The sequence below is a fragment of the Chiloscyllium punctatum genome, chromosome 44 (genome assembly GCF_047496795.1).
Source record: "Chiloscyllium punctatum isolate Juve2018m chromosome 44, sChiPun1.3, whole genome shotgun sequence".
In the NCBI taxonomy this organism is placed as follows: Eukaryota; Metazoa; Chordata; class Chondrichthyes; order Orectolobiformes; family Hemiscylliidae; genus Chiloscyllium; species Chiloscyllium punctatum.
Window position 1 is genome coordinate 600,162 of NC_092782.1, and position 135,813 is coordinate 735,974.

Sequence of the window (135,813 nt, forward strand, 5' to 3'; positions counted from 1 at the left end):
GAGAAAAGAGAAGTGAAGAGAAATGAGAAATGAAGAGAAAAGAGAAAAGAAGAGAAAAGAGAAAAGAAGAGAAAACAGAAAAGATAAATGAAGAGAAATGAGAAAAGAGAAATGACAAATTGAAAAGAGGAAAGAAGAGGAAAGAGAAAAGAGAAAACAAGAGAAAAGAAAAAAGGTAAAAGAAGAGAATAGAGAATAGAAGAGAAGAGGAAAGAGAAAAGGATAGAAAAGAAAAAAGAAGAGAAAAGTGAAAAGAAAAAAGAAATGAAGCGAAAAGAGGAAAGAGAAAAGAAGAGAAAAGAGAAAAGAAGAAAAAAGAGAAAACAGAAGAGGGAAAGAGAAAGGAGGAGAAGAGATAAAAGAGAAATGAAGAGAAAAGAGAAAAGAAGAGAAAAGAGAAAGAAGAGAAAAGAGGAATGAGAAAAGATGAGAAAAGGGTGAAAGAGAAAGAAAGAGAGAAGAGAAAAGAAGAGAAAAGAGAACGTAGAATATAAGAGAAAGAGAAAAGAAGAGAAAAGAGAAAAGAAGAGAAAAGAGAAAGTAGAATGTAAGAGAAAGAGAAAAGAAGAGAAAACAGAATAGAAGAGAAAAGAGGAAAGAGAAAAGGAGAGAAAAGAAGAAAAATAGAAAAGAGAAAAGAAGAGAAAAGAGAAAAGATAAAAGAAGAGAAATGAGAACTGAGAAAACAAGACAAAAGAGAAAAGAGAAATGACAAAAGTGAAAAGAGAAAAGAAGAGGAAAGAGAATTGAGAATGAAGAGAAAAGAAGAGATAAGAGAAAAGCAGTGAAAAGAGAAAAGACGAGCAAAGAGAATAGAAGAGAAAAGAGAAGTGAAGAGAAATGAGAAATGAAGAGAAAAGAGAAAAGAAGAGGAAAGAGAAAAGAAGAGAAAAGAGAAAGTAGAATATAAGAGAAAGAGAAAAGAAGAGAAAAGAGAAAAGAAGAGAAAAGAGAAAGTAGAATATAAGAGAAAAGAAGAGAAAAGAGAAAGTAGAATATAAGAGAAAGAGAATAGAAGAGAAATGAGAAAACAAGACAAAAGAGAAAGAGAAATGACAAAAGTGAAAAGAGAAAAGAAGAGGAAAGAGAATTGAGAAAAGAAGAAATAAGAGAAAAGCAGTGAAAAGAGAAAAGAAGAGAAAAGTGAAAAGAAGAGATAAGAGAAAAGCAGTGAAAAGAGAAAAGATGAGAAAAGAGAAATGAAGAGAAATGAGAAATGAAGAGAAAAGAGAAAAGAAGAGAAAAGAGAAAAGAAGAGATAAGAGAAAAGCAGTGAAAAGAGAAAAGAAGAGAAAAGAGAAATGAAGAGCAAAGAGAATAGAAAAGAAAAGAGAAGTGAAGAGAAATGAGAAATGAAGAGAAAAGAGAAAAGAAGAGAAAAGAGAAAAGATAAAAGAAGAGAAATGAGAAATGATAAAACAAGACAAAAGAGAAAAGAGAAATGACAAAAGTGAAAAGAGAAAAGAAGAGGAAAGAGAATTGAGAAAAGAAGAAATTAGAGAAAAGCAGTGAAAAGAGAAAAGAAGAGAAAAGTGAAAAGAAGAGATAAGAGAAAAGCAGTGAAAAGAGAAAAGAAGAGAAAAGAGAAATGAAGAGAAATGAGAAATGAAGAGAAAAGAGAAAAGAAGAGAAAAGAGAAAAGAAGAGATAAGAGAAAAGCAGTGAAAAGAGAAAAGAAGAGAAAAGAGAAATGAAGAGCAAAGAGAATAGAAGAGAAAAGAGAAGTGAAGAGAAATGAGAAATGAAGAGAAAAGAGAAAAGAGGAGAAAAGAGAAAATAAGAGAAAACAGAAAAGATAAATGAAGAGAAATGAGAAAAGAGAAATGACAAATTGAAAAGAGAAAAGAAGAGGAAAGAGAATAGAGAAAACAAGAGAAAACAGAAAACAAGAGAAAAGAAAAAAGGTAAAAGAAGAGAATAGAGAATAGAAGAGAAGAGGAAAGAGAAAAGGAAAGATAAGGAAGAAGTAGAGAAAAGTGAAAAGAAAAAAGAAATGAAGCGAAAAGAGGAAAGAGAAAAGAAGAGAAAAGAGAAATGAAGAAAAAAGAGAAAAGAGAAGAGGGAAACAGAAAGGAGGAGAAAAGACAAAAGAGAAATGAAGAGAAAAGAGAAAAGAAGAGAAAAGAGAAAGTAGAGAAAAGAGGAATGAGAAAAGATGAGAAAAGGGAAAAGAGAAATGAAGAGAGAAGAGAAAAGAAGAGAAAAGAGAACGTAGAATATAAGAGAAAGAGAAAAGAAGAGAAAAGAGAAAAGAAGAGAAAAGAGAAAGTAGAATGTAAGAGAAAGAGAAAAGAAGAGAAAACAGAATAGAAGAGAAAAGAGGAAAGAGAAAAGGAGAGAAAAGAAGAAAAATAGAAAAGAGAAAAGAAGAGAATAGAGAAAAGATAAAAGAAGAGAAATGAGAACTGAGAAAACAAGACAAAAGAGAAAAGAGAAATGACAAAAGTGAAAAGAGAAAAGAAGAGGAAAGAGAATTGAGAATGAAGAGAAAAGAAGAGATTAGAGAAAAGCAGTGAAAAGAGAAAAGAAGAGAAAAGAAGAGCAAAGAGAATAGAAGAGAAAAGAGAAGTGAAGAGAAATGAGAAATGAAGAGAAAAGAGAAAAGAAGAGAAAAGAGAAAAGAAGAGAAAACAGAAAAGATAAATGAAGAGAAATGAGAAAAGAGAAATGACAAATTGAAAAGAGGAAAGAAGAGGAAAGAGAAAAGAGAAAACAAGAGAAAAGAAAAAAGGTAAAAGAAGAGAATAGAGAATAGAAGAGAAGAGGAAAGAGAAAAGGATAGAAAAGAAAAAAGAAGAGAAAAGTGAAAAGAAAAAAGAAATGAAGCGAAAAGAGGAAAGAGAAAAGAAGAGAAAAGAGAAAAGAAGAAAAAAGAGAAAACAGAAGAGGGATAGAGAAAGGAGGAGAAGAGATAAAAGAGAAATGAAGAGAAAAGAGAAAAGAAGAGAAAAGAGAAAGAAGAGAAAAGAGGAATGAGAAAAGATGAGAAAAGGGTGAAAGAGAAATAAAGAGAGAAGAGAAAAGAAGAGAAAGAGAACGTAGAATATAAGAGAAAGAGAAAAGAAGAGAAAAGAGAAAAGAAGAGAAAAGAGAAAGTAGAATGTAAGAGAAAGAGAAAAGAAGAGAAAACAGAATAGAAGAGAAAAGAGGAAAGAGAAAAGGAGAGAAAAGAAGAAAAATAGAAAAGAGAAAAGAAGAGAAAAGAGAAAAGATAAAAGAAGAGAAATGAGAAATGAGAAAACAAGACAAAAGAGAAAAGAGAAATGACAAAAGTGAAAAGGGAAAAGAAGAGGAAAGAGAATTGAGAATGAAGAGAAAAGAAGAGATAAGAGAAAAGCAGTGAAAAGAGAAAAGACGAGCAAAGAGAATAGAGGAGAAAAGAGAAGTGAAGGGAAATGAGAAATGAAGAGAAAAGAGAAAAGAAGAGGAAAGAGAAAAGAAGAGAAAACAGAAAAGATAAATGAAGAGAAATGAGAAAAGAGAAATGACAAATTGAAAAGAGAAAAGAAGAGGAAAGAGAATAGAGAAAACAAGAGAAAACAGAAAACAAGAGAAAAGAAAAAAGGGAAAAGAAGAGAATAGAGAATAGAAGAGAAGAGGAAAGAGAAAAGGAAAGATAAGAAAAAAGTAGAGAAAAGTGAAAAGAAAAAAGAAATGAAGCGAAAAGAGGAAAGAGAAAAGAAGAGAAAAGAGAAATGAAGAGAAAAGTGAAAAGAAGAGATAAGAGAAAAGCAGTGAAAAGAGAAAAGAAGAGAAAAGAGAAATGAAGAGAAATGAGAAATGAAGAGAAAAGAGAAAAGAAGAGAAAAGAGAAAAGAAGAGATAAGAGAAAAGCAGTGAAAAGAGAAAAGAAGAGAAAAGAGAAATGAAGAGCAAAGAGAATAGAAGAGAAAAGAGAAGTGAAGAGAAATGAGAAATGAAGAGAAAAGAGAAAAGAAGAGAAAAGAGAAAATAAGAGAAAACAGAAAAGATAAATGAAGAGAAATGAGAAAAGAGAAATGACAAATTGAAAAGAGAAAAGAAGAGGAAAGAGAATAGAGAAAACAAGAGAAAACAGAAAACAAGAGAAAAGAAAAAAGGTAAAAGAAGAGAATAGAGAATAGAAGAGAAGAGGAAAGAGAAAAGGAAAGATAAGGAAGAAGTAGAGAAAAGTGAAAAGAAAAAAGAAATGAAGCGAAAAGAGGAAAGAGAAAAGAAGAGAAAAGAGAAATGAAGAAAAAAGAGAAAAGAGAAGAGGGAAACAGAAAGGAGGAGAAAAGATAAAAGAGAAATGAAGAGAAAAGAGAAAAGAAGAGAAAAGAGAAAGTAGAGAAAAGAGGAATGAGAAAAGATGAGAAAAGGGAAAAGAGAAATGAAGAGAGAAGAGAAAAGAAGAGAAAAGAGAACGTAGAATATAAGAGAAAGAGAAAAGAAGAGAAAAGAGAAAAGAAGAGAAAAGAGAAAGTAGAATGTAAGAGAAAGAGAAAAGAAGAGAAAACAGAATAGAAGAGAAAAGAGGAAAGAGAAAAGGAGAGAAAAGAAGAAAAATAGAAAAGAGAAAAGAAGAGAATAGAGAAAAGATAAAAGAAGAGAAATGAGAACTGAGAAAACAAGACAAAAGAGAAAAGAGAAATGACAAAAGTTAAAAGAGAAAAGAAGAGGAAAGAGAATTGAGAATGAAGAGAAAAGAAGAGATTAGAGAAAAGCAGTGAAAAGAGAAAAGAAGAGAAAAGAAGAGCAAAGAGAATAGAAGAGAAAAGAGAAGTGAAGAGAAATGAGAAATGAAGAGAAAAGAGAAAAGAAGAGAAAAGAGAAAAGAAGAGAAAACAGAAAAGATAAATGAAGAGAAATGAGAAAAGAGAAATGACAAATTGAAAAGAGGAAAGAAGAGGAAAGAGAAAAGAGAAAACAAGAGAAAAGAAAAAAGATAAAAGAAGAGAATAGAGAATAGAAGAGAAGAGGAAAGAGAAAAGGATAGAAAAGAAAAAAGAAGAGAAAAGTGAAAAGAAAAAAGAAATGAAGCGAAAAGAGGAAAGAGAAAAGAAGAGAAAAGAGAAAAGAAGAAAAAAGAGAAAACAGAAGAGGGAAAGAGAAAGGAGGAGAAGAGATAAAAGAGAAATGAAGAGAAAAGAGAAAAGAAGAGAAAAGAGAAAGAAGAGAAAAGAGGAATGAGAAAAGATGAGAAAAGGGTGAAAGAGAAATAAAGAGAGAAGAGAAAAGAAGAGAAAGAGAACGTAGAATATAAGAGAAAGAGAAAAGAAGAGAAAAGAGAAAAGAAGAGAAAAGAGAAAGTAGAATGTAAGAGAAAGAGAAAAGAAGAGAAAACAGAATAGAAGAGAAAAGAGGAAAGAGAAAAGGAGAGAAAAGAAGAAAAATAGAAAAGAGAAAAGAAGAGAAAAGAGAAAAGATAAAAGAAGAGAAATGAGAAATGAGAAAACAAGACAAAAGAGAAAAGAGAAATGACAAAAGTGAAAAGGGAAAAGAAGAGGAAAGAGAATTGAGAATGAAGAGAAAAGAAGAGATAAGAGAAAAGCAGTGAAAAGAGAAAAGACGAGCAAAGAGAATAGAGGAGAAAAGAGAAGTGAAGGGAAATGAGAAATGAAGAGAAAAGAGAAAAGAAGAGGAAAGAGAAAAGAAGAGAAAACAGAAAAGATAAATGAAGAGAAATGAGAAAAGAGAAATGACAAATTGAAAAGAGAAAAGAAGAGGAAAGAGAATAGAGAAAACAAGAGAAAACAGAAAACATGAGAAAAGAAAAAAGGGAAAAGAAGAGAATAGAGAATAGAAGAGAAGAGGAAAGAGAAAAGGAAAGATAAGAAAAAAGTAGAGAAAAGTGAAAAGAAAAAAGAAATGAAGCGAAAAGAGGAAAGAGAAAAGAAGAGAAAAGAGAAAGTAGAATATAAGAGAAAGAGAAAAGAAGAGAACAGAGAAAAGAAGAGAAAAGAGAAAGTAGAATATAAGAGAAAGAGAAAAGAAGAGAAAAGAGAAAGTAGAATGTAAGAGAAAGAGAAAAGAAGAGAAATGAGAAAACAAGACAAAAGAGAAAAGAGAAATGACAAAAGTGAAAAGAGAAAAGAAGAGGAAAGAGAATTGAGAAAAGAAGAGATAAGAGAAAAGCAGTGAAAAGAGAAAAGAAGAGAAAAGAGAAAAGAAGAGATAAGAGAAAAGAAGTGCAAAGAGAAAAGAAGAGAAAAGAGAAATGAAGAGCAAAGAGAATAGAAGAGAAAAGAGAAGTGAAGAGAAATGAGAAATGAAGAGAAAAGAGAAAAGAAGAGAAAAGAGAAAAGAAGAGAAAACAGAAAAGATAAATGAAGAGAAATGAGAAAAGAGAAATGACAAATTGAAAAGAGAAAAGAAGAGGAAAGAGAATAGAGAAAACAAGAGAAAACAGAAAACAAGAGAAAAGAAAAAAGGTAAAAGAAGAGAATAGAGAATAGAAGAGAAGAGGAAAGAGAAAAGGAAAGATAAGAAAAAAGTAGAGAAAAGTGAAAAGAAAAAAGAAATGAAGCGAAAAGAGGAAAGAGAAAAGAAGAGCAAAGAGAAAAGAAGAAAAAAGAGAAAAGAGAAGAGGGAAACAGAAAGGAGGAGAAAAGATAAAAGAGAAATGAAGAGAAAAGAGAAAAGAAGAGAAAAGAGAAAGTAGAGAAAAGAGGAATGAGAAAAGATGAGAAAAGGGAAAAGAGAAATGAAGAGAGAAGAGAAAAGAGAAAGTAGAATGTAAGAGAAAGAGAAAAGAAGAGAAAACAGAATAGAAGAGAAAAGAGGAAAGAGAAAAGGAAAGATAAGAAAAAAGTAGAGAAAAGTGAAAAGAAAAAAGAAATGAAGCGAAAAGAGGAAAGAGAAAAGAAGAGAAAAGAGAAAGTAGAATATAAGAGAAAGAGAAAAGAAGAGAAAAGAGAAAAGAAGAGAAAAGAGAAAGTAGAATATAAGAGAAAGAGAAAAGAAGAGAAAAGAGAAAGTAAAATGTAAGAGAAAGAGAAAAGAAGAGAAATGAGAAAACAAGACAAAAGAGAAAAGAGAAATGACAAAAGTGAAAAGAGAAAAGAAGAGGAAAGAGAATTGAGAAAAGAAGAAATAAGAGAAAAGCAGTGAAAAGAGAAAAGAAGAGAAAAGTGAAAAGAAGAGATAAGAGAAAAGCAGTGAAAAGAGAAAAGAAGAGAAAAGAGAAATGAAGAGAAATGAGAAATGAAGAGAAAAGAGAAATGAAGAGCAAAGAGAATAGAAGAGAAAAGAGAAGTGAAGACAAATGAGAAATGAAGAGAGAAGAGAAAAGAAGAGAAAAGAGAACGTAGAATATAAGAGAAAGAGAAAAGAAGAGAAAAGAGAAAAGAAGAGAAAAGAGAAAGTAGAATGTAAGAGAAAGAGAAAAGAAGAGAAAACAGAATAGAAGAGAAAAGAGGAAAGATCAAAGGAGAGAAAAGAAGAAAAATAGAAAAGAGAAAAGAAGAGAAAAGAGAAAAGATAAAAGAAGAGAAATGAGAAATGAGAAAACAAGACAAAAGAGAAAAGAGAAATGACAAAAGTGAAAAGAGAAAAGAAGAGGAAAGAGAAAAGAGAAGTGAAGAGAAAAGAAGAGATAAGAGAAAAGCAGTGAAAAGAGAAAAGAAGAGAAAAGAAGAGCAAAGAGAATAGAAGAGAAAAGAGAAGTGAAGAGAAATGAGAAATGAAGAGAAAAGAGAAAAGAAGAGAAAAGAGAAAAGAAGAGAAAACAGAAAAGATAAATGAAGAGAAATGAGAAAAGAGAAATGACAAATTGAAAAGCGGAAAGAAGAGGAAAGAGAAAAGAGAAAACAAGAGAAAAGAAAAAAGGTAAAAGAAGAGAATAGAGAATAGAAGAGAAGAGGAAAGAGAAAAGGATAGAAAAGAAAAAAGAAGAGAAAAGTGAAAAGAAAAAAGAAATGAAGCGAAAAGAGGAAAGAGAAAAGAAGAGAAAAGAGAAAAGAAGAAAAAAGAGAAAAGAGAAGAGGGAAAGAGAAAGGAGGAGAAAAGATAAAAGAGAAATGAAGAGAAAAGAGAAAAGAAGAGAAAAGAGAAAGAAGAGAAAAGAGGAATGAGAAAAGATGAGAAAAGGGTGAAAGAGAAATAAAGAGAGAAGAGAAAAGAAGAGAAAAGAGAACGTAGACTATAAGAGAAAGAGAAAAAAAGAGAAAAGAGAAAAGAAGAGAAAAGAGAAAGTAGAATGTAAGAGAAAGAGAAAAGAAGAGAAAACAGAATAGAAGAGAAAAGAGGAAAGAGAAAAGGAGAGAAAAGAAGAAAAATAGAAAAGAGAAAAGAAGAGAAAAGAGAAAAGATAAAAGAAGAGAAATGAGAACTGAGAAAACAAGACAAAAGAGAAAAGAGAAATGAAAAAAGTGAAAAGAGAAAAGAAGAGGAAAGAGAAAAGAGAAGTGAAGAGAAATGAGAAATGAAGAGAAAAGAGAAAAGAAGAGGAAAGAGAAAAGAAGAGAAAACAGAAAAGATAAATGAAGAGAAATGAGAAAAGAGAAATGACAAATTGAAAAGAGAAAAGAAGAGGAAAGAGAATAGAGAAAACAAGAGAAAACAGAAAACAAGAGAAAAGAAAAAAGGTAAAAGAAGAGAATAGAGAATAGAAGAGAAGAGGAAAGAGAAAAGGAAAGATAAGAAAAAAGTAGAGAAAAGTGAAAAGAAAAAAGAAATGAAGCGAAAAGAGGAAAGAGAAAAGAAGAGAAAGAGAACGTAGAATATAAGAGAAAGAGAAAAGAAGAGAAAAGAGAAAAGAAGAGAAAAGAGAAAGTAGAATATAAGAGAAAGAGAAAAGAAGAGAAAAGAGAAAGTAAAATGTAAGAGAAAGAGAAAAGAAGAGAAATGAGAAAACAAGACAAAAGAGAAAAGAGAAATGACAAAAGTGAAAAGAGAAAAGAAGAGGAAAGAGAATTGAGAAAAGAAGAAATAAGAGAAAAGCAGTGAAAAGAGAAAAGAAGAGAAAAGTGAAAAGAAGAGATAAGAGAAAAGCAGTGAAAAGAGAAAAGAAGAGAAAAGAGAAATGAAGAGAAATGAGAAATGAAGAGAAAAGAGAAAAGAAGAGAAAAGAGAAAAGAAGAGATAAGAGAAAAGCAGTGAAAAGAGAAAAGAAGAGAAAAGAGAAATGAAGAGCAAAGAGAATAGAAGAGAAAAGAGAAGTGAAGAGAAATGAGAAATGAAGAGAAAAGAGAAAAGAAGAGAAAAGAGAAAAGAAGAGAAAACAGAAAAGATAAATGAAGAGAAATGAGAAAAGAGAAATGACAAATTGAAAAGAGAAAAGAAGAGGAAAGAGAATAGAGAAAACAAGAGAAAAGAAAAAAGGTAAAAGAAGAGAATAGAGAATAGAAGAGAAGAGGAAAGAAAAAAGGAAAGATAAGAAAAAAGTAGAGAAAAGTGAAAAGAAAAAAGAAATGAAGCGAAAAGAGGAAAGAGAAAAGAAGAGAAAAGAAGAGAAAAGATAAAAGAAGAAAAAAGAGAAATGAGAAGAGGGAAACAGAAAGGAGGATAAAAGATAAAAGAGAAATGAAGAGAAAAGAGAAAAGAAGAGAAAAGAGCAAGTAGAGAAAAGAGGAATGAGAAAAGATGAGAAAAGGGAAAAGAGAAATGAAGAGAGAAGAGAAAAGAAGAGAAAAGAGAACGTAGAATATAAGAGAAAGAGAAAAGAAGAGAAAAAAGAAAAGAAGAGAAAAGCGAAAGTAGAATATAAGAGAAAGAGAAAAGAAGAGAAAACAGAATAGAAAAGAAAAGAGGAAAGAGAAAAGGAGAGAAAAGAAGAAAAATAGAAAAGAGAAAAGAAGAGAAAAGAGAAAAGATAAAAGAAGAGAAATGAGAACAGAGAAAACAAGACAAAAGAGAAAAGAGAAATGACAAAAGTGAAAAGAGAAAAGAAGAGGAAAGAGAATTGAGAATGAAGAGAAAAGAAGAGATAAGAGAAAAGCAGTGAAAAGAGAAAAGAAGAGCAAAGAAGAGCAAAGAGAATAGAAGAGAAAAGAGAAGTGATGAGAAATGAGAAATGAAGAGAAAAGAGAAAAGAAGAGGAAAGAGAAAAGAAGAGAAAACAGAAAAGATAAATGAAGAGAAATGAGAAAAGAGAAATGACAAATTGAAAAGAGAAAAGAAGAGGAAAGAGAATAGAGAAAACAAGAGAAAACAGAAAACAAGAGAAAAGAAAAAAGGTAAAAGAAGAGAATAGAGAATAGAAGAGAAGAGGAAAGAGAAAAGGAAAGATAAGAAAAAAGTAGAGAAAAGTGAAAAGAAAAAAGAAATGAAGCGAACAGAGGAAAGAGAAACGAAGAGAAAAGAAAATAGAATATAAGAGAAATAGAAAAGAAGTGAAAAGAGAAAAGAAGAGAAAAGAGAAAGTAGAATATAAGAGAAAGAGAAAAGAAGAGAAAACAGAAAGTAGAATGTAAGAGAAAGAGAAAAGAAGAGAAATGAGAAAACAAGACAAAAGAGAAAAGAGAAATGACAAAAGTGAAAAGAGAAAAGAAGAGGAAAGAGAATTGAGAAAAGAAGAAATAAGAGAAAAGCAGTGAAAAGAGAAAAGAAGAGAAAAGTGAAAAGAAGAGATAAGAGAAAAGCAGTGAAAAGAGAAAAGAAGAGAAAAGAGAAATGAAGAGAAATGAGAAATGAAGAGAAAAGAGAAAAGAAGAGAAAAGAAGAGATAAGAGAAAAGCAGTGAAAAGAGAAAAGAAGAGAAAAGAGAAATGAAGAGCAAAGAGAATAGAAGAGAAAAGAGAAGTGAAGACAAATGAGAAATGAAGAGAAAAGAGAAAAGAAGAGAAAAGAGAAAAGAAGAGAAAACAGAAAAGATAAATGAAGAGAAATGAGAAAAGAGAAATGACAAATTGAAAAGAGAAAAGAAGAGGAAAGAGAATAGAGAAAACAAGAGAAAACAGAAAACAAGAGAAAAGAAAAAAAGGTAAAAGAAGAGAATAGAGAATAGAAGAGAAGAGGAAAGAGAAAAGGAAAGATAAGAAAAAAGTAGAGAAAAGTGAAAAGAAAAAAGAAATGAAGCGAAAAGAGGAAAGAGAAAAGAAGAGCAAAGAGAAAAGAAGAAAAAAGAGAAAAGAGAAGAGGGAAACAGAAAGGAGGAGAAAAGATAAAAGAGAAATGAAGAGAAAAGAGAAAAGAAGAGAAAAGAGAAAGTAGAGAAAAGAGGAATGAGAAAAGATGAGAAAAGGGAAAAGAGAAATGAAGAGAGAAGAGAAAAGAAGAGAAAAGAGAACGTAGAATATAAGAGAAAGAGAAAAGAAGAGAAAAGAGAAAAGAAGAGAAAAGAGAAAGTAGAATGTAAGAGAAAGAGAAAAGAAGAGAAAACAGAATAGAAGAGAAAAGAGGAAAGATCAAAGGAGAGAAAAGAAGAAAAATAGAAAAGAGAAAAGAAGAGAAAAGAGAAAAGATAAAAGAAGACAAATGAGAAATGAGAAAACAAGACAAAAGAGAAAAGAGAAATGACAAAAGTGAAAAGAGAAAAGAAGAGGAAAGAGAAAAGAGAAGTGAAGAGAAAAGAAGAGATAAGAGAAAAGCAGTGAAAAGAGAAAAGAAGAGAAAAGAAGAGCAAAGAGAATAGAAGAGAAAAGAGAAGTGAAGAGAAATGAGAAATGAAGAGAAAAGAGAAAAGAAGAGAAAAGAGAAAAGAAGAGAAAACAGAAAAGATAAATGAAGAGAAATGAGAAAAGAGAAATGACAAATTGAAAAGCGGAAAGAAGAGGAAACAGAAAAGAGAAAACAAGAGAAAAGAAAAACGGTAAAAGACTAGAATAGAGAATAGAAGAGAAGAGGAAAGAGAAAAGGATAGAAAAGAAAAAAGAAGAGAAAAGTGAAAAGAAGAAAAAAGAGAAAAGAGAAGAGGGAAAGAGAAAGGAGGAGAAAAGATAAAAGAGAAATGAAGAGAAAAGAGAAAAGAAGAGAAAAGAGAAAGAAGAGAAAAGAGGAATGAGAAAAGATGAGAAAAGGGTGAAAGAGAAATAAAGAGAGAAGAGAAAAGAAGAGAAAAGAGAACGTAGACTATAAGAGAAAGAGAAAAAAAGAGAAAAGAGAAAAGAAGAGAAAAGAGAAAGTAGAATGTAAGAGAAAGAGAAAAGAAGAGAAAACAGAATAGAAGAGAAAAGAGGAAAGAGAAAAGGAGAGAAAAGAAGAAAAATAGAAAAGAGAAAAGAAGAGAAAAGAGAAAAGATAAAAGAAGAGAAATGAGAACTGAGAAAACAAGACAAAAGAGAAAAGAGAAATGACAAAAGTGAAAAGAGAAAAGAAGAGGAAAGAGAAAAGAGAAGTGAAGAGAAATGAGAAATGAAGAGAAAAGAGAAAAGAAGAGGAAAGAGAAAAGAAGAGAAAACAGAAAAGATAAATGAAGAGAAATGAGAAAAGAGAAATGACAAATTGAAAAGAGAAAAGAAGAGGAAAGAGAATAGAGAAAACAAGAGAAAACAGAAAACAAGAGAAAAGAAAAAAGGTAAAAGAAGAGAATAGAGAATAGAAGAGAAGAGGAAAGAGAAAAGGAAAGATAAGAAAAAAGTAGAGAAAAGTGAAAAGAAAATAGAAATGAAGCGAAAAGAGGAAAGAGAAAAGAAGAGAAAGAGAAAGTAGAATATAAGAGAATTAGAAAAGAAGAGAAAAGAGAAAAGAAGAGAAAAGAGAAAGTAGAATATAAGAGAAAGAGAAAAGAGAAAGTAAAATGTAAGAGAAAGAGAAAAGAAGAGAAATGAGAAAACAAGACAAAAGAGAAAAGAGAAATGACAAAAGTGAAAAGAGAAAAGAAGAGAAAACAGAAAAGATAAATGAAGAGAAATGAGAAAAGAGAAATGACAAATTGAAAAGAGAAAAGAAGAGGAAAGAGAATAGAGAAAACAAGAGAAAAGAGAAAACAAGAGAAAAGAAAAAAGGTAAAAGAAGAGAATAGAGAATCGAAGAGAAGAGGAAAGAAAAAAGGAAAGATAAGAAAAAAGTAGAGAAAAGTGAAAAGAAAAAAGAAATGAAGCGAAAAGAGGAAAGAGAAAAGAAGAGAAAAGAAGAGAAAAGATAAAAGAAGAAAAAAGAGAAATGAGAAGAGGGAACAGAAAGGAGGATAAAAGATAAAAGAGAAATGAAGAGAAAAGAGAAAAGAAGAGAAAAGAGAAAGTAGAGAAAAGAGGAATGAGAAAAGATGAGAAAAGGGAAAAGAGAAATGAAGAGAGAAGAGAAAAGAGAAAGTAGAATGTAAGAGAAAGAGAAAAGAAGAGAAAACAGAATAGAAGAGAAAAGAGGAAAGAGAAAAGGAAAGATAAGAAAAAAGTAGAGAAAAGTGAAAAGAAAAAAGAAATGAAGCGAAAAGAGGAAAGAGAAAAGAAGAGAAAAGAGAAAGTAGAATATAAGAGAAAGAGAAAAGAAGAGAAAAGAGAAAAGAAGAGAAAAGAGAAAGTAGAATATAAGAGAAAGAGAAAAGAAGAGAAAAGAGAAAGTAAAATGTAAGAGAAAGAGAAAAGAAGAGAAATGAGAAAACAAGACAAAAGAGAAAAGAGAAATGACAAAAGTGAAAAGAGAAAAGAAGAGGAAAGAGAATTGAGAAAAGAAGAAATAAGAGAAAAGCAGTGAAAAGAGAAAAGAAGAGAAAAGTGAAAAGAAGAGATAAGAGAAAAGCAGTGAAAAGAGAAAAGAAGAGAAAAGAGAAATGAAGAGAAATGAGAAATGAAGAGAAAAGAGAAATGAAGAGCAAAGAGAATAGAAGAGAAAAGAGAAGTGAAGACAAATGAGAAATGAAGAGAGACGAGAAAAGAAGAGAAAAGAGAACGTAGAATATAAGAGAAAGAGAAAAGAAGAGAAAAGAGAAACGAAGAGAAAAGAGAAAGTAGAATGTAAGAGAAAGAGAAAAGAAGAGAAAACAGAATAGAAGAGAAAAGAGGAAAGATCAAAGGAGGGAAAAGAAGAAAAATAGAAAAGAGAAAAGAAGAGAAAAGAGAAAAGATAAAAGAAGAGAAATGAGAAATGAGAAAACAAGACAAAAGAGAAAAGAGAAATGACAAAAGTGAAAAGAGAAAAGAAGAGGAAAGAGAAAAGAGAAGTGAAGAGAAAAGAAGAGATAAGAGAAAAGCAGTGAAAAGAGAAAAGAAGAGAAAAGAAGAGCAAAGAGAATAGAAGAGAAAAGAGAAGTGAAGAGAAATGAGAAATGAAGAGAAAAGAGAAAAGAAGAGAAAAGAGAAAAGAAGAGAAAACAGAAAAGATAAATGAAGAGAAATGAGAAAAGAGAAATGACAAATTGAAAAGCGGAAAGAAGAGGAAAGAGAAAAGAGAAAACAAGAGAAAAGAAAAAGGTAAAAGAAGAGAATAGAGAATAGAAGAGAAGAGGAAAGAGAAAAGGATAGAAAAGAAAAAAGAAGAGAAAAGTGAAAAGAAAAAAGAAATGAAGCGAAAAGAGGAAAGAGAAAAGAAGAGAAAAGAGAAAAGAAGAAAAAAGAGAAAAGAGAAGAGGGAAAGAGAAAGGAGGAGAAAAGATAAAAGAGAAATGAAGAGAAAAGAGAAAAGAAGAGAAAAGAGAAAGAAGAGAAAAGAGGAATGAGAAAAGATGAGAAAAGGGTGAAAGAGAAATAAAGAGAGAAGAGAAAAGAAGAGAAAAGAGAACGTAGACTATAAGAGAAAGAGAAAAAAAGAGAAAAGATAAAAGAAGAGAAAAGAGAAAGTAGAATGTAAGAGAAAGAGAAAAGAAGAGAAAACAGAATAGAAGAGAAAAGAGGAAAGAGAAAAGGAGAGAAAAGAAGAAAAATAGAAAAGAGAAAAGAAGAGAAAAGAGAAAAGATAAAAGAAGAGAAATGAGAACTGAGAAAACAAGACAAAAGAGAAAAGAGAAATGACAAAAGTGAAAAGAGAAAAGAAGAGGAAAGAGAAAAGAGAAGTGAAGAGAAATGAGAAATGAAGAGAAAAGAGAAAAGAAGAGGAAAGAGAAAAGAAGAGAAAACAGAAAAGATAAATGAAGAGAAATGAGAAAAGAGAAATGACAAATTGAAAAGAGAAAAGAAGAGGAAAGAGAATAGAGAAAACAAGAGAAAACAGAAAACAAGAGAAAAGAAAAAAGGTAAAAGAAGAGAATAGAGAATAGAAGAGAAGAGGAAAGAAAAAAGGAAAGATAAGAAAAAAGTAGAGAAAAGTGAAAAGAAAAAAGAAATGAAGCGAAAAGAGGAAAGAGAAAAGAAGAGAAAGAGAAAGTAGAATATAAGAGAAAGAGAAAAGAAGAGAAAAGAGAAAAGAAGAGAAAAGAGAAAGTAGAATATAAGAGAAAGAGAAAAGAAGAGAAAAGAGAAAGTAAAATGTAAGAGAAAGAGAAAAGAAGAGAAATGAGAAAACAAGACAAAAGAGAAAAGAGAAATGACAAAAGTGAAAAGAGAAAAGAAGAGGAAAGAGAATTGAGAAAAGAAGAAATAAGAGAAAAGCAGTGAAAAGAGAAAAGAAGAGAAAAGTGAAAAGAAGAGATAAGAGAAAAGCAGTGAAAAGAGAAAAGAAGAGAAAAGAGAAATGAAGAGAAATGAGAAATGAAGAGAAAAGAGAAAAGAAGAGAAAAGAGAAAAGAAGAGATAAGAGAAAAGCAGTGAAAAGAGAAAAGAAGAGAAAAGAGAAATGAAGAGCAAAGAGAATAGAAGAGAAAAGAGAAGTGAAGAGAAATGAGAAATGAAGAGAAAAGAGAAAAGAAGAGAAAAGAGAAAAGAAGAGAAAACAGAAAAGATAAATGAAGAGAAATGAGAAAAGAGAAATGACAAATTGAAAAGAGAAAAGAAGAGGAAAGAGAATAGAGAAAACAAGAGAAAAGAAAAAAGGTAAAAGAAGAGAATAGAGAATAGAAGAGAAGAGGAAAGAAAAAAGGAAAGATAAGAAAAAAGTAGAGAAAAGTGAAAAGAAAAAAGAAATGAAGCGAAAAGAGGAAAGAGAAAAGAAGAGAAAAGAAGAGAAAAGATAAAAGAAGAAAAAAGAGAAATGAGAAGAGGGAAACAGAAAGGAGGATAAAAGATAAAAGAGAAATGAAGAGAAAAGAGAAAAGAAGAGAAAAGAGCAAGTAGAGAAAAGAGGAATGAGAAAAGATGAGAAAAGGGAAAAGAGAAATGAAGAGAGAAGAGAAAAGAAGAGAAAAGAGAACGTAGAATATAAGAGAAAGAGAAAAGAAGAGAAAAAAGAAAAGAAGAGAAAAGCGAAAGTAGAATATAAGAGAAAGAGAAAAGAAGAGAAAACAGAATAGAAAAGAAAAGAGGAAAGAGAAAAGGAGAGAAAAGAAGAAAAATAGAAAAGAGAAAAGAAGAGAAAAGAGAAAAGATAAAAGAAGAGAAATGAGAACAGAGAAAACAAGACAAAAGAGAAAAGAGAAATGACAAAAGTGAAAAGAGAAAAGAAGAGGAAAGAGAATTGAGAATGAAGAGAAAAGAAGAGATAAGAGAAAAGCAGTGAAAAGAGAAAAGAAGAGCAAAGAGAATAGAAGAGAAAAGAGAAGTGATGAGAAATGAGAAATGAAGAGAAAAGAGAAAAGAAGAGGAAAGAGAAAAGAAGAGAAAACAGAAAAGATAAATGAAGAGAAATGAGAAAAGAGAAATTACAAATTGAAAAGAGAAAAGAAGAGGAAAGAGAATAGAGAAAACAAGAGAAAAGAAAAAAGGTAAAAGAAGAGAATAGAGAATAGAAGAGAAGAGGAAAGAAAAAAGGAAAGATAAGAAAAAAGTAGAGAAAAGTGAAAAGAAAAAAGAAATGAAGCGAAAAGAGGAAAGAGAAAAGAAGAGAAAAGAAGAGAAAAGATAAAAGAAGAAAAAAGAGAAATGAGAAGAGGGAAACAGAAAGGAGGATAAAAGATAAAAGAGAAATGAAGAGAAAAGAGAAAAGAAGAGAAAAGAGCAAGTAGAGAAAAGAGGAATGAGAAAAGATGAGAAAAGGGAAAAGAGAAATGAAGAGAGAAGAGAAAAGAAGAGAAAAGAGAAAAGAGAAGTGAAGAGAAAAGAAGAGATAAGAGAAAAGCAGTGAAAAGAGAAAAGAAGAGAAAAGAAGAGCAAAGAGAATAGAAGAGAAAAGAGAAGTGAAGAGAAATGAGAAATGAAGAGAAAAGAGAAAAGAAGAGAAAAGAGAAAAGAAGAGAAAACAGAAAAGATAAATGAAGAGAAATGAGAAAAGAGAAATGACAAATTGAAAAGAGAAAAGAAGAGGAAATAGAATAGAGAAAACAAGAGAAAACAGAAAACAAGAGAAAAGAAAAAAAGGTAAAAGAAGAGAATAGAGAATAGAAGAGAAGAGGAAAGAGAAAAGGAAAGATAAGAAAAAAGTAGAGAAAAGTGAAAAGAAAAAAGAAATGAAGCGAAAAGAGGAAAGAGAAAAGAAGAGCAAAGAGAAAAGAAGAAAAAAGAGAAAAGAGAAGAGGGAAACAGAAAGGAGGAGAAAAGATAAAAGAGAAATGAAGAGAAAAGAGAAAAGAATAGAAAAGAGAAAGTAGAGAAAAGAGGAATGAGAAAAGATGAGAAAAGGGAAAAGAGAAATGAAGAGAGAAGAGAAAAGAAGAGAAAAGAGAACGTAGAATATAAGAGAAAGAGAAAAGAAGAGAAAAGAGAAAAGAAGAGAAAAGAGAAAGTAGAATGTAAGAGAAAGAGAAAAGAAGAGAAAACAGAATAGAAGAGAAAAGAGGAAAGATCAAAGGAGAGAAAAGAAGAAAAATAGAAAAGAGAAAAGAAGAGAAAAGAGAAAAGATAAAAGAAGAGAAATGAGAAATGAGAAAACAAGACAAAAGAGAAAAGAGAAATGACAAAAGTGAAAAGAGAAAAGAAGAGGAAAGAGAAAAGAGAAGTGAAGAGAAAAGAAGAGATAAGAGAAAAGCAGTGAAAAGAGAAAAGAAGAGAAAAGAAGAGCAAAGAGAATAGAAGAGAAAAGAGAAGTGAAGAGAAATGAGAAATGAAGAGAAAAGAGAAAAGAAGAGAAAAGAGAAAAGAAGAGAAAACAGAAAAGATAAATGAAGAGAAATGAGAAAAGAGAAATGACAAATTGAAAAGCGGAAAGAAGAGGAAACAGAAAAGAGAAAACAAGAGAAAAGAAAAACGGTAAAAGAAGAGAATAGAGAATAGAAGAGAAGAGGAAAGAGAAAAGGATAGAAAAGAAAAAAGAAGAGAAAAGTGAAAAGAAAAAAGAAATGAAGCGAAAAGAGGAAAGAGAAAAGAAGAGAAAAGAGAAAAGAAGAAAAAAGAGAAAAGAGAAGAGGGAAAGAGAAAGGAGGAGAAAAGATAAAAGAGAAATGAAGAGAAAAGAGAAAAGAAGAGAAAAGAGAAAGAAGAGAAAAGAGGAATGAGAAAAGATGAGAAAAGGGTGAAAGAGAAATAAAGAGAGAAGAGAAAAGAAGAGAAAAGAGAACGTAGACTATAAGAGAAAGAGAAAAAAAGAGAAAAGAGAAAAGAAGAGAAAAGAGAAAGTAGAATGTAAGAGAAAGAGAAAAGAAGAGAAAACAGAATAGAAGAGAAAAGAGGAAAGAGAAAAGGAGAGAAAAGAAGAAAAATAGAAAAGAGAAAAGAAGAGAAAAGAGAAAAGATAAAAGAAGAGAAATGAGAACTGAGAAAACAAGACAAAAGAGAAAAGAGAAATGACAAAAGTGAAAAGAGAAAAGAAGAGGAAAGAGAAAAGAGAAGTGAAGAGAAATGAGAAATGAAGAGAAAAGAGAAAAGAAGAGGAAAGAGAAAAGAAGAGAAAACAGAAAAGATAAATGAAGAGAAATGAGAAAAGAGAAATGACAAATTGAAAAGAGAAAAGAAGAGGAAAGAGAATAGAGAAAACAAGAGAAAACAGAAAACAAGAGAAAAGAAAAAAGGTAAAAGAAGAGAATAGAGAATAGAAGAGAAGAGGAAAGAGAAAAGGAAAGATAAGAAAAAAGTAGAGAAAAGTGAAAAGAAAAAAGAAATGAAGCGAAAAGAGGAAAGAGAAAAGAAGAGAAAGAGAAAGTAGAATATAAGAGAAAGAGAAAAGAAGAGAAAAGAGAAAAGAAGAGAAAAGAGAAAGTAGAATATAAGAGAAAGAGAAAAGAGAAAGTAAAATGTAAGAGAAAGAGAAAAGAAGAGAAATGAGAAAACAAGACAAAAGAGAAAAGAGAAATGACAAAAGTGAAAAGAGAAAAGAAGAGGAAAGAGAATTGAGAAAAGAAGAAATAAGAGAAAAGCAGTGAAAAGAGAAAAGAAGAGAAAAGTGAAAAGAAGAGATAAGAGAAAAGCAGTGAAAAGAGAAAAGAAGAGAAAAGAGAAATGAAGAGAAATGAGAAATGAAGAGAAAAGAGAAAAGAAGAGAAAAGAGAAAAGAAGAGATAAGAGAAAAGCAGTGAAAAGAGAAAAGAAGAGAAAAGAGAAATGAAGAGCAAAGAGAATAGAAGAGAAAAGAGAAGTGAAGAGAAATGAGAAATGAAGAGAAAAGATAAATGAAGAGAAAAGAGAAAAGAAGAGAAAACAGAAAAGATAAATGAAGAGAAATGAGAAAAGAGAAATGACAAATTGAAAAGAGAAAAGAAGAGGAAAGAGAATAGAGAAAACAAGAGAAAAGAAAAAAGGTAAAAGAAGAGAATAGAGAATAGAAGAGAAGAGGAAAGAAAAAAGGAAAGATAAGAAAAAAGTAGAGAAAAGTGAAAAGAAAAAAGAAATGAAGCGAAAAGAGGAAAGAGAAAAGAAGAGAAAAGAAGAGAAAAGATAAAAGAAGAAAAAAGAGAAATGAGAAGAGGGAAACAGAAAGGAGGATAAAAGATAAAAGAGAAATGAAGAGAAAAGAGAAAAGAAGAGAAAAGAGCAAGTAGAGAAAAGAGGAATGAGAAAAGATGAGAAAAGGGAAAAGAGAAATGAAGAGAGAAGAGAAAAGAAGAGAAAAGAGAACGTAGAATATAAGAGAAAGAGAAAAGAAGAGAAAAAAGAAAAGAAGAGAAAAGCGAAAGTAGAATATAAGAGAAAGAGAAAAGAAGAGAAAACAGAATAGAAAAGAAAAGAGGAAAGAGAAAAGGAGAGAAAAGAAGAAAAATAGAAAAGAGAAAAGAAGAGAAAAGAGAAAAGATAAAAGAAGAGAAATGAGAACAGAGAAAACAAGACAAAAGAGAAAAGAGAAATGACAAAAGTGAAAAGAGAAAAGAAGAGGAAAGAGAATTGAGAATGAAGAGAAAAGAAGAGATAAGAGAAAAGCAGTGAAAAGAGAAAAGAAGAGCAAAGAGAATAGAAGAGAAAAGAGAAGTGATGAGAAATGAGAAATGAAGAGAAAAGAGAAAAGAAGAGAAAAGAGAAAAGAAGAGAAAACAGAAAAGATAAATGAAGAGAAATGAGAAAAGAGAAATTACAAATTGAAAAGAGAAAAGAAGAGGAAAGAGAATAGAGAAAACAAGAGAAAACAGAAAACAAGAGAAAAGAAAAAAGGTAAAAGAAGAGAATAGAGAATAGAAGAGAAGAGGAAAGAGAAAAGGAAAGATAAGAAAAAAGTAGAGAAAAGTGAAAAGAAAAAAGAAATGAAGCGAACAGAGGAAAGAGAAACGAAGAGAAAAGAAAGTAGAATATAAGAGAAATAGAAAAGAAGAGAAAAGAGAAAAGAAGAGAAAAGAGAAAGTAGAATATAAGAGAAAGAGAAAAGAAGAGAAAAGAGAAAGTAGAATGTAAGAGAAAGAGAAAAGAAGAGAAATGAGAAAACAAGACAAAAGAGAAAAGAGAAATGACAAAAGTGAAAAGAGAAAAGAAGAGGAAAGAGAATTGAGAAGAGAAGAAATAAGAGAAAAGCAGTGAAAAGAGAAAAGAAGAGAAAAGTGAAAAGAAGAGATAAGAGAAAAGCAGTGAAAAGAGAAAAGAAGAGAAAAGAGAAATGAAGAGAAATGAGAAATGAAGAGAAAAGAGAAAAGAAGAGAAAAGAAGAGATAAGAGAAAAGCAGTGAAAAGAGAAAAGAAGAGAAAAGAGAAATGAAGAGCAAAGAGAATAGAAGAGAAAAGAGAAGTGAAGACAAATGAGAAATGAAGAGAAAAGAGAAAAGAAGAGAAAAGAGAAAAGAAGAGAAAACAGAAAAGATAAATGAAGAGAAATGAGAAAAGAGAAATGACAAATTGAAAAGAGAAAAGAAGAGGAAAGAGAATAGAGAAAACAAGAGAAAACAGAAAACAAGAGAAAAGAAAAAAAGGTAAAAGAAGAGAATAGAGAATAGAAGAGAAGAGGAAAGAGAAAAGGAAAGATAAGAAAAAAGTAGAGAAAAGTGAAAAGAAAAAAGAAATGAAGCGAAAAGAGGAAAGAGAAAAGAAGAGCAAAGAGAAAAGAAGAAAAAAGAGAAAAGAGAAGAGGGAAACAGAAAGGAGGAGAAAAGATAAAAGAGAAATGAAGAGAAAAGAGAAAAGAAGAGAAAAGAGAAAGTAGAGAAAAGAGGAATGAGAAAAGATGAGAAAAGGGAAAAGAGAAATGAAGAGAGAAGAGAAAAGAAGAGAAAAGAGAACGTAGAATATAAGAGAAAGAGAAAAGAAGAGAAAAGAGAAAAGAAGAGAAAAGAGAAAGTAGAATGTAAGAGAAAGAGAAAAGAAGAGAAAACAGAATAGAAGAGAAAAGAGGAAAGATCAAAGGAGAGAAAAGATGAAAAATAGAAAAGAGAAAAGAAGAGAAAAGAGAAAAGATAAAAGAAGAGAAATGAGAAATGAGAAAACAAGACAAAAGAGAAAAGAGAAATGACAAAAGTGAAAAGAGAAAAGAAGAGGAAAGAGAAAAGAGAAGTGAAGAGAAAAGAAGAGATAAGAGAAAAGCAGTGAAAAGAGAAAAGAAGAGAAAAGAAGAGCAAAGAGAATAGAAGAGAAAAGAGAAGTGAAGAGAAATGAGAAATGAAGAGAAAAGAGAAAAGAAGAGAAAAGAGAAAAGAAGAGAAAACAGAAAAGATAAATGAAGAGAAATGAGAAAAGAGAAATGACAAATTGAAAAGCGGAAAGAAGAGGAAAGAGAAAAGAGAAAACAAGAGAAAAGAAAAAAGGTAAAAGAAGAGAATAGAGAATAGAAGAGAAGAGGAAAGAGAAAAGGATAGAAAAGAAAAAAGAAGAGAAAAGTGAAAAGAAAAAAGAAATGAAGCGAAAAGAGGAAAGAGAAAAGAAGAGAAAAGAGAAAAGAAGAAAAAAGAGAAAAGAGAAGAGGGAAAGAGAAAGGAGGAGAAAAGATAAAAGAGAAATGAAGAGAAAAGAGAAAAGAAGAGAAAAGAGAAAGAAGAGAAAAGAGGAATGAGAAAAGATGAGAAAAGGGTGAAAGAGAAATAAAGAGAGAAGAGAAAAGAAGAGAAAAGAGAACGTAGACTATAAGAGAAAGAGAAAAAAAGAGAAAAGAGAAAAGAAGAGAAAAGAGAAAGTAGAATGTAAGAGAAAGAGAAAAGAAGAGAAAACAGAATAGAAGAGAAAAGAGGAAAGAGAAAAGGAGAGAAAAGAAGAAAAATAGAAAAGAGAAAAGAAGAGAAAAGAGAAAAGATAAAAGAAGAGAAATGAGAACTGAGAAAACAAGACAAAAGAGAAAAGAGAAATGACAAAAGTGAAAAGAGAAAAGAAGAGGAAAGAGAAAAGAGAAGTGAAGAGAAATGAGAAATGAAGAGAAAAGAGAAAAGAAGAGGAAAGAGAAAAGAAGAGAAAACAGAAAAGATAAATGAAGAGAAATGAGAAAAGAGAAATGACAAATTGAAAAGAGAAAAGAAGAGGAAAGAGAATAGAGAAAACAAGAGAAAACAGAAAACAAGAGAAAAGAAAAAAGGTAAAAGAAGAGAATAGAGAATAGAAGAGAAGAGGAAAGAGAAAAGGAAAGATAAGAAAAAAGTAGAGAAAAGTGAAAAGAAAAAAGAAATGAAGCGAAAAGAGGAAAGAGAAAAGAAGAGAAAGAGAAAGTAGAATATAAGAGAAAGAGAAAAGAAGAGAAAAGAGAAAAGAAGAGAAAAGATAAAGTAGAATATAAGAGAAAGAGAAAAGAGAAAGTAAAATGTAAGAGAAAGAGAAAAGAAGAGAAATGAGAAAACAAGACAAAAGAGAAAAGAGAAATGACAAAAGTGAAAAGAGAAAAGAAGAGGAAAGAGAATTGAGAAAAGAAGAAATAAGAGAAAAGCAGTGAAAAGAGAAAAGAAGAGAAAAGTGAAAAGAAGAGATAAGAGAAAAGCAGTGAAAAGAGAAAAGAAGAGAAAAGAGAAATGAAGAGAAATGAGAAATGAAGAGAAAAGAGAAAAGAAGAGAAAAGAGAAAAGAAGAGATAAGAGAAAAGCAGTGAAAAGAGAAAAGAAGAGAAAAGAGAAATGAAGAGCAAAGAGAATAGAAGAGAAAAGAGAAGTGAAGAGAAATGAGAAATGAAGAGAAAAGAGAAAAGAAGAGAAAAGAGAAAAGAAGAGAAAACAGAAAAGATAAATGAAGAGAAATGAGAAAAGAGAAATGACAAATTGAAAAGAGAAAAGAAGAGGAAAGAGAATAGAGAAAACAAGAGAAAACAGAAAACAAGAGAAAAGAAAAAAGGTAAAAGAAGAGAATAGAGAATAGAAGAGAAGAGGAAAGAGAAAAGGAAAGATAAGAAAAAAGTAGAGAAAAGTGAAAAGAAAAAAGAAATGAAGCGAAAAGAGGAAAGAGAAAAGAAGAGAAAAGAGAAAAGAAGAAAAAAGAGAAAAGAGAAGAGGGAAACAGAAAGGAGGAGAAACGATAAAAGAGAAATGAAGAGAAAAGAGAAAAGAAGAGAAAAGAGAAAGTAGAGAAAAGAGGAATGAGAAAAGATGAGAAAAGGGAAAAGAGAAATGAAGAGAAAAGAGAAAAGAAGAGAAAAGAGAACGTAGAATATAAGAGAAAGAGAAAAGATGAGAAAAGAGAAAAGAAGAGAAAAGAGAGAGTAGAATGTAAGAGAAAGAGAAAAGAAGAGAAAACAGAATAGAAGAGAAAAGAGGAAAGAGAAAAGGAGAGAAAAGAAGAAAAATAGAAAAGAGAAAAGAAGAGAAAAGAGAAAAGATAAAAGAAAAGAAATGAGAAATGAGAAAACAAGACAAAAGAGAAAAGAGAAATGACAAAAGTGAAAAGAGAAAAGAAGAGGAAAGAGAATTGAGAAAAGAAGAAATAAGAGAAAAGCAGTGAAAAGAGAAAAGAAGAGAAAAGTGAAAAGAAGAGATAAGAGAAAAGCAGTGAAAAGAGAAAAGAAGAGAAAAGAAGAGCAAAGAGAATAGAAGAGAAAAGAGAAGTGAAGAGAAATGAGAAATGTAGAGAAAAGAGAAAAGTAGAGGAAAGAGAAAAGAAGAGAAAACAGAAAAGATAAATGAAGAGAAATGAGAAAAGAGAAATGACAAATTGAAAAGAGGAAAGAAGAGGAAAGAGAAAAGAGAAAACAAGAGAAAACAGAAAACAAGAGAAAAGAAAAAAGGTAAAAGAAGAGAATAGAGAATAGAAGAGAAGAGGAAAGAGAAAAGGAAAGATAAGAAAAAAGTAGAGAAAAGTGAAAAGAAAAAAGAAATGAAGCGAAAAGAGGAAAGAGAAAAGAAGAGAAAAGAGAAAAGAAGAAAAAAGAGAAAACAGAAGAGGGAAACAGAAAGGAGGAGAAAAGATAAAAGAGAAATGAAGAGAAAAGAGAAAAGAAGAGAAAAGAGAAAGTAGAATGTAAGAGAAAGAGAAAAGAAGTGAAAACAGAATAGAAGAGAAAAGAGGAAAGAGAAAATTAGCGAAAAGAAGAAAAATAGAAAAGAGAAAAGAAGTGAAAAGAGAAAAGATAAAAGAAGAGAAATGAGAAATGAGAAAACAAGACAAAAGAGAAAAGAGAAATGACAAAAGTGAAAAGAGAAAAGAAGAAGAAAGAGAATTGAGAATGAAGAGAAACGAAGAGATAAGAGAAAAGCAGTGAAAAGAGAAAAGAAGAGAAAAGAAGAGCAAAGAGAATAGAAGAGAAAAGAGAAGTGAAGAGAAATGAGAAATGAAGAGAAAAGAGAAAAGAAGAGAAAAGAGAAAAGGTAAATGAAGACAAATGAGTAAAGAGAAATGACAAATTGAAAAGAGGAAAGAAGAGGAACGAGAAAAGAGAAAACAAGAGAAAAGAAAAAAGGTAAAAGAAGAGAATAGAGAATAGAAGAGAAGAGGAAAGAGAAAAGGATAGAAAAGAAAAAAGAAGAGAAAAGTGAAAAGAAAAAAGAAATGAAGCGAAAAGAGGAAAGAGAAAAGAAGAGAAAAGAGAAAAGTAGAAAAAAGAGAAAACAGAAGAGGGAAAGAGAAAGGAGGAGAAAAGAGAAATGAAGAGAAAAGTGAAAAGAAGAGAAAAGAGAAAGTACAGAAAAGAGGAATGAGAAAAGATAAGGAAAGGGAAAAGAGAAATGAAGAGAGAAGAGAAAAGAAGAGAAAAGAGAAAAGTGAAGAGAAAAGAGATAACGAGAAATGAGACAAGAGAAAAAGATTACAAGAGAGGAAAGAAGAGAAAAGAGAAAAGAGAAAGGAGAAAGTAGAAAATAAGAGAAAGAGAAAAGAAGAGAAAAGAGAAAAGAAGAGAAAAGAGAAAGTAGAATATAAGAGAAAGAGAAAAGAAGAGAAAAGGGAAAAGAAGAGAAAAGAGAAAGTAGAATATAAGAGAAAGAGAAAAGAAGAAAAAAGAGAAAGTAGAATGTAAGAGAAAGAGAAAAGAAGAGAAATGAGAAAACAAGACAAAAGAGAAAAGAGAAATGACAAAAGTGAAAAGAGAAAAGAAGAGGAAAGAGAATTGAGAATGAAGAGAAAAGAAGAGATAAGAGAAAAGCAGTGAAAAGAGCAAAGAATAGAAAAGAAGAGCAAAGAGAATAGAAGAGAAAAGAGAAGTGAAGAGAAATGAGAAATGAAGAGAAAAGAGAAAAGAAGAGAAAAGAGAAAAGAAGAGAAAACAGAAAAGATAAATGAAGAGAAATGAGAAAAGAGAAATGACAAATTGAAAAGAGGAAAGAAGAGGAAAGAGAAAAGAGAAAACAAGAGAAAACAGAAAACAAGAGAAAAGAAAAAAGGTAAAAGAAGAGAATAGAGAATAGAAGAGAAGAGGAAAGAGAAAAGGAAAGATAAGAAAAAAGTAGAGAAAAGTGAAAAGAAAAAAGAAATGAAGCGAAAAGAGGAAAGAGAAAAGAAGAGAAAAGAGAAAAGAAGAAAAAAGAGAAAACAGAAGAGGGAAACAGAAAGGAGGAGAAAAGATAAAAGAAATGAAGAGAAAAGAGAAAAGAAGAGAAAAGAGAAAGTAGAATGTAAGAGAAAGAGAAAAGAAGTGAAAACAGAATAGAAGAGAAAAGAGGAAAGAGAAAATTAGAGAAAAGAAGAAAAATAGAAAAGAGAAAAGAAGTGAAAAGAGAAAAGATAAAAGAAGAGAAATGAGAAATGAGAAAACAAGACAAAAGAGAAAAGAGAAATGACAAAAGTGAAAAGAGAAAAGAAGAAGAAAGAGAATTGAGAATGAAGAGAAACGAAGATATAAGAGAAAAGCAGTGAAAAGAGAAAAGAAGAGAAAAGAAGAGCAAAGAGAATAGAAGAGAAAAGAGAAGTGAAGAGAAATGAGAAATGAAGAGAAAAGAGAAAAGAAGAGAAAAGAGAAAAGGTAAATGAAGACAAATGAGTAAAGAGAAATGACAAATTGAAAAGAGAAAAGAAGAGGAAAGAGAATAGAGAAAACAAGAGAAAACAGAAAACAAGAGAAAAGAAAAAAGGTAAAAGAAGAGAATAGAGAATAGAAGAGAAGAGGAAAGAGAAAAGGAAAGATAAGAAAAAAGTAGAGAAAAGTGAAAAGAAAAAAGAAATGAAGCGAAAAGAGGAAAGAGAAAAGAAGAGAAAGAGAAAGTAGAATATAAGAGAAAGAGAAAAGAAGAGAAAAGAGAAAAGAAGAGAAAAGAGAAAGTAGAATATAAGAGAAAGAGAAAAGAGAAAGTAAAATGTAAGAGAAAGAGAAAAGAAGAGAAATGAGAAAACAAGACAAAAGAGAAAAGAGAAATGACAAAAGTGAAAAGAGAAAAGAAGAGGAAATAGAATTGAGAAAAGAAGAAATAAGAGAAAAGCAGTGAAAAGAGAAAAGAAGAGAAAAGTGAAAAGAAGAGATAAGAGAAAAGCAGTGAAAAGAGAAAAGAAGAGAAAAGAGAAATGAAGAGAAATGAGAAATGAAGAGAAAAGAGAAAAGAAGAGAAAAGAGAAAAGAAGAGATAAGAGAAAAGCAGTGAAAAGAGAAAAGAAGAGAAAAGAGAAATGAAGAGCAAAGAGAATAGAAGAGAAAAGAGAAGTGAAGAGAAATGAGAAATGAAGAGAAAAGAGAAAAGAAGAGAAAAGAGAAAAGAAGAGAAAACAGAAAAGATAAATGAAGAGAAATGAGTAAAGAGAAATGACAAATTGAAAAGAGAAAAGAAGAGGAAAGAGAATAGAGAAAACAAGAGAAAACAGAAAACAAGAGAAAAGAAAAAAGGTAAAAGAAGAGAATAGAGAATAGAAGAGAAGAGGAAAGAGAAAAGGAAAGATAAGAAAAAAGTAGAGAAAAGTGAAAAGAAAAAAGAAATGAAGCGAAAAGAGGAAAGAGAAAAGAATAGAAAAGAGAAAAGAAGAAAAAAGAGAAAAGAGAAGAGGGAAACAGAAAGGAGGAGAAACGATAAAAGAGAAATGAAGAGAAAAGAGAAAAGAAGAGAAAAGAGAAAGTAGAGAAAAGAGGAATGAGAAAAGATGAGAAAAGGGAAAAGAGAAATGAAGAGAAAAGAGAAAAGAAGAGAAAAGAGAACGTAGAATATAAGAGAAAGAGAAAAGATGAGAAAAGAGAAAAGAAGAGAAAAGAGAGAGTAGAATGTAAGAGAAAGAGAAAAGAAGAGAAAACAGAATAGAAGAGAAAAGAGGAAAGAGAAAAGGAGAGAAAAGAAGAAAAATAGAAAAGAGAAAAGAAGAGAAAAGAGAAAAGATAAAAGAAAAGAAATGAGAAATGAGAAAACAAGACAAAAGAGAAAAGAGAAATGACAAAAGTGAAAAGAGAAAAGAAGAGGAAAGAGAATTGAGAAAAGAAGAAATAAGAGAAAAGCAGTGAAAAGAGAAAAGAAGAGAAAAGAAGAGCAAAGAGAATAGAAGAGAAAAGAGAAGTGAAGAGAAATGAGAAATGTAGAGAAAAGAGAAAAGTAGAGGAAAGAGAAAAGAAGAGAAAACAGAAAAGATAAATGAAGAGAAATGAGAAAAGAGAAATGACAAATTGAAAAGAGAAAAGAAGAGGAAAGAGAATAGAGAAAACAAGAGAAAACAGAAAACAAGAGAAAAGAAAAAAGGTAAAAGAAGAGAATAGAGAATAGAAGAGAAGAGGAAAGAGAAAAGGAAAGATAAGAAAAAAGTAGAGAAAAGTGAAAAGAAAAAAGAAATGAAGCGAAAAGAGGAAAGAGAAAAGAAGAGAAAAGAGAAAAGAAGAAAAAAGAGAAAACAGAAGAGGGAAACAGAAAGGAGGAGAAAAGATAAAAGAGAAATGAAGAGAAAAGAGAAAAGAAGAGAAAAGAGAAAGTAGAATGTAAGAGAAAGAGAAAAGAAGTGAAAACAGAATAGAAGAGAAAAGAGGAAAGAGAAAATTAGAGAAAAGAAGAAAAATAGAAAAGAGAAAAGAAGTGAAAAGAGAAAAGATAAAAGAAGAGAAATGAGAAATGAGAAAACAAGACAAAAGAGAAAAGAGAAATGACAAAAGTGAAAAGAGAAAAGAAGAAGAAAGAGAATTGAGAATGAAGAGAAACGAAGAGATAAGAGAAAAGCAGTGAAAAGAGAAAAGAAGAGAAAAGAAGAGCAAAGAGAATAGAAGAGAAAAGAGAAGTGAAGAGAAATGAGAAATGAAGAGAAAAGAGAAAAGAAGAGAAAAGAGAAAAGGTAAATGAAGACAAATGAGTAAAGAGAAATGACAAATTGAAAAGAGGAAAGAAGAGGAACGAGAAAAGAGAAAACAAGAGAAAAGAAAAAAGGTAAAAGAAGAGAATAGAGAATAGAAGAGAAGAGGAAAGAGAAAAGGATAGAAAAGAAAAAAGAAGAGAAAAGTGAAAAGAAAAAAGAAATGAAGCGAAAAGAGGAAAGAGAAAAGAAGAGAAAAGAGAAAAGTAGAAAAAAGAGAAAACAGAAGAGGGAAAGAGAAAGGAGGAGAAAAGAGAAATGAAGAGAAAAGTGAAAAGAAGAGAAAAGAGAAAGTACAGAAAAGAGGAATGAGAAAAGATAAGGAAAGGGAAAAGAGAAATGAAGAGAGAAGAGAAAAGAAGAGAAAAGAGAAAAGTGAAGAGAAAAGAGATAACGAGAAATGAGACAAGAGAAAAAGATTACAAGAGAGGAAAGAAGAGAAAAGAGAAAAGAGAAAGGAGAAAGTAGAAAATAAGAGAAAGAGAAAAGAAGAGAAAAGAGAAAAGAAGAGAAAAGAGAAAGTAGAATATAAGAGAAAGAGAAAAGAAGAGAAAAGGGAAAAGAAGAGAAAAGAGAAAGTAGAATATAAGAGAAAGAGAAAAGAAGAAAAAAGAGAAAGTAGAATGTAAGAGAAAGAGAAAAGAAGAGAAATGAGAAAACAAGACAAAAGAGAAAAGAGAAATGACAAAAGTGAAAAGAGAAAAGAAGAGGAAAGAGAATTGAGAATGAAGAGAAAAGAAGAGATAAGAGAAAAGCAGTGAAAAGAGCAAAGAATAGAAAAGAAGAGCAAAGAGAATAGAAGAGAAAAGAGAAGTGAAGAGAAATGAGAAATGAAGAGAAAAGAGAAAAGAAGAGAAAAGAGAAAAGAAGAGAAAACAGAAAAGATAAATGAAGAGAAATGAGAAAAGAGAAATGACAAATTGAAAAGAGGAAAGAAGAGGAAAGAGAAAAGAGAAAACAAGAGAAAACAGAAAACAAGAGAAAAGAAAAAAGGTAAAAGAAGAGAATAGAGAATAGAAGAGAAGAGGAAAGAGAAAAGGAAAGATAAGAAAAAAGTAGAGAAAAGTGAAAAGAAAAAAGAAATGAAGCGAAAAGAGGAAAGAGAAAAGAAGAGAAAAGAGAAAAGAAGAAAAAAGAGAAAACAGAAGAGGGAAACAGAAAGGAGGAGAAAAGATAAAAGAAATGAAGAGAAAAGAGAAAAGAAGAGAAAAGAGAAAGTAGAATGTAAGAGAAAGAGAAAAGAAGTGAAAACAGAATAGAAGAGAAAAGAGGAAAGAGAAAATTAGAGAAAAGAAGAAAAATAGAAAAGAGAAAAGAAGTGAAAAGAGAAAAGATAAAAGAAGAGAAATGAGAAATGAGAAAACAAGACAAAAGAGAAAAGAGAAATGACAAAAGTGAAAAGAGAAAAGAAGAAGAAAGAGAATTGAGAATGAAGAGAAACGAAGAGATAAGAGAAAAGCAGTGAAAAGAGAAAAGAAGAGAAAAGAAGAGCAAAGAGAATAGAAGAGAAAAGAGAAGTGAAGAGAAATGAGAAATGAAGAGAAAAGAGAAAAGAAGAGAAAAGAGAAAAGGTAAATGAAGAGAAATGAGTAAAGAGAAATGACAAATTGAAAAGAGAAAAGAAGAGGAAAGAGAATAGAGAAAACAAGAGAAAACAGAAAACAAGAGAAAAGAAAAAAGGTAAAAGAAGAGAATAGAGAATAGAAGAGAAGAGGAAAGAGAAAAGGAAAGATAAGAAAAAAGTAGAGAAAAGTGAAAAGAAAAAAGAAATGAAGCGAAAAGAGGAAAGAGAAAAGAAGAGAAAGAGAAAGTAGAATATAAGAGAAAGAGAAAAGAAGAGAAAAGAGAAAAGAAGAGAAAAGAGAAAGTAGAATATAAGAGAAAGAGAAAAGAGAAAGTAAAATGTAAGAGAAAGAGAAAAGAAGAGAAATGAGAAAACAAGACAAAAGAGAAAAGAGAAATGACAAAAGTGAAAAGAGAAAAGAAGAGGAAATAGAATTGAGAAAAGAAGAAATAAGAGAAAAGCAGTGAAAAGAGAAAAGAAGAGAAAAGTGAAAAGAAGAGATAAGAGAAAAGCAGTGAAAAGAGAAAAGAAGAGAAAAGAGAAATGAAGAGAAATGAGAAATGAAGAGAAAAGAGAAAAGAAGAGAAAAGAGAAAAGAAGAGATAAGAGAAAAGCAGTGAAAAGAGAAAAGAAGAGAAAAGAGAAATGAAGAGCAAAGAGAATAGAAGAGAAAAGAGAAGTGAAGAGAAATGAGAAATGAAGAGAAAAGAGAAAAGAAGAGAAAAGAGAAAAGATAAATGAAGAGAAATGAGTAAAGAGAAATGACAAATTGAAAAGAGAAAAGAAGAGGAAAGAGAATAGAGAAAACAAGAGAAAACAGAAAACAAGAGAAAAGAAAAAAGGTAAAAGAAGAGAATAGAGAATAGAAGAGAAGAGGAAAGAGAAAAGGAAAGATAAGAAAAAAGTAGAGAAAAGTGAAAAGAAAAAAGAAATGAAGCGAAAAGAGGAAAGAGAAAAGAATAGAAAAGAGAAAAGAAGAAAAAAGAGAAAAGAGAAGAGGGAAACAGAAAGGAGGAGAAACGATAAAAGAGAAATGAAGAGAAAAGAGAAAAGAAGAGAAAAGAGAAAGTAGAGAAAAGAGGAATGAGAAAAGATGAGAAAAGGGAAAAGAGAAATGAAGAGAAAAGAGAAAAGAAGAGAAAAGAGAACGTAGAATATAAGAGAAAGAGAAAAGATGAGAAAAGAGAAAAGAAGAGAAAAGAGAGAGTAGAATGTAAGAGAAAGAGAAAAGAAGAGAAAACAGAATAGAAGAGAAAAGAGGAAAGAGAAAAGGAGAGAAAAGAAGAAAAATAGAAAAGAGAAAAGAAGAGAAAAGAGAAAAGATAAAAGAAAAGAAATGAGAAATGAGAAAACAAGACAAAAGAGAAAAGAGAAATGACAAAAGTGAAAAGAGAAAAGAAGAGGAAAGAGAATTGAGAAAAGAAGAAATAAGAGAAAAGCAGTGAAAAGAGAAAAGAAGAGAAAAGTGAAAAGAAGAGATAAGAGAAAAGCAGTGAAAAGAGAAAAGAAGAGAAAAGAAGAGCAAAGAGAATAGAAGAGAAAAGAGAAGTGAAGAGAAATGAGAAATGTAGAGAAAAGAGAAAAGTAGAGGAAAGAGAAAAGAAGAGAAAACAGAAAAGATAAATGAAGAGAAATGAGAAAAGAGAAATGACAAATTGAAAAGAGAAAAGAAGAGGAAAGAGAATAGAGAAAACAAGAGAAAACAGAAAACAAGAGAAAAGAAAAAAGGTAAAAGAAGAGAATAGAGAATAGAAGAGAAGAGGAAAGAGAAAAGGAAAGATAAGAAAAAAGTAGAGAAAAGTGAAAAGAAAAAAGAAATGAAGCGAAAAGAGGAAAGAGAAAAGAAGAGAAAAGAGAAAAGAAGAAAAAAGAGAAAACAGAAGAGGGAAACAGAAAGGAGGAGAAAAGATAAAAGAGAAATGAAGAGAAAAGAGAAAAGAAGAGAAAAGAGAAAGTAGAATGTAAGAGAAAGAGAAAAGAAGTGAAAACAGAATAGAAGAGAAAAGAGGAAAGAGAAAATTAGAGAAAAGAAGAAAAATAGAAAAGAGAAAAGAAGTGAAAAGAGAAAAGATAAAAGAAGAGAAATGAGAAATGAGAAAACAAGACAAAAGAGAAAAGAGAAATGACAAAAGTGAAAAGAGAAAAGAAGAAGAAAGAGAATTGAGAATGAAGAGAAACGAAGAGATAAGAGAAAAGCAGTGAAAAGAGAAAAGAAGAGAAAAGAAGAGCAAAGAGAATAGAAGAGAAAAGAGAAGTGAAGAGAAATGAGAAATGAAGAGAAAAGAGAAAAGAAGAGAAAAGAGAAAAGGTAAATGAAGACAAATGAGTAAAGAGAAATGACAAATTGAAAAGAGGAAAGAAGAGGAACGAGAAAAGAGAAAACAAGAGAAAAGAAAAAAGGTAAAAGAAGAGAATAGAGAATAGAAGAGAAGAGGAAAGAGAAAAGGATAGAAAAGAAAAAAGAAGAGAAAAGTGAAAAGAAAAAAGAAATGAAGCGAAAAGAGGAAAGAGAAAAGAAGAGAAAAGAGAAAAGTAGAAAAAAGAGAAAACAGAAGAGGGAAAGAGAAAGGAGGAGAAAAGAGAAATGAAGAGAAAAGTGAAAAGAAGAGAAAAGAGAAAGTACAGAAAAGAGGAATGAGAAAAGATAAGGAAAGGGAAAAGAGAAATGAAGAGAGAAGAGAAAAGAAGAGAAAAGAGAAAAGTGAAGAGAAAAGAGATAACGAGAAATGAGACAAGAGAAAAAGATTACAAGAGAGGAAAGAAGAGAAAAGAGAAAAGAGAAAGGAGAAAGTAGAAAATAAGAGAAAGAGAAAAGAAGAGAAAAGAGAAAAGAAGAGAAAAGAGAAAGTAGAATATAAGAGAAAGAGAAAAGAAGTGAAAAGGGAAAAGAAGAGAAAAGAGAAAGTAGAATATAAGAGAAAGAGAAAAGAAGAAAAAAGAGAAAGTAGAATGTAAGAGAAAGAGAAAAGAAGAGAAATGAGAAAACAAGACAAAAGAGAAAAGAGAAATGACAAAAGTGAAAAGAGAAAAGAAGAGGAAAGAGAATTGAGAATGAAGAGAAAAGAAGAGATAAGAGAAAAGCAGTGAAAAGAGCAAAGAATAGAAAAGAAGAGCAAAGAGAATAGAAGAGAAAAGAGAAGTGAAGAGAAATGAGAAATGAAGAGAAAAGAGAAAAGAAGAGAAAAGAGAAAAGAAGAGAAAACAGAAAAGATAAATGAAGAGAAATGAGAAAAGAGAAATGACAAATTGAAAAGAGGAAAGAAGAGGAAAGAGAAAAGAGAAAACAAGAGAAAACAGAAAACAAGAGAAAAGAAAAAAGGTAAAAGAAGAGAATAGAGAATAGAAGAGAAGAGGAAAGAGAAAAGGAAAGATAAGAAAAAAGTAGAGAAAAGTGAAAAGAAAAAAGAAATGAAGCGAAAAGAGGAAAGAGAAAAGAAGAGAAAAGAGAAAAGAAGAAAAAAGAGAAAACAGAAGAGGGAAACAGAAAGGAGGAGAAAAGATAAAAGAAATGAAGAGAAAAGAGAAAAGAAGAGAAAAGAGAAAGTAGAATGTAAGAGAAAGAGAAAAGAAGTGAAAACAGAATAGAAGAGAAAAGAGGAAAGAGAAAATTAGAGAAAAGAAGAAAAATAGAAAAGAGAAAAGAAGTGAAAAGAGAAAAGATAAAAGAAGAGAAATGAGAAATGAGAAAACAAGACAAAAGAGAAAAGAGAAATGACAAAAGTGAAAAGAGAAAAGAAGAAGAAAGAGAATTGAGAATGAAGAGAAACGAAGAGATAAGAGAAAAGCAGTGAAAAGAGAAAAGAAGAGAAAAGAAGAGCAAAGAGAATAGAAGAGAAAAGAGAAGTGAAGAGAAATGAGAAATGAAGAGAAAAGAGAAAAGAAGAGAAAAGAGAAAAGGTAAATGAAGAGAAATGAGTAAAGAGAAATGACAAATTGAAAAGAGGAAAGAAGAGGAACGAGAAAAGAGAAAACAAGAGAAAAGAAAAAAGGTAAAAGAAGAGAATAGAGAATAGAAGAGAAGAGGAAAGAGAAAAGGATAGAAAAGAAAAAAGAAGAGAAAAGTGAAAATAAAAAAAGAAATGAAGCGAAAAGAGGAAAGAGAAAAGAAGAGAAAAGAGAAAAGAAGAAAAAAGAGAAAACAGAAGAGGGAAAGAGAAAGGAGGAGAAAAGAGAAATGAAGAGAAAAGTGAAAAGAAGAGAAAAGAGAAAGTACAGAAAAGAGGAATGAGAAAAGATCAGGAAAGGGAAAAGAGAAATGAAGAGAGAAGAGAAAAGAAGAGAAAAGAGAAAAGTGAAGAGAAAAGAGATAACGAGAAATGAGACAAGAGAAAAAGATTACAAGAGAGGAAAGAAGAGAAAAGAGAAAAGAGAAAGGAGAAAGTAGAAAATAAGAGAAAGAGAAAAGAAGAGAAAAGAGAAAAGAAGAGAAAAGAGAAAGTAGAATATAAGAGAAAGAGAAAAGAAGAGAAAAGGGAAAAGAAGAGAAAAGTGAAAGTAGAATATAAGAGAAAGAGAAAAGAAGAAAAAAGAGAAAGTAGAATGTAAGAGAAAGAGAAAAGAAGAGAAATGAGAAAACAAGACAAAAGAGAAAAGAGAAATGACAAAAGTGAAAAGAGAAAAGAAGAGGAAAGAGAATTGAGAATGAAGAGAAAAGAAGAGATAAGAGAAAAGCAGTGAAAAGAGAAAAGAATAGAAAAGAAGAGCAAAGAGAATAGAAGAGAAAAGAGAAGTGAAGAGAAATGAGAAATGAAGAGAAAAGAGAAAAGAAGAGAAAAGAGAAAAGAAGAGAAAACAGAAAAGATAAATGAAGACAAATGAGAAAAGAGAAATGACAAATTGAAAAGAGGAAAGAAGAGGAAAGAGAAAAGAGAAAACAAGAGAAAAGAAAAAAGGTAAAAGAAGAGAATAGAGAATAGAAGAGAAGAGGAAAGAGAAAAGGATAGAAAAGAAAAAAGAAGAGAAAAGTGAAAAGAAAAAAGAAATGAAGCGAAAAGAGGAAAGAGAAAAGAAGAGAAAAGAGAAAACAGAAGAGGGAAAGAGAAAGGAGGAGAAAAGATAAAAGATAAATGAAGAGAAGAAATGAGAAATGAGAAAACAAGACAAAAGAGAAAAGAGAAATGACAAAAGTGAAAAGAGAAAAGAAGAGGAAAGAGAATTGAGAATGAAGAGAAAAGAAGAGATAAGAGAAAAGCAGTGAAAAGAGAAAAGAGGGAAAAGAAGAGCAAAGAGAATAGAAGAGAAAAGAGAAGTGAAGAGAAATGAGAAATGTAGAGAAAAGAGAAAAGAAGAGGAAAGAGAAAAGAAGAGAAAACAGAAAAGATAAATGAAGAGAAATGAGAAAAGAGAAATGACAAATTGAAAAGAGAAAAGAAGAGGAAAGAGAATAGAGAAAACAAGAGAAAACAGAAAACAAGAGAAAAGGAAAAAGGTAAAAGAAGAGAATCGAGAATAGAAGAGAAGAGGAAAGAGAAAAGGAAAGATAAGAAAAAAGTAGAGAAAAGTGAAAAGAAAAAAGAAATGAAGCGAACAGAGGAAAGAGAAAAGAAGAGAAAAGAGAAAAGAAGAGAAAAGAGAAAGTAGAATATAAGAGAAAGAGAAAAGAAGAAAAAAGAGAAAGTAGAATGTAAGAGAAAGAGAAAAGAAGAGAAATGAGAAAACAAGACAAAAGAGAAAAGAGAAATGACAAAAGTGAAATGAGAAAAGAAGAGGAAAGAGAATTGAGAAAAGAAGAGATAAGAGAAAAGCAGTGAAAAGAGAAAAGAAGAGAAAAGAGAAAAGAAGAGATAAGAGAAAAGCAGTGCAAAGAGAAAAGAAGAGCAAAGAGAATAGAAGAGAAAAGAGAAGTGAAGAGAAATGAGAAATGAAGAGAAAAGAGAAAAGAAGAGAAAAGAGAAAGGAAGAGAAAACACAAAAGATAAATGAAGAGAAATGAGTAAAGAGAAATGACAAATTGAAAAGAGGAAAGAAGTGGAAAGAGAAAAGAGAAAACAAGTGAAAAGAAAAAAGGTAAAAGAAGAGAATAGAAAATAGAAGAGAAGAGGAAAGAGAAAAGGATAGAGAAGAAAAAAGAAGAGAAAAGTGAAAAGAAAAAAAGAAATTAAGCGAAAAGAGGAAAGAGAAAAGAAGAGAAAAGAGAAAAGAAAAAAGAGAAAACAGAAGAGGGAAAGAGAAAGGAGGAGAAAAGATAAAAGAGAAATGAAGAGAAAAGTGAAAAGAAGAGAAAAGAGAAAGTAGAGAAAAGAGGAATGAGAAAAGATCAGGAAAGGGAAAAGAGAAAAAAAGAGAGAAGAGAAAAGAAGAGAAAAGAGAAAAGTGAAGAGAAAAGAGATTACGAGAAATGAGACAAGAGAAAAAGATTACAAGAGAGGAAAGAAGAGAAAAGAGAAAAGAGAAAGGAGAAAGTAGAAAATAAGAGAAAGAGAAAAGAAGAGAAAAGAGAAAAGAAGAGAAAAGAGAAAGTAGAATATAAGAGAAAGAGAAAAGGAGAGAAAAGAGAAAGTACAGAAAAGAGGAATGAGAAAAGATGAGAAAAGGGAAAAGAGAAATGAAGAGAAAAGAGAAAAGAAGAGAAAAGAGAAAAGTGAAGAGAAAAGAGATAACGAGAAATGAGACAAGAGAAAAAGATTACAAGAGAGGAAAGAAGAGAAAAGAGAAAGGAGAAAGTAGAATATAGGAGAAAGAGAAAAGAAGAGAAAAGAGAAAGTAGAATGTAAGAGAAAGAGAAAAGAGAAAAGATAAAAGTAGAGAAATGAGAAATGAGAAAAGAAGACAAAAGAGAAAAGAGAAATGACAAAAGAGAAAAGAGAAAAGAAGAGGAAAGAGAATTGAGAAAAGAAGAGAAAAGAAGAGATAAGAGAAAAGCAGTGAAAAGAGAAAAGAAGAGAAAAGAAGAGCAAAGAGAATAGAAGAGAAAGAGAAGTGAAGAGAAATGAGAAATGAAGAGAAAAGAGAAAAGAAGAGAAAAGAGAAAAGAAGAGAAAAGAGAAAAGGTAAATGAAGAGAAATGAGTAAAGAGAAATGACAAATTGAAAAGAGGAAAGAAGAGGAAAGAGAATAGAGAAAACAAGAGAAAAGAGAAAACAAGAGAAAAGAAAAAAGGTAAGAGAAGAGAATAGAGAATAGAAGAGAAGAGGAAAGAGAAAAGGAAAGATAAGAAAAAAGTAGAGAAAAGTGAAAAGAAAAAAGAAATGAAGCGAAAAGAGGAAAGAGAAAAGAAGAGAAAAGAGAAAAGAAGAAAAAAGAGAAAACAGAAGAGGGAAAGACAAAGGAGGAGAAAAGATAAAAGAGAAATGTAGAGAAAAGAGAAAAGAAGAGAAAAGAGAAAAGATAAAAGAAGAGAAATGAGAAATGATAAAACAAGACAAAACAGAAAAGAGAAATGACAAAAGTGAAAAGAGAAAAGAAGAGGAAAGAGAATTGAGAAAAGAAGAAATAAGAGAAAAGCAGTGAAAAGAGAAAAGAAGAGAAAAGTGAAAAGAAGAGATAAGAGAAAAGCAGTGAAAAGAGAAAAGAAGAGAAAAGAGAAATGAAGAGAAATGAGAAATGAAGAGAAAAGAGAAAAGAAGAGAAAAGAGAAAAGAAGAGATAAGAGAAAAGCAGTGAAAAGAGAAAAGAAGAGAAAAGAGAAATGAAGAGCAAAGAGAATAGAAGAGAAAAGAGAAGTGAAGAGAAATGAGAAATGAAGAGAAAAGAGAAAAGAAGAGGAAAGAGAAAAGAAGGGAAAACAGAAAAGATAAATGAAGAGAAATTAGAAAAGAGAAATGACAAATTGAAAAGAGAAAAGAAGAGGAAAGAGAATAGAGAAAACAAGAGAAAAGAGAAAACAAGAGAAAAGAAAAAAGGTAAAAGAAGAGAATAGAGAATAGAAGAGAAGAGGAAAGAGAAAAGGAAAGATAAGAAAAAAGTAGAGAAAAGTGAAAAGAAAAAAGAAATGAAGCGAAAAGAGGAAAGAGAAAAGAAGAGAAAAGAGAAAGTAGAATGTAAGAGAAAGAGAAAAGAAGAGAAAACAGAATAGAAGATAAAAGAGGAAAGAGAAAAGGAGAGAAAAGAAGAAAAATAGAAAAGAGAAAAGAAGAGAAAAGAGAAAAGATAAAAGAAGAGAAATGAGAACTGAGAAAACAAGACAAAAGAGAAAAGAGAAATGACAATAGTGAAAAGAGAAAAGAAGAGGAAAGAGAATTGAGAATGAAGAGAAAAGAAGAGATAAGAGAAAAGCAGTGAAAAGAGAAAAGAAGAGCAAAGAGAATAGAAGAGAAAAGAGAAGTGAAGAGAAATGAGAAATGAAGAGAAAAGAGAAAAGAAGAGGAAAGAGAAAAGAAGAGAAAACAGAAAAGATAAATGAAGAGAAATGAGAAAAGAGAAATGACAAATTGAAAAGAGGAAAGAAGTGGAAAGAGAAAAGAGAAAACAAGTGAAAAGAAAAAAGGTAAAAGAAGAGAATAGAGAATAGAAGAGAAGAGGAAAGAGAAAAGGAAAGATAAGAAAAAAGTAGAGAAAAGTGAAAAGAAAAAAGAAATGAAGCGAAAAGAGGAAAGAGAAAAGAAGAGAAAAGAGAAAGTAGAATGTAAGAGAAAGAGAAAAGAAGAGAAAACAGAATAGAAGATAAAAGAGGAAAGAGAAAAGGAGAGAAAAGAAGAAAAATAGAAAAGAGAAAAGAAGAGAAAAGAGAAAAGATAAAAGAAGAGAAATGAGAACTGAGAAAACAAGACAAAAGAGAAAAGAGAAATGACAATAGTGAAAAGAGAAAAGAAGAGGAAAGAGAATTGAGAATGAAGAGAAAAGAAGAGATAAGAGAAAAGCAGTGAAAAGAGAAAAGAAGAGCAAAGAGAATAGAAGAGAAAAGAGAAGTGAAGAGAAATGAGAAATGAAGAGAAAAGAGAAAAGAAGAGGAAAGAGAAAAGAAGAGAAAACAGAAAAGATAAATGAAGAGAAATGAGAAAAGAGAAATGACAAATTGAAAAGAGGAAAGAAGTGGAAAGAGAAAAGAGAAAACAAGTGAAAAGAAAAAAGGTAAAAGAAGAGAATAGAGAATAGAAGAGAAGAGGAAAGAGAAAAGGAAAGATAAGAAAAAAGAAGAGAAAAGTGAAAAGAAAAAAGAAATGAAGCGAAAAGAGGAAAGAGAAAAGAAGAGAAAAGAGAAAAGAAGAAAAAAGAGAAAACAGAAGAGGGAAAGAGAAAGGAGGATAAAAGATAAAAGAGAAATGAAGAGAAAAGAGAAAAGGAGAGAAAAGAGAAAGTACAGAAAAGAGGAATGAGAAAAGATGAGAAAAGGGAAAAGAGAAATGAAGAGAGAAGAGAAAAGAAGAGAAAAGAGAAAAGTGAAGAGAAAAGAGATAACGAGAAATGAGACAAGAGAAAAAGATTACAAGAGAGGAAAGAAGAGAAAAGAGAAAGGAGAAAGTAGAATATAGGAGAAAGAGAAAAGAAGAGAAAAGAGAAAGTAGAATGTAAGAGAAAGAGAAAAGAGAAAAGATAAAAGTAGAGAAATGAGAAATGAGAAAAGAAGACAAAAGAGAAAAGAGAAATGACAAAAGAGAAAAGAGAAAAGAAGAGGAAAGAGAATTGAGAAAAGAAGAGAAAAGAAGAGATAAGAGAAAAGCAGTGAAAAGAGAAAAGAAGAGAAAAGAAGAGCAAAGAGAATAGAACAGAAAGAGAAGTGAAGAGAAATGAGAAATGAAGAGAAAAGAGAAAAGAAGAGAAAAGAGAAAAGAAGAGAAAAGAGAAAAGGTAAATGAAGAGAAATGAGTAAAGAGAAATGACAAATTGAAAAGAGGAAAGAAGAGGAAAGAGAATAGAGAAAACAAGAGAAAAGAGAAAACAAGAGAAAAGAAAAAAGGTAAGAGAAGACAATAGAGAATAGAAGAGAAGAGGAAAGAGAAAAGGAAAGAAAAGAAAAAAGAAGAGAAAGCTGAAAAGAAAAAAGAAATGAAGCGAAAAGAGGAAAGAGAAAAGAAGATAAAAGAGAAAAGAGAAGAGGGAAAGACAAAGGAGGAGAAAAGAAGAGAAAAGAGAAAGTAGAATATAAGAGAAAGAGAAAAGAAGAAAAAAGAGAAAGTAGAATGTAAGAGAAAGAGAAAAGAAGAGAAATGAGAAAACAAGACAAAAGAGAAAAGAGAAATGACAAAAGTGAAATGAGAAAAGAAGAGGAAAGAGAATTGAGAAAAGAAGAGATAAGAGAAAAGCAGTGAAAAGAGAAAAGAAGAGAAAAGAGAAAAGAAGAGATAAGAGAAAAGCAGTGCAAAGAGAAAAGAAGAGAAAAGAGAAATGAAGAGCAAAGAGAATAGAAGAGAAAAGAGAAGTGAAGAGAAATGAGAAATGAAGAGAAAAGAGAAAAGAAGAGAAAAGAGAAAGGAAGAGAAAACACAAAAGATAAATGAAGAGAAATGAGAAAAGAGAAATGACAAAAGTGAAAAGAGGAAAGAAGTGGAAAGAGAAAAGAGAAAACAAGTGAAAAGAAAAAAGGTAAAAGAAGAGAATAGAAAATAGAAGAGAAGAGGAAAGAGAAAAGTATAGAAAAGAAAAAAGAAGAGAAAAGTGAAAAGAAAAAAGAAATGAAGCGAAAAGAGGAAAGAGAAAAGAAGAGAAAAGAGAAAAGAAGAAAAAAGAGAAAACAGAAGAGGGAAAGAGAAAGGAGGATAAAAGATAAAAGAGAAATGAAGAGAAAAGAGAAAAGGAGAGAAAAGAGAAAGTACAGAAAAGAGGAATGAGAAAAGATGAGAAAAGGGAAAAGAGAAATGAAGAGAGAAGAGAAAAGAAGAGAAAAGAGAAAAGTGAAGAGAAAAGAGATAACGAGAAATGAGACAAGAGAAAAAGATTACAAGAGAGGAAAGAAGAGAAAAGAGAAAAGAGAAAGGAGAAAGTAGAATATAGGAGAAAGAGAAAAGAAGAGAAAAGAGAAAGTAGAATGTAAGAGAAAGAGAAAAGAGAAAAGATAAAAGTAGAGAAATGAGAAATGAGAAAAGAAGACAAAAGAGAAAAGAGAAATGACAAAAGAGAAAAGAGAAAAGAAGAGGAAAGAGAATTGAGAAAAGAAGAGAAAAGAGAAAAGAAGAGATAAGAGAAAAGCAGTGAAAAGAGAAAAGAAGAGAAAAGAAGAGCAAAGAGAATAGAAGAGAAAGAGAAGTGAAGAGGAATGAGAAATGAAGAGAAAAGAGAAAAGAAGAGAAAAGAGAAAAGAAGAGAAAAGAGAAAAGGTAAATGAAGAGAAATGAGTAAAGAGAAATGACAAATTGAAAAGAGGAAAGAAGAGGAAAGAGAATAGAGAAAACAAGAGAAAAGAGAAAACAAGAGAAAAGAAAAAAGGTAAGAGACGAGAATAGAGAATAGAAGAGAAGAGGAAAGAGAAAAGGAAAGAAAAGAAAAAAGAAGAGAAAGCTGAAAAGAAAAAAGAAATGAAGCGAAAAGAGGAAAGAGAAAAGAAGAGAAAAGAGAAAAGAAGATAAAAGAGAAAAGAGAAGAGGGAAAGACAAAGGAGGAGAAAAGATAAAAGAGAAATGAAGAGAAAAGAGAAAAGAAGAGAAAAGAGAAAAGATAAAAGAAGAGAAATGAGAAATGAGAAAACAAGACAAAAGAGAAAAGGGAAATGACAAAAGTGAAAAGAGAAAAGAAGAGGAAAGAGAATTGAGAAAAGAAGAAATAAGAGAAAAGCAGTGAAAAGAGAAAAGAAGAGAAAAGTGAAAAGAAGAGATAAGAGAAAAGCAGTGAAAAGAGAAAAGAAGAGAAAAGAGAAATGAAGAGAAATGAGAAATGAAGAGAAAAGAGAAAAGAAGAGAAAAGAGAAAAGAAGAGATAAGAGAAAAGCAGTGAAAAGAGAAAAGAAGAGAAAAGAGAAATGAAGAGCAAAGAGAATAGAAGAGAAAAGAGAAGTGAAGAGAAATGAGAAATGAAGAGAAAAGAGAAAAGAAGAGAAAAGAGAAAAGAAGAGAAAACAGAAAAGATAAATGAAGAGAAATTAGAAAAGAGAAATGACAAATTGAAAAGAGAAAAGAAGAGGAAAGAGAATAGAGAAAACAAGAGAAAACAGAAAACAAGAGAAAAGAAAAAAGGTAAAAGAAGAGAATAGAGAATAGAAGAGAAGAGGAAAGAGAAAAGGAAAGATAAGAAAAAAGTAGAGAAAAGTGAAAAGAAAAAAGAAATGAAGCGAAAAGAGGAAAGAGAAAAGAAGAGAAAAGAGAAAAGAAGAAAAAAGAGAAAAGAGAAGAGGGAAACAGAAAGGAGGAGAAAAGATTCAAGAGAAATGAAGAGTAAAGAGAAAAGAAGAGAAAAGAGAAAGTAGAGAAAAGAGGAATGAGAAAAGATGAGAAAAGGGAAAAGAGAAATGAAGAGAGAAGAGAAAAGAAGAGAAAAGAGAACGTAGAATATAAGAGAAAGAGAAAAGAAGAGAAAAGAGATAAGAAGAGAAAAGACAAAGTAGAATGTAAGAGAAAGAGAAAAGAAGAGAAAACAGAATAGAAGAGAAAAGAGGAAAGAGAAAAGGAGAGAAAAGAAGAAAAATAGAAAAGAGAAAAGAAGAGAAAAGAGAAAAGATAAAAGAAGAGAAATGAGAAATGAGAAAACAAGACAAAAGAGAAAAGAGAAATGACAAAAGTGAAAAGAGAAAAGAAGAGGAAAGAGAATTGAGAATGAAGAGAAAAGAAGAGATAAGAGAAAAGCAGTGAAAAGAGAACAGAAGAGAAAAGAAGAGCAAAGAGAATAGAAGAGAAAAGAGAAGTGAAGAGAAATGAGAAATGAAGAGAAAAGAGAAAAGAAGAGAAAAGAAGTAAAAACAGAAAAGATAAATGAAGAGAAATGAGAAAGAGAAATGACAAATTGAAAAGAGGTAAGAAGAGGAAAGAGAAAAGAGAAAAGAAGAGAAAAGAGAAAGGAAGAGAAAACACAAAAGATAAATGAAGAGAAATGAGAAAAGAGAAATGACAAATTGAAAAGAGGAAAGAAGTGGAAAGAGAAAAGAGAAAACAAGTGAAAAGAAAAAAGGTAAAAGAAGAGAATAGAAAATAGAAGAGAAGAGGAAAGAGAAAAGTATAGAAAAGAAAAAAGAAGAGAAAAGTGAAAAGAAAAAAGAAATGAAGCGAAAAGAGGAAAGAGAAAAGAAGAGAAAAGAGAAAAGAAGAAAAAAGAGAAAACAGAAGAGGGAAAGAGAAAGGAGGATAAAAGATAAAAGAGAAATGAAGAGAAAAGAGAAAAGGAGAGAAAAGAGAAAGTACAGAAAAGAGGAATGAGAAAAGATGAGAAAAGGGAAAAGAGAAATGAAGAGAGAAGAGAAAAGCAGTGAAAAGAGAAAAGAAGAGAAAAGAAGAGCAAAGAGAATAGAAGAGAAAGAGAAGTGAAGAGGAATGAGAAATGAAGAGAAAAGAGAAAAGAAGAGAAAAGAGAAAAGAAGAGAAAAGAGAAAAGGGAAATGAAGAGAAATGAGTAAAGAGAAATGACAAATTGAAAAGAGGAAAGAAGAGGAAAGAGAATAGAGAAAACAAGAGAAAAGAGAAAACAAGAGAAAAGAAAAAAGGTAAGAGACGAGAATAGAGAATAGAAGAGAAGAGGAAAGAGAAAAGGAAAGAAAAGAAAAAAGAAGAGAAAGCTGAAAAGAAAAAAGAAATGAAGCGAAAAGAGGAAAGAGAAAAGAAGAGAAAAGAGAAAAGAAGATAAAAGAGAAAAGAGAAGAGGGAAAGACAAAGGAGGAGAAAAGATAAAAGAGAAATGAAGAGAAAAGAGAAAAGAAGAGAAAAGAGAAAAGATAAAAGAAGAGAAATGAGAAATGAGAAAACAAGACAAAAGAGAAAAGGGAAATGACAAAAGTGAAAAGAGAAAAGAAGAGGAAAGAGAATTGAGAAAAGAAGAAATAAGAGAAAAGCAGTGAAAAGAGAAAAGAAGAGAAAAGTGAAAAGAAGAGATAAGAGAAAAGCAGTGAAAAGAGAAAAGAAGAGAAAAGAGAAATGAAGAGAAATGAGAAATGAAGAGAAAAGAGAAAAGAAGAGAAAAGAGAAAAGAAGAGATAAGAGAAAAGCAGTGAAAAGAGAAAAGAAGAGAAAAGAGAAATGAAGAGCAAAGAGAATAGAAGAGAAAAGAGAAGTGAAGAGAAATGAGAAATGAAGAGAAAAGAGAAAAGAAGAGAAAAGAGAAAAGAAGAGAAAACAGAAAAGATAAATGAAGAGAAATTAGAAAAGAGAAATGACAAATTGAAAAGAGAAAAGAAGAGGAAAGAGAATAGAGAAAACAAGAGAAAACAGAAAACAAGAGAAAAGAAAAAAGGTAAAAGAAGAGAATAGAGAATAGAAGAGAAGAGGAAAGAGAAAAGGAAAGATAAGAAAAAAGTAGAGAAAAGTGAAAAGAAAAAAGAAATGAAGCGAAAAGAGGAAAGAGAAAAGAAGAGAAAAGAGAAAAGAAGAAAAAAGAGAAAAGAGAAGAGGGAAACAGAAAGGAGGAGAAAAGATTCAAGAGAAATGAAGAGTAAAGAGAAAAGAAGAGAAAAGAGAAAGTAGAGAAAAGAGGAATGAGAAAAGATGAGAAAAGGGAAAAGAGAAATGAAGAGAGAAGAGAAAAGAAGAGAAAAGAGAACGTAGAATATAAGAGAAAGAGAAAAGAAGAGAAAAGAGATAAGAAGAGAAAAGACAAAGTAGAATGTAAGAGAAAGAGAAAAGAAGAGAAAACAGAATAGAAGAGAAAAGAGGAAAGAGAAAAGGAGAGAAAAGAAGAAAAATAGAAAAGAGAAAAGAAGAGAAAAGAGAAAAGATAAAAGAAGAGAAATGAGAAATGAGAAAACAAGACAAAAGAGAAAAGAGAAATGACAAAAGTGAAAAGAGAAAAGAAGAGGAAAGAGAATTGAGAATGAAGAGAAAAGAAGAGATAAGAGAAAAGCAGTGAAAAGAGAACAGAAGAGAAAAGAAGAGCAAAGAGAATAGAAGAGAAAAGAGAAGTGAAGAGAAATGAGAAATGAAGAGAAAAGAGAAAAGAAGAGAAAAGAAGTAAAAACAGAAAAGATAAATGAAGAGAAATGAGAAAGAGAAATGACAAATTGAAAAGAGGTAAGAAGAGGAAAGAGAAAAGAGAAAAGAAGAGAAAAGAGAAAGGAAGAGAAAACACAAAAGATAAATGAAGAGAAATGAGAAAAGAGAAATGACAAATTGAAAAGAGGAAAGAAGTGGAAAGAGAAAAGAGAAAACAAGTGAAAAGAAAAAAGGTAAAAGAAGAGAATAGAAAATAGAAGAGAAGAGGAAAGAGAAAAGTATAGAAAAGAAAAAAGAAGAGAAAAGTGAAAAGAAAAAAGAAATGAAGCGAAAAGAGGAAAGAGAAAAGAAGAGAAAAGAGAAAAGAAGAAAAAAGAGAAAACAGAAGAGGGAAAGAGAAAGGAGGATAAAAGATAAAAGAGAAATGAAGAGAAAAGAGAAAAGGAGAGAAAAGAGAAAGTACAGAAAAGAGGAATGAGAAAAGATGAGAAAAGGGAAAAGAGAAATGAAGAGAGAAGAGAAAAGAAGAGAAAAGAGAAAAGAAGATAAAAGAGAAAAGGTAAATGAAGAGAAATGAGTAAAGAGAAATGACAAATTGAAAAGAGGAAAGAAGAGGAAAGAGAATAGAGAAAACAAGAGAAAAGAGAAAACAAGAGAAAAGAAAAAAGGTAAGAGAAGAGAATAGAGAATAGAAGAGAAGAGGAAAGAGAAAAGGAAAGAAAAGAAAAAAGAAGAGAAAGCTGAAAAGAAAAAAGAAATAAAGCGAAAAGAGGAAAGAGAAAAGAAGAGAAAAGAGAAAAGAAGATAAAAGAGAAAAGAGAAGAGGGAAAGACAAAGGAGGAGAAAAGATAAAAGAGAAATGTAGAGAAAAGAGAAAAGAAGAGAAAAGAGAAAAGATAAAAGAAGAGAAATGAGAAATGAGAAAACAAGACAAAAGAGAAAAGAGAAATGACAAAAGTGAAAAGAGAAAAGAGGAAAGAGAATTGAGAAAAGAAGAAATAAGAGAAAAGCAGTGAAAAGAGAAAAGAAGAGAAAAGTGAAAAGAAGAGATAAGAGAAAAGCAGTGAAAAGAGAAAAGAAGAGGAAAGAGAAAAGAAGAGAAAACAGAAAAGATAAATGAAGAGAAATGAGAAAAGAGAAATGACAAATTGAAAAGAGGAAAGAAGTGGAAAGAGAAAAGAGAAAAGAAGAGAAAAGAAAAAGTAGAGAAAAGAGGAATGAGAAAAGATGAGAAAAGGGAAAAGAGAAATGAAGAGAGAAGAGAAAAGAAGAGAAAAGAGAACGTAGAATATAAGAGAATGAGAAATGAAGAGAAAAGAGATAAGAAGAGAAAAGAGGAAAGAGAAAAGGAGAGAAAAGAAGAAAAATAGAAAAGAGAAAAGAAGAGAAATGAGAAATGAGAAAACAAGACAAAAGAGAAAAGAGAAATGACAAAAGTGAAAAGAGAAAAGAAGAGGAAAGAGAATTGAGAATGAAGAGAAAAGAAGAGATAAGAGAAAAGCAGTGAAAAGAGAAAAGAAGAGCAAAGAGAATAGAAGAGAAAAGAGAAGTGAAGAGAAATGAGAAATGAAGAGAAAAGAGAAAAGAAGAGAAAAGAGAAAAGAAGAGAAAACAGAAAAAATAAATGAAGAGAAATGAGAAAAGAGAAATGACAAATTGAAAAGAGGAAAGAAGAGGAAAGAGATTAGAGAAAAGAAGAGAAAAGAGAAAGGAAGAGAAAACACAAAAGATAAATGAAGAGAAATGAGAAAAGAGAAATGACAAATTGAAAAGAGGAAAGAAGTGGAAAGAGAAAAGAGAAAACAAGTGAAAAGAAAAAAGGTAAAAGAAGAGAATAGAAAATAGAAGAGGAAAGAGAAAAGTATAGAAAAGAAAAACGAAGAGAAAAGTGAAAAGAAAAAAGAAATGAAGCGAAAAGAGGAAAGAGAAAAGAAGAGAAAAGAGAAAAGAAGAAAAAAGAGAAAACAGAAGAGGGAAAGAGAAAGGAGGATAAAAGATAAAAGAGAAATGAAGAGAAAAGAGAAAAAGAGAGAAAAGAGAAAGTACAGAAAAGAGGAATGAGAAAAGATGAGAAAAGGGAAAAGAGAAATGAAGAGAGAAGAGAAAAGAAGAGAAAAGAGAAAAGAAGATAAAAGAGAAAAGAGAAGAGGGAAAGACAAAGGAGGAGAAAAGATAAAAGAGAAATGAAGAGAAAAGAGAAAAGAAGAGAAAAGAGAAAAGGTAAAAGAAGAGAAATGACAAATTAGAAAACAAGACAAAAGAGAAAAGAGAAATGACAAAAGGGAAAAGAGAAAAGAAGAGGAAAGAGATTTGAGAATGAAGAGAAAAGAAGAGATAAGAGAAAAGCAGTGAAAAGAGAAAAGAAGAGAAAAGAGAAGTGAAGAGAAATGAGAAATGAAGAGAAAAGAGAAAAGAAGAGAAAAGAGAAAAGAAGAGAAAAAAGGTAAATGAAGAGAAATGAGTAAAGAGAAATGACAAATTGAAAAGAGGAAAGAAGAGGAAAGAGAATAGAGAAAACAAGAGAAAAGAGAAAACAAGAGAAAAGAAAAAAGGTAAGAGAAGAGAATAGAGAATAGAAGAGAAGAGGAAAGAGAAAAGGAAAGAAAAGAAAAAAGAAGAGAAAGCTGAAAAGAAAAAAGAAATGAAGCGAAAAGAGGAAAGACAAAAGAAGAGAAAAGAGAAAAGAAGATAAAAGAGAAAAGAGAAGAGGGAAAGACAAAGGAGGAGAAAAGATAAAAGAGAAATGAAGAGAAAAGAGAAAAGAAGAGAAAAGAGAAAAGATAAAAGAAGAGAAATGAGAAATGAGAAAACAAGACAAAAGAGAAAAGAGAAATGACAAAAGTGAAAAGAGAAAAGAAGAGGAAAGAGAATTGAGAAAAGAAGAAATAAGAGAAAAGCAGTGAAAAGAGAAAAGAAGAGAAAAGTGAAAAGAAGAGATAAGAGAAAAGCAGTGAAAAGAGAAAAGAAGAGAAAAGAGAAATGAAGAGAAATGAGAAATGAAGAGAAAAGAGAAAAGAAGAGAAAAGAGAAAAGAAGAGATAAGAGAAAAGCAGTGAAAAGAGAAAAGAAGAGAAAAGAGAAATGAAGAGCAAAGAGAATAGAAGAGAAAAGAGAAGTGAAGAGAAATGAGAAATGAAGAGAAAAGAGAAAAGAAGAGAAAAGAGAAAAGAAGAGAAAACAGAAAAGATAAATGAAGAGAAATGAGAAAAGAGAAATGACAAATTGAAAAGAGAAAAGAAGAGGAAAGAGAATAGAGAAAACAAGAGAAAACAGAAAACAAGAGAAAAGAAAAAAGGTAAAAGAAGAGAATAGAGAATAGAAGAGAAGAGGAAAGAGAAAAGGAAAGATAAGAAAAAAGTAGAGAAAAGTGAAAAGAAAAAAGAAATGAAGCGAAAAGAGGAAAGAGAAAAGAAGAGAAAAGAGAAAGTAGAATGTAAGAGAAAGAGAAAAGAAGAGAAAACAGAATAGAAGATAAAAGAGGAAAGAGAAAAGGAGAGAAAAGAAGAAAAATAGAAAAGAGAAAAGAAGAGAAAAGAGAAAAGATAAAAGAAGAGAAATGAGAACTGAGAAAACAAGACAAAAGAGAAAAGAGAAATGACAATAGTGAAAAGAGAAAAGAAGAGGAAAGAGAATTGAGAATGAAGAGAAAAGAAGAGATAAGAGAAAAGCAGTGAAAAGAGAAAAGAAGAGCAAAGAGAATAGAAGAGAAAAGAGAAGTGAAGAGAAATGAGAAATGAAGAGAAAAGAGAAAAGAAGAGGAAAGAGAAAAGAAGAGAAAACAGAAAAGATAAATGAAGAGAAATGAGAAAAGAGAAATGACAAATTGAAAAGAGGAAAGAAGTGGAAAGAGAAAAGAGAAAACAAGTGAAAAGAAAAAAGGTAAAAGAAGAGAATAGAGAATAGAAGAGAAGAGGAAAGAGAAAAGGAAAGATAAGAAAAAAGAAGAGAAAAGTGAAAAGAAAAAAGAAATGAAGCGAAAAGAGGAAAGAGAAAAGAAGAGAAAAGAGAAAAGAAGAAAAAAGAGAAAACAGAAGAGGGAAAGAGAAAGGAGGATAAAAGATAAAAGAGAAATGAAGAGAAAAGAGAAAAGGAGAGAAAAGAGAAAGTACAGAAAAGAGGAATGAGAAAAGATGAGAAAAGGGAAAAGAGAAATGAAGAGAGAAGAGAAAAGAAGAGAAAAGAGAAAAGTGAAGAGAAAAGAGATAACGAGAAATGAGACAAGAGAAAAAGATTACAAGAGAGGAAAGAAGAGAAAAGAGAAAGGAGAAAGTAGAATATAGGAGAAAGAGAAAAGAAGAGAAAAGAGAAAGTAGAATGTAAGAGAAAGAGAAAAGAGAAAAGATAAAAGTAGAGAAATGAGAAATGAGAAAAGAAGACAAAAGAGAAAAGAGAAATGACAAAAGAGAAAAGAGAAAAGAAGAGGAAAGAGAATTGAGAAAAGAAGAGAAAAGAAGAGATAAGAGAAAAGCAGTGAAAAGAGAAAAGAAGAGAAAAGAAGAGCAAAGAGAATAGAACAGAAAGAGAAGTGAAGAGAAATGAGAAATGAAGAGAAAAGAGAAAAGAAGAGAAAAGAGAAAAGAAGAGAAAAGAGAAAAGGTAAATGAAGAGAAATGAGTAAAGAGAAATGACAAATTGAAAAGAGGAAAGAAGAGGAAAGAGAATAGAGAAAACAAGAGAAAAGAGAAAACAAGAGAAAAGAAAAAAGGTAAGAGAAGACAATAGAGAATAGAAGAGAAGAGGAAAGAGAAAAGGAAAGAAAAGAAAAAAGAAGAGAAAGCTGAAAAGAAAAAAGAAATGAAGCGAAAAGAGGAAAGAGAAAAGAAGATAAAAGAGAAAAGAGAAGAGGGAAAGACAAAGGAGGAGAAAAGAAGAGAAAAGAGAAAGTAGAATATAAGAGAAAGAGAAAAGAAGAAAAAAGAGAAAGTAGAATGTAAGAGAAAGAGAAAAGAAGAGAAATGAGAAAACAAGACAAAAGAGAAAAGAGAAATGACAAAAGTGAAATGAGAAAAGAAGAGGAAAGAGAATTGAGAAAAGAAGAGATAAGAGAAAAGCAGTGAAAAGAGAAAAGAAGAGAAAAGAGAAAAGAAGAGATAAGAGAAAAGCAGTGCAAAGAGAAAAGAAGAGAAAAGAGAAATGAAGAGCAAAGAGAATAGAAGAGAAAAGAGAAGTGAAGAGAAATGAGAAATGAAGAGAAAAGAGAAAAGAAGAGAAAAGAGAAAGGAAGAGAAAACACAAAAGATAAATGAAGAGAAATGAGAAAAGAGAAATGACAAAAGTGAAAAGAGGAAAGAAGTGGAAAGAGAAAAGAGAAAACAAGTGAAAAGAAAAAAGGTAAAAGAAGAGAATAGAAAATAGAAGAGAAGAGGAAAGAGAAAAGTATAGAAAAGAAAAAAGAAGAGAAAAGTGAAAAGAAAAAAGAAATGAAGCGAAAAGAGGAAAGAGAAAAGAAGAGAAAAGAGAAAAGAAGAAAAAAGAGAAAACAGAAGAGGGAAAGAGAAAGGAGGATAAAAGATAAAAGAGAAATGAAGAGAAAAGAGAAAAGGAGAGAAAAGAGAAAGTACAGAAAAGAGGAATGAGAAAAGATGAGAAAAGGGAAAAGAGAAATGAAGAGAGAAGAGAAAAGAAGAGAAAAGAGAAAAGTGAAGAGAAAAGAGATAACGAGAAATGAGACAAGAGAAAAAGATTACAAGAGAGGAAAGAAGAGAAAAGAGAAAAGAGAAAGGAGAAAGTAGAATATAGGAGAAAGAGAAAAGAAGAGAAAAGAGGAAGTAGAATGTAAGAGAAAGAGAAAAGAGAAAAGATAAAAGTAGAGAAATGAGAAATGAGAAAAGAAGACAAAAGAGAAAAGAGAAATGACAAAAGAGAAAAGAGAAAAGAAGAGGAAAGAGAATTGAGAAAAGAAGAGAAAAGAGAAAAGAAGAGATAAGAGAAAAGCAGTGAAAAGAGAAAAGAAGAGAAAAGAAGAGCAAAGAGAATAGAAGAGAAAGAGAAGTGAAGAGGAATGAGAAATGAAGAGAAAAGAGAAAAGAAGAGAAAAGAGAAAAGAAGAGAAAAGAGAAAAGGTAAATGAAGAGAAATGAGTAAAGAGAAATGACAAATTGAAAAGAGGAAAGAAGAGGAAAGAGAATAGAGAAAACAAGAGAAAAGAGAAAACAAGAGAAAAGAAAAAAGGTAAGAGACGAGAATAGAGAATAGAAGAGAAGAGGAAAGAGAAAAGGAAAGAAAAGAAAAAAGAAGAGAAAGCTGAAAAGAAAAAAGAAATGAAGCGAAAAGAGGAAAGAGAAAAGAAGAGAAAAGAGAAAAGAAGATAAAAGAGAAAAGAGAAGAGGGAAAGACAAAGGAGGAGAAAAGATAAAAGAGAAATGAAGAGAAAAGAGAAAAGAAGAGAAAAGAGAAAAGATAAAAGAAGAGAAATGAGAAATGAGAAAACAAGACAAAAGAGAAAAGGGAAATGACAAAAGTGAAAAGAGAAAAGAAGAGGAAAGAGAATTGAGAAAAGAAGAAATAAGAGAAAAGCAGTGAAAAGAGAAAAGAAGAGAAAAGTGAAAAGAAGAGATAAGAGAAAAGCAGTGAAAAGAGAAAAGAAGAGAAAAGAGAAATGAAGAGAAATGAGAAATGAAGAGAAAAGAGAAAAGAAGAGAAAAGAGAAAAGAAGAGATAAGAGAAAAGCAGTGAAAAGAGAAAAGAAGAGAAAAGAGAAATGAAGAGCAAAGAGAATAGAAGAGAAAAGAGAAGTGAAGAGAAATGAGAAATGAAGAGAAAAGAGAAAAGAAGAGAAAAGAGAAAAGAAGAGAAAACAGAAAAGATAAATGAAGAGAAATTAGAAAAGAGAAATGACAAATTGAAAAGAGAAAAGAAGAGGAAAGAGAATAGAGAAAACAAGAGAAAACAGAAAACAAGAGAAAAGAAAAAAGGTAAAAGAAGAGAATAGAGAATAGAAGAGAAGAGGAAAGAGAAAAGGAAAGATAAGAAAAAAGTAGAGAAAAGTGAAAAGAAAAAAGAAATGAAGCGAAAAGAGGAAAGAGAAAAGAAGAGAAAAGAGAAAAGAAGAAAAAAGAGAAAAGAGAAGAGGGAAACAGAAAGGAGGAGAAAAGATTCAAGAGAAATGAAGAGTAAAGAGAAAAGAAGAGAAAAGAGAAAGTAGAGAAAAGAGGAATGAGAAAAGATGAGAAAAGGGAAAAGAGAAATGAAGAGAGAAGAGAAAAGAAGAGAAAAGAGAACGTAGAATATAAGAGAAAGAGAAAAGAAGAGAAAAGAGATAAGAAGAGAAAAGACAAAGTAGAATGTAAGAGAAAGAGAAAAGAAGAGAAAACAGAATAGAAGAGAAAAGAGGAAAGAGAAAAGGAGAGAAAAGAAGAAAAATAGAAAAGAGAAAAGAAGAGAAAAGAGAAAAGATAAAAGAAGAGAAATGAGAAATGAGAAAACAAGACAAAAGAGAAAAGAGAAATGACAAAAGTGAAAAGAGAAAAGAAGAGGAAAGAGAATTGAGAATGAAGAGAAAAGAAGAGATAAGAGAAAAGCAGTGAAAAGAGAACAGAAGAGAAAAGAAGAGCAAAGAGAATAGAAGAGAAAAGAGAAGTGAAGAGAAATGAGAAATGAAGAGAAAAGAGAAAAGAAGAGAAAAGAAGTAAAAACAGAAAAGATAAATGAAGAGAAATGAGAAAGAGAAATGACAAATTGAAAAGAGGTAAGAAGAGGAAAGAGAAAAGAGAAAAGAAGAGAAAAGAGAAAGGAAGAGAAAACACAAAAGATAAATGAAGAGAAATGAGAAAAGAGAAATGACAAATTGAAAAGAGGAAAGAAGTGGAAAGAGAAAAGAGAAAACAAGTGAAAAGAAAAAAGGTAAAAGAAGAGAATAGAAAATAGAAGAGAAGAGGAAAGAGAAAAGTATAGAAAAGAAAAAAGAAGAGAAAAGTGAAAAGAAAAAAGAAATGAAGCGAAAAGAGGAAAGAGAAAAGAAGAGAAAAGAGAAAAGAAGAAAAAAGAGAAAACAGAAGAGGGAAAGAGAAAGGAGGATAAAAGATAAAAGAGAAATGAAGAGAAAAGAGAAAAGGAGAGAAAAGAGAAAGTACAGAAAAGAGGAATGAGAAAAGATGAGAAAAGGGAAAAGAGAAATGAAGAGAGAAGAGAAAAGAAGAGAAAAGAGAAAAGAAGATAAAAGAGAAAAGGTAAATGAAGAGAAATGAGTAAAGAGAAATGACAAATTGAAAAGAGGAAAGAAGAGGAAAGAGAATAGAGAAAACAAGAGAAAAGAGAAAACAAGAGAAAAGAAAAAAGGTAAGAGAAGAGAATAGAGAATAGAAGAGAAGAGGAAAGAGAAAAGGAAAGAAAAGAAAAAAGAAGAGAAAGCTGAAAAGAAAAAAGAAATAAAGCGAAAAGAGGAAAGAGAAAAGAAGAGAAAAGAGAAAAGAAGATAAAAGAGAAAAGAGAAGAGGGAAAGACAAAGGAGGAGAAAAGATAAAAGAGAAATGTAGAGAAAAGAGAAAAGAAGAGAAAAGAGAAAAGATAAAAGAAGAGAAATGAGAAATGAGAAAACAAGACAAAAGAGAAAAGAGAAATGACAAAAGTGAAAAGAGAAAAGAGGAAAGAGAATTGAGAAAAGAAGAAATAAGAGAAAAGCAGTGAAAAGAGAAAAGAAGAGAAAAGTGAAAAGAAGAGATAAGAGAAAAGCAGTGAAAAGAGAAAAGAAGAGGAAAGAGAAAAGAAGAGAAAACAGAAAAGATAAATGAAGAGAAATGAGAAAAGAGAAATGACAAATTGAAAAGAGGAAAGAAGTGGAAAGAGAAAAGAGAAAAGAAGAGAAAAGAAAAAGTAGAGAAAAGAGGAATGAGAAAAGATGAGAAAAGGGAAAAGAGAAATGAAGAGAGAAGAGAAAAGAAGAGAAAAGAGAACGTAGAATATAAGAGAATGAGAAATGAAGAGAAAAGAGATAAGAAGAGAAAAGAGGAAAGAGAAAAGGAGAGAAAAGAAGAAAAATAGAAAAGAGAAAAGAAGAGAAATGAGAAATGAGAAAACAAGACAAAAGAGAAAAGAGAAATGACAAAAGTGAAAAGAGAAAAGAAGAGGAAAGAGAATTGAGAATGAAGAGAAAAGAAGAGATAAGAGAAAAGCAGTGAAAAGAGAAAAGAAGAGCAAAGAGAATAGAAGAGAAAAGAGAAGTGAAGAGAAATGAGAAATGAAGAGAAAAGAGAAAAGAAGAGAAAAGAGAAAAGAAGAGAAAACAGAAAAAATAAATGAAGAGAAATGAGAAAAGAGAAATGACAAATTGAAAAGAGGAAAGAAGAGGAAAGAGATTAGAGAAAAGAAGAGAAAAGAGAAAGGAAGAGAAAACACAAAAGATAAATGAAGAGAAATGAGAAAAGAGAAATGACAAATTGAAAAGAGGAAAGAAGTGGAAAGAGAAAAGAGAAAACAAGTGAAAAGAAAAAAGGTAAAAGAAGAGAATAGAAAATAGAAGAGGAAAGAGAAAAGTATAGAAAAGAAAAACGAAGAGAAAAGTGAAAAGAAAAAAGAAATGAAGCGAAAAGAGGAAAGAGAAAAGAAGAGAAAAGAGAAAAGAAGAAAAAAGAGAAAACAGAAGAGGGAAAGAGAAAGGAGGATAAAAGATAAAAGAGAAATGAAGAGAAAAGAGAAAAAGAGAGAAAAGAGAAAGTACAGAAAAGAGGAATGAGAAAAGATGAGAAAAGGGAAAAGAGAAATGAAGAGAGAAGAGAAAAGAAGAGAAAAGAGAAAAGAAGATAAAAGAGAAAAGAGAAGAGGGAAAGACAAAGGAGGAGAAAAGATAAAAGAGAAATGAAGAGAAAAGAGAAAAGAAGAGAAAAGAGAAAAGGTAAAAGAAGAGAAATGACAAATTAGAAAACAAGACAAAAGAGAAAAGAGAAATGACAAAAGGGAAAAGAGAAAAGAAGAGGAAAGAGATTTGAGAATGAAGAGAAAAGAAGAGATAAGAGAAAAGCAGTGAAAAGAGAAAAGAAGAGAAAAGAGAAGTGAAGAGAAATGAGAAATGAAGAGAAAAGAGAAAAGAAGAGAAAAGAGAAAAGAAGAGAAAAAAGGTAAATGAAGAGAAATGAGTAAAGAGAAATGACAAATTGAAAAGAGGAAAGAAGAGGAAAGAGAATAGAGAAAACAAGAGAAAAGAGAAAACAAGAGAAAAGAAAAAAGGTAAGAGAAGAGAATAGAGAATAGAAGAGAAGAGGAAAGAGAAAAGGAAAGAAAAGAAAAAAGAAGAGAAAGCTGAAAAGAAAAAAGAAATGAAGCGAAAAGAGGAAAGAGAAAAGAAGAGAAAAGAGAAAAGAAGATAAAAGAGAAAAGAGAAGAGGGAAAGACAAAGGAGGAGAAAAGATAAAAGAGAAATGAAGAGAAAAGAGAAAAGAAGAGAAAAGAGAAAAGATAAAAGAAGAGAAATGAGAAATGAGAAAACAAGACAAAAGAGAAAAGAGAAATGACAAAAGTGAAAAGAGAAAAGAAGAGGAAAGAGAATTGAGAAAAGAAGAAATAAGAGAAAAGCAGTGAAAAGAGAAAAGAAGAGAAAAGTGAAAAGAAGAGATAAGAGAAAAGCAGTGAAAAGAGAAAAGAAGAGAAAAGAGAAATGAAGAGAAATGAGAAATGAAGAGAAAAGAGAAAAGAAGAGAAAAGAGAAAAGAAGAGATAAGAGAAAAGCAGTGAAAAGAGAAAAGAAGAGAAAAGAGAAATGAAGAGCAAAGAGAATAGAAGAGAAAAGAGAAGTGAAGAGAAATGAGAAATGAAGAGAAAAGAGAAAAGAAGAGAAAAGAGAAAAGAAGAGAAAACAGAAAAGATAAATGAAGAGAAATGAGAAAAGAGAAATGACAAATTGAAAAGAGAAAAGAAGAGGAAAGAGAATAGAGAAAACAAGAGAAAACAGAAAACAAGAGAAAAGAAAAAAGGTAAAAGAAGAGAATAGAGAATAGAAGAGAAGAGGAAAGAGAAAAGGAAAGATAAGAAAAAAGTAGAGAAAAGTGAAAAGAAAAAAGAAATGAAGCGAAAAGAGGAAAGAGAAAAGAAGAGAAAAGAGAAAGTAGAATGTAAGAGAAAGAGAAAAGAAGAGAAAACAGAATAGAAGATAAAAGAGGAAAGAGAAAAGGAGAGAAAAGAAGAAAAATAGAAAAGAGAAAGGAAGAGAAAAGAGAAAAGATAAAAGAAGAGAAATGAGAACTGAGAAAACAAGACAAAAGAGAAAAGAGAAATGACAATAGTGAAAAGAGAAAAGAAGAGGAAAGAGAATTGAGAATGAAGAGAAAAGAAGAGATAAGAGAAAAGCAGTGAAAAGAGAAAAGAAGAGCAAAGAGAATAGAAGAGAAAAGAGAAGTGAAGAGAAATGAGAAATGAAGAGAAAAGAGAAAAGAAGAGGAAAGAGAAAAGAAGAGAAAACAGAAAAGATAAATGAAGAGAAATGAGAAAAGAGAAATGACAAATTGAAAAGAGGAAAGAAGTGGAAAGAGAAAAGAGAAAACAAGTGAAAAGAAAAAAGGTAAAAGAAGAGAATAGAGAATAGAAGAGAAGAGGAAAGAGAAAAGGAAAGATAAGAAAAAAGAAGAGAAAAGTGAAAAGAAAAAAGAAATGAAGCGAAAAGAGGAAAGAGAAAAGAAGAGAAAAGAGAAAAGAAGAAAAAAGAGAAAACAGAAGAGGGAAAGAGAAAGGAGGATAAAAGATAAAAGAGAAATGAAGAGAAAAGAGAAAAGGAGAGAAAAGAGAAAGTACAGAAAAGAGGAATGAGAAAAGATGAGAAAAGGGAAAAGAGAAATGAAGAGAGAAGAGAAAAGAAGAGAAAAGAGAAAAGTGAAGAGAAAAGAGATAACGAGAAATGAGACAAGAGAAAAAGATTACAAGAGAGGAAAGAAGAGAAAAGAGAAAGGAGAAAGTAGAATATAGGAGAAAGAGAAAAGAAGAGAAAAGAGAAAGTAGAATGTAAGAGAAAGAGAAAAGAGAAAAGATAAAAGTAGAGAAATGAGAAATGAGAAAAGAAGACAAAAGAGAAAAGAGAAATGACAAAAGTGAAAAGAGAAAAGAAGAGGAAAGAGAATTGAGAAAAGAAGAGAAAAGAAGAGATAAGAGAAAAGCAGTGAAAAGAGAAAAGAAGAGAAAAGAAGAGCAAAGAGAATAGAACAGAAAGAGAAGTGAAGAGAAATGAGAAATGAAGAGAAAAGAGAAAAGAAGAGAAAAGAGAAAAGAAGAGAAAAGAGAAAAGGTAAATGAAGAGAAATGAGTAAAGAGAAATGACAAATTGAAAAGAGGAAAGAAGAGGAAAGAGAATAGAGAAAACAAGAGAAAAGAGAAAACAAGAGAAAAGAAAAAAGGTAAGAGAAGACAATAGAGAATAGAAGAGAAGAGGAAAGAGAAAAGGAAAGAAAAGAAAAAAGAAGAGAAAGCTGAAAAGAAAAAAGAAATGAAGCGAAAAGAGGAAAGAGAAAAGAAGATAAAAGAGAAAAGAGAAGAGGGAAAGACAAAGGAGGAGAAAAGAAGAGAAAAGAGAAAGTAGAATATAAGAGAAAGAGAAAAGAAGAAAAAAGAGAAAGTAGAATGTAAGAGAAAGAGAAAAGAAGAGAAATGAGAAAACAAGACAAAAGAGAAAAGAGAAATGACAAAAGTGAAATGAGAAAAGAAGAGGAAAGAGAATTGAGAAAAGAAGAGATAAGAGAAAAGCAGTGAAAAGAGAAAAGAAGAGAAAAGAGAAAAGAAGAGATAAGAGAAAAGCAGTGCAAAGAGAAAAGAAGAGAAAAGAGAAATGAAGAGCAAAGAGAATAGAAGAGAAAAGAGAAGTGAAGAGAAATGAGAAATGAAGAGAAAAGAGAAAAGAAGAGAAAAGAGAAAGGAAGAGAAAACACAAAAGATAAATGAAGAGAAATGAGAAAAGAGAAATGACAAAAGTGAAAAGAGGAAAGAAGTGGAAAGAGAAAAGAGAAAACAAGTGAAAAGAAAAAAGGTAAAAGAAGAGAATAGAAAATAGAAGAGAAGAGGAAAGAGAAAAGTATAGAAAAGAAAAAAGAAGAGAAAAGTGAAAAGAAAAAAGAAATGAAGCGAAAAGAGGAAAGAGAAAAGAAGAGAAAAGAGAAAAGAAGAAAAAAGAGAAAACAGAAGAGGGAAAGAGAAAGGAGGATAAAAGATAAAAGAGAAATGAAGAGAAAAGAGAAAAGGAGAGAAAAGAGAAAGTACAGAAAAGAGGAATGAGAAAAGATGAGAAAAGGGAAAAGAGAAATGAAGAGAGAAGAGAAAAGAAGAGAAAAGAGAAAAGTGAAGAGAAAAGAGATAACGAGAAATGAGACAAGAGAAAAAGATTACAAGAGAGGAAAGAAGAGAAAAGAGAAAAGAGAAAGGAGAAAGTAGAATATAGGAGAAAGAGAAAAGAAGAGAAAAGAGAAAGTAGAATGTAAGAGAAAGAGAAAAGAGAAAAGATAAAAGTAGAGAAATGAGAAATGAGAAAAGAAGACAAAAGAGAAAAGAGAAATGACAAAAGAGAAAAGAGAAAAGAAGAGGAAAGAGAATTGAGAAAAGAAGAGAAAAGAGAAAAGAAGAGATAAGAGAAAAGCAGTGAAAAGAGAAAAGAAGAGAAAAGAAGAGCAAAGAGAATAGAAGAGAAAGAGAAGTGAAGAGGAATGAGAAATGAAGAGAAAAGAGAAAAGAAGAGAAAAGAGAAAAGAAGAGAAAAGAGAAAAGGTAAATGAAGAGAAATGAGTAAAGAGAAATGACAAATTGAAAAGAGGAAAGAAGAGGAAAGAGAATAGAGAAAACAAGAGAAAAGAGAAAACAAGAGAAAAGAAAAAAGGTAAGAGACGAGAATAGAGAATAGAAGAGAAGAGGAAAGAGAAAAGGAAAGAAAAGAAAAAAGAAGAGAAAGCTGAAAAGAAAAAAGAAATGAAGCGAAAAGAGGAAAGAGAAAAGAAGAGAAAAGAGAAAAGAAGATAAAAGAGAAAAGAGAAGAGGGAAAGACAAAGGAGGAGAAAAGATAAAAGAGAAATGAAGAGAAAAGAGAAAAGAAGAGAAAAGAGAAAAGATAAAAGAAGAGAAATGAGAAATGAGAAAACAAGACAAAAGAGAAAAGGGAAATGACAAAAGTGAAAAGAGAAAAGAAGAGGAAAGAGAATTGAGAAAAGAAGAAATAAGAGAAAAGCAGTGAAAAGAGAAAAGAAGAGAAAAGTGAAAAGAAGAGATAAGAGAAAAGCAGTGAAAAGAGAAAAGAAGAGAAAAGAGAAATGAAGAGAAATGAGAAATGAAGAGAAAAGAGAAAAGAAGAGAAAAGAGAAAAGAAGAGATAAGAGAAAAGCAGTGAAAAGAGAAAAGAAGAGAAAAGAGAAATGAAGAGCAAAGAGAATAGAAGAGAAAAGAGAAGTGAAGAGAAATGAGAAATGAAGAGAAAAGAGAAAAGAAGAGAAAAGAGAAAAGAAGAGAAAACAGAAAAGATAAATGAAGAGAAATTAGAAAAGAGAAATGACAAATTGAAAAGAGAAAAGAAGAGGAAAGAGAATAGAGAAAACAAGAGAAAACAGAAAACAAGAGAAAAGAAAAAAGGTAAAAGAAGAGAATAGAGAATAGAAGAGAAGAGGAAAGAGAAAAGGAAAGATAAGAAAAAAGTAGAGAAAAGTGAAAAGAAAAAAGAAATGAAGCGAAAAGAGGAAAGAGAAAAGAAGAGAAAAGAGAAAAGAAGAAAAAAGAGAAAAGAGAAGAGGGAAACAGAAAGGAGGAGAAAAGATTCAAGAGAAATGAAGAGTAAAGAGAAAAGAAGAGAAAAGAGAAAGTAGAGAAAAGAGGAATGAGAAAAGATGAGAAAAGGGAAAAGAGAAATGAAGAGAGAAGAGAAAAGAAGAGAAAAGAGAACGTAGAATATAAGAGAAAGAGAAAAGAAGAGAAAAGAGATAAGAAGAGAAAAGACAAAGTAGAATGTAAGAGAAAGAGAAAAGAAGAGAAAACAGAATAGAAGAGAAAAGAGGAAAGAGAAAAGGAGAGAAAAGAAGAAAAATAGAAAAGAGAAAAGAAGAGAAAAGAGAAAAGATAAAAGAAGAGAAATGAGAAATGAGAAAACAAGACAAAAGAGAAAAGAGAAATGACAAAAGTGAAAAGAGAAAAGAAGAGGAAAGAGAATTGAGAATGAAGAGAAAAGAAGAGATAAGAGAAAAGCAGTGAAAAGAGAACAGAAGAGAAAAGAAGAGCAAAGAGAATAGAAGAGAAAAGAGAAGTGAAGAGAAATGAGAAATGAAGAGAAAAGAGAAAAGAAGAGAAAAGAAGTAAAAACAGAAAAGATAAATGAAGAGAAATGAGAAAGAGAAATGACAAATTGAAAAGAGGTAAGAAGAGGAAAGAGAAAAGAGAAAAGAAGAGAAAAGAGAAAGGAAGAGAAAACACAAAAGATAAATGAAGAGAAATGAGAAAAGAGAAATGACAAATTGAAAAGAGGAAAGAAGTGGAAAGAGAAAAGAGAAAACAAGTGAAAAGAAAAAAGGTAAAAGAAGAGAATAGAAAATAGAAGAGAAGAGGAAAGAGAAAAGTATAGAAAAGAAAAAAGAAGAGAAAAGTGAAAAGAAAAAAGAAATGAAGCGAAAAGAGGAAAGAGAAAAGAAGAGAAAAGAGAAAAGAAGAAAAAAGAGAAAACAGAAGAGGGAAAGAGAAAGGAGGATAAAAGATAAAAGAGAAATGAAGAGAAAAGAGAAAAGGAGAGAAAAGAGAAAGTACAGAAAAGAGGAATGAGAAAAGATGAGAAAAGGGAAAAGAGAAATGAAGAGAGAAGAGAAAAGAAGAGAAAAGAGAAAAGAAGATAAAAGAGAAAAGGTAAATGAAGAGAAATGAGTAAAGAGAAATGACAAATTGAAAAGAGGAAAGAAGAGGAAAGAGAATAGAGAAAACAAGAGAAAAGAGAAAACAAGAGAAAAGAAAAAAGGTAAGAGAAGAGAATAGAGAATAGAAGAGAAGAGGAAAGAGAAAAGGAAAGAAAAGAAAAAAGAAGAGAAAGCTGAAAAGAAAAAAGAAATAAAGCGAAAAGAGGAAAGAGAAAAGAAGAGAAAAGAGAAAAGAAGATAAAAGAGAAAAGAGAAGAGGGAAAGACAAAGGAGGAGAAAAGATAAAAGAGAAATGTAGAGAAAAGAGAAAAGAAGAGAAAAGAGAAAAGATAAAAGAAGAGAAATGAGAAATGAGAAAACAAGACAAAAGAGAAAAGAGAAATGACAAAAGTGAAAAGAGAAAAGAGGAAAGAGAATTGAGAAAAGAAGAAATAAGAGAAAAGCAGTGAAAAGAGAAAAGAAGAGAAAAGTGAAAAGAAGAGATAAGAGAAAAGCAGTGAAAAGAGAAAAGAAGAGGAAAGAGAAAAGAAGAGAAAACAGAAAAGATAAATGAAGAGAAATGAGAAAAGAGAAATGACAAATTGAAAAGAGGAAAGAAGTGGAAAGAGAAAAGAGAAAAGAAGAGAAAAGAAAAAGTAGAGAAAAGAGGAATGAGAAAAGATGAGAAAAGGGAAAAGAGAAATGAAGAGAGAAGAGAAAAGAAGAGAAAAGAGAACGTAGAATATAAGAGAATGAGAAATGAAGAGAAAAGAGATAAGAAGAGAAAAGAGGAAAGAGAAAAGGAGAGAAAAGAAGAAAAATAGAAAAGAGAAAAGAAGAGAAATGAGAAATGAGAAAACAAGACAAAAGAGAAAAGAGAAATGACAAAAGTGAAAAGAGAAAAGAAGAGGAAAGAGAATTGAGAATGAAGAGAAAAGAAGAGATAAGAGAAAAGCAGTGAAAAGAGAAAAGAAGAGCAAAGAGAATAGAAGAGAAAAGAGAAGTGAAGAGAAATGAGAAATGAAGAGAAAAGAGAAAAGAAGAGAAAAGAGAAAGGAAGAGAAAACACAAAAGATAAATGAAGAGAAATGAGAAAAGAGAAATGACAAAAGTGAAAAGAGGAAAGAAGTGGAAAGAGAAAAGAGAAAACAAGTGAAAAGAAAAAAGGTAAAAGAAGAGAATAGAAAATAGAAGAGAAGAGGAAAGAGAAAAGTATAGAAAAGAAAAAAGAAGAGAAAAGTGAAAAGAAAAAAGAAATGAAGCGAAAAGAGGAAAGAGAAAAGAAGAGAAAAGAGAAAAGAAGAAAAAAGAGAAAACAGAAGAGGGAAAGAGAAAGGAGGATAAAAGATAAAAGAGAAATGAAGAGAAAAGAGAAAAGGAGAGAAAAGAGAAAGTACAGAAAAGAGGAATGAGAAAAGATGAGAAAAGGGAAAAGAGAAATGAAGAGAGAAGAGAAAAGAAGAGAAAAGAGAAAAGTGAAGAGAAAAGAGATAACGAGAAATGAGACAAGAGAAAAAGATTACAAGAGAGGAAAGAAGAGAAAAGAGAAAAGAGAAAGGAGAAAGTAGAATATAGGAGAAAGAGAAAAGAAGAGAAAAGAGAAAGTAGAATGTAAGAGAAAGAGAAAAGAGAAAAGATAAAAGTAGAGAAATGAGAAATGAGAAAAGAAGACAAAAGAGAAAAGAGAAATGACAAAAGAGAAAAGAGAAAAGAAGAGGAAAGAGAATTGAGAAAAGAAGAGAAAAGAGAAAAGAAGAGATAAGAGAAAAGCAGTGAAAAGAGAAAAGAAGAGAAAAGAAGAGCAAAGAGAATAGAAGAGAAAGAGAAGTGAAGAGGAATGAGAAATGAAGAGAAAAGAGAAAAGAAGAGAAAAGAGAAAAGAAGAGAAAAGAGAAAAGGTAAATGAAGAGAAATGAGTAAAGAGAAATGACAAATTGAAAAGAGGAAAGAAGAGGAAAGAGAATAGAGAAAACAAGAGAAAAGAGAAAACAAGAGAAAAGAAAAAAGGTAAGAGACGAGAATAGAGAATAGAAGAGAAGAGGAAAGAGAAAAGGAAAGAAAAGAAAAAAGAAGAGAAAGCTGAAAAGAAAAAAGAAATGAAGCGAAAAGAGGAAAGAGAAAAGAAGAGAAAAGAGAAAAGAAGATAAAAGAGAAAAGAGAAGAGGGAAAGACAAAGGAGGAGAAAAGATAAAAGAGAAATGAAGAGAAAAGAGAAAAGAAGAGAAAAGAGAAAAGATAAAAGAAGAGAAATGAGAAATGAGAAAACAAGACAAAAGAGAAAAGGGAAATGACAAAAGTGAAAAGAGAAAAGAAGAGGAAAGAGAATTGAGAAAAGAAGAAATAAGAGAAAAGCAGTGAAAAGAGAAAAGAAGAGAAAAGTGAAAAGAAGAGATAAGAGAAAAGCAGTGAAAAGAGAAAAGAAGAGAAAAGAGAAATGAAGAGAAATGAGAAATGAAGAGAAAAGAGAAAAGAAGAGAAAAGAGAAAAGAAGAGATAAGAGAAAAGCAGTGAAAAGAGAAAAGAAGAGAAAAGAGAAATGAAGAGCAAAGAGAATAGAAGAGAAAAGAGAAGTGAAGAGAAATGAGAAATGAAGAGAAAAGAGAAAAGAAGAGAAAAGAGAAAAGAAGAGAAAACAGAAAAGATAAATGAAGAGAAATTAGAAAAGAGAAATGACAAATTGAAAAGAGAAAAGAAGAGGAAAGAGAATAGAGAAAACAAGAGAAAACAGAAAACAAGAGAAAAGAAAAAAGGTAAAAGAAGAGAATAGAGAATAGAAGAGAAGAGGAAAGAGAAAAGGAAAGATAAGAAAAAAGTAGAGAAAAGTGAAAAGAAAAAAGAAATGAAGCGAAAAGAGGAAAGAGAAAAGAAGAGAAAAGAGAAAAGAAGAAAAAAGAGAAAAGAGAAGAGGGAAACAGAAAGGAGGAGAAAAGATTCAAGAGAAATGAAGAGTAAAGAGAAAAGAAGAGAAAAGAGAAAGTAGAGAAAAGAGGAATGAGAAAAGATGAGAAAAGGGAAAAGAGAAATGAAGAGAGAAGAGAAAAGAAGAGAAAAGAGAACGTAGAATATAAGAGAAAGAGAAAAGAAGAGAAAAGAGATAAGAAGAGAAAAGACAAAGTAGAATGTAAGAGAAAGAGAAAAGAAGAGAAAACAGAATAGAAGAGAAAAGAGGAAAGAGAAAAGGAGAGAAAAGAAGAAAAATAGAAAAGAGAAAAGAAGAGAAAAGAGAAAAGATAAAAGAAGAGAAATGAGAAATGAGAAAACAAGACAAAAGAGAAAAGAGAAATGACAAAAGTGAAAAGAGAAAAGAAGAGGAAAGAGAATTGAGAATGAAGAGAAAAGAAGAGATAAGAGAAAAGCAGTGAAAAGAGAACAGAAGAGAAAAGAAGAGCAAAGAGAATAGAAGAGAAAAGAGAAGTGAAGAGAAATGAGAAATGAAGAGAAAAGAGAAAAGAAGAGAAAAGAAGTAAAAACAGAAAAGATAAATGAAGAGAAATGAGAAAGAGAAATGACAAATTGAAAAGAGGTAAGAAGAGGAAAGAGAAAAGAGAAAAGAAGAGAAAAGAGAAAGGAAGAGAAAACACAAAAGATAAATGAAGAGAAATGAGAAAAGAGAAATGACAAATTGAAAAGAGGAAAGAAGTGGAAAGAGAAAAGAGAAAACAAGTGAAAAGAAAAAAGGTAAAAGAAGAGAATAGAAAATAGAAGAGAAGAGGAAAGAGAAAAGTATAGAAAAGAAAAAAGAAGAGAAAAGTGAAAAGAAAAAAGAAATGAAGCGAAAAGAGGAAAGAGAAAAGAAGAGAAAAGAGAAAAGAAGAAAAAAGAGAAAACAGAAGAGGGAAAGAGAAAGGAGGATAAAAGATAAAAGAGAAATGAAGAGAAAAGAGAAAAGGAGAGAAAAGAGAAAGTACAGAAAAGAGGAATGAGAAAAGATGAGAAAAGGGAAAAGAGAAATGAAGAGAGAAGAGAAAAGAAGAGAAAAGAGAAAAGAAGATAAAAGAGAAAAGGTAAATGAAGAGAAATGAGTAAAGAGAAATGACAAATTGAAAAGAGGAAAGAAGAGGAAAGAGAATAGAGAAAACAAGAGAAAAGAGAAAACAAGAGAAAAGAAAAAAGGTAAGAGAAGAGAATAGAGAATAGAAGAGAAGAGGAAAGAGAAAAGGAAAGAAAAGAAAAAAGAAGAGAAAGCTGAAAAGAAAAAAGAAATAAAGCGAAAAGAGGAAAGAGAAAAGAAGAGAAAAGAGAAAAGAAGATAAAAGAGAAAAGAGAAGAGGGAAAGACAAAGGAGGAGAAAAGATAAAAGAGAAATGTAGAGAAAAGAGAAAAGAAGAGAAAAGAGAAAAGATAAAAGAAGAGAAATGAGAAATGAGAAAACAAGACAAAAGAGAAAAGAGAAATGACAAAAGTGAAAAGAGAAAAGAGGAAAGAGAATTGAGAAAAGAAGAAATAAGAGAAAAGCAGTGAAAAGAGAAAAGAAGAGAAAAGTGAAAAGAAGAGATAAGAGAAAAGCAGTGAAAAGAGAAAAGAAGAGGAAAGAGAAAAGAAGAGAAAACAGAAAAGATAAATGAAGAGAAATGAGAAAAGAGAAATGACAAATTGAAAAGAGGAAAGAAGTGGAAAGAGAAAAGAGAAAAGAAGAGAAAAGAAAAAGTAGAGAAAAGAGGAATGAGAAAAGATGAGAAAAGGGAAAAGAGAAATGAAGAGAGAAGAGAAAAGAAGAGAAAAGAGAACGTAGAATATAAGAGAATGAGAAATGAAGAGAAAAGAGATAAGAAGAGAAAAGAGGAAAGAGAAAAGGAGAGAAAAGAAGAAAAATAGAAAAGAGAAAAGAAGAGAAATGAGAAATGAGAAAACAAGACAAAAGAGAAAAGAGAAATGACAAAAGTGAAAAGAGAAAAGAAGAGGAAAGAGAATTGAGAATGAAGAGAAAAGAAGAGATAAGAGAAAAGCAGTGAAAAGAGAAAAGAAGAGCAAAGAGAATAGAAGAGAAAAGAGAAGTGAAGAGAAATGAGAAATGAAGAGAAAAGAGAAAAGAAGAGAAAAGAGAAAGGAAGAGAAAACACAAAAGATAAATGAAGAGAAATGAGAAAAGAGAAATGACAAAAGTGAAAAGAGGAAAGAAGTGGAAAGAGAAAAGAGAAAACAAGTGAAAAGAAAAAAGGTAAAAGAAGAGAATAGAAAATAGAAGAGAAGAGGAAAGAGAAAAGTATAGAAAAGAAAAAAGAAGAGAAAAGTGAAAAGAAAAAAGAAATGAAGCGAAAAGAGGAAAGAGAAAAGAAGAGAAAAGAGAAAAGAAGAAAAAAGAGAAAACAGAAGAGGGAAAGAGAAAGGAGGATAAAAGATAAAAGAGAAATGAAGAGAAAAGAGAAAAGGAGAGAAAAGAGAAAGTACAGAAAAGAGGAATGAGAAAAGATGAGAAAAGGGAAAAGAGAAATGAAGAGAGAAGAGAAAAGAAGAGAAAAGAGAAAAGTGAAGAGAAAAGAGATAACGAGAAATGAGACAAGAGAAAAAGATTACAAGAGAGGAAAGAAGAGAAAAGAGAAAAGAGAAAGGAGAAAGTAGAATATAGGAGAAAGAGAAAAGAAGAGAAAAGAGAAAGTAGAATGTAAGAGAAAGAGAAAAGAGAAAAGATAAAAGTAGAGAAATGAGAAATGAGAAAAGAAGACAAAAGAGAAAAGAGAAATGACAAAAGAGAAAAGAGAAAAGAAGAGGAAAGAGAATTGAGAAAAGAAGAGAAAAGAGAAAAGAAGAGATAAGAGAAAAGCAGTGAAAAGAGAAAAGAAGAGAAAAGAAGAGCAAAGAGAATAGAAGAGAAAGAGAAGTGAAGAGGAATGAGAAATGAAGAGAAAAGAGAAAAGAAGAGAAAAGAGAAAAGAAGAGAAAAGAGAAAAGGTAAATGAAGAGAAATGAGTAAAGAGAAATGACAAATTGAAAAGAGGAAAGAAGAGGAAAGAGAATAGAGAAAACAAGAGAAAAGAGAAAACAAGAGAAAAGAAAAAAGGTAAGAGACGAGAATAGAGAATAGAAGAGAAGAGGAAAGAGAAAAGGAAAGAAAAGAAAAAAGAAGAGAAAGCTGAAAAGAAAAAAGAAATGAAGCGAAAAGAGGAAAGAGAAAAGAAGAGAAAAGAGAAAAGAAGATAAAAGAGAAAAGAGAAGAGGGAAAGACAAAGGAGGAGAAAAGATAAAAGAGAAATGAAGAGAAAAGAGAAAAGAAGAGAAAAGAGAAAAGATAAAAGAAGAGAAATGAGAAATGAGAAAACAAGACAAAAGAGAAAAGGGAAATGACAAAAGTGAAAAGAGAAAAGAAGAGGAAAGAGAATTGAGAAAAGAAGAAATAAGAGAAAAGCAGTGAAAAGAGAAAAGAAGAGAAAAGTGAAAAGAAGAGATAAGAGAAAAGCAGTGAAAAGAGAAAAGAAGAGAAAAGAGAAATGAAGAGAAATGAGAAATGAAGAGAAAAGAGAAAAGAAGAGAAAAGAGAAAAGAAGAGATAAGAGAAAAGCAGTGAAAAGAGAAAAGAAGAGAAAAGAGAAATGAAGAGCAAAGAGAATAGAAGAGAAAAGAGAAGTGAAGAGAAATGAGAAATGAAGAGAAAAGAGAAAAGAAGAGAAAAGAGAAAAGAAGAGAAAACAGAAAAGATAAATGAAGAGAAATTAGAAAAGAGAAATGACAAATTGAAAAGAGAAAAGAAGAGGAAAGAGAATAGAGAAAACAAGAGAAAACAGAAAACAAGAGAAAAGAAAAAAGGTAAAAGAAGAGAATAGAGAATAGAAGAGAAGAGGAAAGAGAAAAGGAAAGATAAGAAAAAAGTAGAGAAAAGTGAAAAGAAAAAAGAAATGAAGCGAAAAGAGGAAAGAGAAAAGAAGAGAAAAGAGAAAAGAAGAAAAAAGAGAAAAGAGAAGAGGGAAACAGAAAGGAGGAGAAAAGATTCAAGAGAAATGAAGAGTAAAGAGAAAAGAAGAGAAAAGAGAAAGTAGAGAAAAGAGGAATGAGAAAAGATGAGAAAAGGGAAAAGAGAAATGAAGAGAGAAGAGAAAAGAAGAGAAAAGAGAACGTAGAATATAAGAGAAAGAGAAAAGAAGAGAAAAGAGATAAGAAGAGAAAAGACAAAGTAGAATGTAAGAGAAAGAGAAAAGAAGAGAAAACAGAATAGAAGAGAAAAGAGGAAAGAGAAAAGGAGAGAAAAGAAGAAAAATAGAAAAGAGAAAAGAAGAGAAAAGAGAAAAGATAAAAGAAGAGAAATGAGAAATGAGAAAACAAGACAAAAGAGAAAAGAGAAATGACAAAAGTGAAAAGAGAAAAGAAGAGGAAAGAGAATTGAGAATGAAGAGAAAAGAAGAGATAAGAGAAAAGCAGTGAAAAGAGAACAGAAGAGAAAAGAAGAGCAAAGAGAATAGAAGAGAAAAGAGAAGTGAAGAGAAATGAGAAATGAAGAGAAAAGAGAAAAGAAGAGAAAAGAAGTAAAAACAGAAAAGATAAATGAAGAGAAATGAGAAAGAGAAATGACAAATTGAAAAGAGGTAAGAAGAGGAAAGAGAAAAGAGAAAAGAAGAGAAAAGAGAAAGGAAGAGAAAACACAAAAGATAAATGAAGAGAAATGAGAAAAGAGAAATGACAAATTGAAAAGAGGAAAGAAGTGGAAAGAGAAAAGAGAAAACAAGTGAAAAGAAAAAAGGTAAAAGAAGAGAATAGAAAATAGAAGAGAAGAGGAAAGAGAAAAGTATAGAAAAGAAAAAAGAAGAGAAAAGTGAAAAGAAAAAAGAAATGAAGCGAAAAGAGGAAAGAGAAAAGAAGAGAAAAGAGAAAAGAAGAAAAAAGAGAAAACAGAAGAGGGAAAGAGAAAGGAGGATAAAAGATAAAAGAGAAATGAAGAGAAAAGAGAAAAGGAGAGAAAAGAGAAAGTACAGAAAAGAGGAATGAGAAAAGATGAGAAAAGGGAAAAGAGAAATGAAGAGAGAAGAGAAAAGAAGAGAAAAGAGAAAAGAAGATAAAAGAGAAAAGGTAAATGAAGAGAAATGAGTAAAGAGAAATGACAAATTGAAAAGAGGAAAGAAGAGGAAAGAGAATAGAGAAAACAAGAGAAAAGAGAAAACAAGAGAAAAGAAAAAAGGTAAGAGAAGAGAATAGAGAATAGAAGAGAAGAGGAAAGAGAAAAGGAAAGAAAAGAAAAAAGAAGAGAAAGCTGAAAAGAAAAAAGAAATAAAGCGAAAAGAGGAAAGAGAAAAGAAGAGAAAAGAGAAAAGAAGATAAAAGAGAAAAGAGAAGAGGGAAAGACAAAGGAGGAGAAAAGATAAAAGAGAAATGTAGAGAAAAGAGAAAAGAAGAGAAAAGAGAAAAGATAAAAGAAGAGAAATGAGAAATGAGAAAACAAGACAAAAGAGAAAAGAGAAATGACAAAAGTGAAAAGAGAAAAGAGGAAAGAGAATTGAGAAAAGAAGAAATAAGAGAAAAGCAGTGAAAAGAGAAAAGAAGAGAAAAGTGAAAAGAAGAGATAAGAGAAAAGCAGTGAAAAGAGAAAAGAAGAGGAAAGAGAAAAGAAGAGAAAACAGAAAAGATAAATGAAGAGAAATGAGAAAAGAGAAATGACAAATTGAAAAGAGGAAAGAAGTGGAAAGAGAAAAGAGAAAAGAAGAGAAAAGAAAAAGTAGAGAAAAGAGGAATGAGAAAAGATGAGAAAAGGGAAAAGAGAAATGAAGAGAGAAGAGAAAAGAAGAGAAAAGAGAACGTAGAATATAAGAGAATGAGAAATGAAGAGAAAAGAGATAAGAAGAGAAAAGAGGAAAGAGAAAAGGAGAGAAAAGAAGAAAAATAGAAAAGAGAAAAGAAGAGAAATGAGAAATGAGAAAACAAGACAAAAGAGAAAAGAGAAATGACAAAAGTGAAAAGAGAAAAGAAGAGGAAAGAGAATTGAGAATGAAGAGAAAAGAAGAGATAAGAGAAAAGCAGTGAAAAGAGAAAAGAAGAGCAAAGAGAATAGAAGAGAAAAGAGAAGTGAAGAGAAATGAGAAATGAAGAGAAAAGAGAAAAGAAGAGAAAAGAGAAAAGAAGAGAAAACAGAAAAAATAAATGAAGAGAAATGAGAAAAGAGAAATGACAAATTGAAAAGAGGAAAGAAGAGGAAAGAGATTAGAGAAAAGAAGAGAAAAGAGAAAGGAAGAGAAAACACAAAAGATAAATGAAGAGAAATGAGAAAAGAGAAATGACAAATTGAAAAGAGGAAAGAAGTGGAAAGAGAAAAGAGAAAACAAGTGAAAAGAAAAAAGGTAAAAGAAGAGAATAGAAAATAGAAGAGGAAAGAGAAAAGTATAGAAAAGAAAAACGAAGAGAAAAGTGAAAAGAAAAAAGAAATGAAGCGAAAAGAGGAAAGAGAAAAGAAGAGAAAAGAGAAAAGAAGAAAAAAGAGAAAACAGAAGAGGGAAAGAGAAAGGAGGATAAAAGATAAAAGAGAAATGAAGAGAAAAGAGAAAAAGAGAGAAAAGAGAAAGTACAGAAAAGAGGAATGAGAAAAGATGAGAAAAGGGAAAAGAGAAATGAAGAGAGAAGAGAAAAGAAGAGAAAAGAGAAAAGAAGATAAAAGAGAAAAGAGAAGAGGGAAAGACAAAGGAGGAGAAAAGATAAAAGAGAAATGAAGAGAAAAGAGAAAAGAAGAGAAAAGAGAAAAGGTAAAAGAAGAGAAATGACAAATTAGAAAACAAGACAAAAGAGAAAAGAGAAATGACAAAAGGGAAAAGAGAAAAGAAGAGGAAAGAGATTTGAGAATGAAGAGAAAAGAAGAGATAAGAGAAAAGCAGTGAAAAGAGAAAAGAAGAGAAAAGAGAAGTGAAGAGAAATGAGAAATGAAGAGAAAAGAGAAAAGAAGAGAAAAGAGAAAAGAAGAGAAAAAAGGTAAATGAAGAGAAATGAGTAAAGAGAAATGACAAATTGAAAAGAGGAAAGAAGAGGAAAGAGAATAGAGAAAACAAGAGAAAAGAGAAAACAAGAGAAAAGAAAAAAGGTAAGAGAAGAGAATAGAGAATAGAAGAGAAGAGGAAAGAGAAAAGGAAAGAAAAGAAAAAAGAAGAGAAAGCTGAAAAGAAAAAAGAAATGAAGCGAAAAGAGGAAAGAGAAAAGAAGAGAAAAGAGAAAAGAAGATAAAAGAGAAAAGAGAAGAGGGAAAGACAAAGGAGGAGAAAAGATAAAAGAGAAATGAAGAGAAAAGAGAAAAGAAGAGAAAAGAGAAAAGATAAAAGAAGAGAAATGAGAAATGAGAAAACAAGACAAAAGAGAAAAGAGAAATGACAAAAGTGAAAAGAGAAAAGAAGAGGAAAGAGAATTGAGAAAAGAAGAAATAAGAGAAAAGCAGTGAAAAGAGAAAAGAAGAGAAAAGTGAAAAGAAGAGATAAGAGAAAAGCAGTGAAAAGAGAAAAGAAGAGAAAAGAGAAATGAAGAGAAATGAGAAATGAAGAGAAAAGAGAAAAGAAGAGAAAAGAGAAAAGAAGAGATAAGAGAAAAGCAGTGAAAAGAGAAAAGAAGAGAAAAGAGAAATGAAGAGCAAAGAGAATAGAAGAGAAAAGAGAAGTGAAGAGAAATGAGAAATGAAGAGAAAAGAGAAAAGAAGAGAAAAGAGAAAAGAAGAGAAAACAGAAAAGATAAATGAAGAGAAATGAGAAAAGAGAAATGACAAATTGAAAAGAGAAAAGAAGAGGAAAGAGAATAGAGAAAACAAGAGAAAACAGAAAACAAGAGAAAAGAAAAAAGGTAAAAGAAGAGAATAGAGAATAGAAGAGAAGAGGAAAGAGAAAAGGAAAGATAAGAAAAAAGTAGAGAAAAGTGAAAAGAAAAAAGAAATGAAGCGAAAAGAGGAAAGAGAAAAGAAGAGAAAAGAGAAAGTAGAATGTAAGAGAAAGAGAAAAGAAGAGAAAACAGAATAGAAGATAAAAGAGGAAAGAGAAAAGGAGAGAAAAGAAGAAAAATAGAAAAGAGAAAGGAAGAGAAAAGAGAAAAGATAAAAGAAGAGAAATGAGAACTGAGAAAACAAGACAAAAGAGAAAAGAGAAATGACAATAGTGAAAAGAGAAAAGAAGAGGAAAGAGAATTGAGAATGAAGAGAAAAGAAGAGATAAGAGAAAAGCAGTGAAAAGAGAAAAGAAGAGCAAAGAGAATAGAAGAGAAAAGAGAAGTGAAGAGAAATGAGAAATGAAGAGAAAAGAGAAAAGAAGAGGAAAGAGAAAAGAAGAGAAAACAGAAAAGATAAATGAAGAGAAATGAGAAAAGAGAAATGACAAATTGAAAAGAGGAAAGAAGTGGAAAGAGAAAAGAGAAAACAAGTGAAAAGAAAAAAGGTAAAAGAAGAGAATAGAGAATAGAAGAGAAGAGGAAAGAGAAAAGGAAAGATAAGAAAAAAGAAGAGAAAAGTGAAAAGAAAAAAGAAATGAAGCGAAAAGAGGAAAGAGAAAAGAAGAGAAAAGAGAAAAGAAGAAAAAAGAGAAAACAGAAGAGGGAAAGAGAAAGGAGGATAAAAGATAAAAGAGAAATGAAGAGAAAAGAGAAAAGGAGAGAAAAGAGAAAGTACAGAAAAGAGGAATGAGAAAAGATGAGAAAAGGGAAAAGAGAAATGAAGAGAGAAGAGAAAAGAAGAGAAAAGAGAAAAGTGAAGAGAAAAGAGATAACGAGAAATGAGACAAGAGAAAAAGATTACAAGAGAGGAAAGAAGAGAAAAGAGAAAGGAGAAAGTAGAATATAGGAGAAAGAGAAAAGAAGAGAAAAGAGAAAGTAGAATGTAAGAGAAAGAGAAAAGAGAAAAGATAAAAGTAGAGAAATGAGAAATGAGAAAAGAAGACAAAAGAGAAAAGAGAAATGACAAAAGTGAAAAGAGAAAAGAAGAGGAAAGAGAATTGAGAAAAGAAGAGAAAAGAAGAGATAAGAGAAAAGCAGTGAAAAGAGAAAAGAAGAGAAAAGAAGAGCAAAGAGAATAGAACAGAAAGAGAAGTGAAGAGAAATGAGAAATGAAGAGAAAAGAGAAAAGAAGAGAAAAGAGAAAAGAAGAGAAAAGAGAAAAGGTAAATGAAGAGAAATGAGTAAAGAGAAATGACAAATTGAAAAGAGGAAAGAAGAGGAAAGAGAATAGAGAAAACAAGAGAAAAGAGAAAACAAGAGAAAAGAAAAAAGGTAAGAGAAGACAATAGAGAATAGAAGAGAAGAGGAAAGAGAAAAGGAAAGAAAAGAAAAAAGAAGAGAAAGCTGAAAAGAAAAAAGAAATGAAGCGAAAAGAGGAAAGAGAAAAGAAGATAAAAGAGAAAAGAGAAGAGGGAAAGACAAAGGAGGAGAAAAGAAGAGAAAAGAGAAAGTAGAATATAAGAGAAAGAGAAAAGAAGAAAAAAGAGAAAGTAGAATGTAAGAGAAAGAGAAAAGAAGAGAAATGAGAAAACAAGACAAAAGAGAAAAGAGAAATGACAAAAGTGAAATGAGAAAAGAAGAGGAAAGAGAATTGAGAAAAGAAGAGATAAGAGAAAAGCAGTGAAAAGAGAAAAGAAGAGAAAAGAGAAAAGAAGAGATAAGAGAAAAGCAGTGCAAAGAGAAAAGAAGAGAAAAGAGAAATGAAGAGCAAAGAGAATAGAAGAGAAAAGAGAAGTGAAGAGAAATGAGAAATGAAGAGAAAAGAGAAAAGAAGAGAAAAGAGAAAGGAAGAGAAAACACAAAAGATAAATGAAGAGAAATGAGAAAAGAGAAATGACAAAAGTGAAAAGAGGAAAGAAGTGGAAAGAGAAAAGAGAAAACAAGTGAAAAGAAAAAAGGTAAAAGAAGAGAATAGAAAATAGAAGAGAAGAGGAAAGAGAAAAGTATAGAAAAGAAAAAAGAAGAGAAAAGTGAAAAGAAAAAAGAAATGAAGCGAAAAGAGGAAAGAGAAAAGAAGAGAAAAGAGAAAAGAAGAAAAAAGAGAAAACAGAAGAGGGAAAGAGAAAGGAGGATAAAAGATAAAAGAGAAATGAAGAGAAAAGAGAAAAGGAGAGAAAAGAGAAAGTACAGAAAAGAGGAATGAGAAAAGATGAGAAAAGGGAAAAGAGAAATGAAGAGAGAAGAGAAAAGAAGAGAAAAGAGAAAAGTGAAGAGAAAAGAGATAACGAGAAATGAGACAAGAGAAAAAGATTACAAGAGAGGAAAGAAGAGAAAAGAGAAAAGAGAAAGGAGAAAGTAGAATATAGGAGAAAGAGAAAAGAAGAGAAAAGAGAAAGTAGAATGTAAGAGAAAGAGAAAAGAGAAAAGATAAAAGTAGAGAAATGAGAAATGAGAAAAGAAGACAAAAGAGAAAAGAGAAATGACAAAAGAGAAAAGAGAAAAGAAGAGGAAAGAGAATTGAGAAAAGAAGAGAAAAGAGAAAAGAAGAGATAAGAGAAAAGCAGTGAAAAGAGAAAAGAAGAGAAAAGAAGAGCAAAGAGAATAGAAGAGAAAGAGAAGTGAAGAGGAATGAGAAATGAAGAGAAAAGAGAAAAGAAGAGAAAAGAGAAAAGAAGAGAAAAGAGAAAAGGTAAATGAAGAGAAATGAGTAAAGAGAAATGACAAATTGAAAAGAGGAAAGAAGAGGAAAGAGAATAGAGAAAACAAGAGAAAAGAGAAAACAAGAGAAAAGAAAAAAGGTAAGAGACGAGAATAGAGAATAGAAGAGAAGAGGAAAGAGAAAAGGAAAGAAAAGAAAAAAGAAGAGAAAGCTGAAAAGAAAAAAGAAATGAAGCGAAAAGAGGAAAGAGAAAAGAAGAGAAAAGAGAAAAGAAGATAAAAGAGAAAAGAGAAGAGGGAAAGACAAAGGAGGAGAAAAGATAAAAGAGAAATGAAGAGAAAAGAGAAAAGAAGAGAAAAGAGAAAAGATAAAAGAAGAGAAATGAGAAATGAGAAAACAAGACAAAAGAGAAAAGGGAAATGACAAAAGTGAAAAGAGAAAAGAAGAGGAAAGAGAATTGAGAAAAGAAGAAATAAGAGAAAAGCAGTGAAAAGAGAAAAGAAGAGAAAAGTGAAAAGAAGAGATAAGAGAAAAGCAGTGAAAAGAGAAAAGAAGAGAAAAGAGAAATGAAGAGAAATGAGAAATGAAGAGAAAAGAGAAAAGAAGAGAAAAGAGAAAAGAAGAGATAAGAGAAAAGCAGTGAAAAGAGAAAAGAAGAGAAAAGAGAAATGAAGAGCAAAGAGAATAGAAGAGAAAAGAGAAGTGAAGAGAAATGAGAAATGAAGAGAAAAGAGAAAAGAAGAGAAAAGAGAAAAGAAGAGAAAACAGAAAAGATAAATGAAGAGAAATTAGAAAAGAGAAATGACAAATTGAAAAGAGAAAAGAAGAGGAAAGAGAATAGAGAAAACAAGAGAAAACAGAAAACAAGAGAAAAGAAAAAAGGTAAAAGAAGAGAATAGAGAATAGAAGAGAAGAGGAAAGAGAAAAGGAAAGATAAGAAAAAAGTAGAGAAAAGTGAAAAGAAAAAAGAAATGAAGCGAAAAGAGGAAAGAGAAAAGAAGAGAAAAGAGAAAAGAAGAAAAAAGAGAAAAGAGAAGAGGGAAACAGAAAGGAGGAGAAAAGATTCAAGAGAAATGAAGAGTAAAGAGAAAAGAAGAGAAAAGAGAAAGTAGAGAAAAGAGGAATGAGAAAAGATGAGAAAAGGGAAAAGAGAAATGAAGAGAGAAGAGAAAAGAAGAGAAAAGAGAACGTAGAATATAAGAGAAAGAGAAAAGAAGAGAAAAGAGATAAGAAGAGAAAAGACAAAGTAGAATGTAAGAGAAAGAGAAAAGAAGAGAAAACAGAATAGAAGAGAAAAGAGGAAAGAGAAAAGGAGAGAAAAGAAGAAAAATAGAAAAGAGAAAAGAAGAGAAAAGAGAAAAGATAAAAGAAGAGAAATGAGAAATGAGAAAACAAGACAAAAGAGAAAAGAGAAATGACAAAAGTGAAAAGAGAAAAGAAGAGGAAAGAGAATTGAGAATGAAGAGAAAAGAAGAGATAAGAGAAAAGCAGTGAAAAGAGAACAGAAGAGAAAAGAAGAGCAAAGAGAATAGAAGAGAAAAGAGAAGTGAAGAGAAATGAGAAATGAAGAGAAAAGAGAAAAGAAGAGAAAAGAAGTAAAAACAGAAAAGATAAATGAAGAGAAATGAGAAAGAGAAATGACAAATTGAAAAGAGGTAAGAAGAGGAAAGAGAAAAGAGAAAAGAAGAGAAAAGAGAAAGGAAGAGAAAACACAAAAGATAAATGAAGAGAAATGAGAAAAGAGAAATGACAAATTGAAAAGAGGAAAGAAGTGGAAAGAGAAAAGAGAAAACAAGTGAAAAGAAAAAAGGTAAAAGTAGAGAATAGAAAATAGAAGAGAAGAGGAAAGAGAAAAGTATAGAAAAGAAAAAAGAAGAGAAAAGTGAAAAGAAAAAAGAAATGAAGCGAAAAGAGGAAAGAGAAAAGAAGAGAAAAGAGAAAAGAAGAAAAAAGAGAAAACAGAAGAGGGAAAGAGAAAGGAGGATAAAAGATAAAAGAGAAATGAAGAGAAAAGAGAAAAGGAGAGAAAAGAGAAAGTACAGAAAAGAGGAATGAGAAAAGATGAGAAAAGGGAAAAGAGAAATGAAGAGAGAAGAGAAAAGAAGAGAAAAGAGAAAAGAAGATAAAAGAGAAAAGGTAAATGAAGAGAAATGAGTAAAGAGAAATGACAAATTGAAAAGAGGAAAGAAGAGGAAAGAGAATAGAGAAAACAAGAGAAAAGAGAAAACAAGAGAAAAGAAAAAAGGTAAGAGAAGAGAATAGAGAATAGAAGAGAAGAGGAAAGAGAAAAGGAAAGAAAAGAAAAAAGAAGAGAAAGCTGAAAAGAAAAAAGAAATAAAGCGAAAAGAGGAAAGAGAAAAGAAGAGAAAAGAGAAAAGAAGATAAAAGAGAAAAGAGAAGAGGGAAAGACAAAGGAGGAGAAAAGATAAAAGAGAAATGTAGAGAAAAGAGAAAAGAAGAGAAAAGAGAAAAGATAAAAGAAGAGAAATGAGAAATGAGAAAACAAGACAAAAGAGAAAAGAGAAATGACAAAAGTGAAAAGAGAAAAGAGGAAAGAGAATTGAGAAAAGAAGAAATAAGAGAAAAGCAGTGAAAAGAGAAAAGAAGAGAAAAGTGAAAAGAAGAGATAAGAGAAAAGCAGTGAAAAGAGAAAAGAAGAGGAAAGAGAAAAGAAGAGAAAACAGAAAAGATAAATGAAGAGAAATGAGAAAAGAGAAATGACAAATTGAAAAGAGGAAAGAAGTGGAAAGAGAAAAGAGAAAAGAAGAGAAAAGAAAAAGTAGAGAAAAGAGGAATGAGAAAAGATGAGAAAAGGGAAAAGAGAAATGAAGAGAGAAGAGAAAAGAAGAGAAAAGAGAACGTAGAATATAAGAGAATGAGAAAAGAAGAGAAAAGAGAAAAGAAGATAAAAGAGAAAAGAGAAGAGGGAAAGACAAAGGAGGAGAAAAGATAAAAGAGAAATGAAGAGAAAAGAGAAAAGAAGAGAAAAGAGAAAAGATAAAAGAAGAGAAATGAGAAATGAGAAAACAAGACAAAAGAGAAAAGGGAAATGACAAAAGTGAAAAGAGAAAAGAAGAGGAAAGAGAATTGAGAAAAGAAGAAATAAGAGAAAAGCAGTGAAAAGAGAAAAGAAGAGAAAAGTGAAAAGAAGAGATAAGAGAAAAGCAGTGAAAAGAGAAAAGAAGAGAAAAGAGAAATGAAGAGAAATGAGAAATGAAGAGAAAAGAGAAAAGAAGAGAAAAGAGAAAAGAAGAGATAAGAGAAAAGCAGTGAAAAGAGAAAAGAAGAGAAAAGAGAAATGAAGAGCAAAGAGAATAGAAGAGAAAAGAGAAGTGAAGAGAAATGAGAAATGAAGAGAAAAGAGAAAAGAAGAGAAAAGAGAAAGGAAGAGAAAACACAAAAGATAAATGAAGAGAAATGAGAAAAGAGAAATGACAAAAGTGAAAAGAGGAAAGAAGTGGAAAGCGAAAAGAGAAAACAAGTGAAAAGAAAAAAGGTAAAAGAAGAGAATAGAAAATAGAAGAGAAGAGGAAAGAGAAAAGTATAGAAAAGAAAAAAGAAGAGAAAAGTGAAAAGAAAAAAGAAATGAAGCGAAAAGAGGAAAGAGAAAAGAAGAGAAAAGAGAAAAGAAGAAAAAAGAGAAAACAGAAGAGGGAAAGAGAAAGGAGGATAAAAGATAAAAGAGAAATGAAGAGAAAAGAGAAAAGGAGAGAAAAGAGAAAGTACAGAAAAGAGGAATGAGAAAAGATGAGAAAAGGGAAAAGAGAAATGAAGAGAGAAGAGAAAAGAAGAGAAAAGAGAAAAGTGAAGAGAAAAGAGATAACGAGAAATGAGACAAGAGAAAAAGATTACAAGAGAGGAAAGAAGAGAAAAGAGAAAAGAGAAAGGAGAAAGTAGAATATAGGAGAAAGAGAAAAGAAGAGAAAAGAGAAAGTAGAATGTAAGAGAAAGAGAAAAGAGAAAAGATAAAAGTAGAGAAATGAGAAATGAGAAAAGAAGACAAAAGAGAAAAGAGAAATGACAAAAGAGAAAAGAGAAAAGAAGAGGAAAGAGAATTGAGAAAAGAAGAGAAAAGAGAAAAGAAGAGATAAGAGAAAAGCAGTGAAAAGAGAAAAGAAGAGAAAAGAAGAGCAAAGAGAATAGAAGAGAAAGAGAAGTGAAGAGGAATGAGAAATGAAGAGAAAAGAGAAAAGAAGAGAAAAGAGAAAAGAAGAGAAAAGAGAAAAGGTAAATGAAGAGAAATGAGTAAAGAGAAATGACAAATTGAAAAGAGGAAAGAAGAGGAAAGAGAATAGAGAAAACAAGAGAAAAGAGAAAACAAGAGAAAAGAAAAAAGGTAAGAGAAGAGATTAGAGAATAGAAGAGAAGAGGAAAGAGAAAAGGAAAGAAAAGAAAAAAGAAGAGAAAGCTGAAAAGAAAAAAGAAATGAAGCGAAAAGAGGAAAGAGAAAAGAAGAGAAAAGAGAAAAGAAGATAAAAGAGAAAAGAGAAGAGGGAAAGACAAAGGAGGAGAAAAGATAAAAGAGAAATGAAGAGAAAAGAGAAAAGAAGAGAAAAGAGAAAAGATAAAAGAAGAGAAATGAGAAATGAGAAAACAAGACAAAAGAGAAAAGGGAAATGACAAAAGTGAAAAGAGAAAAGAAGAGGAAAGAGAATTGAGAAAAGAAGAAATAAGAGAAAAGCAGTGAAAAGAGAAAAGAAGAGAAAAGTGAAAAGAAGAGATAAGAGAAAAGCAGTGAAAAGAGAAAAGAAGAGAAAAGAGAAATGAAGAGAAATGAGAAATGAAGAGAAAAGAGAAAAGAAGAGAAAAGAGAAAAGAAGAGATAAGAGAAAAGCAGTGAAAAGAGAAAAGAAGAGAAAAGAGAAATGAAGAGCAAAGAGAATAGAAGAGAAAAGAGAAGTGAAGAGAAATGAGAAATGAAGAGAAAAGAGAAAAGAAGAGAAAAGAGAAAAGAAGAGAAAACAGAAAAGATAAATGAAGAGAAATTAGAAAAGAGAAATGACAAATTGAAAAGAGAAAAGAAGAGGAAAGAGAATAGAGAAAACAAGAGAAAACAGAAAACAAGAGAAAAGAAAAAAGGTAAAAGAAGAGAATAGAGAATAGAAGAGAAGAGGAAAGAGAAAAGGAAAGATAAGAAAAAAGTAGAGAAAAGTGAAAAGAAAAAAGAAATGAAGCGAAAAGAGGAAAGAGAAAAGAAGAGAAAAGAGAAAAGAAGAAAAAAGAGAAAAGAGAAGAGGGAAACAGAAAGGAGGAGAAAAGATTCAAGAGAAATGAAGAGTAAAGAGAAAAGAAGAGAAAAGAGAAAGTAGAGAAAAGAGGAATGAGAAAAGATGAGAAAAGGGAAATGAGAAATGAAGAGAGAAGAGAAAAGAAGAGAAAAGAGAACGTAGAATATAAGAGAAAGAGAAAAGAAGAGAAAAGAGATAAGAAGAGAAAAGACAAAGTAGAATGTAAGAGAAAGAGAAAAGAAGAGAAAACAGAATAGAAGAGAAAAGAGGAAAGAGAAAAGGAGAGAAAAGAAGAAAAATAGAAAAGAGAAAAGAAGAGAAAAGAGAAAAGATAAAAGAAGAGAAATGAGAAATGAGAAAACAAGACAAAAGAGAAAAGAGAAATGACAAAAGTGAAAAGAGAAAAGAAGAGGAAAGAGAATTGAGAATGAAGAGAAAAGAAGAGATAAGAGAAAAGCAGTGAAAAGAGAACAGAAGAGAAAAGAAGAGCAAAGAGAATAGAAGAGAAAAGAGAAGTGAAGAGAAATGAGAAATGAAGAGAAAAGAGAAAAGAAGAGAAAAGAAGTAAAAACAGAAAAGATAAATGAAGAGAAATGAGAAAGAGAAATGACAAATTGAAAAGAGGTAAGAAGAGGAAAGAGATTAGAGAAAAGAAGAGAAAAGAGAAAGGAAGAGAAAACACAAAAGATAAAAGAAGAGAAATGAGAAAAGAGAAATGACAAATTGAAAAGAGGAAAGAAGTGGAAAGAGAAAAGAGAAAACAAGTGAAAAGAAAAAAGGTAAAAGAAGAGAATAGAAAATAGAAGAGAAGAGGAAAGAGAAAAGTATAGAAAAGAAAAAAGAAGAGAAAAGTGAAAAGAAAAAAGAAATGAAGCGAAAAGAGGAAAGAGAAAAGAAGAGAAAAGAGAAAAGAAGAAAAAAGAGAAAACAGAAGAGGGAAAGAGAAAGGAGGATAAAAGATAAAAGAGAAATGAAGAGAAAAGAGAAAAGGAGAGAAAAGAGAAAGTACAGAAAAGAGGAATGAGAAAAGATGAGAAAAGGGAAAAGAGAAATGAAGAGAGAAGAGAAAAGAAGAGAAAAGAGAACGTAGAATATAAGAGAAAGAGAAAAGAAGAGAAAAGAGATAAGAAGAGAAAAGACAAAGTAGAATGTAAGAGAAAGAGAAAAGAAGAGAAAACAGAATAGAAGAGAAAAGAGGAAAGAGAAAAGGAGAGAAAAGAAGAAAAATAGAAAAGAGAAAAGAAGAGAAAAGAGAAAAGATAAAAGAAGAGAAATGAGAAATGAGAAAACAAGACAAAAGAGAAAAGAGAAATGACAAAAGTGAAAAGAGAAAAGAAGAGGAAAGAGAATTGAGAATGAAGAGAAAAGAAGAGATAAGAGAAAAGCAGTGAAAAGAGAACAGAAGAGAAAAGAAGAGCAAAGAGAATAGAAGAGAAAAGAGAAGTGAAGAGAAATGAGAAATGAAGAGAAAAGAGAAAAGAAGAGAAAAGAAGTAAAAACAGAAAAGATAAATGAAGAGAAATGAGAAAGAGAAATGACAAATTGAAAAGAGGTAAGAAGAGGAAAGAGAAAAGAGAAAAGAAGAGAAAAGAGAAAGGAAGAGAAAACACAAAAGATAAATGAAGAGAAATGAGAAAAGAGAAATGACAAATTGAAAAGAGGAAAGAAGTGGAAAGAGAAAAGAGAAAACAAGTGAAAAGAAAAAAGGTAAAAGAAGAGAATAGAAAATAGAAGAGAAGAGGAAAGAGAAAAGTATAGAAAAGAAAAAAGAAGAGAAAAGTGAAAAGAAAAAAGAAATGAAGCGAAAAGAGGAAAGAGAAAAGAAGAGAAAAGAGAAAAGAAGAAAAAAGAGAAAACAGAAGAGGGAAAGAGAAAGGAGGATAAAAGATAAAAGAGAAATGAAGAGAAAAGAGAAAAGGAGAGAAAAGAGAAAGTACAGAAAAGAGGAATGAGAAAAGATGAGAAAAGGGAAAAGAGAAATGAAGAGACAAGAGAAAAGAAGAGAAAAGAGAAAAGAAGATAAAAGAGAAAAGAAGAGATAAGAGAAAAGCAGTGAAAAGAGAAAAGAAGAGAAAAGAGAAATGAAGAGAAATGAGAAATGAAGAGAAAAGAGAAAAGAAGAGAAAAGAGAAAAGAAGAGATAAGAGAAAAGCAGTGAAAAGAGAAAAGAAGAGAAAAGAGAAATGAAGAGCAAAGAGAATAGAAGAGAAAAGAGAAGTGAAGAGAAAAGAGAAATGAAGAGAAAAGAGAAAAGAAGAGAAAAGAGAAAAGAAGAGAAAACAGAAAAGATAAATGAAGAGAAATGAGAAAAGAGAAATGACAAATTGAAAAGAGAAAAGAAGAGGAAAGAGAATAGAGAAAACAAGAGAAAACAGAAAACAAGAGAAAAGAAAAAAGGTAAAAGAAGAGAATAGAGAATAGAAGAGAAGAGGAAAGAGAAAATGAAAGATAAGAAAAAAGTAGAGAAAAGTGTAAAGAAAAAAGAAATGAAGCGAAAAGAGGAAAGAGAAAAGAAGAGAAAAGAGAAAGTAGAATGTAAGAGAAAGAGAAAAGAAGAGAAAACAGAATAGAAGATAAAAGAGGAAAGAGAAAAGGAGAGAAAAGAAGAAAAATAGAAAAGAGAAAAGAAGAGAAAAGAGAAAAGATAAAAGAAGAGAAATGAGAACTGAGAAAACAAGACAAAAGAGAAAAGACAAATGACAATAGTGAAAAGAGAAAAGAAGAGGAAAGAGAATTGAGAATGAAGAGAAAAGAAGAGATAAGAGAAAAGCAGTGAAAAGAGAAAAGAAGAGCAAAGAGAATAGAAGAGAAAAGAGAAGTGAAGAGAAATGAGAAATGAAGAGAAAAGAGAAAAGAAGAGGAAAGAGAAAAGAAGAGAAAACAGAAAAGATAAATGAAGAGAAATGAGAAAAGAGAAATGACAAATTGAAAAGAGAAAAGAAGAGGAAAGAGAATAGAGAAAACAAGAGAAAACAGAAAACAAGAGAAAAGAAAAAAGGTAAAAGAAGAGAATAGAGAATAGAAGAGAAGAGGAAAGAGAAAAGGAAAGATAAGAAAAAAGTAGAGAAAAGTGAAAAGAAAAAAGAAATGAAGCGAAAAGAGGAAAGAGAAAAGAAGAGAAAAGAGAAAGTAGAATATAAGAGAAAGAGAAAAGAAGAGAAAAGAGAAAAGAAGAGAAAAGAGAAAGTAGAATATAAGAGAAAGAAAAAAGAAGAGAAAAGAGAAAGTAGAATGTAAGAGAAAGAGAAAAGAAGAGAAATGAGAAAACAAGACAAAAGAGAAAAGAGAAATGACAAAAGTGAAAAGAGAAAAGAAGAGGAAAGAGAATTGAGAAAAGAAGAGATAAGAGAAAAGCAGTGAAAAGAGAAAAGAAGAGAAAAGAGAAAAGAAGAGATAAGAGAAAAGCAGTGCAAATAGAAAAGAAGAGAAAAGAGAAATGAGGAGCAAAGAGAATAGAAGAGAAAAGAGAAGTGAAGAGTAATGAGAAATGAAGAGAAAAGAGAAAACAGAAAAGAAGAGAAAACAGAAAAGATAAATGAAGAGAAATGAGAAAAGAGAAATGACAAATTGAAAAGAGAAAAGAAGAGGAAAGAGAATAGAGAAAACAAGAGAAAACAGAAAACAAGAGAAAAGAAAAAAGGTAAAAGAAGAGAATAGAGAATAGAAGAGAAGAGGAAAGAGAAAAGGAAAGATAAGAAAAAAGTAGAGAAAAGTGAAAAGAAAAAAGAAATGAAGCGAAAAGAGGAAAGAGAAAAGAAGAGAAAAGAGAAAAGAAGAAAAAAGAGAAAAGAGAAGAGGGAAACAGAAAGGAGGAGAAAAGATTCAAGAGAAATGAAGAGTAAAGAGAAAAGAAGAGAAAAGAGAAAGTAGAGAAAAGAGGAAAGAGAAAAGATGAGAAAAGGGAAAAGAGAAATGAAGAGAGAAGAGAAAAGAAGATAATAGAGAAAAGATAAAAGAAGAGAAATGACAAATTAGAAAACAAGACAAAAGAGAAAAGAGAAATGACAAAAGGGAAAAGAGAAAAGAAGAGGAAAGAGATTTGAGAATGAAGAGAAAAGAAGAGATAAGAGAAAAGCAGTGAAAAGAGAAAAGAAGAGAAAAGAAGAGCAAAGAGAATAGAAGAGAAAAGAGAAGTGAAGAGAAATGAGCAATGAAGAGAAAAGAGAAAAGAAGAGAAAAGAGAAAAGAAGAGAAAAGAGAAAAGGTAAATGAAGAGAAATGAGTAAAGAGAAATGACAAATTGAAAAGAGGAAAGAAGAGGAAAGAGAATAGAGAAAACAAGAGAAAAGAGAAAACAAGAGAAAAGAAAAAAGGTAAGAGAAGAGAATAGAGAATAGAAGAGAAGAGGAAAGAGAAAAGGAAAGATAAGAAAAAAGTAGATAAAAGTGAAAAGAAAAAAGAAATGAAGCGAAAAGAGGAAAGAGAAAAGAAGAGAAAAGAGAAAAGAAGAAAAAAGAGAAAAGAGAAGAGGGAAACAGAAAGGAGGAGAAAAGATTCAAGAGAAATGAAGAGTAAAGAGAAAAGAAGAGAAAAGAGAAAGTAGAGAAAAGAGGAATGAGAAAAGATGAGAAAAGGGAAAAGAGAAATGAAGAGAGAAGAGAAAAGAAGAGAAAAGAGAACGTAGAATATAAGAGAAAGAGAAAAGAAGAGAAAAGAGATAAGAAGAGAAAAGACAAAGTAGAATGTAAGAGAAAGAGAAAAGAAGAGAAAACAGAATAGAAGAGAAAAGAGGAAAGAGAAAAGGAGAGAAAAGAAGAAAAATAGAAAAGAGAAAAGAAGAGAAAAGAGAAAAGATAAAAGAAGAGAAATGAGAAATGAGAAAACAAGACAAAAGAGAAAAGAGAAATGACAAAAGTGAAAAGAGAAAAGAAGAGGAAAGAGAATTGAGAATGAAGAGAAAAGAAGAGATAAGAGAAAAGCAGTGAAAAGAGAACAGAAGAGAAAAGAAGAGCAAAGAGAATAGAAGAGAAAAGAGAAGTGAAGAGAAATGAGAAATGAAGAGAAAAGAGAAAAGAAGAGAAAAGAGAAAAGAAGAGAAAACAGAAAAAATAAATGAAGAGAAATGAGAAAAGAGAAATGACAAATTGAAAAGAGGAAAGAAGAGGAAAGAGATTAGAGAAAAGAAGAGAAAAGAGAAAGGAAGAGAAAACACAAAAGATAAATGAAGAGAAATGAGAAAAGAGAAATGACAAATTGAAAAGAGGAAAGAAGTGGAAAGAGAAAAGAGAAAACAAGTGAAAAGAAAAAAGGTAAAAGAAGAGAATAGAAAATAGAAGAGAAGAGGAAAGAGAAAAGTATAGAAAAGAAAAACGAAGAGAAAAGTGAAAAGAAAAAAGAAATGAAGCGAAAAGAGGAAAGAGAAAAGAAGAGAAAAGAGAAAAGAAGAAAAAAGAGAAAACAGAAGAGGGAAAGAGAAAGGAGGATAAAAGATAAAAGAGAAATGAAGAGAAAAGAGAAAAAGAGAGAAAAGAGAAAGTACAGAAAAGAGGAATGAGAAAAGATGAGAAAAGGGAAAAGAGAAATGAAGAGAGAAGAGAAAAGAAGAGAAAAGAGAAAAGAAGATAAAAGAGAAAAGAGAAGAGGGAAAGACAAAGGAGGAGAAAAGATAAAAGAGAAATGAAGAGAAAAGAGAAAAGAAGAGAAAAGAGAAAAGGTAAAAGAAGAGAAATGACAAATTAGAAAACAAGACAAAAGAGAAAAGAGAAATGACAAAAGGGAAAAGAGAAAAGAAGAGGAAAGAGATTTGAGAATGAAGAGAAAAGAAGAGATAAGAGAAAAGCAGTGAAAAGAGAAAAGAAGAGAAAAGAGAAGTGAAGAGAAATGAGAAATGAAGAGAAAAGAGAAAAGAAGAGAAAAGAGAAAAGAAGAGAAAAAAGGTAAATGAAGAGAAATGAGTAAAGAGAAATGACAAATTGAAAAGAGGAAAGAAGAGGAAAGAGAATAGAGAAAACAAGAGAAAAGAGAAAACAAGAGAAAAGAAAAAAGGTAAGAGAAGAGAATAGAGAATAGAAGAGAAGAGGAAAGAGAAAAGGAAAGAAAAGAAAAAAGAAGAGAAAGCTGAAAAGAAAAAAGAAATGAAGCGAAAAGAGGAAAGAGAAAAGAAGAGAAAAGAGAAAAGAAGAGAAAAGAGAAAAGAGAAGAGGGAAAGACAAAGGAGGAGAAAAGATAAAAGAGAAATGAAGAGAAAAGAGAAAAGAAGAGAAAAGAGAAAAGATAAAAGAAGAGAAATGAGAAATGAGAAAACAAGACAAAAGAGAAAAGAGAAATGACAAAAGTGAAAAGAGAAAAGAAGAGGAAAGAGAATTGAGAAAAGAAGAAATAAGAGAAAAGCAGTGAAAAGAGAAAAGAAGAGAAAAGTGAAAAGAAGAGATAAGAGAAAAGCAGTGAAAAGAGAAAAGAAGAGAAAAGAGAAATGAAGAGAAATGAGAAATGAAGAGAAAAGAGAAAAGAAGAGAAAAGAGAAAAGAAGAGATAAGAGAAAAGCAGTGAAAAGAGAAAAGAAGAGAAAAGAGAAATGAAGAGCAAAGAGAATAGAAGAGAAAAGAGAAGTGAAGAGAAATGAGAAATGAAGAGAAAAGAGAAAAGAAGAGAAAAGAGAAAAGAAGAGAAAACAGAAAAGATAAATGAAGAGAAATGAGAAAAGAGAAATGACAAATTGAAAAGAGAAAAGAAGAGGAAAGAGAATAGAGAAAACAAGAGAAAACAGAAAACAAGAGAAAAGAAAAAAGGTAAAAGAAGAGAATAGAGAATAGAAGAGAAGAGGAAAGAGAAAAGGAAAGATAAGAAAAAAGTAGAGAAAAGTGAAAAGAAAAAAGAAATGAAGCGAAAAGAGGAAAGAGAAAAGAAGAGAAAAGAGAAAGTAGAATGTAAGAGAAAGAGAAAAGAAGAGAAAACAGAATAGAAGATAAAAGAGGAAAGAGAAAAGGAGAGAAAAGAAGAAAAATAGAAAAGAGAAAAGAAGAGAAAAGAGAAAAGATAAAAGAAGAGAAATGAGAACTGAGAAAACAAGACAAAAGAGAAAAGAGAAATGACAATAGTGAAAAGAGAAAAGAAGAGGAAAGAGAATTGAGAATGAAGAGAAAAGAAGAGATAAGAGAAAAGCAGTGAAAAGAGAAAAGAAGAGCAAAGAGAATAGAAGAGAAAAGAGAAGTGAAGAGAAATGAGAAATGAAGAGAAAAGAGAAAAGAAGAGGAAAGAGAAAAGAAGAGAAAACAGAAAAGATAAATGAAGAGAAATGAGAAAAGAGAAATGACAAATTGAAAAGAGGAAAGAAGTGGAAAGAGAAAAGAGAAAACAAGTGAAAAGAAAAAAGGTAAAAGAAGAGAATAGAGAATAGAAGAGAAGAGGAAAGAGAAAAGGAAAGATAAGAAAAAAGAAGAGAAAAGTGAAAAGAAAAAAGAAATGAAGCGAAAAGAGGAAAGAGAAAAGAAGAGAAAAGAGAAAAGAAGAAAAAAGAGAAAACAGAAGAGGGAAAGAGAAAGGAGGATAAAAGATAAAAGAGAAATGAAGAGAAAAGAGAAAAGGAGAGAAAAGAGAAAGTACAGAAAAGAGGAATGAGAAAAGATGAGAAATGGGAAAAGAGAAATGAAGAGAGAAGAGAAAAGAAGAGAAAAGAGAAAAGTGAAGAGAAAAGAGATAACGAGAAATGAGACAAGAGAAAAAGATTACAAGAGAGGAAAGAAGAGAAAAGAGAAAGGAGAAAGTAGAATATAGGAGAAAGAGAAAAGAAGAGAAAAGAGAAAGTAGAATGTAAGAGAAAGAGAAAAGAGAAAAGATAAAAGTAGAGAAATGAGAAATGAGAAAAGAAGACAAAAGAGAAAAGAGAAATGACAAAAGAGAAAAGAGAAAAGAAGAGGACAGAGAATTGAGAAAAGAAGAGAAAAGAAGAGATAAGAGAAAAGCAGTGAAAAGAGAAAAGAAGAGAAAAGAAGAGCAAAGAGAATAGAAGAGAAAGAGAAGTGAAGAGAAATGAGAAATGAAGAGAAAAGAGAAAAGAAGAGAAAAGAGAAAAGAAGAGAAAAGAGAAAAGGTAAATGAAGAGAAATGAGTAAAGAGAAATGACAAATTGAAAAGAGGAAAGAAGAGGAAAGAGAATAGAGAAAACAAGAGAAAAGAGAAAACAAGAGAAAAGAAAAAAGGTAAGAGAAGACAATAGAGAATAGAAGAGAAGAGGAAAGAGAAAAGGAAAGAAAAGAAAAAAGAAGAGAAAGCTGAAAAGAAAAAAGAAATGAAGCGAAAAGAGGAAAGAGAAAAGAAGATAAAAGAGAAAAGAGAAGAGGGAAAGACAAAGGAGGAGAAAAGAAGAGAAAAGAGAAAGTAGAATATAAGAGAAAGAGAAAAGAAGAAAAAAGAGAAAGTAGAATGTAAGAGAAAGAGAAAAGAAGAGAAATGAGAAAACAAGACAAAAGAGAAAAGAGAAATGACAAAAGTGAAATGAGAAAAGAAGAGGAAAGAGAATTGAGAAAAGAAGAGATAAGAGAAAAGCAGTGAAAAGAGAAAAGAAGAGAAAAGAGAAAAGAAGAGATAAGAGAAAAGCAGTGCAAAGAGAAAAGAAGAGAAAAGAGAAATGAAGAGCAAAGAGAATAGAAGAGAAAAGAGAAGTGAAGAGAAATGAGAAATGAAGAGAAAAGAGAAAAGAAGAGAAAAGAGAAAGGAAGAGAAAACACAAAAGATAAATGAAGAGAAATGAGAAAAGAGAAATGACAAAAGTGAAAAGAGGAAAGAAGTGGAAAGAGAAAAGAGAAAACAAGTGAAAAGAAAAAAGGTAAAAGAAGAGAATAGAAAATAGAAGAGAAGAGGAAAGAGAAAAGTATAGAAAAGAAAAAAGAAGAGAAAAGTGAAAAGAAAAAAGAAATGAAGCGAAAAGAGGAAAGAGAAAAGAAGAGAAAAGAGAAAAGAAGAAAAAAGAGAAAACAGAAGAGGGAAAGAGAAAGGAGGATAAAAGATAAAAGAGAAATGAAGAGAAAAGAGAAAAGGAGAGAAAAGAGAAAGTACAGAAAAGAGGAATGAGAAAAGATGAGAAAAGGGAAAAGAGAAATGAAGAGAGAAGAGAAAAGAAGAGAAAAGAGAAAAGTGAAGAGAAAAGAGATAACGAGAAATGAGACAAGAGAAAAAGATTACAAGAGAGGAAAGAAGAGAAAAGAGAAAAGAGAAAGGAGAAAGTAGAATATAGGAGAAAGAGAAAAGAAGAGAAAAGAGAAAGTAGAATGTAAGAGAAAGAGAAAAGAGAAAAGATAAAAGTAGAGAAATGAGAAATGAGAAAAGAAGACAAAAGAGAAAAGAGAAATGACAAAAGAGAAAAGAGAAAAGAAGAGGAAAGAGAATTGAGAAAAGAAGAGAAAAGAGAAAAGAAGAGATAAGAGAAAAGCAGTGAAAAGAGAAAAGAAGAGAAAAGAAGAGCAAAGAGAATAGAAGAGAAAGAGAAGTGAAGAGGAATGAGAAATGAAGAGAAAAGAGAAAAGAAGAGAAAAGAGAAAAGAAGAGAAAAGAGAAAAGGTAAATGAAGAGAAATGAGTAAAGAGAAATGACAAATTGAAAAGAGGAAAGAAGAGGAAAGAGAATAGAGAAAACAAGAGAAAAGAGAAAACAAGAGAAAAGAAAAAAGGTAAGAGAAGAGATTAGAGAATAGAAGAGAAGAGGAAAGAGAAAAGGAAAGAAAAGAAAAAAGAAGAGAAAGCTGAAAAGAAAAAAGAAATGAAGCGAAAAGAGGAAAGAGAAAAGAAGAGAAAAGAGAAAAGAAGATAAAAGAGAAAAGAGAAGAGGGAAAGACAAAGGAGGAGAAAAGATAAAAGAGAAATGAAGAGAAAAGAGAAAAGAAGAGAAAAGAGAAAAGATAAAAGAAGAGAAATGAGAAATGAGAAAACAAGACAAAAGAGAAAAGGGAAATGACAAAAGTGAAAAGAGAAAAGAAGAGGAAAGAGAATTGAGAAAAGAAGAAATAAGAGAAAAGCAGTGAAAAGAGAAAAGAAGAGAAAAGTGAAAAGAAGAGATAAGAGAAAAGCAGTGAAAAGAGAAAAGAAGAGAAAAGAGAAATGAAGAGAAATGAGAAATGAAGAGAAAAGAGAAAAGAAGAGAAAAGAGAAAAGAAGAGATAAGAGAAAAGCAGTGAAAAGAGAAAAGAAGAGAAAAGAGAAATGAAGAGCAAAGAGAATAGAAGAGAAAAGAGAAGTGAAGAGAAATGAGAAATGAAGAGAAAAGAGAAAAGAAGAGAAAAGAGAAAAGAAGAGAAAACAGAAAAGATAAATGAAGAGAAATTAGAAAAGAGAAATGACAAATTGAAAAGAGAAAAGAAGAGGAAAGAGAATAGAGAAAACAAGAGAAAACAGAAAACAAGAGAAAAGAAAAAAGGTAAAAGAAGAGAATAGAGAATAGAAGAGAAGAGGAAAGAGAAAAGGAAAGATAAGAAAAAAGTAGAGAAAAGTGAAAAGAAAAAAGAAATGAAGCGAAAAGAGGAAAGAGAAAAGAAGAGAAAAGAGAAAAGAAGAAAAAAGAGAAAAGAGAAGAGGGAAACAGAAAGGAGGAGAAAAGATTCAAGAGAAATGAAGAGTAAAGAGAAAAGAAGAGAAAAGAGAAAGTAGAGAAAAGAGGAATGAGAAAAGATGAGAAAAGGGAAATGAGAAATGAAGAGAGAAGAGAAAAGAAGAGAAAAGAGAACGTAGAATATAAGAGAAAGAGAAAAGAAGAGAAAAGAGATAAGAAGAGAAAAGACAAAGTAGAATGTAAGAGAAAGAGAAAAGAAGAGAAAACAGAATAGAAGAGAAAAGAGGAAAGAGAAAAGGAGAGAAAAGAAGAAAAATAGAAAAGAGAAAAGAAGAGAAAAGAGAAAAGATAAAAGAAGAGAAATGAGAAATGAGAAAACAAGACAAAAGAGAAAAGAGAAATGACAAAAGTGAAAAGAGAAAAGAAGAGGAAAGAGAATTGAGAATGAAGAGAAAAGAAGAGATAAGAGAAAAGCAGTGAAAAGAGAACAGAAGAGAAAAGAAGAGCAAAGAGAATAGAAGAGAAAAGAGAAGTGAAGAGAAATGAGAAATGAAGAGAAAAGAGAAAAGAAGAGAAAAGAAGTAAAAACAGAAAAGATAAATGAAGAGAAATGAGAAAGAGAAATGACAAATTGAAAAGAGGTAAGAAGAGGAAAGAGATTAGAGAAAAGAAGAGAAAAGAGAAAGGAAGAGAAAACACAAAAGATAAAAGAAGAGAAATGAGAAAAGAGAAATGACAAATTGAAAAGAGGAAAGAAGTGGAAAGAGAAAAGAGAAAACAAGTGAAAAGAAAAAAGGTAAAAGAAGAGAATAGAAAATAGAAGAGAAGAGGAAAGAGAAAAGTATAGAAAAGAAAAAAGAAGAGAAAAGTGAAAAGAAAAAAGAAATGAAGCGAAAAGAGGAAAGAGAAAAGAAGAGAAAAGAGAAAAGAAGAAAAAAGAGAAAACAGAAGAGGGAAAGAGAAAGGAGGATAAAAGATAAAAGAGAAATGAAGAGAAAAGAGAAAAGGAGAGAAAAGAGAAAGTACAGAAAAGAGGAATGAGAAAAGATGAGAAAAGGGAAAAGAGAAATGAAGAGAGAAGAGAAAAGAAGAGAAAAGAGAACGTAGAATATAAGAGAAAGAGAAAAGAAGAGAAAAGAGATAAGAAGAGAAAAGACAAAGTAGAATGTAAGAGAAAGAGAAAAGAAGAGAAAACAGAATAGAAGAGAAAAGAGGAAAGAGAAAAGGAGAGAAAAGAAGAAAAATAGAAAAGAGAAAAGAAGAGAAAAGAGAAAAGATAAAAGAAGAGAAATGAGAAATGAGAAAACAAGACAAAAGAGAAAAGAGAAATGACAAAAGTGAAAAGAGAAAAGAAGAGGAAAGAGAATTGAGAATGAAGAGAAAAGAAGAGATAAGAGAAAAGCAGTGAAAAGAGAACAGAAGAGAAAAGAAGAGCAAAGAGAATAGAAGAGAAAAGAGAAGTGAAGAGAAATGAGAAATGAAGAGAAAAGAGAAAAGAAGAGAAAAGAAGTAAAAACAGAAAAGATAAATGAAGAGAAATGAGAAAGAGAAATGACAAATTGAAAAGAGGTAAGAAGAGGAAAGAGAAAAGAGAAAAGAAGAGAAAAGAGAAAGGAAGAGAAAACACAAAAGATAAATGAAGAGAAATGAGAAAAGAGAAATGACAAATTGAAAAGAGGAAAGAAGTGGAAAGAGAAAAGAGAAAACAAGTGAAAAGAAAAAAGGTAAAAGAAGAGAATAGAAAATAGAAGAGAAGAGGAAAGAGAAAAGTATAGAAAAGAAAAAAGAAGAGAAAAGTGAAAAGAAAAAAGAAATGAAGCGAAAAGAGGAAAGAGAAAAGAAGAGAAAAGAGAAAAGAAGAAAAAAGAGAAAACAGAAGAGGGAAAGAGAAAGGAGGATAAAAGATAAAAGAGAAATGAAGAGAAAAGAGAAAAGGAGAGAAAAGAGAAAGTACAGAAAAGAGGAATGAGAAAAGATGAGAAAAGGGAAAAGAGAAATGAAGAGACAAGAGAAAAGAAGAGAAAAGAGAAAAGAAGATAAAAGAGAAAAGAAGAGATAAGAGAAAAGCAGTGAAAAGAGAAAAGAAGAGAAAAGAGAAATGAAGAGAAATGAGAAATGAAGAGAAAAGAGAAAAGAAGAGAAAAGAGAAAAGAAGAGATAAGAGAAAAGCAGTGAAAAGAGAAAAGAAGAGAAAAGAGAAATGAAGAGCAAAGAGAATAGAAGAGAAAAGAGAAGTGAAGAGAAAAGAGAAATGAAGAGAAAAGAGAAAAGAAGAGAAAAGAGAAAAGAAGAGAAAACAGAAAAGATAAATGAAGAGAAATGAGAAAAGAGAAATGACAAATTGAAAAGAGAAAAGAAGAGGAAAGAGAATAGAGAAAACAAGAGAAAACAGAAAACAAGAGAAAAGAAAAAAGGTAAAAGAAGAGAATAGAGAATAGAAGAGAAGAGGAAAGAGAAAATGAAAGATAAGAAAAAAGTAGAGAAAAGTGTAAAGAAAAAAGAAATGAAGCGAAAAGAGGAAAGAGAAAAGAAGAGAAAAGAGAAAGTAGAATGTAAGAGAAAGAGAAAAGAAGAGAAAACAGAATAGAAGATAAAAGAGGAAAGAGAAAAGGAGAGAAAAGAAGAAAAATAGAAAAGAGAAAAGAAGAGAAAAGAGAAAAGATAAAAGAAGAGAAATGAGAACTGAGAAAACAAGACAAAAGAGAAAAGACAAATGACAATAGTGAAAAGAGAAAAGAAGAGGAAAGAGAATTGAGAATGAAGAGAAAAGAAGAGATAAGAGAAAAGCAGTGAAAAGAGAAAAGAAGAGCAAAGAGAATAGAAGAGAAAAGAGAAGTGAAGAGAAATGAGAAATGAAGAGAAAAGAGAAAAGAAGAGGAAAGAGAAAAGAAGAGAAAACAGAAAAGATAAATGAAGAGAAATGAGAAAAGAGAAATGACAAATTGAAAAGAGAAAAGAAGAGGAAAGAGAATAGAGAAAACAAGAGAAAACAGAAAACAAGAGAAAAGAAAAAAGGTAAAAGAAGAGAATAGAGAATAGAAGAGAAGAGGAAAGAGAAAAGGAAAGATAAGAAAAAAGTAGAGAAAAGTGAAAAGAAAAAAGAAATGAAGCGAAAAGAGGAAAGAGAAAAGAAGAGAAAAGAGAAAGTAGAATATAAGAGAAAGAGAAAAGAAGAGAAAAGAGAAAAGAAGAGAAAAGAGAAAGTAGAATATAAGAGAAAGAAAAAAGAAGAGAAAAGAGAAAGTAGAATGTAAGAGAAAGAGAAAAGAAGAGAAATGAGAAAACAAGACAAAAGAGAAAAGAGAAATGACAAAAGTGAAAAGAGAAAAGAAGAGGAAAGAGAATTGAGAAAAGAAGAGATAAGAGAAAAGCAGTGAAAAGAGAAAAGAAGAGAAAAGAGAAAAGAAGAGATAAGAGAAAAGCAGTGCAAATAGAAAAGAAGAGAAAAGAGAAATGAGGAGCAAAGAGAATAGAAGAGAAAAGAGAAGTGAAGAGTAATGAGAAATGAAGAGAAAAGAGAAAACAGAAAAGAAGAGAAAACAGAAAAGATAAATGAAGAGAAATGAGAAAAGAGAAATGACAAATTGAAAAGAGAAAAGAAGAGGAAAGAGAATAGAGAAAACAAGAGAAAACAGAAAACAAGAGAAAAGAAAAAAGGTAAAAGAAGAGAATAGAGAATAGAAGAGAAGAGGAAAGAGAAAAGGAAAGATAAGAAAAAAGTAGAGAAAAGTGAAAAGAAAAAAGAAATGAAGCGAAAAGAGGAAAGAGAAAAGAAGAGAAAAGAGAAAAGAAGAAAAAAGAGAAAAGAGAAGAGGGAAACAGAAAGGAGGAGAAAAGATTCAAGAGAAATGAAGAGTAAAGAGAAAAGAAGAGAAAAGAGAAAGTAGAGAAAAGAGGAAAGAGAAAAGATGAGAAAAGGGAAAAGAGAAATGAAGAGAGAAGAGAAAAGAAGATAATAGAGAAAAGATAAAAGAAGAGAAATGACAAATTAGAAAACAAGACAAAAGAGAAAAGAGAAATGACAAAAGGGAAAAGAGAAAAGAAGAGGAAAGAGATTTGAGAATGAAGAGAAAAGAAGAGATAAGAGAAAAGCAGTGAAAAGAGAAAAGAAGAGAAAAGAAGAGCAAAGAGAATAGAAGAGAAAAGAGAAGTGAAGAGAAATGAGCAATGAAGAGAAAAGAGAAAAGAAGAGAAAAGAGAAAAGAAGAGAAAAGAGAAAAGGTAAATGAAGAGAAATGAGTAAAGAGAAATGACAAATTGAAAAGAGGAAAGAAGAGGAAAGAGAATAGAGAAAACAAGAGAAAAGAGAAAACAAGAGAAAAGAAAAAAGGTAAGAGAAGAGAATAGAGAATAGAAGAGAAGAGGAAAGAGAAAAGGAAAGATAAGAAAAAAGTAGATAAAAGTGAAAAGAAAAAAGAAATGAAGCGAAAAGAGGAAAGAGAAAAGAAGAGAAAAGAGAAAAGAAGAAAAAAGAGAAAAGAGAAGAGGGAAACAGAAAGGAGGAGAAAAGATTCAAGAGAAATGAAGAGTAAAGAGAAAAGAAGAGAAAAGAGAAAGTAGAGAAAAGAGGAATGAGAAAAGATGAGAAAAGGGAAAAGAGAAATGAAGAGAGAAGAGAAAAGAAGAGAAAAGAGAACGTAGAATATAAGAGAAAGAGAAAAGAAGAGAAAAGAGATAAGAAGAGAAAAGACAAAGTAGAATGTAAGAGAAAGAGAAAAGAAGAGAAAACAGAATAGAAGAGAAAAGAGGAAAGAGAAAAGGAGAGAAAAGAAGAAAAATAGAAAAGAGAAAAGAAGAGAAAAGAGAAAAGATAAAAGAAGAGAAATGAGAAATGAGAAAACAAGACAAAAGAGAAAAGAGAAATGACAAAAGTGAAAAGAGAAAAGAAGAGGAAAGAGAATTGAGAATGAAGAGAAAAGAAGAGATAAGAGAAAAGCAGTGAAAAGAGAACAGAAGAGAAAAGAAGAGCAAAGAGAATAGAAGAGAAAAGAGAAGTGAAGAGAAATGAGAAATGAAGAGAAAAGAGAAAAGAAGAGAAAAGAGAAAAGAAGAGAAAACAGAAAAAATAAATGAAGAGAAATGAGAAAAGAGAAATGACAAATTGAAAAGAGGAAAGAAGAGGAAAGAGATTAGAGAAAAGAAGAGAAAAGAGAAAGGAAGAGAAAACACAAAAGATAAATGAAGAGAAATGAGAAAAGAGAAATGACAAATTGAAAAGAGGAAAGAAGTGGAAAGAGAAAAGAGAAAACAAGTGAAAAGAAAAAAGGTAAAAGAAGAGAATAGAAAATAGAAGAGAAGAGGAAAGAGAAAAGTATAGAAAAGAAAAAAGAAGAGAAAAGTGAAAAGAAAAAAGAAATGAAGCGAAAAGAGGAAAGAGAAAAGAAGAGAAAAGAGAAAAGAAGAAAAAAGAGAAAACAGAAGAGGGAAAGAGAAAGGAGGATAAAAGATAAAAGAGAAATGAAGAGAAAAGAGAAAAAGAGAGAAAAGAGAAAGTACAGAAAAGAGGAATGAGAAAAGATGAGAAAAGGGAAAAGAGAAATGAAGAGAGAAGAGAAAAGAAGAGAAAAGAGAAAAGAAGATAAAAGAGAAAAGAGAAGAGGGAAAGACAAAGGAGGAGAAAAGATAAAAGAGAAATGAAGAGAAAAGAGAAAAGAAGAGAAAAGAGAAAAGGTAAAAGAAGAGAAATGACAAATTAGAAAACAAGACAAAAGAGAAAAGAGAAATGACAAAAGGGAAAAGAGAAAAGAAGAGGAAAGAGATTTGAGAATGAAGAGAAAAGAAGAGATAAGAGAAAAGCAGTGAAAAGAGAAAAGAAGAGAAAAGAGAAGTGAAGAGAAATGAGAAATGAAGAGAAAAGAGAAAAGAAGAGAAAAGAGAAAAGAAGAGAAAAAAGGTAAATGAAGAGAAATGAGTAAAGAGAAATGACAAATTGAAAAGAGGAAAGAAGAGGAAAGAGAATAGAGAAAACAAGAGAAAAGAGAAAACAAGAGAAAAGAAAAAAGGTAAGAGAAGAGAATAGAGAATAGAAGAGAAGAGGAAAGAGAAAAGGAAAGAAAAGAAAAAAGAAGAGAAAGCTGAAAAGAAAAAAGAAATGAAGCGAAAAGAGGAAAGAGAAAAGAAGAGAAAAGAGAAAAGAAGATAAAAGAGAAAAGAGAAGAGGGAAAGACAAAGGAGGAGAAAAGATAAAAGAGAAATGAAGAGAAAAGAGAAAAGAAGAGAAAAGAGAAAAGATAAAAGAAGAGAAATGAGAAATGAGAAAACAAGACAAAAGAGAAAAGAGAAATGACAAAAGTGAAAAGAGAAAAGAAGAGGAAAGAGAATTGAGAAAAGAAGAAATAAGAGAAAAGCAGTGAAAAGAGAAAAGAAGAGAAAAGTGAAAAGAAGAGATAAGAGAAAAGCAGTGAAAAGAGAAAAGAAGAGAAAAGAGAAATGAAGAGAAATGAGAAATGAAGAGAAAAGAGAAAAGAAGAGAAAAGAGAAAAGAAGAGATAAGAGAAAAGCAGTGAAAAGAGAAAAGAAGAGAAAAGAGAAATGAAGAGCAAAGAGAATAGAAGAGAAAAGAGAAGTGAAGAGAAATGAGAAATGAAGAGAAAAGAGAAAAGAAGAGAAAAGAGAAAAGAAGAGAAAACAGAAAAGATAAATGAAGAGAAATGAGAAAAGAGAAATGACAAATTGAAAAGAGAAAAGAAGAGGAAAGAGAATAGAGAAAACAAGAGAAAACAGAAAACAAGAGAAAAGAAAAAAGGTAAAAGAAGAGAATAGAGAATAGAAGAGAAGAGGAAAGAGAAAAGGAAAGATAAGAAAAAAGTAGAGAAAAGTGAAAAGAAAAAAGAAATGAAGCGAAAAGAGGAAAGAGAAAAGAAGAGAAAAGAGAAAGTAGAATGTAAGAGAAAGAGAAAAGAAGAGAAAACAGAATAGAAGATAAAAGAGGAAAGAGAAAAGGAGAGAAAAGAAGAAAAATAGAAAAGAGAAAAGAAGAGAAAAGAGAAAAGATAAAAGAAGAGAAATGAGAACTGAGAAAACAAGACAAAAGAGAAAAGAGAAATGACAATAGTGAAAAGAGAAAAGAAGAGGAAAGAGAATTGAGAATGAAGAGAAAAGAAGAGATAAGAGAAAAGCAGTGAAAAGAGAAAAGAAGAGCAAAGAGAATAGAAGAGAAAAGAGAAGTGAAGAGAAATGAGAAATGAAGAGAAAAGAGAAAAGAAGAGGAAAGAGAAAAGAAGAGAAAACAGAAAAGATAAATGAAGAGAAATGAGAAAAGAGAAATGACAAATTGAAAAGAGGAAAGAAGTGGAAAGAGAAAAGAGAAAACAAGTGAAAAGAAAAAAGGTAAAAGAAGAGAATAGAGAATAGAAGAGAAGAGGAAAGAGAAAAGGAAAGATAAGAAAAAAGAAGAGAAAAGTGAAAAGAAAAAAGAAATGAAGCGAAAAGAGGAAAGAGAAAAGAAGAGAAAAGAGAAAAGAAGAAAAAAGAGAAAACAGAAGAGGGAAAGAGAAAGGAGGATAAAAGATAAAAGAGAAATGAAGAGAAAAGAGAAAAGGAGAGAAAAGAGAAAGTACAGAAAAGAGGAATGAGAAAAGATGAGAAATGGGAAAAGAGAAATGAAGAGAGAAGAGAAAAGAAGAGAAAAGAGAAAAGTGAAGAGAAAAGAGATAACGAGAAATGAGACAAGAGAAAAAGATTACAAGAGAGGAAAGAAGAGAAAAGAGAAAGGAGAAAGTAGAATATAGGAGAAAGAGAAAAGAAGAGAAAAGAGAAAGTAGAATGTAAGAGAAAGAGAAAAGAGAAAAGATAAAAGTAGAGAAATGAGAAATGAGAAAAGAAGACAAAAGAGAAAAGAGAAATGACAAAAGAGAAAAGAGAAAAGAAGAGGACAGAGAATTGAGAAAAGAAGAGAAAAGAAGAGATAAGAGAAAAGCAGTGAAAAGAGAAAAGAAGAGAAAAGAAGAGCAAAGAGAATAGAAGAGAAAGAGAAGTGAAGAGAAATGAGAAATGAAGAGAAAAGAGAAAAGAAGAGAAAAGAAGAGCAAAGAGAATAGAAGATAAAAGAGGAAAGAGAAAAGGAGAGAAAAGAAGAAAAATAGAAAAGAGAAAAGAAGAGAAAAGAGAAAAGATAAAAGAAGAGAAATGAGAACTGAGAAAACAAGACAAAAGAGAAAAGACAAATGACAATAGTGAAAAGAGAAAAGAAGAGGAAAGAGAATTGAGAATGAAGAGAAAAGAAGAGATAAGAGAAAAGCAGTGAAAAGAGAAAAGAAGAGCAAAGAGAATAGAAGAGAAAAGAGAAGTGAAGAGAAATGAGAAATGAAGAGAAAAGAGAAAAGAAGAGGAAAGAGAAAAGAAGAGAAAACAGAAAAGATAAATGAAGAGAAATGAGAAAAGAGAAATGACAAATTGAAAAGAGAAAAGAAGAGGAAAGAGAATAGAGAAAACAAGAGAAAACAGAAAACAAGAGAAAAGAAAAAAGGTAAAAGAAGAGAATAGAGAATAGAAGAGAAGAGGAAAGAGAAAAGGAAAGATAAGAAAAAAGTAGAGAAAAGTGAAAAGAAAAAAGAAATGAAGCGAAAAGAGGAAAGAGAAAAGAAGAGAAAAGAGAAAGTAGAATATAAGAGAAAGAGAAAAGAAGAGAAAAGAGAAAAGAAGAGAAAAGAGAAAGTAGAATATAAGAGAAAGAAAAAAGAAGAGAAAAGAGAAAGTAGAATGTAAGAGAAAGAGAAAAGAAGAGAAATGAGAAAACAAGACAAAAGAGAAAAGAGAAATGACAAAAGTGAAAAGAGAAAAGAAGAGGAAAGAGAATTGAGAAAAGAAGAGATAAGAGAAAAGCAGTGAAAAGAGAAAAGAAGAGAAAAGAGAAAAGAAGAGATAAGAGAAAAGCAGTGCAAATAGAAAAGAAGAGAAAAGAGAAATGAGGAGCAAAGAGAATAGAAGAGAAAAGAGAAGTGAAGAGTAATGAGAAATGAAGAGAAAAGAGAAAACAGAAAAGAAGAGAAAACAGAAAAGATAAATGAAGAGAAATGAGAAAAGAGAAATGACAAATTGAAAAGAGAAAAGAAGAGGAAAGAGAATAGAGAAAACAAGAGAAAACAGAAAACAAGAGAAAAGAAAAAAGGTAAAAGAAGAGAATAGAGAATAGAAGAGAAGAGGAAAGAGAAAAGGAAAGATAAGAAAAAAGTAGAGAAAAGTGAAAAGAAAAAAGAAATGAAGCGAAAAGAGGAAAGAGAAAAGAAGAGAAAAGAGAAAAGAAGAAAAAAGAGAAAAGAGAAGAGGGAAACAGAAAGGAGGAGAAAAGATTCAAGAGAAATGAAGAGTAAAGAGAAAAGAAGAGAAAAGAGAAAGTAGAGAAAAGAGGAAAGAGAAAAGATGAGAAAAGGGAAAAGAGAAATGAAGAGAGAAGAGAAAAGAAGATAATAGAGAAAAGATAAAAGAAGAGAAATGACAAATTAGAAAACAAGACAAAAGAGAAAAGAGAAATGACAAAAGGGAAAAGAGAAAAGAAGAGGAAAGAGATTTGAGAATGAAGAGAAAAGAAGAGATAAGAGAAAAGCAGTGAAAAGAGAAAAGAAGAGAAAAGAAGAGCAAAGAGAATAGAAGAGAAAAGAGAAGTGAAGAGAAATGAGCAATGAAGAGAAAAGAGAAAAGAAGAGAAAAGAGAAAAGAAGAGAAAAGAGAAAAGGTAAATGAAGAGAAATGAGTAAAGAGAAATGACAAATTGAAAAGAGGAAAGAAGAGGAAAGAGAATAGAGAAAACAAGAGAAAAGAGAAAACAAGAGAAAAGAAAAAAGGTAAGAGAAGAGAATAGAGAATAGAAGAGAAGAGGAAAGAGAAAAGGAAAGATAAGAAAAAAGTAGATAAAAGTGAAAAGAAAAAAGAAATGAAGCGAAAAGAGGAAAGAGAAAAGAAGAGAAAAGAGAAAAGAAGAAAAAAGAGAAAAGAGAAGAGGGAAACAGAAAGGAGGAGAAAAGATTCAAGAGAAATGAAGAGTAAAGAGAAAAGAAGAGAAAAGAGAAAGTAGAGAAAAGAGGAATGAGAAAAGATGAGAAAAGGGAAAAGAGAAATGAAGAGAGAAGAGAAAAGAAGAGAAAAGAGAACGTAGAATATAAGAGAAAGAGAAAAGAAGAGAAAAGAGATAAGAAGAGAAAAGACAAAGTAGAATGTAAGAGAAAGAGAAAAGAAGAGAAAACAGAATAGAAGAGAAAAGAGGAAAGAGAAAAGGAGAGAAAAGAAGAAAAATAGAAAAGAGAAAAGAAGAGAAAAGAGAAAAGATAAAAGAAGAGAAATGAGAAATGAGAAAACAAGACAAAAGAGAAAAGAGAAATGACAAAAGTGAAAAGAGAAAAGAAGAGGAAAGAGAATTGAGAATGAAGAGAAAAGAAGAGATAAGAGAAAAGCAGTGAAAAGAGAACAGAAGAGAAAAGAAGAGCAAAGAGAATAGAAGAGAAAAGAGAAGTGAAGAGAAATGAGAAATGAAGAGAAAAGAGAAAAGAAGAGAAAAGAGAAAAGAAGAGAAAACAGAAAAAATAAATGAAGAGAAATGAGAAAAGAGAAATGACAAATTGAAAAGAGGAAAGAAGAGGAAAGAGATTAGAGAAAAGAAGAGAAAAGAGAAAGGAAGAGAAAACACAAAAGATAAATGAAGAGAAATGAGAAAAGAGAAATGACAAATTGAAAAGAGGAAAGAAGTGGAAAGAGAAAAGAGAAAACAAGTGAAAAGAAAAAAGGTAAAAGAAGAGAATAGAAAATAGAAGAGAAGAGGAAAGAGAAAAGTATAGAAAAGAAAAAAGAAGAGAAAAGTGAAAAGAAAAAAGAAATGAAGCGAAAAGAGGAAAGAGAAAAGAAGAGAAAAGAGAAAAGAAGAAAAAAGAGAAAACAGAAGAGGGAAAGAGAAAGGAGGATAAAAGATAAAAGAGAAATGAAGAGAAAAGAGAAAAAGAGAGAAAAGAGAAAGTACAGAAAAGAGGAATGAGAAAAGATGAGAAAAGGGAAAAGAGAAATGAAGAGAGAAGAGAAAAGAAGAGAAAAGAGAAAAGAAGATAAAAGAGAAAAGAGAAGAGGGAAAGACAAAGGAGGAGAAAAGATAAAAGAGAAATGAAGAGAAAAGAGAAAAGAAGAGAAAAGAGAAAAGGTAAAAGAAGAGAAATGACAAATTAGAAAACAAGACAAAAGAGAAAAGAGAAATGACAAAAGGGAAAAGAGAAAAGAAGAGGAAAGAGATTTGAGAATGAAGAGAAAAGAAGAGATAAGAGAAAAGCAGTGAAAAGAGAAAAGAAGAGAAAAGAGAAGTGAAGAGAAATGAGAAATGAAGAGAAAAGAGAAAAGAAGAGAAAAGAGAAAAGAAGAGAAAAAAGGTAAATGAAGAGAAATGAGTAAAGAGAAATGACAAATTGAAAAGAGGAAAGAAGAGGAAAGAGAATAGAGAAAACAAGAGAAAAGAGAAAACAAGAGAAAAGAAAAAAGGTAAGAGAAGAGAATAGAGAATAGAAGAGAAGAGGAAAGAGAAAAGGAAAGAAAAGAAAAAAGAAGAGAAAGCTGAAAAGAAAAAAGAAATGAAGCGAAAAGAGGAAAGAGAAAAGAAGAGAAAAGAGAAAAGAAGATAAAAGAGAAAAGAGAAGAGGGAAAGACAAAGGAGGAGAAAAGATAAAAGAGAAATGAAGAGAAAAGAGAAAAGAAGAGAAAAGAGAAAAGATAAAAGAAGAGAAATGAGAAATGAGAAAACAAGACAAAAGAGAAAAGAGAAATGACAAAAGTGAAAAGAGAAAAGAAGAGGAAAGAGAATTGAGAAAAGAAGAAATAAGAGAAAAGCAGTGAAAAGAGAAAAGAAGAGAAAAGTGAAAAGAAGAGATAAGAGAAAAGCAGTGAAAAGAGAAAAGAAGAGAAAAGAGAAATGAAGAGAAATGAGAAATGAAGAGAAAAGAGAAAAGAAGAGAAAAGAGAAAAGAAGAGATAAGAGAAAAGCAGTGAAAAGAGAAAAGAAGAGAAAAGAGAAATGAAGAGCAAAGAGAATAGAAGAGAAAAGAGAAGTGAAGAGAAATGAGAAATGAAGAGAAAAGAGAAAAGAAGAGAAAAGAGAAAAGAAGAGAAAACAGAAAAGATAAATGAAGAGAAATGAGAAAAGAGAAATGACAAATTGAAAAGAGAAAAGAAGAGGAAAGAGAATAGAGAAAACAAGAGAAAACAGAAAACAAGAGAAAAGAAAAAAGGTAAAAGAAGAGAATAGAGAATAGAAGAGAAGAGGAAAGAGAAAAGGAAAGATAAGAAAAAAGTAGAGAAAAGTGAAAAGAAAAAAGAAATGAAGCGAAAAGAGGAAAGAGAAAAGAAGAGAAAAGAGAAAGTAGAATGTAAGAGAAAGAGAAAAGAAGAGAAAACAGAATAGAAGATAAAAGAGGAAAGAGAAAAGGAGAGAAAAGAAGAAAAATAGAAAAGAGAAAAGAAGAGAAAAGAGAAAAGATAAAAGAAGAGAAATGAGAACTGAGAAAACAAGACAAAAGAGAAAAGAGAAATGACAATAGTGAAAAGAGAAAAGAAGAGGAAAGAGAATTGAGAATGAAGAGAAAAGAAGAGATAAGAGAAAAGCAGTGAAAAGAGAAAAGAAGAGCAAAGAGAATAGAAGAGAAAAGAGAAGTGAAGAGAAATGAGAAATGAAGAGAAAAGAGAAAAGAAGAGGAAAGAGAAAAGAAGAGAAAACAGAAAAGATAAATGAAGAGAAATGAGAAAAGAGAAATGACAAATTGAAAAGAGGAAAGAAGTGGAAAGAGAAAAGAGAAAACAAGTGAAAAGAAAAAAGGTAAAAGAAGAGAATAGAGAATAGAAGAGAAGAGGAAAGAGAAAAGGAAAGATAAGAAAAAAGAAGAGAAAAGTGAAAAGAAAAAAGAAATGAAGCGAAAAGAGGAAAGAGAAAAGAAGAGAAAAGAGAAAAGAAGAAAAAAGAGAAAACAGAAGAGGGAAAGAGAAAGGAGGATAAAAGATAAAAGAGAAATGAAGAGAAAAGAGAAAAGGAGAGAAAAGAGAAAGTACAGAAAAGAGGAATGAGAAAAGATGAGAAATGGGAAAAGAGAAATGAAGAGAGAAGAGAAAAGAAGAGAAAAGAGAAAAGTGAAGAGAAAAGAGATAACGAGAAATGAGACAAGAGAAAAAGATTACAAGAGAGGAAAGAAGAGAAAAGAGAAAGGAGAAAGTAGAATATAGGAGAAAGAGAAAAGAAGAGAAAAGAGAAAGTAGAATGTAAGAGAAAGAGAAAAGAGAAAAGATAAAAGTAGAGAAATGAGAAATGAGAAAAGAAGACAAAAGAGAAAAGAGAAATGACAAAAGAGAAAAGAGAAAAGAAGAGGACAGAGAATTGAGAAAAGAAGAGAAAAGAAGAGATAAGAGAAAAGCAGTGAAAAGAGAAAAGAAGAGAAAAGAAGAGCAAAGAGAATAGAAGAGAAAGAGAAGTGAAGAGAAATGAGAAATGAAGAGAAAAGAGAAAAGAAGAGAAAAGAGAAAAGAAGAGAAAAGAGAAAAGGTAAATGAAGAGAAATGAGTAAAGAGAAATGACAAATTGAAAAGAGGAAAGAAGAGGAAAGAGAATAGAGAAAACAAGAGAAAAGAGAAAACAAGAGAAAAGAAAAAAGGTAAGAGAAGACAATAGAGAATAGAAGAGAAGAGGAAAGAGAAAAGGAAAGAAAAGAAAAAAGAAGAGAAAGCTGAAAAGAAAAAAGAAATGAAGCGAAAAGAGGAAAGAGAAAAGAAGATAAAAGAGAAAAGAGAAGAGGGAAAGACAAAGGAGGAGAAAAGAAGAGAAAAGAGAAAGTAGAATATAAGAGAAAGAGAAAAGAAGAAAAAAGAGAAAGTAGAATGTAAGAGAAAGAGAAAAGAAGAGAAATGAGAAAACAAGACAAAAGAGAAAAGAGAAATGACAAAAGTGAAATGAGAAAAGAAGAGGAAAGAGAATTGAGAAAAGAAGAGATAAGAGAAAAGCAGTGAAAAGAGAAAAGAAGAGAAAAGAGAAAAGAAGAGATAAGAGAAAAGCAGTGCAAAGAGAAAAGAAGAGAAAAGAGAAATGAAGAGCAAAGAGAATAGAAGAGAAAAGAGAAGTGAAGAGAAATGAGAAATGAAGAGAAAAGAGAAAAGAAGAGAAAAGAGAAAGGAAGAGAAAACACAAAAGATAAATGAAGAGAAATGAGAAAAGAGAAATGACAAAAGTGAAAAGAGGAAAGAAGTGGAAAGAGAAAAGAGAAAACAAGTGAAAAGAAAAAAGGTAAAAGAAGAGAATAGAAAATAGAAGAGAAGAGGAAAGAGAAAAGTATAGAAAAGAAAAAAGAAGAGAAAAGTGAAAAGAAAAAAGAAATGAAGCGAAAAGAGGAAAGAGAAAAGAAGAGAAAAGAGAAAAGAAGAAAAAAGAGAAAACAGAAGAGGGAAAGAGAAAGGAGGATAAAAGATAAAAGAGAAATGAAGAGAAAAGAGAAAAGGAGAGAAAAGAGAAAGTACAGAAAAGAGGAATGAGAAAAGATGAGAAAAGGGAAAAGAGAAATGAAGAGAGAAGAGAAAAGAAGAGAAAAGAGAAAAGTGAAGAGAAAAGAGATAACGAGAAATGAGACAAGAGAAAAAGATTACAAGAGAGGAAAGAAGAGAAAAGAGAAAAGAGAAAGGAGAAAGTAGAATATAGGAGAAAGAGAAAAGAAGAGAAAAGAGAAAGTAGACTGTAAGAGAAAGAGAAAAGAGAAAAGATAAAAGTAGAGAAATGAGAAATGAGAAAAGAAGACAAAAGAGAAAAGAGAAATGACAAAAGAGAAAAGAGAAAAGAAGAGGAAAGAGAATTGAGAAAAGAAGAGAAAAGAGAAAAGAAGAGATAAGAGAAAAGCAGTGAAAAGAGAAAAGAAGAGAAAAGAAGAGCAAAGAGAATAGAAGAGAAAGAGAAGTGAAGAGGAATGAGAAATGAAGAGAAAAGAGAAAAGAAGAGAAAAGAGAAAAGAAGAGAAAAGAGAAAAGGTAAATGAAGAGAAATGAGTAAAGAGAAATGACAAATTGAAAAGAGGAAAGAAGAGGAAAGAGAATAGAGAAAACAAGAGAAAAGAGAAAACAAGAGAAAAGAAAAAAGGTAAGAGACGAGAATAGAGAATAGAAGAGAAGAGGAAAGAGAAAAGGAAAGAAAAGAAAAAAGAAGAGAAAGCTGAAAAGAAAAAAGAAATGAAGCGAAAAGAGGAAAGAGAAAAGAAGAGAAAAGAGAAAAGAAGATAAAAGAGAAAAGAGAAGAGGGAAAGACAAAGGAGGAGAAAAGATAAAAGAGAAATGAAGAGAAAAGAGAAAAGAAGAGAAAAGAGAAAAGATAAAAGAAGAGAAATGAGAAATGAGAAAACAAGACTAAAGAGAAAAGGGAAATGACAAAAGTGAAAAGAGAAAAGAAGAGGAAAGAGAATTGAGAAAAGAAGAAATAAGAGAAAAGCAGTGAAAAGAGAAAAGAAGAGAAAAGAGAAATGAAGAGAAATGAGAAATGAAGAGAAAAGAGAAAAGAAGAGAAAAGAGAAAAGAAGAGATAAGAGAAAAGCAGTGAAAAGAGAAAAGAAGAGAAAAGAGAAATGAAGAGCAAAGAGAATAGAAGAGAAAAGAGAAGTGAAGAGAAATGAGAAATGAAGAGAAAAGAGAAAAGAAGAGAAAAGAGAAAAGAAGAGAAAACAGAAAAGATAAATGAAGAGAAATTAGAAAAGAGAAATGACAAATTGAAAAGAGAAAAGAAGAGGAAAGAGAATAGAGAAAACAAGAGAAAACAGAAAACAAGAGAAAAGAAAAAAGGTAAAAGAAGAGAATAGAGAATAGAAGAGAAGAGGAAAGAGAAAAGGAAAGATAAGAAAAAAGTAGAGAAAAGTGAAAAGAAAAAAGAAATGAAGCGAAAAGAGGAAAGAGAAAAGAAGAGAAAAGAGAAAAGAAGAAAAAAGAGAAAAGAGAAGAGGGAAACAGAAAGGAGGAGAAAAGATTCAAGAGAAATGAAGAGTAAAGAGAAAAGAAGAGAAAAGAGAAAGTAGAGAAAAGAGGAATGAGAAAAGATGAGAAAAGGGAAAAGAGAAATGAAGAGAGAAGAGAAAAGAAGAGAAAAGAGAACGTAGAATATAAGAGAAAGAGAAAAGAAGAGAAAAGAGATAAGAAGAGAAAAGACAAAGTAGAATGTAAGAGAAAGAGAAAAGAAGAGAAAACAGAATAGAAGAGAAAAGAGGAAAGAGAAAAGGAGAGAAAAGAAGAAAAATAGAAAAGAGAAAAGAAGAGAAAAGAGAAAAGATAAAAGAAGAGAAATGAGAAATGAGAAAACAAGACAAAAGAGAAAAGAGAAATGACAAAAGTGAAAAGAGAAAAGAAGAGGAAAGAGAATTGAGAATGAAGAGAAAAGAAGAGATAAGAGAAAAGCAGTGAAAAGAGAACAGAAGAGAAAAGAAGAGCAAAGAGAATAGAAGAGAAAAGAGAAGTGAAGAGAAATGAGAAATGAAGAGAAAAGAGAAAAGAAGAGAAAAGAAGTAAAAACAGAAAAGATAAATGAAGAGAAATGAGAAAGAGAAATGACAAATTGAAAAGAGGTAAGAAGAGGAAAGAGAAAAGAGAAAAGAAGAGAAAAGAGAAAGGAAGAGAAAACACAAAAGATAAATGAAGAGAAATGAGAAAAGAGAAATGACAAATTGAAAAGAGGAAAGAAGTGGAAAGAGAAAAGAGAAAACAAGTGAAAAGAAAAAAGGTAAAAGAAGAGAATAGAAAATAGAAGAGAAGAGGAAAGAGAAAAGTATAGAAAAGAAAAAAGAAGAGAAAAGTGAAAAGAAAAAAGAAATGAAGCGAAAAGAGGAAAGAGAAAAGAAGAGAAAAGAGAAAAGAAGAAAAAAGAGAAAACAGAAGAGGGAAAGAGAAAGGAGGATCAAAGATAAAAGAGAAATGAAGAGAAAAGAGAAAAGGAGAGAAAAGAGAAAGTACAGAAAAGAGGAATGAGAAAAGATGAGAAAAGGGAAAAGAGAAATGAAGAGAGAAGAGAAAAGAAGAGAAAAGAGAAAAGAAGATAAAAGAGAAAAGGTAAATGAAGAGAAATGAGTAAAGAGAAATGACAAATTGAAAAGAGGAAAGAAGAGGAAAGAGAATAGAGAAAACAAGAGAAAAGAGAAAACAAGAGAAAAGAAAAAAGGTAAGAGAAGAGAATAGAGAATAGAAGAGAAGAGGAAAGAGAAAAGGAAAGAAAAGAAAAAAGAAGAGAAAGCTGAAAAGAAAAAAGAAATAAAGCGAAAAGAGGAAAGAGAAAAGAAGAGAAAAGAGAAAAGAAGATAAAAGAGAAAAGAGAAGAGGGAAAGACAAAGGAGGAGAAAAGATAAAAGAGAAATGTAGAGAAAAGAGAAAAGAAGAGAAAAGAGAAAAGATAAAAGAAGAGAAATGAGAAATGAGAAAACAAGACAAAAGAGAAAAGAGAAATGACAAAAGTGAAAAGAGAAAAGAGGAAAGAGAATTGAGAAAAGAAGAAATAAGAGAAAAGCAGTGAAAAGAGAAAAGAAGAGAAAAGTGAAAAGAAGAGATAAGAGAAAAGCAGTGAAAAGAGAAAAGAAGAGGAAAGAGAAAAGAAGAGAAAACAGAAAAGATAAATGAAGAGAAATGAGAAAAGAGAAATGACAAATTGAAAAGAGGAAAGAAGTGGAAAGAGAAAAGAGAAAAGAAGAGAAAAGAAAAAGTAGAGAAAAGAGGAATGAGAAAAGATGAGAAAAGGGAAAAGAGAAATGAAGAGAGAAGAGAAAAGAAGAGAAAAGAGAACGTAGAATATAAGAGAATGAGAAATGAAGAGAAAAGAGAAAAGAAGAGAAAAGAGAAAGTAGAATGTAAGAGAAAGAGAAAAGAAGAGAAAACAGAATAGAAGAGAAAAGAGGAAAAAGAAAAGGAGAGAAAAGAAGAAAAATAGAAAAGAGAAAAGAAGAGAAAAGAGAAAATATAAAAGAAGAGAAATGAGAACTGAGAAAACAAGACAAAAGAGAAAAGAGAAATGACAAAAGTGAAAAGAGAAAAGAAGAGGAAAGAGAATTGAGAATGAAGAGAAAAGAAGAGATAAGAGAAAAGCAGTGAAAAGAGAAAAGAAGAGCAAAGAGAATAGAAGAGAAAAGAGAAGTGAAGAGAAATGAGAAATGAAGAGAAAAGAGAAAAGAAGAGGAAAGAGAAAAGAAGAGAAAACAGAAAAGATAAATGAAGAGAAATGAGAACAAAGAAATGACAAATTGAAAAGAGAAAAGAAGAGGAAAAAGAATAGAGAAAACAAGAGAAAACAGAAAACAAGAGAAAAGAAAAAAGGTAAAAGAAGAGAATAGAGAATAGAAGAGAAGACGAAAGAGAAAAGGAAAGATAAGAAAAAAGTAGAGAAAAGTGAAAAGAAAAAAGAAATGAAGCGAAAAGAGGAAAGAGAAAAGAAGAGAAAAGAGAAAGTAGAATGTAAGAGAAAGAGAAAAGAAGAGAAAACAGAATAGAAGATAAAAGAGGAAAGAGAAAAGGAGAGAAAAGAAGAAAAATAGAAAAGAGAAAAGAAGAGAAAAGAGAAAAGATAAAAGAAGAGAAATGAGAACTGAGAAAACAAGACAAAAGAGAAAAGACAAATGACAATAGTGAAAAGAGAAAAGAAGAGGAAAGAGAATTGAGAATGAAGAGAAAAGAAGAGATAAGAGAAAAGCAGTGAAAAGAGAAAAGAAGAGCAAAGAGAATAGAAGAGAAAAGAGAAGTGAAGAGAAATGAGAAATGAAGAGAAAAGAGAAAAGAAGAGGAAAGAGAAAAGAAGAGAAAACAGAAAAGATAAATGAAGAGAAATTAGAAAAGAGAAATGACAAATTGAAAAGAGGAAAGAAGTGGAAAGAGAAAAGAGAAAACAAGTGAAAAGAAAAAAGGTAAAAGAAGAGAATAGAGAATAGAAGAGAAGAGGAAAGAGAAAAGGAAAGATAAGAAAAAAGAAGAGAAAAGTGAAAAGAAAAAAGAAATGAAGCGAAAAGAGGAAAGAGAAAAGAAGAGAAAAGAGAAAAGAAGAAAAAAGAGAAAACAGAAGAGGGAAAGAGAAAGGAGGATAAAAGATAAAAGAGAAATGAAGAGAAAAGAGAAAAGGAGAGAAAAGAGAAAGTACAGAAAAGAGGAATGAGAAAAGATGAGAAAAGGGAAAAGAGAAATGAAGAGAGAAGAGAAAAGAAGAGAAAAGAGAAAAGTGAAGAGAAAAGAGATAACGAGAAATGAGACAAGAGAAAAAGATTACAAGAGAGGAAAGAAGAGAAAAGAGAAAGGAGAAAGTAGAATATAGGAGAAAGAGAAAAGAAGAGAAAAGAGAAAGTAGAATGTAAGAGAAAGAGAAAAGAGAAAAGATAAAAGTAGAGAAATGAGAAATGAGAAAAGAAGACAAAAGAGAAAAGAGAAATGACAAAAGAGAAAAGAGAAAAGAAGAGGAAAGAGAATTGAGAAAAGAAGAGAAAAGAAGAGATAAGAGAAAAGCAGTGAAAAGAGAAAAGAAGAGAAAAGAAGAGCAAAGAGAATAGAAGAGAAAGAGAAGTGAAGAGAAATGAGAAATGAAGAGAAAAGAGAAAAGAAGAGAAAAGAGAAAAGAAGAGAAAAGAGAAAAGGTAAATGAAGAGAAATGAGTAAAGAGAAATGACAAATTGAAAAGAGGAAAGAAGAGGAAAGAGAATAGAGAAAACAAGAGAAAAGAGAAAACAAGAGAAAAGAAAAAAGGTAAGAGAAGACAATAGAGAATAGAAGAGAAGAGGAAAGAGAAAAGGAAAGAAAAGAAAAAAGAAGAGAAAGCTGAAAAGAAAAAAGAAATGAAGCGAAAAGAGGAAAGAGAAAAGAAGATAAAAGAGAAAAGAGAAGAGGGAAAGACAAAGGAGGAGAAAAGAAGAGAAAAGAGAAAGTAGAATATAAGAGAAAGAGAAAAGAAGAAAAAAGAGAAAGTAGAATGTAAGAGAAAGAGAAAAGAAGAGAAATGAGAAAACAAGACAAAAGAGAAAAGAGAAATGACAAAAGTGAAATGAGAAAAGAAGAGGAAAGAGAATTGAGAAAAGAAGAGATAAGAGAAAAGCAGTGAAAAGAGAAAAGAAGAGAAAAGAGAAAAGAAGAGATAAGAGAAAAGCAGTGCAAAGAGAAAAGAAGAGAAAAGAGAAATGAAGAGCAAAGAGAATAGAAGAGAAAAGAGAAGTGAAGAGAAATGAGAAATGAAGAGAAAAGAGAAAAGAAGAGAAAAGAGAAAGGAAGAGAAAACACAAAAGATAAATGAAGAGAAATGAGAAAAGAGAAATGACAAAAGTGAAAAGAGGAAAGAAGTGGAAAGCGAAAAGAGAAAACAAGTGAAAAGAAAAAAGGTAAAAGAAGAGAATAGAAAATAGAAGAGAAGAGGAAAGAGAAAAGTATAGAAAAGAAAAAAGAAGAGAAAAGTGAAAAGAAAAAAGAAATGAAGCGAAAAGAGGAAAGAGAAAAGAAGAGAAAAGAGAAAAGAAGAAAAAAGAGAAAACAGAAGAGGGAAAGAGAAAGGAGGATAAAAGATAAAAGAGAAATGAAGAGAAAAGAGAAAAGGAGAGAAAAGAGAAAGTACAGAAAAGAGGAATGAGAAAAGATGAGAAAAGGGAAAAGAGAAATGAAGAGAGAAGAGAAAAGAAGAGAAAAGAGAAAAGTGAAGAGAAAAGAGATAACGAGAAATGAGACAAGAGAAAAAGATTACAAGAGAGGAAAGAAGAGAAAAGAGAAAAGAGAAAGGAGAAAGTAGAATATAGGAGAAAGAGAAAAGAAGAGAAAAGAGAAAGTAGAATGTAAGAGAAAGAGAAAAGAGAAAAGATAAAAGTAGAGAAATGAGAAATGAGAAAAGAAGACAAAAGAGAAAAGAGAAATGACAAAAGAGAAAAGAGAAAAGAAGAGGAAAGAGAATTGAGAAAAGAAGAGAAAAGAGAAAAGAAGAGATAAGAGAAAAGCAGTGAAAAGAGAAAAGAAGAGAAAAGAAGAGCAAAGAGAATAGAAGAGAAAGAGAAGTGAAGAGGAATGAGAAATGAAGAGAAAAGAGAAAAGAAGAGAAAAGAGAAAAGAAGAGAAAAGAGAAAAGGTAAATGAAGAGAAATGAGTAAAGAGAAATGACAAATTGAAAAGAGGAAAGAAGAGGAAAGAGAATAGAGAAAACAAGAGAAAAGAGAAAACAAGAGAAAAGAAAAAAGGTAAGAGAAGAGAATAGAGAATAGAAGAGAAGAGGAAAGAGAAAAGGAAAGAAAAGAAAAAAGAAGAGAAAGCTGAAAAGAAAAAAGAAATGAAGCGAAAAGAGGAAAGAGAAAAGAAGAGAAAAGAGAAAAGAAGATAAAAGAGAAAAGAGAAGAGGGAAAGACAAAGGAGGAGAAAAGATAAAAGAGAAATGAAGAGAAAAGAGAAAAGAAGAGAAAAGAGAAAAGATAAAAGAAGAGAAATGAGAAATGAGAAAACAAGACAAAAGAGAAAAGGGAAATGACAAAAGTGAAAAGAGAAAAGAAGAGGAAAGAGAATTGAGAAAAGAAGAAATAAGAGAAAAGCAGTGAAAAGAGAAAAGAAGAGAAAAGTGAAAAGAAGAGATAAGAGAAAAGCAGTGAAAAGAGAAAAGAAGAGAAAAGAGAAATGAAGAGAAATGAGAAATGAAGAGAAAAGAGAAAAGAAGAGAAAAGAGAAAAGAAGAGATAAGAGAAAAGCAGTGAAAAGAGAAAAGAAGAGAAAAGAGAAATGAAGAGCAAAGAGAATAGAAGAGAAAAGAGAAGTGAAGAGAAATGAGAAATGAAGAGAAAAGAGAAAAGAAGAGAAAAGAGAAAAGAAGAGAAAACAGAAAAGATAAAAGAAGAGAAATTAGAAAAGAGAAATGACAAATTGAAAAGAGAAAAGAAGAGGAAAGAGAATAGAGAAAACAAGAGAAAACATAAAACAAGAGTAAAGAAAAAAGGTAAAAGAAGAGAATAGAGAATAGAAGAGAAGAGGAAAGAGAAAAGGAAAGATAAGAAAAAAGTAGAGAAAAGTGAAAAGAAAAAAGAAATGAAGCGAAAAGAGGAAAGAGAAAAGAAGAGAAAAGAGAAAAGAAGAAAAAAGAGAAAAGAGAAGAGGGAAACAGAAAGGAGGAGAAAAGATTCAAGAGAAATGAAGTGTAAAGAGAAAAGAAGAGAAAAGAGAAAGTAGAGAAAAGAGGAATGAGAAAAGATGAGAAAAGGGAAAAGAGAAATGAAGAGAGAAGAGAAAAGAAGAGAAAAGAGAACGTAGAATATAAGAGAAAGAGAAAAGAAGAGAAAAGAGATAAGAAGAGAAAAGACAAAGTAGAATGTAAGAGAAAGAGAAAAGAAGAGAAAACAGAATAGAAGAGAAAAGAGGAAAGAGAAAAGGAGAGAAAAGAAGAAAAATAGAAAAGAGAAAAGAAGAGAAAAGAGAAAAGATAAAAGAAGAGAAATGAGAAATGAGAAAACAAGACAAAAGAGAAAAGAGAAATGACAAAAGTGAAAAGAGAAAAGAAGAGGAAAGAGAATTGAGAATGAAGAGAAAAGAAGAGATAAGAGAAAAGCAGTGAAAAGAGAACAGAAGAGAAAAGAAGAGCAAAGAGAATAGAAGAGAAAAGAGAAGTGAAGAGAAATGAGAAATGAAGAGAAAAGAGAAAAGAAGAGAAAAGAAGTAAAAACAGAAAAGATAAATGAAGAGAAATGAGAAAGAGAAATGACAAATTGAAAAGAGGTAAGAAGAGGAAAGAGATTAGAGAAAAGAAGAGAAAAGAGAAAGGAAGAGAAAACACAAAAGATAAATGAAGAGAAATGAGAAAAGAGAAATGACAAATTGAAAAGAGGAAAGAAGTGGAAAGAGAAAAGAGAAAACAAGTGAAAAGAAAAAAGGTAAAAGAAGAGAATAGAAAATAGAAGAGAAGAGGAAAGAGAAAAGTATAGAAAAGAAAAAAGAAGAGAAAAGTGAAAAGAAAAAAGAAATGAAGCGAAAAGAGGAAAGAGAAAAGAAGAGAAAAGAGAAAAGAAGAAAAAAGAGAAAACAGAAGAGGGAAAGAGAAAGGAGGATAAAAGATAAAAGAGAAATGAAGAGAAAAGAGAAAAGGAGAGAAAAGAGAAAGTACAGAAAAGAGGAATGAGAAAAGATGAGAAAAGGGAAAAGAGAAATGAAGAGAGAAGAGAAAAGAAGAGAAAAGAGAACGTAGAATATAAGTGAAAGAGAAAAGAAGAGAAAAGAGATAAGAAGAGAAAAGACAAAGTAGAATGTAAGAGAAAGAGAAAAGAAGAGAAAACAGAATAGAAGAGAAAAGAGGAAAGAGAAAAGGAGAGAAAAGAAGAAAAATAGAAAAGAGAAAAGAAGAGAAAAGAGAAAAGATAAAAGAAGAGAAATGAGAAATGAGAAAACAAGACAAAAGAGAAAAGAGAAATGACAAAAGTGAAAAGAGAAAAGAAGAGGAAAGAGAATTGAGAATGAAGAGAAAAGAAGAGATAAGAGAAAAGCAGTGAAAAGAGAACAGAAGAGAAAAGAAGAGCAAAGAGAATAGAAGAGAAAAGAGAAGTGAAGAGAAATGAGAAATGAAGAGAAAAGAGAAAAGAAGAGAAAAGAAGTAAAAACAGAAAAGATAAATGAAGAGAAATGAGAAAGAGAAATGACAAATTGAAAAGAGGTAAGAAGAGGAAAGAGAAAAGAGAAAAGAAGAGAAAAGAGAAAGGAAGAGAAAACACAAAAGATAAATGAAGAGAAATGAGAAAAGAGAAATGACAAATTGAAAAGAGGAAAGAAGTGGAAAGAGAAAAGAGAAAACAAGTGAAAAGAAAAAAGGTAAAAGAAGAGAATAGAAAATAGAAGAGAAGAGGAAAGAGAAAAGTATAGAAAAGAAAAAAGAAGAGAAAAGTGAAAAGAAAAAAGAAATGAAGCGAAAAGAGGAAAGAGAAAAGAAGAGAAAAGAGAAAAGAAGAAAAAAGAGAAAACAGAAGAGGGAAAGAGAAAGGAGGATAAAAGATAAAAGAGAAATGAAGAGAAAAGAGAAAAGGAGAGAAAAGAGAAAGTACAGAAAAGAGGAATGAGAAAAGATGAGAAAAGGGAAAAGAGAAATGAAGAGAGAAGAGAAAAGAAGAGAAAAGAGAAAAGAAGATAAAAGAGAAAAGAGAAGAGGGAAAGACAAAGGAGGAGAAAAGATAAAAGAGAAATGAAGAGAAAAGAGAAAAGATAAAAGAAGAGAAATGAGAAATGAGAAAACAAGACAAAAGAGAAAAGGGAAATGACAAAAGTGAAAAGAGAAAAGAAGAGGAAAGAGAATTGAGAAAAGAAGAAATAAGAGAAAAGCAGTGAAAAGAGAAAAGAAGAGAAAAGTGAAAAGAAGAGATAAGAGAAAAGCAGTGAAAAGAGAAAAGAAGAGAAAAGAGAAATGAAGAGAAATGAGAAATGAAGAGAAAAGAGAAAAGAAGAGAAAAGAGAAAAGAAGAGATAAGAGAAAAGCAGTGAAAAGAGAAAAGAAGAGAAAAGAGAAATGAAGAGCAAAGAGAATAGAAGAGAAAAGAGAAGTGAAGAGAAAAGAGAAATGAAGAGAAAAGAGAAAAGAAGAGAAAAGAGAAAAGAAGAGAAAACAGAAAAGATAAATGAAGAGAAATGAGAAAAGAGAAATGACAAATTGAAAAGAGAAAAGAAGAGGAAAGAGAATAGAGAAAACAAGAGAAAACAGAAAACAAGAGAAAAGAAAAAAGGTAAAAGAAGAGAATAGAGAATAGAAGAGAAGAGGAAAGAGAAAATGAAAGATAAGAAAAAAGTAGAGAAAAGTGTAAAGAAAAAAGAAATGAAGCGAAAAGAGGAAAGAGAAAAGAAGAGAAAAGAGAAAGTAGAATGTAAGAGAAAGAGAAAAGAAGAGAAAACAGAATAGAAGATAAAAGAGCAAAGAGAAAAGGAGAGAAAAGAAGAAAAATAGAAAAGAGAAAAGAAGAGAAAAGAGAAAAGATAAAAGAAGAGAAATGAGAACTGAGAAAACAAGACAAAAGAGAAAAGACAAATGACAATAGTGAAAAGAGAAAAGAAGAGGAAAGAGAATTGAGAATGAAGAGAAAAGAAGAGATAAGAGAAAAGCAGTGAAAAGAGAAAAGAAGAGCAAAGAGAATAGAAGAGAAAAGAGAAGTGAAGAGAAATGAGAAATGAAGAGAAAAGAGAAAAGAAGAGGAAAGAGAAAAGAAGAGAAAACAGAAAAGATAAATGAAGAGAAATGAGAAAAGAGAAATGACAAATTGAAAAGAGAAAAGAAGAGGAAAGAGAATAGAGAAAACAAGAGAAAACAGAAAACAAGAGAAAAGAAAAAAGGTAAAAGAAGAGAATAGAGAATAGAAGAGAAGAGGAAAGAGAAAAGGAAAGATAAGAAAAAAGTAGAGAAAAGTGAAAAGAAAAAAGAAATGAAGCGAAAAGAGGAAAGAGAAAAGAAGAGAAAAGAGAAAAGAAGAAAAAAGAGAAAAGAGAAGAGGGAAACAGAAAGGAGGAGAAAAGATTCAAGAGAAATGAAGAGTAAAGAGAAAAGAAGAGAAAAGAGAAAGTAGAGAAAAGAGGAAAGAGAAAAGATGAGAAAAGGGAAAAGAGAAATGAAGAGAGAAGAGAAAAGAAGATAAAAGAGAAAAGATAAAAGAAGAGAAATGACAAATTAGAAAACAAGACAAAAGAGAAAAGAGAAATGACAAAAGGGAAAAGAGAAAAGAAGAGGAAAGAGATTTGAGAATGAAGAGAAAAGAAGAGATAAGAGAAAAGCAGTGAAAAGAGAAAAGAAGAGAAAAGAAGAGCAAAGAGAATAGAAGAGAAAAGAGAAGTGAAGAGAAATGAGCAATGAAGAGAAAAGAGAAAAGAAGAGAAAAGAGAAAAGAAGAGAAAAGAGAAAAGGTAAATGAAGAGAAATGAGTAAAGAGAAATGACAAATTGAAAAGAGGAAAGAAGAGGAAAGAGAATAGAGAAAACAAGAGAAAAGAGAAAACAAGAGAAAAGAAAAAAGGTAAGAGAAGAGAATAGAGAATAGAAGAGAAGAGGAAAGAGAAAAGGAAAGATAAGAAAAAAGTAGATAAAAGTGAAAAGAAAAAAGAAATGAAGCGAAAAGAGGAAAGAGAAAAGAAGAGAAAAGAGAAAAGAAGAAAAAAGAGAAAAGAGAAGAGGGAAACAGAAAGGAGGAGAAAAGATTCAAGAGAAATGAAGAGTAAAGAGAAAAGAAGAGAAAAGAGAAAGTAGAGAAAAGAGGAATGAGAAAAGATGAGAAAAGGGAAAAGAGAAATGAAGAGAGAAGAGAAAAGAAGAGAAAAGAGAACGTAGAATATAAGAGAAAGAGAAAAGAAGAGAAAAGAGATAAGAAGAGAAAAGACAAAGTAGAATGTAAGAGAAAGAGAAAAGAAGAGAAAACAGAATAGAAGAGAAAAGAGGAAAGAGAAAAGGAGAGAAAAGAAGAAAAATAGAAAAGAGAAAAGAAGAGAAAAGAGAAAAGATAAAAGAAGAGAAATGAGAAATGAGAAAACAAGACAAAAGAGAAAAGAGAAATGACAAAAGTGAAAAGAGAAAAGAAGAGGAAAGAGAATTGAGAATGAAGAGAAAAGAAGAGATAAGAGAAAAGCAGTGAAAAGAGAACAGAAGAGAAAAGAAGAGCAAAGAGAATAGAAGAGAAAAGAGAAGTGAAGAGAAATGAGAAATGAAGAGAAAAGAGAAAAGAAGAGAAAAGAAGTAAAAACAGAAAAGATAAATGAAGAGAAATGAGAAAGAGAAATGACAAATTGAAAAGAGGAAAGAAGAGGAAAGAGAAAAGAGAAAAGAAGAGAAAAGAGAAAGGAAGAGAAAACACAAAAGATAAATGAAGAGAAATGAGAAAAGAGAAATGACAAATTGAAAAGAGGAAAGAAGTGGAAAGAGAAAAGAGAAAACAAGTGAAAAGAAAAAAGGTAAAAGAAGAGAATAGAAAATAGAAGAGAAGAGGAAAGAGAAAAGTATAGAAAAGAAAAAAGAAGAGAAAAGTGAAAAGAAAAAAGAAATGAAGCGAAAAGAGGAAAGAGAAAAGAAGAGAAAAGAGAAAAGAAGAAAAAAGAGAAAACAGAAGAGGGAAAGAGAAAGGTGGATAAAAGATAAAAGAGAAATGAAGAGAAAAGAGAAAAGGAGAGAAAAGAGAAAGTACAGAAAAGAGGAATGAGAAAAGATGAGAAAAGGGAAAAGAGAAATGAAGAGAGAAGAGAAAAGAAGAGAAAAGAGAAAAGAAGATAAAAGAGAAAAGAGAAGAGGGAAAGACAAAGGAGGAGAAAAGATAAAAGAGAAATGAAGAGAAAAGAGAAAAGAAGAGAAAAGAGAAAAGATAAAAGAAGAGAAATGACAAATTAGAAAACAAGACAAAAGAGAAAAGAGAAATGACAAAAGGGAAAAGAGAAAAGAAGAGGAAAGAGATTTGAGAATGAAGAGAAAAGAAGAGATAAGAGAAAAGCAGTGAAAAGAGAAAAGAAGAGAAAAGAAGAGCAAAGAGAATAGAAGAGAAAAGAGAAGTGAAGAGAAATGAGCAATGAAGAGAAAAGAGAAAAGAAGAGAAAAGAGAAAAGGTAAATGAAGAGAAATGAGTAAAGAGAAATGACAAATTGAAAAGAGGAAAGAAGAGGAAAGAGAATAGAGAAAACAAGAGAAAAGAGAAAACAAGAGAAAAGAAAAAAGGTAAGAGAAGAGAATAGAGAATAGAAGAGAAGAGGAAAGAGAAAAGGAAAGAAAAGAAAAAAGAAGAGAAAGCTGAAAAGAAAAAAGAAATGAAGCGAAAAGAGGAAAGAGAAAAGAAGAGAAAAGAGAAAAGAAGAGAAAAGAGAAAAGAGAAGAGGGAAAGACAAAGGAGGAGAAAAGATAAAAGAGAAATGAAGAGAAAAGAGAAAAGAAGAGAAAAGAGAAAAGATAAAAGAAGAGAAATGAGAAATGAGAAAACAAGACAAAAGAGAAAAGAGAAATGACAAAAGTGAAAAGAGAAAAGAAGAGGAAAGAGAATTGAGAAAAGAAGAAATAAGAGAAAAGCAGTGAAAAGAGAAAAGAAGAGAAAAGTGAAAAGAAGAGATAAGAGAAAAGCAGTGAAAAGAGAAAAGAAGAGAAAAGAGAAATGAAGAGAAATGAGAAATGAAGAGAAAAGAGAAAAGAAGAGAAAAGAGAAAAGAAGAGATAAGAGAAAAGCAGTGAAAAGAGAAAAGAAGAGAAAAGAGAAATGAAGAGCAAAGAGAATAGAAGAGAAAAGAGAAGTGAAGAGAAAAGAGAAATGAAGAGAAAAGAGAAAAGAAGAGAAAAGAGAAAAGAAGAGAAAACAGAAAAGATAAATGAAGAGAAATGAGAAAAGAGAAATGACAAATTGAAAAGAGAAAAGAAGAGGAAAGAGAATAGAGAAAACAAGAGAAAACAGAAAACAAGAGAAAAGAAAAAAGGTAAAAGAAGAGAATAGAGAATAGAAGAGAAGAGGAAAGAGAAAATGAAAGATAAGAAAAAAGTAGAGAAAAGTGTAAAGAAAAAAGAAATGAAGCGAAAAGAGGAAAGAGAAAAGAAGAGAAAAGAGAAAGTAGAATGTAAGAGAAAGAGAAAAGAAGAGAAAACAGAATAGAAGATAAAAGAGGAAAGAGAAAAGGAGAGAAAAGAAGAAAAATAGAAAAGAGAAAAGAAGAGAAAAGAGAAAAGATAAAAGAAGAGAAATGAGAACTGAGAAAACAAGACAAAAGAGAAAAGACAAATGACAATAGTGAAAAGAGAAAAGAAGAGGAAAGAGAATTGAGAATGAAGAGAAAAGAAGAGATAAGAGAAAAGCAGTGAAAAGAGAAAAGAAGAGCAAAGAGAATAGAAGAGAAAAGAGAAGTGAAGAGAAATGAGAAATGAAGAGAAAAGAGAAAAGAAGAGGAAAGAGAAAAGAAGAGAAAACAGAAAAGATAAATGAAGAGAAATGAGAAAAGAGAAATGACAAATTGAAAAGAGAAAAGAAGAGGAAAGAGAATAGAGAAAACAAGAGAAAACAGAAAACAAGAGAAAAGAAAAAAGGTAAAAGAAGAGAATAGAGAATAGAAGAGAAGAGGAAAGAGAAAAGGAAAGATAAGAAAAAAGTAGAGAAAAGTGAAAAGAAAAAAGAAATGAAGCGAAAAGAGGAAAGAGAAAAGAAGAGAAAAGAGAAAGTAAAATATAAGAGAAAGAGAAAAGAAGAGAAAAGAGAAAAGAAGAGAAAAGAGAAAGTAGAATATAAGAGAAAGAAAAAAGAAGAGAAAAGAGAAAGTAGAATGTAAGAGAAAGAGAAAAGAAGAGAAATGAGAAAACAAGACAAAAGAGAAAAGAGAAATGACAAAAGTGAAAAGAGAAAAGAAGAGGAAAGAGAATTGAGAAAAGAAGAGATAAGAGAAAAGCAGTGAAAAGAGAAAAGAAGAGAAAAGAGAAAAGAAGAGATAAGAGAAAAGCAGTGCAAATAGAAAAGAAGAGAAAAGAGAAATGAGGAGCAAAGAGAATAGAAGAGAAAAGAGAAGTGAAGAGTAATGAGAAATGAAGAGAAAAGAGAAAACAGAAAAGAAGAGAAAACAGAAAAGATAAATGAAGAGAAATGAGAAAAGAGAAATGACAAATTGAAAAGAGAAAAGAAGAGGAAAGAGAATAGAGAAAACAAGAGAAAACAGAAAACAAGAGAAAAGAAAAAAGGTAAAAGAAGAGAATAGAGAATAGAAGAGAAGAGGAAAGAGAAAAGGAAAGATAAGAAAAAAGTAGAGAAAAGTGAAAAGAAAAAAGAAATGAAGCGAAAAGAGGAAAGAGAAAAGAAGAGAAAAGAGAAAAGAAGAAAAAAGAGAAAAGAGAAGAGGGAAACAGAAAGGAGGAGAAAAGATTCAAGAGAAATGAAGAGTAAAGAGAAAAGAAGAGAAAAGAGAAAGTAGAGAAAAGAGGAAAGAGAAAAGATGAGAAAAGGGAAAAGAGAAATGAAGAGAGAAGAGAAAAGAAGATAAAAGAGAAAAGATAAAAGAAGAGAAATGACAAATTAGAAAACAAGACAAAAGAGAAAAGAGAAATGACAAAAGGGAAAAGAGAAAAGAAGAGGAAAGAGATTTGAGAATGAAGAGAAAAGAAGAGATAAGAGAAAAGCAGTGAAAAGAGAAAAGAAGAGAAAAGAAGAGCAAAGAGAATAGAAGAGAAAAGAGAAGTGAAGAGAAATGAGCAATGAAGAGAAAAGAGAAAAGAAGAGAAAAGAGAAAAGGTAAATGAAGAGAAATGAGTAAAGAGAAATGACAAATTGAAAAGAGGAAAGAAGAGGAAAGAGAATAGAGAAAACAAGAGAAAAGAGAAAACAAGAGAAAAGAAAAAAGGTAAGAGAAGAGAATAGAGAATAGAAGAGAAGAGGAAAGAGAAAAGGAAAGATAAGAAAAAAGTAGATAAAAGTGAAAAGAAAAAAGAAATGAAGCGAAAAGAGGAAAGAGAAAAGAAGAGAAAAGAGAAAAGAAGAAAAAAGAGAAAAGAGAAGAGGGAAACAGAAAGGAGGAGAAAAGATTCAAGAGAAATGAAGAGTAAAGAGAAAAGAAGAGAAAAGAGAAAGTAGAGAAAAGAGGAATGAGAAAAGATGAGAAAAGGGAAAAGAGAAATGAAGAGAGAAGAGAAAAGAAGAGAAAAGAGAACGTAGAATATAAGAGAAAGAGAAAAGAAGAGAAAAGAGATAAGAAGAGAAAAGACAAAGTAGAATGTAAGAGAAAGAGAAAAGAAGAGAAAACAGAATAGAAGAGAAAAGAGGAAAGAGAAAAGGAGAGAAAAGAAGAAAAATAGAAAAGAGAAAAGAAGAGAAAAGAGAAAAGATAAAAGAAGAGAAATGAGAAATGAGAAAACAAGACAAAAGAGAAAAGAGAAATGACAAAAGTGAAAAGAGAAAAGAAGAGGAAAGAGAATTGAGAATGAAGAGAAAAGAAGAGATAAGAGAAAAGCAGTGAAAAGAGAACAGAAGAGAAAAGAAGAGCAAAGAGAATAGAAGAGAAAAGAGAAGTGAAGAGAAATGAGAAATGAAGAGAAAAGAGAAAAGAAGAGAAAAGAAGTAAAAACAGAAAAGATAAATGAAGAGAAATGAGAAAGAGAAATGACAAATTGAAAAGAGGAAAGAAGAGGAAAGAGAAAAGAGAAAAGAAGAGAAAAGAGAAAGGAAGAGAAAACACAAAAGATAAATGAAGAGAAATGAGAAAAGAGAAATGACAAATTGAAAAGAGGAAAGAAGTGGAAAGAGAAAAGAGAAAAGAAGTGAAAAGAAAAAAGGTAAAAGAAGAGAATAGAAAATAGAAGAGAAGAGGAAAGAGAAAAGTATAGAAAAGAAAAAAGAAGAGAAAAGTGAAAAGAAAAAAGAAATGAAGCGAAAAGAGGAAAGAGAAAAGAAGAGAAAAGAGAAAAGAAGAAAAAAGAGAAAACAGAAGAGGGAAAGAGAAAGGAGGATAAAAGATAAAAGAGAAATGAAGAGAAAAGAGAAAAGGAGAGAAAAGAGAAAGTACAGAAAAGAGGAATGAGAAAAGATGAGAAAAGGGAAAAGAGAAATGAAGAGAGAAGAGAAAAGAAGAGAAAAGAGAAAAGTGAAGAGAAAAGAGATAACGAGAAATGAGACAAGAGAAAAAGATTACAAGAGAGGAAAGAAGAGAAAAGAGAAAGGAGAAAGTAGAATATAGGAGAAAGAGAAAAGAAGAGAAAAGAGAAAGTAGAATGTAAGAGAAAGAGAAAAGAGAAAAGATAAAAGTAGAGAAATGAGAAATGAGAAAAGAAGACAAAAGAGAAAAGAGAAATGACAAAAGAGAAAAGAGAAAAGACGAGGAAAGAGAATTGAGAAAAGAAGAGAAAAGAAGAGATAAGAGAAAAGCAGTGAAAAGAGAAAAGAAGAGAAAAGAAGAGCAAAGAGAATAGAAGAGAAAGAGAAGTGAAGAGAAATGAGAAATGAAGAGAAAAGAGAAAAGAAGAGAAAAGAGAAAAGAAGAGAAAAGAGAAAAGGTAAATGAAGAGAAATGAGTAAAGAGAAATGACAAATTGAAAGGAGGAAAGAAGAGGAAAGAGAATAGAGAAAACAAGAGAAAAGAGAAAACAAGAGAAAAGAAAAAAGGTAAGAGAAGAGAATAGAGAATAGAAGAGAAGAGGAAAGAGAAAAGGAAAGAAAAGAAAAAAGAAGAGAAAGCTGAAAAGAAAAAAGAAATGAAGCGAAAAGAGGAAAGAGAAAAGAAGAGAAAAGAGAAAAGAAGATAAAAGAGAAAAGAGAAGAGGGAAAGACAAAGGAGGAGAAAAGATAAAAGAGAAATGAAGAGAAAAGAGAAAAGAAGAGAAAAGAGAAAAGATAAAAGAAGAGAAATGAGAAATGAGAAAACAAGACAAAAGAGAAAAGAGAAATGACAAAAGTGAAAAGAGAAAAGAAGAGGAAAGAGAATTGAGAAAAGAAGAAATAAGAGAAAAGCAGTGAAAAGAGAAAAGAAGAGAAAAGTGAAAAGAAGAGATAAGAGAAAAGCAGTGAAAAGAGAAAAGAAGAGAAAAGAGAAATGAAGAGAAATGAGAAATGAAGAGAAAAGAGAAAAGAAGAGAAAAGAGAAAAGAAGAGATAAGAGAAAAGCAGTGAAAAGAGAAAAGAAGAGAAAAGAGAAATGAAGAGCAAAGAGAATAGAAGAGAAAAGAGAAGTGAAGAGAAATGAGAAATGAAGAGAAAAGAGAAAAGAAGAGAAAAGAAGTAAAAACAGAAAAGATAAATGAAGAGAAATGAGAAAGAGAAATGACAAATTGAAAAGAGGTAAGAAGAGGAAAGAGATTAGAGAAAAGAAGAGAAAAGAGAAAGGAAGAGAAAACACAAAAGATAAATGAAGAGAAATGAGAAAAGAGAAATGACAAATTGAAAAGAGGAAAGAAGTGGAAAGAGAAAAGAGAAAACAAGTGAAAAGAAAAAAGGTAAAAGAAGAGAATAGAAAATAGAAGAGAAGAGGAAAGAGAAAAGTATAGAAAAGAAAAAAGAAGAGAAAAGTGAAAAGAAAAAAGAAATGAAGCGAAAAGAGGAAAGAGAAAAGAAGAGAAAAGAGAAAAGAAGAAAAAAGAGAAAAGAGAAGAGGGAAAGAGAAAGGAGGATAAAAGATAAAAGAGAAATGAAGAGAAAAGAGAAAAGGAGAGAAAAGAGAAAGTACAGAAAAGAGGAATGAGAAAAGATGAGAAAAGGGAAAAGAGAAATGAAGAGAGAAGAGAAAAGAAGAGAAAAGAGAACGTAGAATATAAGAGAAAGAGAAAAGAAGAGAAAAGAGATAAGAAGAGAAAAGACAAAGTAGAATGTAAGAGAAAGAGAAAAGAAGAGAAAACAGAATAGAAGAGAAAAGAGGAAAGAGAAAAGGAGAGAAAAGAAGAAAAATAGAAAAGAGAAAAGAAGAGAAAAGAGAAAAGATAAAAGAAGAGAAATGAGAAATGAGAAAACAAGACAAAAGAGAAAAGAGAAATGACAAAAGTGAAAAGAGAAAAGAAGAGGAAAGAGAATTGAGAATGAAGAGAAAAGAAGAGATAAGAGAAAAGCAGTGAAAAGAGAACAGAAGAGAAAAGAAGAGCAAAGAGAATAGAAGAGAAAAGAGAAGTGAAGAGAAATGAGAAATGAAGAGAAAAGAGAAAAGAAGAGAAAAGAAGTAAAAACAGAAAAGATAAATGAAGAGAAATGAGAAAGAGAAATGACAAATTGAAAAGAGGAAAGAAGAGGAAAGAGAAAAGAGAAAAGAAGAGAAAAGAGAAAGGAAGAGAAAACACAAAAGATAAATGAAGAGAAATGAGAAAAGAGAAATGACAAATTGAAAAGAGGAAAGAAGTGGAAAGAGAAAAGAGAAAACAAGTGAAAAGAAAAAAGGTAAAAGAAGAGAATAGAAAATAGAAGAGAAGAGGAAAGAGAAAAGTATAGAAAAGAAAAAAGAAGAGAAAAGTGAAAAGAAAAAAGAAATGAAGCGAAAAGAGGAAAGAGAAAAGAAGAGAAAAGAGAAAAGAAGAAAAAAGAGAAAACAGAAGAGGGAAAGAGAAAGGAGGATAAAAGATAAAAGAGAAATGAAGAGAAAAGAGAAAAGGAGAGAAAAGAGAAAGTACAGAAAAGAGGAATGAGAAAAGATGAGAAAAGGGAAAAGAGAAATGAAGAGAGAAGAGAAAAGAAGAGAAAAGAGAAAAGTGAAGAGAAAAGAGATAACGAGAAATGAGACAAGAGAAAAAGATTACAAGAGAGGAAAGAAGAGAAAAGAGAAAGGAGAAAGTAGAATATAGGAGAAAGAGAAAAGAAGAGAAAAGAGAAAGTAGAATGTAAGAGAAAGAGAAAAGAGAAAAGATAGAAGTAGAGAAATGAGAAATGAGAAAAGAAGACAAAAGAGAAAAGAGAAATGACAAAAGAGAAAAGAGAAAAGACGAGGAAAGAGAATTGAGAAAAGAAGAGAAAAGAAGAGATAAGAGAAAAGCAGTGAAAAGAGAAAAGAAGAGAAAAGAAGAGCAAAGAGAATAGAAGAGAAAGAGAAGTGAAGAGAAATGAGAAATGAAGAGAAAAGAGAAAAGAAGAGAAAAGAAGAGCAAAGAGAATAGAAGAGAAAAGAGAAGTGAAGAGAAATGAGCAATGAAGAGAAAAGAGAAAAGAAGAGAAAAGAGAAAAGAAGAGAAAAGAGAAAAGGTAAATGAAGAGAAATGAGTAAAGAGAAATGACAAATTGAAAAGAGGAAAGAAGAGGAAAGAGAATAGAGAAAACAAGAGAAAAGAGAAAACAAGAGAAAAGAAAAAAGGTAAGAGAAGAGAATAGAGAATAGAAGAGAAGAGGAAAGAGAAAAGGAAAGATAAGAAAAAAGTAGAGAAAAGTGAAAAGAAAAAAGAAATGAAGCGAAAAGAGGAAAGAGAAAAGAAGAGAAAAGAGAAAAGAAGAAAAAAGAGAAAAGAGAAGAGGGAAACAGAAAGGAGGAGAAAAGATTCAAGAGAAATGAAGAGTAAAGAGAAAAGAAGAGAAAAGAGAAAGTAGAGAAAAGAGGAATGAGAAAAGATGAGAAAAGGGAAAAGAGAAATGAAGAGAGAAGAGAAAAGAAGAGAAAAGAGAACGTAGAATATAAGAGAAAGAGAAAAGAAGAGAAAAGAGATAAGAAGAGAAAAGACAAAGTAGAATGTAAGAGAAAGAGAAAAGAAGAGAAAACAGAATAGAAGAGAAAAGAGGAAAGAGAAAAGGAGAGAAAAGAAGAAAAATAGAAAAGAGAAAAGAAGAGAAAAGAGAAAAGATAAAAGAAGAGAAATGAGAAATGAGAAAACAAGACAAAAGAGAAAAGAGAAATGACAAAAGTGAAAAGAGAAAAGAAGAGGAAAGAGAATTGAGAATGAAGAGAAAAGAAGAGATAAGAGAAAAGCAGTGAAAAGAGAACAGAAGAGAAAAGAAGAGCAAAGAGAATAGAAGAGAAAAGAGAAGTGAAGAGAAATGAGAAATGAAGAGAAAAGAGAAAAGAAGAGAAAAGAAGTAAAAACAGAAAAGATAAATGAAGAGAAATGAGAAAGAGAAATGACAAATTGAAAAGAGGAAAGAAGAGGAAAGAGAAAAGAGAAAAGAAGAGAAAAGAGAAAGGAAGAGAAAACACAAAAGATAAATGAAGAGAAATGAGAAAAGAGAAATGACAAATTGAAAAGAGGAAAGAAGTGGAAAGAGAAAAGAGAAAAGAAGTGAAAAGAAAAAAGGTAAAAGAAGAGAATAGAAAATAGAAGAGAAGAGGAAAGAGAAAAGTATAGAAAAGAAAAAAGAAGAGAAAAGTGAAAAGAAAAAAGAAATGAAGCGAAAAGAGGAAAGAGAAAAGAAGAGAAAAGAGAAAAGAAGAAAAAAGAGAAAACAGAAGAGGGAAAGAGAAAGGAGGATAAAAGATAAAAGAGAAATGAAGAGAAAAGAGAAAAGGAGAGAAAAGAGAAAGTACAGAAAAGAGGAATGAGAAAAGATGAGAAAAGGGAAAAGAGAAATGAAGAGAGAAGAGAAAAGAAGAGAAAAGAGAAAAGTGAAGAGAAAAGAGATAACGAGAAATGAGACAAGAGAAAAAGATTACAAGAGAGGAAAGAAGAGAAAAGAGAAAGGAGAAAGTAGAATATAGGAGAAAGAGAAAAGAAGAGAAAAGAGAAAGTAGAATGTAAGAGAAAGAGAAAAGAGAAAAGATAAAAGTAGAGAAATGAGAAATGAGAAAAGAAGACAAAAGAGAAAAGAGAAATGACAAAAGAGAAAAGAGAAAAGACGAGGAAAGAGAATTGAGAAAAGAAGAGAAAAGAAGAGATAAGAGAAAAGCAGTGAAAAGAGAAAAGAAGAGAAAAGAAGAGCAAAGAGAATAGAAGAGAAAGAGAAGTGAAGAGAAATGAGAAATGAAGAGAAAAGAGAAAAGAAGAGAAAAGAGAAAAGAAGAGAAAAGAGAAAAGGTAAATGAAGAGAAATGAGTAAAGAGAAATGACAAATTGAAAAGAGGAAAGAAGAGGAAAGAGAATAGAGAAAACAAGAGAAAAGAGAAAACAAGAGAAAAGAAAAAAGGTAAGAGAAGAGAATAGAGAATAGAAGAGAAGAGGAAAGAGAAAAGGAAAGAAAAGAAAAAAGAAGAGAAAGCTGAAAAGAAAAAAGAAATGAAGCGAAAAGAGGAAAGAGAAAAGAAGAGAAAAGAGAAAAGAAGATAAAAGAGAAAAGAGAAGAGGGAAAGACAAAGGAGGAGAAAAGATAAAAGAGAAATGAAGAGAAAAGAGAAAAGAAGAGAAAAGAGAAAAGATAAAAGAAGAGAAATGAGAAATGAGAAAACAAGACAAAAGAGAAAAGAGAAATGACAAAAGTGAAAAGAGAAAAGAAGAGGAAAGAGAATTGAGAAAAGAAGAAATAAGAGAAAAGCAGTGAAAAGAGAAAAGAAGAGAAAAGTGAAAAGAAGAGATAAGAGAAAAGCAGTGAAAAGAGAAAAGAAGAGAAAAGAGAAATGAAGAGAAATGAGAAATGAAGAGAAAAGAGAAAAGAAGAGAAAAGAGAAAAGAAGAGATAAGAGAAAAGCAGTGAAAAGAGAAAAGAAGAGAAAAGAGAAATGAAGAGCAAAGAGAATAGAAGAGAAAAGAGAAGTGAAGAGAAATGAGAAATGAAGAGAAAAGAGAAAAGAAGAGAAAAGAAGTAAAAACAGAAAAGATAAATGAAGAGAAATGAGAAAGAGAAATGACAAATTGAAAAGAGGTAAGAAGAGGAAAGAGATTAGAGAAAAGAAGAGAAAAGAGAAAGGAAGAGAAAACACAAAAGATAAATGAAGAGAAATGAGAAAAGAGAAATGACAAATTGAAAAGAGGAAAGAAGTGGAAAGAGAAAAGAGAAAACAAGTGAAAAGAAAAAAGGTAAAAGAAGAGAATAGAAAATAGAAGAGAAGAGGAAAGAGAAAAGTATAGAAAAGAAAAAAGAAGAGAAAAGTGAAAAGAAAAAAGAAATGAAGCGAAAAGAGGAAAGAGAAAAGAAGAGAAAAGAGAAAAGAAGAAAAAAGTGAAAAGAGAAGAGGGAAAGAGAAAGGAGGATAAAAGATAAAAGAGAAATGAAGAGAAAAGAGAAAAGGAGAGAAAAGAGAAAGTACAGAAAAGAGGAATGAGAAAAGATGAGAAAAGGGAAAAGAGAAATGAAGAGAGAAGAGAAAAGAAGAGAAAAGAGAACGTAGAATATAAGAGAAAGAGAAAAGAAGAGAAAAGAGATAAGAAGAGAAAAGACAAAGTAGAATGTAAGAGAAAGAGAAAAGAAGAGAAAACAGAATAGAAGAGAAAAGAGGAAAGAGAAAAGGAGAGAAAAGAAGAAAAATAGAAAAGAGAAAAGAAGAGAAAAGAGAAAAGATAAAAGAAGAGAAATGAGAAATGAGAAAACAAGACAAAAGAGAAAAGAGAAATGACAAAAGTAAAAAGAGAAAAGAAGAGGAAAGAGAATTGAGAATGAAGAGAAAAGAAGAGATAAGAGAAAAGCAGTGAAAAGAGAACAGAAGAGAAAAGAAGAGCAAAGAGAATAGAAGAGAAAAGAGAAGTGAAGAGAAATGAGAAATGAAGAGAAAAGAGAAAAGAAGAGAAAACAAGTAAAAACAGAAAAGATAAATGAAGAGAAATGAGAAAGAGAAATGACAAATTGAAAAGAGGTAAGAAGAGGAAAGAGAAAAGAGAAAAGAAGAGAAAAGAGAAAGGAAGAGAAAACACAAAAGATAAATGAAGAGAAATGAGAAAAGAGAAATGACAAATTGAAAAGAGGAAAGAAGTGGAAAGAGAAAAGAGAAAACAAGTGAAAAGAAAAAAGGTAAAAGAAGAGAATAGAAAATAGAAGAGAAGAGGAAAGAGAAAAGTATAGAAAAGAAAAAAGAAGAGAAAAGTGAAAAGAAAAAAGAAATGAAGCGAAAAGAGGAAAGAGAAAAGAAGAGAAAAGAGAAAAGAAGAAAAAAGAGAAAACAGAAGAGGGAAAGAGAAAGGAGGATAAAAGATAAAAGAGAAATGAAGAGAAAAGAGAAAAGGAGAGAAAAGAGAAAGTACAGAAAAGAGGAATGAGAAAAGATGAGAAAAGGGAAAAGAGAAATGAAGAGAGAAGAGAAAAGAAGAGAAAAGAGAAAAGAAGATAAAAGAGAAAAGAGAAGAGGGAAAGACAAAGGAGGAGAAAAGATAAAAGAGAAATGAAGAGAAAAGAGAAAAGATAAAAGAAGAGAAATGAGAAATGAGAAAACAAGACAAAAGAGAAAAGGGAAATGACAAAAGTGAAAAGAGAAAAGAAGAGGAAAGAGAATTGAGAAAAGAAGAAATAAGAGAAAAGCAGTGAAAAGAGAAAAGAAGAGAAAAGTGAAAAGAAGAGATAAGAGAAAAGCAGTGAAAAGAGAAAAGAAGAGAAAAGAGAAATGAAGAGAAATGAGAAATGAAGAGAAAAGAGAAAAGAAGAGAAAAGAGAAAAGAAGAGATAAGAGAAAAGCAGTGAAAAGAGAAAAGAAGAGAAAAGAGAAATGAAGAGCAAAGAGAATAGAAGAGAAAAGAGAAGTGAAGAGAAAAGAGAAATGAAGAGAAAAGAGAAAAGAAGAGAAAAGAGAAAAGAAGAGAAAACAGAAAAGATAAATGAAGAGAAATGAGAAAAGAGAAATGACAAATTGAAAAGAGAAAAGAAGAGGAAAGAGAATAGAGAAAACAAGAGAAAACAGAAAACAAGAGAAAAGAAAAAAGGTAAAAGAAGAGAATAGAGAATAGAAGAGAAGAGGAAAGAGAAAATGAAAGATAAGAAAAAAGTAGAGAAAAGTGTAAAGAAAAAAGAAATGAAGCGAAAAGAGGAAAGAGAAAAGAAGAGAAAAGAGAAAGTAGAATGTAAGAGAAAGAGAAAAGAAGAGAAAACAGAATAGAAGATAAAAGAGGAAAGAGAAAAGGAGAGAAAAGAAGAAAAATAGAAAAGAGAAAAGAAGAGAAAAGAGAAAAGATAAAAGAAGAGAAATGAGAACTGAGAAAACAAGACAAAAGAGAAAAGACAAATGACAATAGTGAAAAGAGAAAAGAAGAGGAAAGAGAATTGAGAATGAAGAGAAAAGAAGAGATAAGAGAAAAGCAGTGAAAAGAGAAAAGAAGAGCAAAGAGAATAGAAGAGAAAAGAGAAGTGAAGAGAAATGAGAAATGAAGAGAAAAGAGAAAAGAAGAGGAAAGAGAAAAGAAGAGAAAACAGAAAAGATAAATGAAGAGAAATGAGAAAAGAGAAATGACAAATTGAAAAGAGAAAAGAAGAGGAAAGAGAATAGAGAAAACAAGAGAAAACAGAAAACAAGAGAAAAGAAAAAAGGTAAAAGAAGAGAATAGAGAATAGAAGAGAAGAGGAAAGAGAAAAGGAAAGATAAGAAAAAAGTAGAGAAAAGTGAAAAGAAAAAAGAAATGAAGCGAAAAGAGGAAAGAGAAAAGAAGAGAAAAGAGAAAGTAGAATATAAGAGAAAGAGAAAAGAAGAGAAAAGAGAAAAGAAGAGAAAAGAGAAAGTAGAATATAAGAGAAAGAAAAAAGAAGAGAAAAGAGAAAGTAGAATGTAAGAGAAAGAGAAAAGAAGAGAAATGAGAAAACAAGACAAAAGAGAAAAGAGAAATGACAAAAGTGAAAAGAGAAAAGAAGAGGAAAGAGAATTGAGAAAAGAAGAGATAAGAGAAAAGCAGTGAAAAGAGAAAAGAAGAGAAAAGAGAAAGGAAGAGATAAGAGAAAAGCAGTGCAAATAGAAAAGAAGAGAAAAGAGAAATGAGGAGCAAAGAGAATAGAAGAGAAAAGAGAAGTGAAGAGTAATGAGAAATGAAGAGAAAAGAGAAAACAGAAAAGAAGAGAAAACAGAAAAGATAAATGAAGAGAAATGAGAAAAGAGAAATGACAAATTGAAAAGAGAAAAGAAGAGGAAAGAGAATAGAGAAAACAAGAGAAAACAGAAAACAAGAGAAAAGAAAAAAGGTAAAAGAAGAGAATAGAGAATAGAAGAGAAGAGGAAAGAGAAAAGGAAAGATAAGAAAAAAGTAGAGAAAAGTGAAAAGAAAAAAGAAATGAAGCGAAAAGAGGAAAGAGAAAAGAAGAGAAAAGAGAAAAGAAGAAAAAAGAGAAAAGAGAAGAGGGAAACAGAAAGGAGGAGAAAAGATTCAAGAGAAATGAAGAGTAAAGAGAAAAGAAGAGAAAAGAGAAAGTAGAGAAAAGAGGAAAGAGAAAAGATGAGAAAAGGGAAAAGAGAAATGAAGAGAGAAGAGAAAAGAAGATAAAAGAGAAAAGATAAAAGAAGAGAAATGACAAATTAGAAAACAAGACAAAAGAGAAAAGAGAAATGACAAAAGGGAAAAGAGAAAAGAAGAGGAAAGAGATTTGAGAATGAAGAGAAAAGAAGAGATAAGAGAAAAGCAGTGAAAAGAGAAAAGAAGAGAAAAGAAGAGCAAAGAGAATAGAAGAGAAAAGAGAAGTGAAGAGAAATGAGCAATGAAGAGAAAAGAGAAAAGAAGAGAAAAGAGAAAAGAAGAGAAAAGAGAAAAGGTAAATGAAGAGAAATGAGTAAAGAGAAATGACAAATTGAAAAGAGGAAAGAAGAGGAAAGAGAATAGAGAAAACAAGAGAAAAGAGAAAACAAGAGAAAAGAAAAAAGGTAAGAGAAGAGAATAGAGAATAGAAGAGAAGAGGAAAGAGAAAAGGAAAGATAAGAAAAAAGTAGATAAAAGTGAAAAGAAAAAAGAAATGAAGCGAAAAGAGGAAAGAGAAAAGAAGAGAAAAGAGAAAAGAAGAAAAAAGAGAAAAGAGAAGAGGGAAACAGAAAGGAGGAGAAAAGATTCAAGAGAAATGAAGAGTAAAGAGAAAAGAAGAGAAAAGAGAAAGTAGAGAAAAGAGGAATGAGAAAAGATGAGAAAAGGGAAAAGAGAAATGAAGAGAGAAGAGAAAAGAAGAGAAAAGAGAACGTAGAATATAAGAGAAAGAGAAAAGAAGAGAAAAGAGATAAGAAGAGAAAAGACAAAGTAGAATGTAAGAGAAAGAGAAAAGAAGAGAAAACAGAATAGAAGAGAAAAGAGGAAAGAGAAAAGGAGAGAAAAGAAGAAAAATAGAAAAGAGAAAAGAAGAGAAAAGAGAAAAGATAAAAGAAGAGAAATGAGAAATGAGAAAACAAGACAAAAGAGAAAAGAGAAATGACAAAAGTGAAAAGAGAAAAGAAGAGGAAAGAGAATTGAGAATGAAGAGAAAAGAAGAGATAAGAGAAAAGCAGTGAAAAGAGAACAGAAGAGAAAAGAAGAGCAAAGAGAATAGAAGATAAAAGAGAAAAGAGAAGAGGGAAAGACAAAGGAGGAGAAAAGATAAAAGAGAAATGAAGAGAAAAGAGAAAAGAAGAGAAAAGAGAAAAGATAAAAGAAGAGAAATGACAAATTAGAAAACAAGACAAAAGAGAAAAGAGAAATGACAAAAGGGAAAAGAGAAAAGAAGAGGAAAGAGATTTGAGAATGAAGAGAAAAGAAGAGATAAGAGAAAAGCAGTGAAAAGAGAAAAGAAGAGAAAAGAAGAGCAAAGAGAATAGAAGAGAAAAGAGAAGTGAAGAGAAATGAGCAATGAAGAGAAAAGAGAAAAGAAGAGAAAAGAGAAAAGGTAAATGAAGAGAAATGAGTAAAGAGAAATGACAAATTGAAAAGAGGAAAGAAGAGGAAAGAGAATAGAGAAAACAAGAGAAAAGAGAAAACAAGAGAAAAGAAAAAAGGTAAGAGAAGAGAATAGAGAATAGAAGAGAAGAGGAAAGAGAAAAGGAAAGAAAAGAAAAAAGAAGAGAAAGCTGAAAAGAAAAAAGAAATGAAGCGAAAAGAGGAAAGAGAAAAGAAGAGAAAAGAGAAAAGAAGAGAAAAGAGAAAAGAGAAGAGGGAAAGACAAAGGAGGAGAAAAGATAAAAGAGAAATGAAGAGAAAAGAGAAAAGAAGAGAAAAGAGAAAAGATAAAAGAAGTTAAATGAGAAATGAGAAAACAAGACAAAAGAGAAAAGAGAAATGACAAAAGTGAAAAGAGAAAAGAAGAGGAAAGAGAATTGAGAAAAGAAGAAATAAGAGAAAAGCAGTGAAAAGAGAAAAGAAGAGAAAAGTGAAAAGAAGAGATAAGAGAAAAGCAGTGAAAAGAGAAAAGAAGAGAAAAGAGAAATGAAGAGAAATGAGAAATGAAGAGAAAAGAGAAAAGAAGAGAAAAGAGAAAAGAAGAGATAAGAGAAAAGCAGTGAAAAGAGAAAAGAAGAGAAAAGAGAAATGAAGAGCAAAGAGAATAGAAGAGAAAAGAGAAGTGAAGAGAAAAGAGAAATGAAGAGAAAAGAGAAAAGAAGAGAAAAGAGAAAAGAAGAGAAAACAGAAAAGATAAATGAAGAGAAATGAGAAAAGAGAAATGACAAATTGAAAAGAGAAAAGAAGAGGAAAGAGAATAGAGAAAACAAGAGAAAACAGAAAACAAGAGAAAAGAAAAAAGGTAAAAGAAGAGAATAGAGAATAGAAGAGAAGAGGAAAGAGAAAATGAAAGATAAGAAAAAAGTAGAGAAAAGTGTAAAGAAAAAAGAAATGAAGCGAAAAGAGGAAAGAGAAAAGAAGAGAAAAGAGAAAGTAGAATGTAAGAGAAAGAGAAAAGAAGAGAAAACAGAATAGAAGATAAAAGAGGAAAGAGAAAAGGAGAGAAAAGAAGAAAAATAGAAAAGAGAAAAGAAGAGAAAAGAGAAAAGATAAAAGAAGAGAAATGAGAACTGAGAAAACAAGACAAAAGAGAAAAGACAAATGACAATAGTGAAAAGAGAAAAGAAGAGGAAAGAGAATTGAGAATGAAGAGAAAAGAAGAGATAAGAGAAAAGCAGTGAAAAGAGAAAAGAAGAGCAAAGAGAATAGAAGAGAAAAGAGAAGTGAAGAGAAATGAGAAATGAAGAGAAAAGAGAAAAGAAGAGGAAAGAGAAAAGAAGAGAAAACAGAAAAGATAAATGAAGAGAAATGAGAAAAGAGAAATGACAAATTGAAAAGAGAAAAGAAGAGGAAAGAGAATAGAGAAAACAAGAGAAAACAGAAAACAAGAGAAAAGAAAAAAGGTAAAAGAAGAGAATAGAGAATAGAAGAGAAGAGGAAAGAGAAAAGGAAAGATAAGAAAAAAGTAGAGAAAAGTGAAAAGAAAAAAGAAATGAAGCGAAAAGAGGAAAGAGAAAAGAAGAGAAAAGAGAAAGTAGAATATAAGAGAAAGAGAAAAGAAGAGAAAAGAGAAAAGAAGAGAAAAGAGAAAGTAGAATATAAGAGAAAGAAAAAAGAAGAGAAAAGAGAAAGTAGAATGTAAGAGAAAGAGAAAAGAAGAGAAATGAGAAAACAAGACAAAAGAGAAAAGAGAAATGACAAAAGTGAAAAGAGAAAAGAAGAGGAAAGAGAATTGAGAAAAGAAGAGATAAGAGAAAAGCAGTGAAAAGAGAAAAGAAGAGAAAAGAGAAAAGAAGAGATAAGAGAAAAGCAGTGCAAATAGAAAAGAAGAGAAAAGAGAAATGAGGAGCAAAGAGAATAGAAGAGAAAAGAGAAGTGAAGAGTAATGAGAAATGAAGAGAAAAGAGAAAACAGAAAAGAAGAGAAAACAGAAAAGATAAATGAAGAGAAATGAGAAAAGAGAAATGACAAATTGAAAAGAGAAAAGAAGAGGAAAGAGAATAGAGAAAACAAGAGAAAACAGAAAACAAGAGAAAAGAAAAAAGGTAAAAGAAGAGAATAGAGAATAGAAGAGAAGAGGAAAGAGAAAAGGAAAGATAAGAAAAAAGTAGAGAAAAGTGAAAAGAAAAAAGAAATGAAGCGAAAAGAGGAAAGAGAAAAGAAGAGAAAAGAGAAAAGAAGAAAAAAGAGAAAAGAGAAGAGGGAAACAGAAAGGAGGAGAAAAGATTCAAGAGAAATGAAGAGTAAAGAGAAAAGAAGAGAAAAGAGAAAGTAGAGAAAAGAGGAAAGAGAAAAGATGAGAAAAGGGAAAAGAGAAATGAAGAGAGAAGAGAAAAGAAGATAAAAGAGAAAAGATAAAAGAAGAGAAATGACAAATTAGAAAACAAGACAAAAGAGAAAAGAGAAATGACAAAAGGGAAAAGAGAAAAGAAGAGGAAAGAGATTTGAGAATGAAGAGAAAAGAAGAGATAAGAGAAAAGCAGTGAAAAGAGAAAAGAAGAGAAAAGAAGAGCAAAGAGAATAGAAGAGAAAAGAGAAAAGAAGAGAAAAGAGAAAAGAAGAGAAAAGAGAAAAGGTAAATGAAGAGAAATGAGTAAAGAGAAATGACAAATTGAAAAGAGGAAAGAAGAGGAAAGAGAATAGAGAAAACAAGAGAAAAGAGAAAACAAGAGAAAAGAAAAAAGGTAAGAGAAGAGAATAGAGAATAGAAGAGAAGAGGAAAGAGAAAAGGAAAGATAAGAAAAAAGTAGATAAAAGTGAAAAGAAAAAAGAAATGAAGCGAAAAGAGGAAAGAGAAAAGAAGAGAAAAGAGAAAAGAAGAAAAAAGAGAAAAGAGAAGAGGGAAACAGAAAGGAGGAGAAAAGATTCAAGAGAAATGAAGAGTAAAGAGAAAAGAAGAGAAAAGAGAAAGTAGAGAAAAGAGGAATGAGAAAAGATGAGAAAAGGGAAAAGAGAAATGAAGAGAGAAGAGAAAAGAAGAGAAAAGAGAACGTAGAATATAAGAGAAAGAGAAAAGAAGAGAAAAGAGATAAGAAGAGAAAAGACAAAGTAGAATGTAAGAGAAAGAGAAAAGAAGAGAAAACAGAATAGAAGAGAAAAGAGGAAAGAGAAAAGGAGAGAAAAGAAGAAAAATAGAAAAGAGAAAAGAAGAGAAAAGAGAAAAGATAAAAGAAGAGAAATGAGAAATGAGAAAACAAGACAAAAGAGAAAAGAGAAATGACAAAAGTGAAAAGAGAAAAGAAGAGGAAAGAGAATTGAGAATGAAGAGAAAAGAAGAGATAAGAGAAAAGCAGTGAAAAGAGAACAGAAGAGAAAAGAAGAGCAAAGAGAATAGAAGAGAAAAGAGAAGTGAAGAGAAATGAGAAATGAAGAGAAAAGAGAAAAGAAGAGAAAAGAAGTAAAAACAGAAAAGATAAATGAAGAGAAATGAGAAAGAGAAATGACAAATTGAAAAGAGGAAAGAAGAGGAAAGAGAAAAGAGAAAAGAAGAGAAAAGAGAAAGGAAGAGAAAACACAAAAGATAAATGAAGAGAAATGAGAAAAGAGAAATGACAAATTGAAAAGAGGAAAGAAGTGGAAAGAGAAAAGAGAAAACAAGTGAAAAGAAAAAAGGTAAAAGAAGA